Genomic DNA, 144,179 nt, shown 5'->3' with positions numbered 1-144,179 from the left:
TTAGACCCGATTTCAACCAGTTTTAGACCAGATTTAGATGCCTAAATCTGGTCTAGTGCTCACTGGGGAGTCTCATAACTGGGGGGTTGTAAATTAAGGTATGACTCCTGTCATGTAAAATATTACATTCATATGTATAAATGCACACATACAAATCTCAAACACAGTATATTTTGTCTATGCTTTCACATCACACCACACGGTGCACATTGCGGTAAATGATTATAAGTTCTGTTAGAAGGTCAAATACTCCGGACAGGGCATTCTAGTGCCTGGCCGTGCGATGGAATAGAACAGAGACACTTAAAGAAGGAATGTGCCTTTACGACCAACTGACCACAGATAACAAAGGCTCTTTTTTACAACTAATTGACCAAGGCCCTCAGAAAATCTAAAAGTCTAAACCAAGAGCCGCCTCTCTCATTTTTGGACCTATCATATTCAACTCACAAAACCTATATAACATGATGCGCACTCTGTATAAGCGCCTTTTAGTTGCTGAACTTCTCAGTACTGCTAGGCCCGTGCACGTATAACTGCTGGGCGATATACTCCTGTTATCCTAAAATAAATACCAATTTGTTTTAATTTGAATCTGGTGTAGAAGTCTCTCTTGTTTTCCACTCAACAAATTGGTAGCAGAGGATGGTTGCAAAAGATCAGTAAGAGAGTGGACAAGAACAAAACTCGTTTCTATTGAAAATCCAGACGGTGGACGCGGACCAAGGGTCCTCGCAGAGCCAGGAGCCATTCTTCTCACCTTGGGAACCTGATCAAACAGCGCTGTAAACAAAGGTAAAGCAGAAACCTATTTCAGTAAATTCTGCATATTGTCAATAGTAAAACCAAATTTGATCAGAAGTACTGAGTGTGAGTATGAATCGTTCATAAATTGATAAAAAATCGATTGAAAAGAAAATACATTGTAAAGGATAACAGGACTGTCGTGTTAGCAGTGGTGATGGGGAAAATGTAATAAAAAATAAATGCCATAGAGTGTACACATGAGTGAATGGATCTAACAGAAATCGAGAATTGTGAAAGGGAATAAGTGTTCAGAGTGTACACCGAGTAGGTTCAAAGGCTGTTCTGATCGCGTGGCTCGGGTGAATTCCATACACACCGATTGTTCACGGCCTGCGAACCAAATTCCGGGCCACTCTGTCCGCTTGTTTTTCTGGAACAAGTTGAGATTTGGATCACGTAGAAAATGAATGGATCTAACAGAAATCGAGAATTGTGAAAGGGAATAAGTGTTCAGAGTGTACACCGAGTAGGTTCAAAGGCTGTTCCGATCGCGTGGCTCGGGTGAATTCCATACACACCGATTGTTCACGGCCTGCGAACCGAATTCCGGGCCACTCTGTCCGCTTGTTTTTCTGGAACAAGTTGAGATTTGGATCACGTAGAAGTATGACATAAAATGCGCAAGAGATGAAAAAATAAAAAATAAAAAAAAGGCCGCCTTGATATTTCCCCTTGGGACCTAGTTTGTTCAAAGCGCGTGTTGTAAAAACGTTCCAAAGTGTTAACACGTGAGTAATTGTTAAACAGGCAGTGTATATCAAGAGTAATGGTTGGTGCCGCTTTAATATTTCCCCTTGGGACCTAGTTTGTTCAAAGCGCGTGTTGTAAAAACGTTCCAAAGTGTTAACACGTGAGTAATTGTTAAACAGGCAGTGTATATTAAAGTAATGGCAAGTCATGGTTAAAAACCATTGATGTAAAATGCGCAAGAGTTGAAAAAAAAAAAAAAAAAGGCCGCCTTGATATTTCCCCTTGGGACCTAGTTTGTTCAAAGCGCGTGTTGTAAAAACGTTCCAAAGTGTTAACACGTGAGTAATTGTTAAACAGGCAGTGTATATCAAGAGTAATGGTTGGTGCCGCTTTAATATTTCCCCTTGGGACCTAGTTTGTTCAAAGCGCGTGTTGTAAAAACGTTCCAAAGTGTTAACACGTGAGTAATTGTTAAACAGGCAGTGTATATTAAAGTAATGGCAAGTCATGGTTAAAAACCATTGATGTAAAATGCGCAAGAGTTGAAAAAATAAAAAATAAAAAAAAGGCCGCCTTGATATTTCCCCTTGGGACCTAGTTTGTTCAAAGCGCGTGTTGTAAAAACGTTCCAAAGTGTTAACACGTGAGTAATTGTTAAACAGGCAGTGTATATCAAGAGTAATGGTTGGTGCCGCTTTAATATTTCCCCTTGGGACCTAGTTTGTTCAAAGCGCGTGTTGTAAAAACGTTCCAAAGTGTTAACACGTGAGTAATTGTTAAACAGGCAGTGTATATTAAAGTAATGGCAAGTCATGGTTAAAAACCATTGATGTAAAATGCGCAAGAGTTGAAAAATAAAAAATAAAAAAAAAAGGCCGCCTTGATATTTCCCCTTGGGACCTAGTTTGTTCAAAGCGCGTGTTGTAAAAACGTTCCAAAGTGTTAACACGTGAGTAATTGTTAAACAGGCAGTGTATATTAAAGTAATGGCAAGTCATGGTTAAGAACCATTGGACATAAGAGATAAATGAGATAGACTCAGAAAAAGAAGGAGCGGCGATTCACCAGACCCGTGAATTGATAGGATTTGATATAGAGAATTGGCAAAGCGAGCAATCACAAGCATCAGACACAAGTCCTGCACCCAACACGGACCACTGACACACACTCACACATCTCAAAAAAAAAAAAAAAAAAAAAAAAAAAAAAAAAAAAAAAAAAAAAAAAAGCTGAGTAGCGCTTTGAGCTAGCTAGAGATAGGCGGAGCAGTGAGAAAGAAAGTTGAACAGAGAGATATAAGGAAGTGACAGACAAGGATAGAATGGCTGAGGCAGGAGAGCCAACTAGTGGAAGTTATGTGGAACAGTTGACAAAAGATCTAGAGGAAAGAGTTGGAAGATTGTGGGGAAAAGAACAGTGGAAGACAGATAAAAAGATATGGGAGGATGTGAAAGGAAGATGGACGGATAGAGGATGGCTCAACAGGTTACCGGAAGTCCCAACGATGACAAAAATACAGAAAATGAGGGGAGAGTTGGAAACCCGACGGGAAGAAGCGGAGAAAGCAGAAAAAGATGATAAAGGATGCCACCTTTTTACGAGCAAATTGAAAAAGGCCCGTAGAATGAAGCAAGAGGAAGAAAGGGTGGGAGATCTGGCAGCGACAATCTGCATGGCGACACGTGTTGACCTCCAAATGCCTGAGAAAAGGGGTTGGAATGCACTAATGGCTCCCGTGCGAAAGAGCGGAGAAGACAAAGGAGAAGAAAAGAAAAAACAACAACCCTCTACCCGCCCCTCCCCGAGGAACCAGTGAAGTCGCCTCCCCCATATTCCCCATCCACGGCCAGCGCCCCCAGTGGTGACGGAGCAGCACTACAAGCACCACTGTTGGCAGTAAGAAGTGGCTGCTTGACAGGCAAAGGGCAACTACAGCTGGAACTGGAGCCTGGCAGCGCCATATTAGTGGACGAATTGCCTGTCTCACTCCTGCCAAACAGCTCCTTGGGCCTAGGTGTACTCACAGAGCAGGTAGAGGCGTTGACGGAAAAAGTACACTTAATGGAAAGAGAGAGGAACAGAGGGGCAGGACCGGCAGAGGGTACACCCCAGCCTCCAACTCGTGACTCCTCAAGAGAATCGAGTAGCGGAGGGGACGGGCAGCCTTCTCGCCAGCAATCAGGAGCTGAAAGAGGGGGGTGGAAAAAGGGGTTGTCTTGGTCAATACCTTGGTCAGCACCACCCCACCACCACCCACAGCCACTCCCTCCCTTCAGCCCACACCAACAGATGAAACAAGACACTCCAAAAGAAGAATGGGAGCGGAACCACTTCTATAACCCGCACATTGACTCAGAGTCCAACGAAGGACGTACTATACCTACGTACGCTCTCACGCCACAGGAGAGGAAGCAACGAAGAATAGATCAACAGTGCACCACCCTCCTGGATGAAATCTCGATGCATGAACTCGGGCTACAGCTACATTCGGAGGACGATGAGGACGAGGAAGAAGGGGGAGTCATAGGAGAGCTCATCCATCCAGAACATCCTGGTCAATGGTGAGCTCGACTGGAATAATGCAGCTGAAGTCGCATTTTCCAGCCTTAAACAGGCACTCTCTCAATCAGCTGCACTCATGACCCCCGACTACACATCACCATTCCATCTGGATGTTTCTGAAAAACACTCATTTTTGAATGCAGTTTTATTTCAGAAAAAGGGGGTGACAGGAATGTGTTGATGTATCATTCTTCAAAACTCGATGCTGTTGAAACAGGACAATCCACGTGTGCAAGATACGTGGCAGCAGTCGCAAAATCAATCGAAAAAACGGCACACATAGTGATGTGCCACCCACTGGAAATACACACACATCATGGAGTAGCAGCATTCCTCATAAGCAAAGAATTCACCTTCAGCGCAGCCAGAAAATCGAAGCTCCAAAACACGTGCACACAGCCTCATATCACATTCATCCCAGCCACCAGGAAGATTTCAGACAACTTCCAAGATGGCACTCCACATGTCTGTGAAGAACTGGCCGTACAAGACAATAAATTAAGAACGGACCTGCAGAATGAACCATTGACGGATACAGAAGCATGGCTGTATACGGATGGCTGTTGCTACAGGAGAGAGACAGGCAATGTGGCAGCCTTTGCAGTAGTGCGCCAACTGGCAACTGGAGAACATGTCACAGTGGACTCAGGAATCATCCCGCAGCCAGCCTCTGCACAACTAGCAGAAGTGGTTGCATTGACATCTGCCCTAACATGGGCCAAAGGCAAACGAGTGAACATCTTCACAGACTCAGCATACGCTCATGGTGCGGTGCACACAGACGGCCCCTCGTGGCGACGAAGGGACTTCACCACATCGAACGATCAGCCAATCAAGCACCAGCAAGCTATGAAAACACTGATAGACGCAGTACAGCTGCCAGCACAGCTAGCCATCATGAAATGCAAAGGACATGACAAAATAAAGACCAGAATAAGTGCCGGGAATGATGCGGCAGACGAAGCAGCCAAGAAGGCAGGAGGCTATCAGCCTGCCCAAATGGTACTAAGGCTCAAGCAGACTCAAATACAACTCACCGAAAAACATATACAGGAAATACAAGAAAGGGCAGGTGCTTATGAGTGGTCGGAATGGACCAGAAAAGGAGCATCAAAAGATGAGAAAGGACTCTGGAGGGCACATGACGGACGTCTAGTGGCCCCAGCAGAGCTCTGTCAAGTGCTGCTCCCAGAAGCACATGGACCCACCCACGAGGGAAAAAAGAGAACATTGGAAAGACTGAGTCACTTATGGTGGCATCCACACATGGAAAGCATCACACACTTGTATTATGACGAGTGCCTGACGTGTGGACAGCACAACCCCCGAAGACCATTCAAGACCCCCATGGGATCATATCCGGTACCATCAGCCTGTTTTCAAGACATCAGCATAGATTATACAGACATGGGAGCAGATAATGTAGTACAAGGAAAGAGATACATGTTGGTAATGGTAGACAGATTTTCAAAGTGGGTAGAAGCAATCCCCACCAAAAAAGAAGATGCACAGTCAGTTGTGAAATGGTTGCAGACAGAGTTGATCCCGCGCTACGGGTTACCACGATGCATTAGATCCGACAACGGAACACATTTTAATAACAAACTGCTAGAAAAAGTAGAGCTAAGCCTGGGAATCAGCCACAAGTTTGGCTCAGTCTATCATCCACAATCACAGGGTCTGGTCGAAAGAGCTAATCAAACATTGAAGGCTAAAATAGCCAAGACATGTGCAGGTACCAAGTTAACATGGGTAGAGGCCCTCCCACTGGCATTGATGGCAATGAGATCATCGCCAGGGGGAGGAACACACCTCTCCCCACACGAAATTTTGACTGGTAGAGTTATGCCAGGTCCACCCAGGGATGGAGGTCATATGCCACCTCTGGATGTGTGTCAGATTGAGATGTCTGACTATTTGCATGCACTAACATCTCTCACCACAGCTCTCTCCAACCAGGTTGTTCGAGCCCAGGCGATCGTCCCGGTGGAAGGAGAGCCATCAAAGGTAAAAGTAGGAGACTGGGTCAGGGTCAAAGTTCACAAACGAAAGTGGACTGACCCCAGGTGGACTGGACCGTACGAAGTGAAGGAAGTTACGTCACACTCGGTCCAGGTCAAAGGTAAATCAGGCGCTCCTTGGCACCACCTGACACATTGTGCCCCAGCTCCGACACCTGACAGGACACTGACAGAGGTCCGAACGAATTTGAGAAATGCAGCGACAGCTGAGGAGGTGCCTGGGGGACCCTGACGAGCCCCCAGGGACGCGGAGTCCCAAATGAGTTCAAATTAGTAGATCAGGTAGCTGCAGGATTTGAGAATCTGCCATTAATATCTGCCCTCTTCCCCGTCACTCCAAGCAAAAATGTAGACAGAATAAATTATGTCCACTATAATGTCCTGCGTCTTGCCAACATGACTAGAGATGGGATTGCTGGGATAGCAGAGCAATTGGCCCCAACATCTCTGATGACAGTGCAAAATAGGATGGCACTAGACATGCTCCTAGCAGAAAAAGGGGGTGTTTGTGCAATGTTTGGAGACATGTGCTGTACTATCATTCCAAACAACACTGCCCCTGATGGGTCAGTCACCAAAGCATTAGCAAACCTCAGAGCCCTCTCAGATGAAATGCATGAAGCGTCAGGAATTGACAATCCCTTCTCCGATTGGATGGAAAACATCTTTGGGAAATGGAAAACGTTGATCATGTCAATCGCAGTCTCGTTAGCAGTGTTTCTGTCCATAATAGTTACCTGTGGTTGTTGCTGCATCCCTTGCCTTAGAACAATGATGGGAAGACTAATCACAACGGCCCTCTCTAAAGAAAAGCAGCCACCACCCTATGGCCATTTCCCCCTCCTAGATCGAGAAGGTAATGCAGCGAACCCAGACGAGGACGAGGATTCCGACAACGAAGGACAAAAGAATCAGTTCCGTCTTGAAATTGAAGATGAATGAATTATTAATAGAGAATTCACACCTAGCAGGTGTGAAAAGGGGGATTTGTCATGTAAAATATTACATTCATATGTATAAATGCACACATACAAATCTCAAACACAGTATATTTTGTCTATGCTTTCACATCACACCACACGGTGCACATTGCGGTAAATGATTATAAGTTCTGTTAGAAGGTCAAATACTCCGGACAGGGCATTCTAGTGCCTGGCCGTCCGATGGAATAGAACAGAGACACTTAAAGAAGGAATGTGCCTTTACGACCAACTGACCACAGATAACAAAGGCTCTTTTTACAACTAATTGACCAAGGCCCTCAGAAAATCTAAAAGTCTAAACCAAGAGCCGCCTCTCTCATTTTTGGACCTATCATATTCAACTCACAAAACCTATATAACATGATGCGCACTCTGTATAAGCGCCTTTTAGTTGCTGAACTTCTCAGTACTGCTAGGCCCGTGCACGTATAACTGCTGGGCGATATACTCCTGTTATCCTAAAATAAATACCAATTTGTTTTAATTTGAATCTGGTGTAGAAGTCTCTCTTGTTTTCCACTCAACACTCCCATTCAAGTTCTTTTCCAAGAGTAGTTCAAAGCCACATCCACGTTTCTCAGTTGAAAGCCAATATTGAAAATCACGTCTAAATGTGGTCTAAACGTAAACGTCTAATAGACGTCTACAAATACATTACATTACAGTCATTTAGCAGACGCTTTTATCCAAAGCGACTTACAATCAGTAGTATATTACATGTCATTCACCCATTCACACACTGATGACAGGGCTACCATGCAAGGTGCCACCATCAGACTCTAACTAACATTCATGCAACATCCAGTCCACACCGATGGCAAGCCTTCGGGAGCAACTTGGGGTTAAGTGTCTTGCCCAAGGACACATCGACTGCCGAGGCCGGGTATCGAACCACCGATCCTCTGATTGGAGAACTACCTTGCTCTCCACTACGCCCAAATAGACGTTGATTAAACTTTCACTTTTGAACCACTTTTAGACGTCTTTTAGACATAGACGTCTTTTAGATGTCTTTTCAACGTCTAAATGCTCACAGTAATCAACGTTCACATTTAGATCATATATTAATCAAGTAGCTCCGGCTTGTCCTGTCTTCAATAGCCCCCTCCACCGGACCTCGCAGGAACCTGTTTTAAGTGTTCTGCCATGGCACAGAGAATTGTGGACTCTTTGGCACTTGTGTCAGACCGCATGACAGCCTCTATAATATTAGGAGAATAGCATTATTGATTATATTAGATCATGAAATGAGATACTTAGACTGTACAACCATTGATTACATGTATTTTGCATATTAGAACATATATTACCTTTAACGACAGAGCACAGCTCAGTTTCTCTGAAGGCCCTCTTGTTCTTCTGACCACCTCCCTTCATGTTAAAAGTGGCCATAAGTTTGTTTGTGAATAGTCTGTGAATAAGACAATTAAAAATGTGACTTAAGCAGTTTCAACTGTTATTAATGTTTAAAATGTTTAAAATGGCTCCATAACGAGCCCATGCCATAACATTTTTATTTCCACTCCTTTGGTTGACAGACATTACACTGGGCTGGTATGATGTTCATACCTGTCCATGATTTTGTTTGTGGCGTCTTTAATGTTTTTTCCGCCCAATTTTGCCAGCAGATTAACCTGTTTAAAAATAAAGGCATAAATGTGCAGATGTTGTTTACATACCAAAGCTTATAGTAAAAAAAATATATTTTATTTTTAACTTCACCAGTCTGCCTTCCAGCTCCTCAATGCTGTGTAGTGTTTTTTTTTTTAAATCTCTCTTTGAAGTCCCTCGGGCTCCACCCCTCTCCCAATTCTTTTTACTTCATCAATTAGGTCCACCAACTTCCCGAGCACCACTCTCTGGAATTCTTGACAAAAAAAAAGGATGACACATTTTGGTGTTTGCATGGTCATTGATGTAGATATTACAGACCGATCACTCAGTCTTTTAGCTATTGCTCACTTGCTGTGGACATCGGGAAAATGCTTTTTGACCTTTCCTTAGCTGGACCAAATTGATGGACAGATGGAAAAACAATGTTACGATACTGGGTTGAACCTGTCAGACAAGCAGTTGGTAGGGTTATACGAAATTGAACAACAAAGGAATTAGGACATACTGTAAGGTTTTTATTACACTGCAGACTCTAGATTTTTGTTAGTGGTGGAGGCTCACCTATTTGTGTTTGTGGACTGTGTCCATGGTCTGATTGTTCCGGGGAGCTGATGGAACTGGTCTCCTTGTGAGTGCGTACAGATCCTAGGAACATTAAAATCATGATATATTAGCAGGAATGGTGTGGAATGTCAAAGACAAATGTTATTAACTTCAGAAAAGAGACTGGAAAAGGGGGTTTGTCTTCTCATACCTTTTGTAGAGTGGTGACTGCCATGCCAGGCCTCTCTATGAGATAACCGGGAAGCTTCATTTAGATGAAAATAATTTTGCGTAGCATTAAGACATTTTGCAAACATGCTACTTCTTAGCGGTTTTATGAACATAAGATCATTCATAAAAATCTCTCTGGTTAAGGCCTGGATCATGGAAACATTACCTACACAACACAAGTTCCCAACATGGATCATTTTCTTAGTGGTGCATGTGTATCTGTTGATGAACTGGGTGTTGGTGCTAATCTCGAGGTAATTTGAAGCCTGGGTCCAAGGGCTTTGGCGGACACAAACAGTTTGGTATTAGCATATTTTAGTTATAAACTTTTAATACGTTTAGAGCGGTATTTAATGCAAGGTTTGTAAGATCCTACTTTTTCTGGCAGAGATCGAATTGGGAGTCCGAGGGGTGGAGGATTGATCTGGAATCCACGTGGTGTCCAAAGATGCAACGACAGCTTTAACGACAATGACAACAAATCGCATGACCATACAATGTGGAACACTTCTGAACTTCTGACTGCAAACAAGAAAATACTTTAAAAAAGTTTGTCTTTATATTTATTATATGATAAACCACCACAATGTCCTAACACTCACGTGAAGGAGTGGGTGAGAGTTGTGTGGCCTTGGATTTTCTTTTGGGACTCTTGAAGAGGTCCGCAGACCAAGGTTCAAGACTGGGTGCTGAATGTGAAACCACACTTTTAGTTAGTTATATGCAAGAGTGCTAAATACATCAGTACTTAAAAAAAATCAACTTATGACAAAGGGATGTACATTTTCGTCAATGTTCTTTATTACTCATGTGGTGGAGTGGGTGCTGGAGTGATTGTGCGTTTCCTAAATTTTTTGGGGGCACTGGAAAATGTTGTGAAAGAAAGTAGTTTTTGGTAGTCAAGAGTGTTATATACATGAACATGTTGAAATGAAATTGTAACAAATCTCAAAAGAAAGAAAAATGTTTGAGTATGTATATAAATACACATTTCTTTACACATATACAAATATATATATACACACACACACACACATTTAAACATATATATACACACACAAATGTAGCAGAATACCAAAATGACATAATAACTGTTATCCAAGTAATTTATTACTCGCGTGAAGGAATATATTTCGCCAGTGTGTCCCTGCTGTTGAGAGCTCCCTTTGACTTACTGTCCTCATCAGTTGAGGCATCTATCAAATATATGCTAGCATTAAGAAAAGTACAGAGGCCTATTCAAAACATTCAGATAGGGTTAATTAGCAGAGTCTATAAATCCAACAGCACACTGGTCTAAGTAGTTTTAACGATAGTGCACAAGATAAACTCACTTGAAATGAAATCTTTAAAAACCTTGCGCTTTCTCACTCTCTTCTCAATCGCTAGGTTTAGAGCCATCACCTGGGAAAAGAAAGACATGGTTAATAAGCATATCATAAAGAAAAATTTATATTGCTTTCGATTTGCACCCATACAATTCTACTAATATATTTACCCCTAATTATAGTAATTCCATATCGTGGAGAAGGGGAAAGACTGCAAACCCGTCTGCATACGGAAGACACACTGCTTTTCTATGCAAGTCTTTGTGCTGCAACAGACATCTTTTTGCTTTCTCCATGGGGCTTCTGACACAAACTATGTCAAGGAGCTTTGACTTGCAGGGACTCTCAAATAGGTCTTGGGAGTCATCCTGCCTAATGACATCAGCAACAAGAGTACCATTGGGTCTTTTCTCCAACACGAAGGCATAACTGTCATCCTTCAGGAGAAAGCAGCAGTCACGTGTTTTGGCAGATACATAGCGTCCCATCTGTTTTTGGTGCCCTGTGGGCCTTTTGTGATATTCCATCTCAGCCAATCTTTTTGTCACCTGAGAAATTGGATTTTTACTGTTCGTCACCATTTTTTTTAATACCCGGAGGTGATTCTCAAATGGAAAGGAGGACACCCCGTTCAGTGAACACTTGAATTGTGTGACATCTTCATGCAAATGCTGCACACTGTGGACATTGTAAACAGTGAACAATGGTCCATACAAGACTTCACTGTTGTCCACAAAGTGCTTCAGCAGGGTGGCAACATAACCAAGATATGCCTCCCTCTTCTGCGCATCTGACTCCAGGAGGATTGACATGCCCACAGTCAATGACAGAAAGTGTTCAAAGAAGTTGTCCAACAAGATGCCCCGTAGAACTACAGGCCCTGTGTACAAAAGGGACTGGCGGAACTCTGTTGCCTTCCAGCGATCAACTTCCTGCAAAGAACGAGGTTGCCTTGCAAACTCCGAAGGCATGGCACCCTGCAGCATCACCATGCATTGTGAGATTTCCTGCCTCAGTATTGGTGCCAGCCTGCAATTCTCAGGTCCACGCAACAGATATATCAGCAATCTTTTCACCACACCAAGACAAATTAGGTGCATGTAGTCCAGGGCAAATTGCTTAACACACAGGACTCCTGCACTGCTGAGAGGCGATTCTTTTTTCTGATGGCCTGCATAGCAGACCTGATCAAATGCCACATCTGACCTGGACTCAAAAGTATCTTTGGAGGGGTAGGTGACCCTTCTCTGGACACTAACAGCAGTTGCCACACACCGCTCGCACCCTTGTAATCCATTATGCCCAGTAATGCACTTTAAGAATGCTCTTGCAGGGACATCACAGACAAAGGCCTTGATTTTAACCTTATGCAAGTGCCTTGATAAAGCAATCCATTTTGCTGCAGAGCCTTGATTTCCTTGATCAAGTCCTGTAAATAGTCCTCAACTGGCGCTGGCTTCTGTGTAGCACAAAATAGTGCAACCAGAAATGGTTCAGTATTTTGCAATGCTGCCAATATAGGCCAAAACTGCAATTTGGAGGATTTGAAAAGAGGAACACCATCAACATTTAAAACTAACTCAATGTCTCCTCTGAAATTTGGACACTGTGCAATGTGTTGCAAGATGCCTGTCTCTAGGCCATAATATAAATACTGTCCGTTGCACTTGTCTTCACAAGTAACTGCACGTGGGGTGGAAAGTAGTGTTCGAGCATCTTTGGGAAGGTGTGACCCGTGTTTTCTGAGAACACGGAGAAGTTCATTTAAATTTCTGTGTGTTTGTTTTGTGTTTGTAGCCCAATCAGCTAAGTCTTTGGATAGACCTGGGACTTCATCTTCAGAATCAGATTCTGAAAGAACAAGATCTGTTTCCGAGTCACTGGAATCTGGAAACTCAGTATACCCAAAATCAGCCACATCTCCCTCATCGTCACTTGATGCCTCTTCTGTGGAAGCATCCAAACCCTTGTGTGTAGGAAAGACGCAGTGTGTAGAACACCCCTCGAGTGCAGACATGGTCGATTCGTCTTGTACCAACGTGTTGGAACCCTCATTTATAGATGTGTCGGAACCCTTGTGTGCAAAAGATCCCTCCGTTCCAGCATCAGTTGAGTTAGAAGTAGCTAGAGCAATTTTGGCCTTTCGTTCCCTCCATTTTTGCAAATAATTGGAATCCATGATGGTTTAAGCAGACGCTTAATTACTGTAATGTAAAATTGAGTTGTGTTAGATGCAGCTTGTATGAGATTTGACTAATTCAAGTTTATTTGAACAAATCATAGTAGTGTTTTCATGTCAGCTGATGAACCCGAGGCTTCACGCTGCACACACTGTGTAAGTACTTCAACTACTGGATTCAGTTATTCAAAGAGAAGTTAGTATCATTAATATCATTTTAAACTGCTCACGATGCAGGTGAGGCTGCTAGCTTGTAGCGTTAGCATGTTAGCTTGTAGCGTTAGCATGTTAGCTTGTAGCGTTAGCATGTTAGCTTGTAGCTACTGCTACATGGACCAACAGTTAACATTAATATGTGTGTAAGTTAATGTTGATGTGTTTATGGGCTGTCGCTGTAGTTCATTGATATAGCTAAAGGGAGTTTTAGGCCATTTTAAATTTAAATACATTACAGAGAGCTAATGGGGCTGTACGCAGTTTAAATGGGGAGGTAGTGAGTAAAATAAATGAATGTACAAACAAGAAGACGGTCAGAACATTGTTGTTTGGCATAGAGCAACTTACAAACAATATAAAGTATTATAATGTGTAATATGCCAGTGAGCATCTTTACGTTGAAAAGACGTTTAAAAACGACTATGGTCACCGGTGAACAGACTGGTTCAAGAGTGAATATGTTTTTAATTCTTGTTTAATTTACAGACATCCATCTGTAACTGGCTCCTGGAGGCTTTGACAACGACATTTAAAGAAGAAACGGGAGATTCTGTTGTGTGTATTTTAATTTCATTGTAGTTGTATGAATAAAGAAACTAATTAATTGTTGCCTGTGTCAGATGGTCTTATTTGTCCTGTAAACTGTTAATGTGTTACTATGACTATGTGTTTAATTGCTACATATTTTACTGTGAGCATTTTGAGGTTGAAAAGACGTTTAATAGACGTCTAAAAGTGGTTCAAAAGTGAAAGTTTACTCAACGTCTATTTGTAGACATCTATTAGACATTCACCTTTAGACCACATTTAGACGTGATTTTCAATATTGGCTTTCAACTGAGAAATGTGGATGTGGTTTCATAGTAAGCCTCTAAAATGATGATATAATATTATTAGCACCACGTAGAGGATTACAATTGCACTATTGCAAATCACGTCTAAATGTGGTCTAAACTTTCCAGAAGTCCAGTCTCTCCTCAGCCAGTTGTGACATCAGCAGCAGCATCAGAGGATGACCAGCTGTTTGGTTTTGGCTCTCGTGCCAAAAACACCTGGAGAGAGATTTGGGACAGCAGAGATGACGGCTATGCATCTTTTATTCTGAAAAAGAGCTGTGTTCCAGGGACAAAGATGCACAAACTTCAACTGTACCTCCAGAAGAAGGGACATCCCCCCTCTGGCTCCTCTCTGAGGACACAAGCCTCACAGGCTCCTGCTGAATCCATGGGTGGGTTTTGATTCCCGTGTGTTTGTCAGAATGATGTACAGCATGTAATGTCATTAAATAAATAACTTATTGTGACAGCATGTCACAATAAGTTATTTATTTAATGACATTCTAATTATTGTCTGTTTGCATCACAGTGATGGAGGAAGATGAAGAGCTGGAGAGAATGATGCTGGGTATCTCTCCTTCCAAGCAACGTGTGCAGAGCTGTGAGTAAACAGTTGTTGTCTTTATTTGTTTGTTTTTACCACCTGAATATTGAAAGTCATCTGAAGCTCAGACGGTTTGCTATTAAACATTTATTCTATTCAGTATATATGATCTGTCTTTGTTTGTGTTTAACAGCTGTTTCTGCATCATCTACGTCAGCTGCCAGACCACAACAGGCTTTGGGAAAAGAAAGAGGTTTTTTACCCTAAACATGCTGCCGTCGACCGACAACACTGGGACCATGAATTCTTATCCCACATGAAGCATGACCTAAACCATTCTGTCTCATGTTGACCATGCTCTGGTCATGTTTGTGTTCTGCTGTTCTACTTGTTGTCCTAGTGACTATGAATTGAATCCAGTCATGACGAGTATATCTTTGTTTTCTTATATGGATGAAAAGAATATATATACATATATATGTATGTATGTATGAAACTGCTGTGTTACTAACACCTGAATTTTTTAAGTGTGCCGTGTTGCTTCACCTGCCTAGGCCAAATCATAATGACTGGCTACTGAATAGTAACCCTTTGAAACATAAACACATGATATGATTGAAGTATACTTTTTATTTATTAATGTAAGAAACAACCTGTTTCTTTAGATACAGTTGAGAAAGGCAGGTGAAGTGAAGTACTTTCTGCCTTAACGAACAGTAGTTTTTGAATATTGTCAAAATATGAATGATTTACAATGCTTTTTCTGTTGTAGTTCCATCTGCTACACTGGCTGCACCGACCGAACTAAAGGGCTCACAACATGGTGAATGCATCATATTCCTGTCTATTCATTTAAACATGTCATATTCATTGTGCTTATATCTGTCATTAACCATTGATTGATTTCTTTTGTGATCCCTCTCTCCTTGAAGCCCCTGCTCTGCCACCTGTAAAGAGACCTGTGCCCCTTCCCCAGGAGCTCATATGCCTGATGCAAGAAGGAACAGGTCGTCTGTCAGCAGAGGCGACTGTCACGGTTCCTGGTGTGTATTCATTCTTTAAAGTCTGTTTCATTCTTTTAAATAAGATGCTGGTGCACCGTTTAAGTTAAAAAAGTAAGCAGCACTCCAGTGTACAGCTTGCTGAGTTTCACTGACGACAGTGTAGATGCCATGTTAACCTCTTGCTTCATCTTACTGTCGATAATAACAACATGTTTGATATTCTATGTAGTGTCAGAGGCACCGCTGATCCCTCCTGAGACGTCTGCAGAGCCCGGTCCACTGCCAACTCCACAGAGAGATCAAAGTAAGTATTTGAATGTTTATTATTTGGTTGTGTGCATGTCAAAATGATAAAAATCAAGTCACACCCAAAATCTTACTCATTTCTTTATTTTCATTTCTTTATTCTAGACTAGGTGAGCCATTACCCAGGCCATTAGCTGTCCCCGCCCGTCCTCCTCCCCAGCTTCCTAGCTACGACCACATGTCAGCCAGTGGAACTGTTCACAGCAGCAGAGGATCTGGTTGAAGACAGAGCTGGAATCCATGGGTCTCTGGCCAGGCTCCTTTCCTGTGCGCAACCTCATGAAGATGGTGTCATTGTGGCGTTTCCCTCCCCAGCCAGAATTAATTGACAGCATCTCTGATCTTCCCTCCCCAAAGTACTCTCAGCTCCATCCCTTCTTCATATGGAAGCCAGAGAATGACCATTTAATGTCCAGACTGAGGAACAATGACACTCTGCCCTGAATTGAAGGTTGTGCACAGCCTCAAGTTGCTTCTGCTGGTGTTGGCAGACCTTCGAGTGATTGTTGGGATCACTGGACAGTACTACCTGTTGTCCTCCAGGCTGGTCTGCAAAGTGTGCAGGAAGAGGTGGTACGCTGACAACCCACTGTGGCTGGAAAAACTTCCAAAGAGGTTCATAAACCTGTTACCAGCGGTACTGACCTACAAGAAGGCCATTTGTAAGTCAGTCATGGACGAGCTCAGGCGGACAGGTAACTCACCCACCGACATGGCAAAGCAGATCATGGAGATTGTTCTGAACCCTATTCGTCGCTGTTTTTTATGCTGAGGCTTTTAGTTTATCGAGCCGTCTTTATTTGTTAGTACTTCCGGTTGGACCGGAAGTGACCTTTCCGGAAATGATTCCGCCGACTACTACTTGCGTTAACACCAGAGAAATCGCATCTTCCTCCTTCTTAGTCTTGCTAGCTGTATAATCGCAATGTTTGTAAGTACTGCAGCTCGTTAGGTCATTAGCAGCATTATATCGTGTTTTTGCAGTTTGAGTGCATCCCGTTTTGTAACTGATATATATTTATGTTTGTGTTTCAGTTTCACTCTTTGAATTTGAGTAAACCTTCCTAATCGGCACCACGCTTCTTGGAGTTATTCATCATCAATTAGTTTAGCTGAACTGGATAGTGGGATTGCTGCTCAGATCCACCCAGACCAGTACAGTGAAAAAACAGCATAACATTAAGCTGTAAGAAAGGAACGGCTGGAAGAAAGACTAAAGGACCTCCGTCATACTGGCCCCGAGCAAGCCTACATGACAACCTGCCCCGACGTCTTCACCTCAGTGAACACACACATCTCCTCTCACCATGGCAGAAGGGGGTTCTGAATATACCACAGTGCCCGAAGAACGTTTTGAAGAAGAGGACCACAAGTCAATACGGTCTCGTTCCTCAAAAGCATCAAGCAGTTCTTCGTCAACCCAGACCGCCATCAAAGCCAGAGCAAAGGCAGAAGCAGGTCGCTCCAACTTTGCCTACGTTCAGAGAGAAATAGAACTCAAAGTAGAGAAGGCCCGCCTCGAACTAGAAAAGGTCAGACTGGACGCCACCCTAGAAGCTCTACAAACAGAAAAGGAAATGGACGCTGCACTGATAGAAGCAGAAATACTGGAGTCAGGTTTGATAGACTCAGACCATCAGTCACACCGCAGTAGAGCTTCTAAATCTCTCTCACCCCAGACACGACTCCAGCGTACAGAACACTATGTACGGGACCAATCCAGCCTGAAGTCTTACTCACACAATACACATGCCTCATCTTATCAGGAGTTAACACTAGCTACAAGTGACATAAAGAAGCCTGTTGCACCCATTCTTCACACACCCCTGCCTTTGGAAACAGAGGCGCTCTGGCAGAACGATATTGGGATGGACGGGAGAGGCCGACAGCGACCCCTCAACGATCCTCATGGCAACCAGGGCAGAACGGTCAACCAAAGCAACCCCGACACCTCCACCGCCAACGACCTCGCCAGGTATCTTGCACGGAGTCAGTTGGTGACCTCAGGGCTAACCAACTTCGACGACAAGCCAGAGAATTTCTGGGCATGGAAGTCCACCTTTTATGGAGCCACCAAAGGCCTGGGCCTGTCAGCTGGAGAAGAGCTTGATCTCCTCATCAAATGGCTTGGCAAGGAGTCCTCAGAACAGGCAAGAAGGCTCAAAGCAGTCAACATCAGGCACCCCCAGGTCGGATTGATGATGGTTTGGCAGAGGCTGGAAGAGTATTATGGCTCACCAGAGGCAATCGAAAGGGCTCTGTTTGATAAACTGGAGGACTTTCCGAAGGTGACGTACAAAGACCCTCACAAGCTCCGCGACCTCGGTGACCTGCTCCTAGAACTAGAAGCTGCAAAGATGGACGGCTACTTACCTGGCCTGTCTTACCTAGACACTTCCAGAGGAGTGGCTCCCATCGTCGACAAGCTTCCATTCAACCTCCAGGATAAATGGGCTTCATTTGGGTCCAAATACAAGGTAAAAAACAATGTGGCTTTTCCCCCCTTTGCTGTGTTTGCTGACTTCATCCGCAGGGAAGCCAGAGTTAAAACGGATCCCAGCTTCAACCTCCCACCTTCCCGCACAGCAGCCGAAAAGAAAGAGAGGTTTGACAGACAGATGAAGACAGCCATATCAGTGCACAAGACACAAGTGTCCCCCACAGAGAGCCCTAGAAACATTGACCCTGGGAAGCACTGCCCCATCCACGACAAAGACCACCCACTGAGGAAATGTAGAGGCTTCAGGGAGAAGACCCTCGAAGAGCGCAAGCAGTTTCTAAAAGACAATCACATATGTTTCCAGTGCTGCTCCTCAACAACCCACTTAGCTCGGGACTGCGTCACAGAGGTGGACTGCAAGGAATGTGGCAGCAACCGTCACACCTCAGCACTCCACCCAGGACTAGCTCCCTGGAAGTCCAAGTCGTCCCCCCCCGCTTCAGAGAACGGGGAGGGAGGAGAACAAGCGGACAATCAGGAAGTCACCTCCAAGTGCACGGAAGTATGCGGAGATGGAATGAGTCTCAGGGCATGTTCCAAGATCTGCCTCGTCAGCGTCTTTCCCGAAGGACGAAGGGAGGAGTCCAGAAGGATGTACGCTATCTTGGCTGAGCAAAGCAACCGTTCCTTGGCGACGTCAGAGTTCTTCAACATCTTCAACGTGGCGTGTAGTCCATCGCCATACACACTCAGGACATGTTCAGGTCTCAAGGAGACAGCTGGCAGAAAGGCCCGTGGTTACGTTGTGGAGTCAGCTGATGAGAAAGCCAGTTTCCCTCTTCCCACACTCCTCGAATGCAACCAAATCCCAAACAACCGTTCAGAGATCCCAACCCCCGATGCTGCTCGGCACCACGGACACCTGAGACGCATCGCAGACGAGATCCCACCCCTGGTCCCAGACGCACACATACTCCTGTTGCTCGGTAGAGACATTCTGAGAGTACACAAAGTAAGAAGCCAAATAAACGGTCCACATGACGCCCCATTCGCCCAAAAGCTGGACCTTGGATGGGTCGTCGTCGGCGACGTGTGCCTCGGGGAGCGCACAAGCCACCCCACGTCGGAACATTCAAAACCTCCATTCTGGAAAATGGACGGCCCACTTTCCTCAGCCCATGCAGCAGCAAAATCCAGGTGAAAGAGACGTTCGCCCACGGCTACTCAGCGTTGGACAACACAGACAGCACACAGACGCTCAATGGAGAAAACCTGGGTCAGTCAGTCTTCCTTCACACAGCCAACGACAACAAGCTCGCTCCTTCAATGGATGACCTGAGGTTCCTGCAGATCATGGAGGACGAGTATCGACAAGACGAGTCGAAAAGTTGGGTCGCACCCCTTCCCTTCCAGTCCCCACGAAAACAACTGCCCAACAACAGGGAGTACGCCAAAAGCCGCCTCAACTCTCTCCGCCGCACTCTAAGCAAGCAGCCACAGATGAAAGCCCACTACCTAGAGTTTGTCGAGAAGATGCTTACCAACAAACATGCAGAGATCGCTCCACCTTTACAGGAAGGCCAAGAGTGTTGGTATCTTCCATCATTCGGAGTATATCACCCAAAGAAGCCAGGACAGATCCGTGTGGTGTTCGACTCCAGTGCACCTTACAAGGGAGTCTCTCTCAACGACGTGCTCCTCACAGGCCCTGATCTCAACAATACCCTCTTGGGGGTGCTCATGAGATTCCGAAAGGAACCTGTTGCCATCACCGCCGACATTCAGCACATGTTTCACTGCTTCATAGTGCGTGAAGACCACAGAGACTTCCTCCGCTTCCTGTGGTTCCGCAACAACGACCCGGACAGTGACATTGTGGATTACAGAATGTGCGTTCATGTCTTCGGCAACAGCCCATCCCCCCGCCGTCGCCATATACGGCCTGAGAAGAGCAGCCAAGGAAGAAGAAAATAACTTTGGCAGCGACGTGAGAAGGTTCGTCGAACGAGAGTTCTATGTAGATGACGCACTTAAGTCCTTCCCTACCGAAGCGGAGGCCATCAGTGTCCTCAGACGTGCACAAACGATGCTTGCAGCGTCAAACCTCAGGCTGCATAAAATAGCCTCCAATAGACCTGCTGTGCTAGAAGCATTCCCTCCAGAAGATCGTGCCAAGGATATCAAGGATCTCAACCTCCTCACCGATGACCTCCCTCTACAACGCAGCCTTGGAGTGTCCTGGAACATTGCTTCGGACACTTTCACATTCCAGGCCATGGACGACAACAAACCTTTCACCCGTAGAGGAGTGTTGTCCACGGTGAACAGCCTGTATGACCCCCTTGGCTTCTTAGCCCCCGTCACAATACAAGGCAGGCTGCTCCTCAGAGACCTCACCAAGCAAGCCGAGGACTGGGACTCACCCCTCCTCGGAAACAGGGAAGCTGAGTGGACCAGGTGGAGAGACTCATTAAAAGACCTACAAGAGCTTCAGATACCCCGCACCTACACGTCTTTCTCTCCCTCTAGTACTCTCCTCAAGGAGCTTTGTGTCTTCGCGGACGCGTCTACTACGGCCATCGCAGCAGTAGCTTATCTGAAAGCCACCACCGAAGAGGGACAGACTGAGGTCGGTTTCGTCTTTGGAAAAGCCAAGCTGGCGCCTCAACCAGACCTCTCTATCCCTAGACTGGAATTGTGCGCAGCAGTGCTTGCAGTCGAGATTGCAGAGTTGATCGTGGGAGAGTTGGACCTGGAGGTCGACCGTATCACATACTACTCAGACAGCAAGGTAGTCCTTGGGTACATTCATAATCAAGCAAGGCGGTTCTTCGTCTACGTGAACAACAGAGTTCAACGGATACGACAGTCCACATCCCCAGACCAATGGAGGCATGTGCCTACCGACCACAACCCAGCCGACCACGGGTCTAGGTCTATCCCAGCGGCCCTCTTAAGCAGCACAACATGGCTCTCCGGACCAGCTTTTCTTCGGAATCCACCTCCCCACCCTCTCGAAGCCCAAGAGACATTCAACCTTGTTAACCCCGCTTCCGACTCCGACTTACGCCCCGAGATTGCTGTGAACCTCACCGTAGTCTCTCGACACCTTATTGACCCCACACGCTTTGAGCGTTTCTCAAAATGGACCTCTCTCACCACCACAGTCGCACGTCTGATCCATATTGCCCGTTCTTTTGCCCTGCCGGCACAGAAGGGCAGCTGCAGAGGATGGCACATCTGTCCAAGGGGCCCCTCAGAGGAGGAGATGGATGGAGCCAGGATCTTCGCGATGAAGACCGTCCAGCATGAGCTTTATGCAGAAGAGCTGAAGAGCATAGCCTCCAAACAAAGTCTCCCCCCCTCGTAGCAGTCTATTGAAGCTACACCCTTTCCTCGACAGCAATGGGCTTCTCAGAGTCGGAGGCCGCATAGCTCAGTCTAAGCTAGCAACAGAAGAAACAAACCCCATCATCATCCCGGGCCGCCATCACCTCGCAAACCTGCTCGTGCGTCATCACCATGAGGCCGTGAAACATCAAGGGAGGCACTTTACAGAGGGTGCTGTCAGAGCAGCCGGACTCTGGGTGGTTGGAGCTAAAAGATGCATCAGCAGCATTCTCTTCAAGTGCGTCACCTGCAAGAAGCTTCGTGGGAAGACAGAACACCAGCAAATGGCAGATCTGCCGGCCGAGCGTCTACAAGTAGCCCCTCCATTCACCTATGTCGGTGTAGATGTCTTCGGACCATGGGAGGTCACTTCACGTCGTACCAGAGGAGGACACGCCAACAGCAAAAGATGGGCTGTCATGTTCTCATGTATGTGCACAAGAGCCGTGCACATCGAAGTAATAGAAGCCATGAGCTCCAGCAGTTGCATTAATGCCCTGAGAAGGTTCTTCGCCATCAGAGGCCCAGCAAAACAATTACGCTCGGACCAAGGCACCAATTTCATCGGTGCCTGCAGAGAACTCAAGATGGATAAACCAAGCCCCAGCTCAGAGACCGTGGAGAAATATCTCCAGGAGCACAACTGCACCTGGGTATTCAACCCACCCCACTCATCTCACATGGGGGGCGCATGGGAGCGCATGATTGGCATCGCCCGTCGCATCCTCGACTGCATGCTCCTTCAACGTGGATCATCGCGTCTCACACACGAAGTCCTGACTACTCTTATGGCTGAGATTACTGCGGTGATGAATGCAAGACCCCTTGTCCCAGTGTCTTCAGACCCGGAGTCTCCTCTCATCCTTACTCCAGCTATGCTCTTGACCCAGAAGACCTGCACAGCCCCTCCTCCCCCAGGTGACTTTGGGGAAGGAGGCCTCTTCAAGGAAGAATGGAAACAGGTTCAGAGTCTAGCGGACACCTTTTGGAAAAGGTGGCGACGAGAGTATCTCCACACACTTCAAAGCCGTCGCAAGTGGCAGGAAAAGAAGCCCAACCTCCAAGTAGGAGACATCGTCCTAATGAAGGACAATCAAGCCAAGAGAAACCAGTGGCCTATGGCTATTGTCGTGGAGGCCTTTCCAAGCCAGGACGGGGTCGTGAGGAAAGTGGACATCAGAGTCGTCAAGGAAGGCACCCAGAGAGTCTTCTCCCGTCCCGTGGCCGAAGTGGTCCTCCTCCTTTCTCCACAAGACTAGTACTTTTGGTTTTATCTGGGCTCGTTAGAGACCCCAGGGGGGGAGTGTTCTGGACCCTATTCGTCGCTGTTTTTTATGCTGAGGCTTTTAGTTTATCGAGCCGTCTTTATTTGTTAGTACTTCCGGTTGGACCGGAAGTGACCTTTCCGGAAATGATTCCGCCGACTACTACTTGCGTTAACACCAGAGAAATCGCATCTTCCTCCTTCTTAGTCTTGCTAGCTGTATAATCGCAATGTTTGTAAGTACTGCAGCTCGTTAGGTCATTAGCAGCATTATATCGTGTTTTTGCAGTTTGAGTGCATCCCGTTTTGTAACTGATATATATTTATGTTTGTGTTTCAGTTTCACTCTTTGAATTTGAGTAAACCTTCCTAATCGGCACCACGCTTCTTGGAGTTATTCATCATCAATTAGTTTAGCTGAACTGGATAGTGGGATTGCTGCTCAGATCCACCCAGACCAGTACAGAGATGATGCACCTGAAATATGAACGTGCTCATCTGGCCTACCTCCTCAGCTGCCAAAACATCATGGATGGTGAGGCAGGAAAGTATGACCAGAGAACAATCACTCGTTCATCAGACAGGAAACAAAGCCAGCTCCCTTCGGAGAGTACAGCGATGAACATGGCTGGAACGGGATCACTGTGTCTGCTCACCTGACTGACTGCCTGCTGAACGAATACCAACACCAGGAGAGCGCCATCAAATCACTGCTTCAGGGGACCTTCGGACAGGCTTTCCGCTTAGACCACATTCGTAAAGTAGCGAGGAAGGTCACCTTTTCATCCGGCGCCATGTCATCATTTGCCATCATGAACGAGAACTGGATGATCCTTTCATGGGTGATGGTGCAGTCTGAGACGGAGAAGTCCCTGAAGCCCTTGTACGAGGGGCTGGCACAGCGCTACAGCACCGCGGCCATAGAGAAGGCACAGTACCAGTGGGTTGATAGGTAAATTATAATCAATATATTCTAATATCATTGGTGACACAAACAGCTCATTATCACAATTTACATTGGGTTTAATATTTCCAGTTTGATGAAAGAAAATCCACATGCATTCATTTAGCTCTTAAGATTAATTTTATTGTCATGACCATATACAATGGACTACACATGGTGATTGATATCACCTACTAAACATCCATGGCTTTACTTTGTCTTTATGTTTTCTCTCAGGGACTGCTGTGCAGCATTTAGGGTGAAAGAATCATCTGCAGGAGAGCATCTGAACTGGGATTCTTGGAGAACAACTGATGCCGTTGTAGCAGAGTCCACTTCTGGTGACCTGCTGAACACTTGTTCATCAAGATCCCACTTCAATGCTGACATGACAATAAAACTGGACTTATTCCACTGTATGAGGCGGTTCCTCCGTGAGTGCGTGTCAGAGCACCACGCCCTCTACAGTTAATTTGCACAGTTCCTGTCTGCAGCCTTCTCTGTGGTGGACCAGGAAGACCTGCAGAGGCTTAAAGACGCCTACGCCTTCTGTGGTATTCAGCCTGCCAACCCAACCAAGACACACATCCGCGAGCACTGCAGCACCAGGATCCCACAGCCCGAGGAGCTCATCAAGAGAGTCGAGGGAGTTTTCCAGCAGTTTCACCTTGCGAGTGATCCTAATGGCGCTCCTCTCTTCAAGCCCTCAATGCTGAAGACATGGCGGATTCAGCGCATGCACATCCTGCGAGGTTGCCTGAGTGATCCTGTGGTGGAAGGTGGGATTTTGTACAGGCATGGAGGAACATTGCAGCTGAATCATGTGCAGGGTGAAGGGGCCAAAGTTTGGATCCCCATCAGAGGCACATCACAGCAGGAGGGCTATCACTTCCATCAAGCTCAGTGGGTCACTGGAACACACGTTTCCACAGAGCTGTTTCAAGCTCAGGGGATGACCGGGGTGGCAAGGTGGAATTACCAGTGCCTGGTGGACTTGAAGCAGCCAGGCGTCCACCTCCCAGCTGTCTTTGATCAGCATTGATGGCTCAGCTCAACGCAGTCTCTGAACGGGTGATGGGGCACATAAAGTATCCAGCTTTTCACCTCTCTGGTAAAGACACTGGAGAGAAGTTTGGCCTGGAATACGTTGAGCCTGGTTGCTGCCCCGTTCCTCTAGACTGGGACAAGCACAGGAGCAAGACAGACTCTGCCCAGGCCCTGAATCCACCTCCTCAAAGGAACCCGCCCACCGCCCAGTCTGAGCTTCCTCGGTCATCCTCAACGGCACTACCCAAGCTGTTTCAGTTTCCTCCATGCCGTCCTGCTGATTCTGCTGTTAAACCAGATGTGAATCCCAGTACGACTCCCGGGCCTCAGACACAGCCAGGTAAACATCTAACAGACAGAAAACAGAGTAGTGTATAAAACTTATTTTCTTATGAGAAGTGACAATATTTAATGTGTTAATGAATAAACATTTACATTGTTGTACTTTTGTTTTTATAGAAACCACCTGTCCGCCGTCTCTGCCCCTGCTGTCCTCACCAACTGGTGCCCGCACCGTACCTGTGAAGACAGGAGGGAGGGTGTTTGTGTTGGACCATAAGCGGTGGCTGGTCCCTATGAAGTCAGCTATCGACCACCTGTTTAATAAAGACTGTGGGCAGAAGGACATGCTCAAGCTTGTGGACCAGGAGTACGCTACGCTCGTTCACAGCTCCTGCACTGACCCTAACAGCATGCTCCACCCCACAACGAAACTTCATATTTCACATTATGTTAAGCACCTGAGCAAGCTTTTAAACACCAGCTCCTCAATAAACACCAGCCAAGAAAAACTGCAAGAGAGGCAGGAACTCTGGCACTCTCTGACAGATGGCAGTGAGACCACCAGGGTGCCAGTGGTCTCACAACAGCAGCAGCAGCAGCAACAACAACAACAGTCAGAGAAGAAGAAGACAGACAAAAACGTGTCTTGCCTGTGGGCAGCCAAAGTCCAGGTACAAGAATGACGGTTCTTCCATCCACTTCTTCTTCCAGCAGGGCCCTGTCAGATACTTCTACTGCTCCACTAACGTTTTTAAAGCTTACGGTGCTGAAGGTCTGACAAACCCCAAAATGCCCTTTAAAGACTTTGCAGAGACAAAGTTCTTTCAGCAGGAACTGGACGCAACACAGAAAAGGGTGGAGGAGAAAGGACAGCAGAAGAGGAAGAGCACTGAGTCCCAGCCCACAGGTCGCAGGTGTCGATTCTGTAGGATGGAACTGAAGCAGGGTCCAAACAGTCCTCAAATCCACACTGGGTTCCCTAGAGGAGCAGGGAAGTACATTTACTGCCCTGCTAAAGTCTTTTCCCTCTACAAAGACCAGGGCATGGAGAAAGAGATGACCTGGAAAGGGTTCCAGGGGTCTGCTTTCTATGAGAAAGAGAAAAAGAGATGGGAGGATGAAAAAAGAACTTAGGAGACAGAAAGGGAGAGTGTGTTTTCATGTATATATATATTTCATCATTCTAATAATTAGATTCATTTTATTATATACATTGTTATATTTGTTTTAGATATTTGTGTTGTGAATGTGTGAGTGTGTGTTAAATAAATATATTTAATTCACCAATGTCTACGTGTCCCATAAATGTGTGAATCATTATAGTGAACAGTAAAATAAATATTAAATTCAAGTAATTAAGTAATTGCAATTTAAATTCTAAATGTTCATGGGAAGAAAACTGTAAAATAACATGTTAATATCCATAAATGAGTCAAGTACTTGATAATCTGTCTGCCATTACAATCTAGTGATAATCAGTAAACATCAAAGTGGGATCACATTACTCCCAGTGAGCACTAGACGGGATTTCAACGTCTAAATCTGGTCTAAAACTGGTTGAAATCGGGTCTAAACGTCTATAGACGTCTTTTAGCTGTCTTTCCAACCGGCTAAAACACGGTTAAAACTTCAACATGTCACAAAACACCATTTGGTTGATAATGTGTTCTGTTGTAACGTAAGGCTGTAAGAGAGACGATATTTACATATTATATATATATATTGTAGTATTTATGTAAAGTATTCAACGCATTTAATGTTTCATATAAAAAGTCGGAAATATCAGACTTTTTCGACTGTTTGCTACTAAAATAAGCTTCTAGGACGTCGTGATCCGGTCATTTTCATACATTACTCTAAAATAAGAAAGTTCGCTTACAGCTGTAACGCGCATGCGCAAGAACTTGACGCTGGAGTTTGGAACTTCGACTGCACTGCACGAGAGCAACGGCCGAGACCCACGAGACACAACGACAGAAACGGGCTGATGAACGCGAGGCTTCACGCTGCACACTGTGTAAGTACTGAACTACTGGATTCAGTTATTCAAAGCGAAGTTAGCATCATTAATAACATGTTAAGCTGCTCACGATGCAGACGAGGCTGCTAGCTTGTAGCGTTAGCATGTTGGGTTTAAATGGGGAGGTAGTGAGTAAAACAAATTGATGAACAAACAAGAACACGGTCAGAACATTGTTGTTTGGCATAGAGCAACTTATAAAAAATATGAAGTATTATAATGTGTAATATGCTAGTGAGCATCTTTCCGTTGAAAAGACGGAAAGATGTCTATTAGACGTCGGCCATAGACGTCTAATAGACGGAAAAATGCTCACTGGGCTTGATTTATAAATACTCTTTATGGTTGATATATTTGAGTCCAAGGTGCTGAAAACAGCACTTTGAGAGTTCAATTTGAGCACCCTTGACAGCGTTTTTAAAGCTGCCATTTCATTGGCTGTCAGTGATTTCCATTAAAGCTGGCTTTTCATTGGCTGTCAGTGGCTTCCACCTATACGCTACTGGCCCCCGCGAGGTAGCCACTATTAGTTTCACTTTCCAAAATCATAGGTTGCCGTAGTAAAACCCCAGAGGAATCACAGCTAAATACTGCCACCTAGTGACATTAGAAAAACATAACATAAAAAATGTGTTGAACTAAACTGCCTTACAATGCAAATAATTGTAGTATGAAGTGACAATAAAAATGTGTTGTCATGTAAAAATTTACTTCCTGAACCTTGCCACTGAGCTGATATTCAACATAATTTTTTTTTGGTTGGGGGTCATCCTGTGGATAATCAATAATACGTTATGTAAGCTGTATTTACTGTCAATCTGTGTGAGTCTTGCAGCCAAAGGCACTTTTTATAGAGATTTGTCAATATGAAGGGAAATTGCATCTCAACTGTTTTGTAAGGATTCGTGGACACCCCTCTATCTCTCTCTCTCCTTCCTTCCTTCCTTCCTTCCTTCCTATCTATCTATATATTCTCTTTTTGATAAACAGTGTAACCAGCATAATAGTTGTGGTAATACCTATCAAACTTCCTCATTTAATATGATACCCAGGTTTGTGGATACCACAGATTGTCGCGATCATTTCGGAAGCAATTGTACTGATTAGGGTAAAATATATAAATACTGCAGTGAAACTCGTGATATGTTATGCTGCACGATAGATACTCTGGCACTGTTAGGACTGCATAAATGGAAGAATTAGTAGGAAACGCATGTTTTGCATTGACCATTTATGGTTGAATGTGGGCATGTAAAGGGCAGGATGTGAGGCTGAACCACCTGCGCACAGGCAGGCGTACGAAAGGTTTTATAAATCTGAATATTTTTGGCGTACGCACTGTTTTAAAATTGAGACCCCTGAACTTGACCGAAAAATCAGCTACACCACAGGATTCGTGTTTAAATTACTAAAGACGTGTGAAATGACGCCCGTGAACAGGACAGTCAAAAAAGTTCTTCTCCTCATTATTAAAACTGGTAGACGATGGCCAAATGGTTGAAGCCCAATTTAAGGCACTACCCCTATGTAACCCCATAACATAGGCGATCTTAGCGACTCGTTGGTATAAGTGCCAGGCTGCTGCTCTAATACAAGTGTACACTGAAAGTAGATGAGTCTGCTCCTTAAGCACAAAACTGAAATATTAATTGCAGGTAAAGCAAAAAAGGATAACTAGGAACCCTGAGGCTAATATCTACAGTAGGGACAGCATTAACAAGGTCCTCCGTTCCCCCAGAATGACTGGACTTTTAAAAGTGCATGCTTGATGATCAGATGGATGGCAGGTGTGTCAACAGAGGAGAGTGAGTGGGTGATCTGCTACAGCTGCGTGGAATCAGAGCTGAGCTGCAGTTGAAAAGTCCTAAAATTACTTTTCCTTGACTTCGATGGAAAACTTCCGACTCCACTTTCACTTAACTACATAATTATAATGGTGTGTGTGAAGGAGAGAAACCAGAGTTTCTTCCTTCCCGCTGCTGTCACACTTAACGATCAACACTGCTTCAGTATAAACTAGCAATTCAATCATGTAGAATATAAATTAAACTGTTAAATATCAATATTTTCCTATATAATATCCTTTGTACAATTATGTAGATTCAACGGTTCGGTTATATAGAGCTTTTTATCATTTTAATAATTTATCATATGTCGAGTTTGTTTTTGATTCCTTCTGATACCTCTTTTTATTGAGAATGAGGATTTGTTCATTGACAGTTGGCTATATTTAAAATTATTATTGTTCATTAATTCTTGTTTAGTTTTTTTACTTATTGGTTATATTTTTGAAGTAAATAAATACATATAGAATGAATCGTAAATGGTTGTCACGGTCTATTCATATTCATCAACATGAATCCCATTACTTTATGAATGTCTGAAAATGATTGTTAAATCTGTGCAATATCGGCATATTGTTTGTTTTCATATAAAGCTGAATGGTGCGTCACTTTAAATGTTGCTGCCACAAGAATTGTGGGGGGCATTATCTTCCCTTTTTGGTAAAGGAAGGTCCAGTGTATCCTATGCTAAAGGAGCTAAGAAAGGAAGCATTGAAGCAACTTTCCTAAGCATTTACTATTAAGTCGAGGTGGTGTCCAGCAAACAATGTGGGCTCCATAGACAATTAGCATACTTTCTGGGGAAAACTTGGTCTGATTAGGAGTGACGGCATTCATCCCACTTTGGATGGAGCGGATCACTTATCTAGAAATCTGACTCAGTTTATTAGTGGACCTAATCCATGACAACTCAGAGTTCAGACCAGGAAGCAGAGTTGCAGTCTTTCACTCTTCTCTGCGCTTCCATTAGAGCAGTTACTCACCCAGTTACCGACCCAAAACCCTATAGAGATCGTGTCTGCCCCATGGCCACTTCAATTATTTAAATCAAAACTAAACAGAAGAGGAGTTATACAAAATAACCTAATAAAAGTTAAGGCAACCAATGCAAAACAGTGCAACAAAACAGGACAATTAAATGTGGAGTCTTAAATATCAGATCTCTGTCATCTAAGGCTGTACTAGTAAATTATTTAATATCAGATAATCATATTGATTGATTTTGTTTTACTGAAACGTGACTGTGTAATGAAGATTATGTTAGCCTAAATTAATCAACTCCTGCAAGTCATATTAATACTCATATTCCTCGAGGCACAGGGCGAGGAGGTGGAGTAGCAGCCATCTTTGACTCAAGCCTATTAATAAGCCTTGTTCTTAGTCTTTCAAACCCGACCTGGAAAGCATTACAGCCAATTCTATTTGTTATTTGTCCTTCGTCCCGAGTAGAACTTCATCTCTCCTGCATTCTGGACACGAGAACAACTTTCACTACTTGAACACTACCGATTAAAGTCGCCGTAAAGCTTTATTTTTTGTACCGTTTTTTTGCTAAGAAACAAACAAAACGCCAAAAAAAAAGTGATATCAGCCATCTTCTCCTACACAAACCCACTGTAAACATTCACATCTTTAGCATCAAATCCAACTTGAAGAATGAATACATTTACCCGTCTTATTAGACAAAATGCTGCACAAGGTACAATACACCAGGTCCATATTCTGAAATTCCCATTTGAATTTTCAGAGTTCTTACAAAGTTTAGTCCTCAAAACAGATAAAGTAATTATTGTAGGGGATTTTAATATTCATGTGGATGTCGATAATGATAGCATTAGTACTGCGTTTATTTCATTATTAGTTTTGATTGGCTTCTATCTCTACATAAACCGAAAAAACTCACTGTTTTAACCACACCCTCGACCTTGTTCTGGTATATGGTATTGAAATAGAAAATGTATTTGTCTCTCAACAGAACTCTCTTTTATTGGACCATTACCGAATAACTTTTGAATTTTTACTAACGGAGTGTACGCCATTAGGCAAAAGTTTCTACACTAGATGTCTATCTGATAGAGATGTAGCTAAATTTAAAGAAGCAATTTCATTTGCGTTTAATTCATTACCATTGCTCAATATAACAGAGGACTCCTACGCTAACTTTAGTCCGTCTTAGATTGACCATCTTGTCGATGGCGCTACAGGCTCACTGCGAATGACACTAGACTCTATAGCTCCTCTAAAAAAAAGATAATAAAATAAAGGAGGTTTGCTCCATGGTATAACCCTAAAACCCGCAAATTAAAGCAAACAGGTGGAAGTCTGAACCTTCCACCTGTCTCTTAGACCCGATTCCGACTAGGCTGCTTCAGGAAGTTTTACCTTTAGTTAGCAATTCTTTATTAGAAATTATCAATCTGTCTTTACTAACGGGCCATGTACCACAAGCCTTCAAACTAGCTGCAACTAAACCTCTTCTTAAGAAACCCACTCTTGATCCAGAGGTGTTGGCTAACTATATACCTATATCTAACCTTCCCGTCCTCTCTAAGATCCTTGAGAAAGCAGTAGCAAATCAGCTGTGTGACTTTATGCATAACAATAGTTTATTTTAGGATTTTCAGTCAGGATTTAGAGTGAATCATAGACATAGACAGCACTGGTGAAAATTACCAATGACCTTCTAATTGCATCAGACAAAGGACTTGTCTCTGTACTTGTATTGTTAGACCTTAGTGCTGCGTTCGACACCATTGACCATAAAATCTTATTCCAGAGACTGGAGCATCTAATAGGCATTAAAGGAACAGCACTTAGCTGGTTTAAGTCGTATTTATCAGACTGATCTCAGTTTGTATATTTAAACAATGAAACCTCGATGAAAACCAAGGTCAGTCACGGAGTTCCACAAGGGTCTGTTCTTGGACCAATTTTATTCACCTTATATATGCTTCCTTAAGGGAATATTATCAGAAAACACTCAGTAAACTTTCATTGTTATGCAGATGATACCCAGTTATATCTATCGATTAAGCCAGACGAAACTAACCAGTTCTCTAAACTTCAAGCATGTCTTACGGACATAAAAACCTGGATGACCTGTAACTTCTTAATGTTAAACTCCGAAAAAACAGAAGTTATCCTACTAGGCCCAGATCACCTTCGAAATCAATTATCTAACGATATAGTTTCTCTAGATGGCATTGCTCTAGCATCCAGCACTACCGTTAAGAACCTCGGAGTTATCTTTGATTACATTACATTACATTACAGTCATTTAGCAGACACTTATCCAAAGCGACTTACAATCAGTAGTATATTACATATCATTCACCCATTCACACACTGATGACAGGCTACCATGCAAGGTGCCACCATCAGACACATTCATGCAACATCCAGTCCACACCGATGGCAAGCCTTCGGGAGCAACTTGGGGTTAAGTGTCTTGCCCAAGGACACATCGACTGCTGAAGCCGGGTATCGAACCACCGATCCTCTGAATGGAGAACTACCTTGCTCTCCACTACGCCACAGCCGCCCGATCAGGATCAGGATCTGTCTTTTAACTCTTATATAAAACAGATCTCAAGGACAGCCTTTTTTCATTTACGTAACATTGCGAAAATCAGGCAAATCCTGTCTCAAAGCGATGCAGAAAAACTAGTTCATGCATTTGTTACCTCTAGACTAGATTACTGTAACTCCTTATTATCAGGCTGCTCTAATAAGTCTCTTAGATCTTTACAGTTGATCCAGAATGCTGCAGCACGTGTTCTAACAAAAACTAAGAAAAGAGATCATATTACTCCAGTATTAGCTTCTCTGCACTGGCTCCCTGTTAAATCAAGAATAGAATTTAAAATTCTTCCACTAAGCTCTAACTGGCCAGGCACTGTCTTATCTTAAGGAACTTATAGTTCCATATTACCCAACTAGAGAGCTGCGCTCAATCAATGCAGGGTTATTTGTGGTTCCTAGAGTATATAAAAGTAGGATGGGAGCCAGAGCCTTCAGTTATCAGGCTCCTCTTCTGTGGAACCAGGTTCCAGTTTCAGTCCGGGGGGCAGACACACTCACCACTTTTAAGAGCAGGCTTAAGACCTTCCTTTTTGATAGCGCTTATAGTCAGGGCTGGTTCTGGTTTGCCTTGGTCCAGCCCCTAGATATGCTGCTATATGCCTAGACAGCCGGGGGACTACCTAGGATACACTGAGCTCCTCTCTCCTCTTCTCTCACTCCTTCTTTATGTATTAATCTCCTGTTTATGCACATTACTGATTTTGCTTCTTCCCTGGAGTCCTTGTGCTTTCTCGCCTCGCAGGTTCCCAGGAATCAGGGTTATATTTGGACTGTCATCGTCCCACCTGCTGAGGCCCTGCTGACACCCACTACTACTACCACTATCATTATTAGTCACATTACTATTATTATTCCCTGTACTATTACGCTTATTGACTTGCTTCCACCCTGGAGTCTTTGTGCTTTCTCGCTTTGCGGGCTTCTATAAATCGTGGCTGTACCTGGACTGTGGTCATGCATCCTGCTACGGCCCTGCTGACACCGACTGCTACCACCATTATTATTACTAGTCACATTACTATTACTATTACCTGTACCATTAAGCATTTTAGCTTTACTTCCACCCTGAAGCCCTTTTTGCTTTCTCGCTCTGCAGGTTTCCATGAATCGTTGTGGTACCTGGACCGTAGTCGTGCCTCCTGCTGTGAGCCGACTGACTCCCACTGCTACTTCGATTATTATTATTAATCACATTACTATCCCTATTTCATAATTATAATTCTACTATAATAATTGCTGCTGTTATTATAAGTAGTCTTATTATATGAATCATTTATGTCATATACATTGAATGTGTTGTATCTCTGCTATGCTGTTCATTCTGTACACATGACATCTATTGCATTCTGTCCACTCTGGGAGAAGGATCCCTCCTCTGTCGCTCTAGGTTTCTTCCTTTTTTCTCCCTGTTAAAGGGTTTTTTTAGGGGAGTTTTTCCTGTGCCGATGCGAGGGTCCCGGGACAGAGGATGTCGCATGTGTACAGAACTGTAAAGATTATGATTCCCTTATTTTAACTGTTTTATTCATATAGATCTATTTTTACCAATACTTATACACTCTTAACTTGTGTAAAAACTAGTAACATCCTGATGTCTAAATTAATTATTTAGGCAGGGCTACATAAGCAAAAGCTTCAGGGTGGAGGGAGAGACAGAGTCTGGGCCGACTGCTTTGCGGGGGTTCTGCCTTTTAAACAGCCTATTGACGTCTCTCTCAAGAATGGAGAGAGTCGTCGTTGTGGTGGGGGGCGGGTGGTCTCTGGGATCGATGGTTGTGAGTTTTGGGAGGGGAACCTGATGGTCTGGAGCTGGTGGGTGGGGTCATGGGAGATGGGTTCAGGACTGACAAGAAACTGTCCCATGTCACAGCCTCTATGTACTCATCCAGACTGTTGGTAGCAGTCCTGAAAACCTCCCAGTTTGTACAGTCCAAGCATGCCTAAAGATCCTCCCTGGCTTCACTGGTCCACTTGATTTCCTGACAACAGGTTTACAGAGCCAAAAGTCTAGTCATCTGGGGCCGGTATTTCAAGACTTGTAATCCAGATCAGAATGATCCGGATAACCAAATCCCCCTGTCCTCAGCCACGGATCAACCTGATCTATCCCGGTATTTCAAAACTTTGCTGGATTGGATCAGAGTGATCCTGATACCGGCAGATTGGGATGTCCAAATCCGTCCCGCCCCCTGGATCACAGACAGGAAACAGGAAATGGAGCCAACATTTTACAGAAAAAGGAGAAGCTAGCTCAACTATTGTCTCTGAATTAAAGTATAATCTTAGCCAGTGTTGATGCGTCCTCAGACTAGATGAAAGGCAATCATTATATTGAGTTAACCAATTATGTAAATCAGCACAAAGTTGAAAGAAGAGCTCGGCGATCTCTAATTAAGCAGAGTTCGCGCTAATGCGAGCTAACGCTGCTCCATTGACTCCTGTGTTAAGGAGCTAACAAGCTAGTAAATAGGCTAGCGTCTGTATGTCGCGGTCCACAGTCCATTTGAATGCATTCACTCGCAAGGCATTGTGTGTAGATTTTAAAATGTGTTGTACATATCTTTTTAGGAAACAGTTGTTAACAAAGGGGACAGCCCTAAAACCTTAATATTAGATTTTCTTTACAGATGTCTGTGGGAAGAGACTTGCACAGACTTGCTCCAAATGGCATTACTTTTTGAGCTTTGGCTATGAAAATTAAGTGTGTGTGCTGAATGCATGTGAATAAAAACATACAATGAACTACTGAAGGTGGAAACGGAACGGGCTCAGCAACAAATAATTCTAACAAATGAACAAATCAAACTAACACTTCTTAAACAAGAAGAAGTGAAGTTAAGAATTCAGTTGCTGGAAAAGCAGTTAAAAGACTGAAATGTATACTGCATAGTTTAACACTGTTTGTTTAATAAATCACATTGTTTTTCCTTCATAATTCCTTGTTAATTGGAGTTTGTAATGTCACTTACACGCAGTAGTGTAATGTTTATTCTGTGTTGCACTTCTGACGCCGATTTGTTAAAGCATTGCAGTGAACAGCGTGCATGTTTGCAGAAAAAAAAAAGGAACGTGAAAAGGAAATAAACTTTGATCAAACAGCAGTGAAGCTTAGTTGTATTAAACAAAGAACTTTGGGAGCAGTTACACTTCAACTGTTCAAATCTTAACATGTAATCTCCCTCAAATCCACCTCTGAGGTGGGATCAGGGTGATCCTGATTTTTAGGATCAAACTGATCCAGATTTCCCACTTAAGTTTTGAAATACTCAACAGCAGCTTTTAATCCGGATCAAAGGCAGGATTGGATTGCCAAATCTGAATCTGAATCTTCAGGATCAGATTTGCTTTGAAATACCCGTTTTTAGGATCTGATCAGGATTTAATCCAATCCAGGTGGATTAATCCTGTCGGATCATTTTGAAATACCGGCCCCTGCACTGAAAAACAGAATTGCAGTCACCAGACAGATCCACCTCATGTGCTGTGTTTTAAAAGGCAGCTCTCACCCAAGAGAACACAACTAACTTATTCAAGACCAGACAATAAATATTGTTTTTAACACTAAGACCTGCCCCCCCTGCCTCCCCGTCAGAGTTGATGCCCTCCAATGACTGTTGAACAGTTCCTGTTCTTGGTGTACCGGTTTTTGGGTCTGAAGGAGAAGGATCTGGGTGATCTTTTCAACAGTCATCAGTCCACCGTTAGCAGGAAGCTAGCATGAAACAATTAGAGCATGATGTTGATTGTGTTCAGCAATGGTCAGACACCTAAGTCCTTATTGACTCTACAGAGATGAGTTATTAGTTGCCTTCATCTTTAATCTTACATAGTGAGATGTTTTCAAAGTTTAATCCCACACAATCCTGAGAGGAATGTATGTGTGTCACCGCATGGTGCTGTAACCTTTGTGTCCTCACTGCCAGTACAGATGTGGACAGCTCCAAACAGTGTCCAGTTTGAAACAGCAAAGCAACTGTGTAGTTACACACTGCAGTGAGAAGAGTTGTAGGCATTGTTACATGGTCATCTACTTCCAGCACAACAGCATCTGTTCCACCTCGTCGACCGGTATACATAGTTCATACTACATCAATGAGTTTTTTTCTTTCACTCAAAAGAACACACTATCTAATTCAATCAAATTAAAACACATACATACATTTATGACAAACAGACAAGGATTATTGTTTTTACCACTAAGTCATCAGTCCACTGTTAGCAGGAAGCTAGCCTGAAACATTTAGATTACTTGGTAATAGAGTGTGTTCGGCAAGTAGTCTGACACCTAAGTCCTTATTGACTGTACAGAGATGAGTTATTAGTTGCCTTCATCTTTAGTCTTAGAGTGAGATGTTTTCAAAGTTTAATCCAACCCTGAGAAGAATGGTATGTGTGTCACCGCATGGTGCTGTCACTTTTGTGTCCTAACTGCCAGTGCAGATGTGGACAGCGGGCACAACCTGCACATTCAGCTCCAAATAGCGTGCAGTTTGAAACAACAAAGCAACCGTGTGGTTACACACTGCAGTGCCAGCTATACCCGAGCACTGATTTGAAATTAGGATGACAGGGTCCAAACCCCAAAGCACTATCTGTAAAAAAGATATGGAGAGATTTTTTCAAACGTTGACACTGATATGAGAGTGTGTCTGAGCTTTTATGTATCTTACTAGAGCAGTGGTCCAAACAGATGCCACCGAGTCTAGTTTAGTTGCTGGGGCAAGTTTGGTTGTGACATTAATACAATGAATAAAACAAGAGCATATGTTAATACTGTAATAGAGGGTTTTCTATGTTGGGAGGCCTTTTTATATATATATAGTAAACTATAGACCAGGACCCTCACTATCTTCGTCTTCAACAACACTGAACTTGAAAATGCAACAACTGTGCAAGCATTTACCAAACGTTTGGTCTTACTCCTACAGTCAGAGGTCTAATAAATACTGTCCCAGACTGGAACAGATTGAGGACTTGAACAAAACACCCAACCCATCCCAAACGTTACTATCCGGCTGTGTTGCTTCTTGCTTTTCCTCATAGACCTATGACAGGCTGCCCTGATGCTGACAGCAGCAGTGAGCCTTACTGGTAAATAAAGAGTGACAACGTGATTAGGTCTATAGATAGCGATCACAAATTTCCAGAGTGACTGACAAGTTTACTCTCGAACTCCTGGAATTCTATAACTACTAGAATGGCCATCGGGATTAATCTGACCATTAATACATTATCTGTTTATAATTTCAATAATCACTATAAAATAAATGGAACAGTAATGTCAGATTAGGAAACATTAGGTCCCAACATTTGCGGTCGGTTGGAGGAAGGGGGACTGTTTGGTAACGTTTATTGGTACACCAAAAACAGTTCCTGTTCTTGGTGTACCTGTTGTTGGGTCTGAAGGAGAAACGTTTCAACAGTCATCAGTCCACCGTGAGCAGGAAGCTAACCCCCCACCGGCACTGAGGATCTGTGAAGAGGATGTAAGTCTGCTCTTTCACAGACAGAAGATCAGGAATGCACCCGGCCCAGACGGTGTGTCACCCTCCGGCCTGAAAGTCTGTGCTGACCAGCTGGCCCTCTGGTGTGGTCAGAACAACCTGGAGCTGAACATGCTCAAAACTGTGGAGATGACAGTGGACTTTAGGAGAAGCCACCCAATACTGCCCCCCTCACCATACTCAACAGCAATGTGTCGGCTGTGGAGTCCTTCAAGTTTCTGGGATCCACAATATCTCAGGACCTAAACTGGGCCTCCAACGTCGGCACCATCAGGAAAAAGGCACCAAAAACCACCAGACACCAGAACAGCTTTTTTCCTAGGGCCGTCACTCTCATGAACAATTAATCATTCATCCTCTGTATGGTACAAATCCATGTGCAATAACCCGGTAACTTTAAATTATTTTACATATTTATTCAAGCAGACTTGCACTCTGTGTATATGCACTTTTATCTACACTTCATTGTCATTGTTTTTATGTTCATATATATACTTTTGCATTTTATATTTCTGTGTACAAAATAGTTAACGTTTATCCTTTTGTCTTCTTGGACCTCCTTAATTTTTTGTTTATTTGTCTGTTTCTGTGTACCAGTGAACATAAGTAACCGGATGTATGTGTACGCATACATGGCCAATAAAGCTGATTCTGATTCTGATCTGATCTGATTGTGCCCTATTTAATGACGTAAATCTAGGTAATACATACCGCAATGTAAAAAACATGTAATTTCCTGTTGCCAGTAGGTGGCACCATGACAATGGGTCAATGTTTTAATGTAGGTATCTTCAGTCAGGACAATGTACACTTAAGTTACAACAACTTCCTGTTTTTTGGCAAAAGGCACTTTTTCGCGGCCAACCAACATGGTTCCACCAAAACTGAAAAGCTTCACAGTCTAGCATCGCAAAGGTCTTAAGATTGTGCTAGCCAAATTGAAAGTCAACCTGGTGAAATCTCTAGCAGGAGTTTAAGTACAGTGCCGGGAAAAGGCAAAAAATTCCTGCAAACAGTAAAATATTATTTAAATTTGCTGTCTTCCTGTTGGGTTTACAGTATACCTCCAAGAGGCTTTTACAGAAGTTCTCCAAGTTCCATCTGCTTCCCAAAATCCATATATCTAGGTGAGATTCTTCAGAAATGTTATGAAATTGTATCATCTTTACAACTTCGCAAAATCAGACTAACAGACCCTATTAAGTCTGTGGTGGAAATACTTTTGTGCCAAAAGGGATTACTTAGTTGCAGTACCATGTTGTCCCATTTATAATTTTTTTCTCATGGCCTGTACCTTTATCCTTCTCTGTAAGGGTTCCTTTTCTAAAAATATCCTATCAGATATAGTCAGATACCTGTGCAAATATCCTTTTTTGTCACTCCATGCTTCAACAGCCATGCTCATTGTCTATATTTATTCTCTTGACCACACAGCTGCTCTGTAAACCAATCCCCCACAAGTAGAGGGGACAGCTGCCATTCCAACAGATATAGATATAGAAAGAGGGGAAGCTCAGTCAGAGAGAAAGAGTGTGATAAAGATGATTGAGACAAGTTGAAAAGGGTTACGAATGAGTGGACAGACCTAGCCAACAGGACTACTGCATTTAAAAGAAAAGGAGCTTTCGGAATACCAATTCAAATTAAATTTGTAACAATTACTCTAGAAGCTGCAATGGCAGACAGCAGCAGTCCCCCATTGTCATCCTACATCATGGATGAGGAAACTCTGAAGAGAAAACAAAAGGAGAAGCTAAAGAAGCTGATGTCTACAGGAGGCAACCCAAGGCCTGCACGCTCTCTCCTCTTTTTGACACTCAGGAATCCCTTTCGCAAGGCATGCATCAATATTGTGGAGTGGAAGTATCCTGCTGTAAGAAAGGGTCCCTATACATAACATTTTACAATGACATTTGATTTGATTGTTGCTACCTCACACCACATTTACTTTCAGTTGTCATTAAATGGTATATGTTTGCAGTTGTAGCACAGCTACGTGTATGTGTGTGTCAGGGCGCTTGTAATTTCATTTGGGAACATCTATATGTGAGCAATTGTGGTTAGCCTGGAAGCTTCCTATAAATCACTTTCAGACCTTTTGAAATCATAATCCTACTGGCCATCTTTGCCAACTGTGTGGCCCTGGCTGTGTACTTGCCCATGCCTGAGGAAGACAGCAACAACACCAACAGCAACTTGGTACGTCAGCCTGCTTGTGTTTGTTATTATAATATACTGTGGATACTAACATTGGTCAAGGCCAGTCGTTCCAAAAGTTGGGGACCATTGAGGGCTTCATTGAGGTCAGGCCATATAACGGTTTATTTATTGTTGTTGTTGTTTTTAATAAGGTTTCAACACATTACGACATTTACATTATCTACGTGTTCTGTCACATTTGCAAACAAATCAAAATAGAAGAAAAGATCAATACATAAAATTTACCATATTGGTAACTGTTGGATATGCAGTTGAGTCTCAGCTAAAGACATGACAACTCACTGCTTGTCATAGAAACACCACCCACTTTACTGCTCGTGAGTTTCTCAGGGCACAGTAGTTAGAAAAATAGTCACCATAAGCATATTCAACAAGTGAAAGAAGTCAACAATTATAGAAAGATTTGAGAAGCGTCTCAACATTTCAAATGACATGTAATGTTTGCAGTAGTCATACAATACAAACACACACACAATGTAGGGGACTGGGCATGACTGGTGTGTAAATAAACAGGGAAGCTACACTCTTTATGGGTGACAAGCACTTTAACATTAACATTTCTCCACCAATGTCAATGAGTGGCTTTTATATTCAGTGATTTATGATTTACACAGGCCAGGCCTGCATAGACATATAGGAGAACCCAGAACCCACGCTGACACAGGGAGAACATGCACACTCCACACAGAAGGTCCTTCTAGCCCAGGAATTATGAGGACTTCCTTTCCATAATTTGTTAGCTTCAATTTCCAATGGAATCCTGCTCAGGATGACCCCCACTATATCCATTTTCAATTTCAGGTGATTTTACTGGACAGTTTTTGAGGGAAAGTTCGCTCAAATAACAATGACTTTCATAATTTCCTCATATTTGAACTGTTAAAAAACAAATACTTAAGAGGTTATGAGAAACTTTAAATAGATACCAGTTTAGGATCACCCAGTTACTTTACAGTTTTGAGTACATTTTAGGGCCCCATTTTTAATAAATTGAACACTTCAAATAAATTTGTTCAAACATTTTAATTTGTATCTCCTGTTCCAAGTTGAAATGTTTTTCATATCATTCAATATTTTAGCACACCATAATTATACACTTTTATTCATGCCTTAAGCTGTGTAAATTAATTTTGCACCAAATAAAAGATGAATTTGGCATAGCTTTGCTGACTTTGTAGCTGCTCCATCAACACCTAAAATAACGTCATATAGGCATAAATATGGCAGTGTCGTTATTGTTTGTACCATGTGGTTCATACACATACATTTATACACATAGTTTGGTCCGGACTCGGTCAAAGTATGAGGTATCATAGAGATCTGGGTGCCCCCCTATGGCTCAAATTGTTTTTTCTCCATTTCTGATTGAACAATGTCAAGATGTCAGTGATAACAGGAGTAAAATCAAAATGCTGTTAGGCTTTTGCGACACAGTATGTGGGGATATTTGCATTATAAAATAGAAGTAATTTAGCTTTTGTAGATTCTAAGCATCAAGATTTTCACATTGTTAAGGAGAAACTATTGTAAATCCAACAAGTCTCTTGATTTTGCCATTAAAAGCTGATCTTGGTACTGCTTTTCTGTGGCTATAGACAAATATTTAACTTAAGTACTGTGTAACGCCAATGTAGGATGTGCACAGATGAAGACATCAAATATGGCATTACATTATTTCTGTATTTTGTAACCACTGCAATATGTAATGATTGACTTTTATTACAAAATGTGGGCTAATTTATTACATATTGCTTCGGGCCTTTTATATGTAATAAATATAATAAATTTCATTGCATGATAATTTATTACATATTGCTTTGGGTACTTTTATAACAAATGCGGAATCATTTATTACATATTGCGTTCAGGCCGTTTATTCCAGAATGCAGGGATGGTTTTGTGTTTGTCTGGTATAAAGTTCAAGTGTGTTAATGAACACATTCAGATTCACGCTGAAATGGAATATGTAAATTGAAAAAATTTGTAGGCATGGATATTATTTAAAGGAGGATTTGTTTTCTGTAAATGTGCAATAATATTGAAAGTTAGCAAAAATGATGTGTACGACACAAAATCCTTCTTTAAATAATATCCATACAGACAAGTACCCTTCTCGGTAACCTCTTAAGGGTTTGTTTTAATTAAGGTTCAAATATGAGTAAATTATTAATGTCACTTTATCGTATGAGCTAACTTTCCTTTAATTTTCTCAAAAACTGTTCAGAATAAACACATGAAATGGGACAGAGGCAGGGTCATCTTGAACAGAAATCCCTAAAATGTTTTTTAACCTCTTAAGGATTTTTCTTAAATTACAGTTCAAATATGATAAAATAATGAATACTACTGTGTAATTTGAGCTTTGTTGTAAAGTAATCTATCTTTTCGGTTTCAAATCTCTTTTCGTTTTAGATTGAAACAAAGTTATATTCAACCCCAATAACCTTTTCCTTCATTTATTTTTTATTTTGAATACATTGTTGTATTTTACTAAGTTCAAGACCAAGACTTTCAGTTTCAATACTTTTTTTTCAAATGATCAAGACTTTGATCATTCATCAACTGGCCTGGATTTGGCTCCATATATCTCGTCCTTTTTGACATGCCAAGCACTTATACCATAACTCCATGAATAGACAAGCATTGAAATTCAAACGTGGACTAGCTTGACCAGGTTTTTGTGGGTGAAAATATCTGTATTTTTATCAGTTTTGCAAATATTGTGCCGCCCCTCTTGGTAGTACTAAAGTGGCTTACAAAGCCTGGCAACCACTAGACTTTGTTTCCCAAGACTGGATTGGGCTGCACTAAGAGATTGTAGTGTAACATGTTTTAATTTATTGATGAACTAAAACTCCACTTAGTAACACTTCTTTTGAATTTCCAACAATCTTAACAAAAACTGAACATCATAAACGTAGTAAAGATAAATCTATTGTAGCTGTTGTATTGGACTAAATAATTGTACAAATGTACCTTGTACAGTGGCCACTGAGTGTATAATTTGACAACTGAATTTTTACAAAAGAACCTAACATCCACCAAGAACAGATTTATTTATTATAAATGATTATTAGGAATGATTATTTTGCATTGTAATGATTAATCAACTCATTTAAGTTAATTTTATTGGATTATACCCATGGCCAATGATACAAGGACAATACTAGGCCTATGTATGAGTTTAACACTCCTGAAGGGCACTGTGTTTGTGCTGTGCCTTTAAAATAGACATTCACTGAATGCCTTTGCTGAAATGGGAGAGGCCACAAAGCCTTCCAGTGGTGTGTGAGTTTGTAAGAGACATGAATAGACAGAAGTTGATTAACTCTCATGAAGAAACATGAGCAGGGGAGATGACTTCACTACTCAACCAGCAGTGTAAGCCCTGAGTGAAAACACCACCTTGACCTTGACAGCCTTATCAACACAGGTTCAACAAGGGAAATAACTCGAGAACTTTATTGCTCTACTACTGACCAAGTCTTATATGTTAATTTGTTTTACAAATATGTCAGAATACTGTCAGTAAATATGACCAACGAATGTAACCAAAAAGTAATTTGAGACTATGAGTAACACAAATGAAAACAAAAGCCATTGTTGTCGTTTTACAGGAAAGCCTGGAGTACATCTTCCTCATCATCTTCTCTATAGAATGTTTCCTGAAGATCGTTGCCTATGGATTTCTATTTCATACAGATGCTTACTTAAGAAACTGCTGGAACATTCTGGACTTTGTTTGTGTATCCGTTGGGTAAGTTGATAAATTCCTGTTGAGTCAATTGAGTTTGTAATTTAATGTTCTGAACGGCCATATTACTATATGCTGTTTAAGTTGTGTCATTGCTTGGCAAAATAGGAGTGGAAGGGTATTGATAGTGTTTGTGTCAGCTCATGCCAAGAGGGACATTGGTTTGATGCCTTACCCTGGTCCATGCTCTCTGGGTGTGGCAAGTTCTCCATAATGCCTATACTCTCCTAGCAAGTGGTCCTGGTTTACCTTTACTGATGATGATGGAACCTTTTTGGCTGCATTTCTCAGGATAAACCCAAGTTAAGGGTGCGGTATTGTGTGTGTAGCATTTGGTCTAACGCTGCTTTCCAATGAGCCTGGTCGGTCCACATTAATTTTGCTGCACTAAGTCCTCACAACAGTTCAGAGTTGCACCGAGCTGCACCACTGAGATCTTGATAGCCTCTGCTAATTTATTCAGTTGGAGTTTAGTTTCATTGCACTACATTCCGTACGTTACTGCAGGAAACCAAACATTTCCTTTTACTGCTTCTTAACACTGTCCAGCGGAAAACCAAGGAGGCTGTAGTATACTTATCACCAAGTTGGCGATGCTATTCAACAGTAAAAGCAGGTCTACACCAAAATATATGGACATATTTGCCACAATTTGGTCAGCAGATTAGTTTGAAATAAATTGTTAAAAATAAAAGGAGCAGGTAAAGTTATGAATAGCAACAGACTCTACTTATTTTTCTGCAAACCAGTAAGCCTTCATCACATAATCAAGATAAGGTTTTGTTTGCTGGGCTGTGCAATAGAAAAGCCTTTGCATTCTGCGAACATAGCTTGAGTGGTGGTGGTTTTTGTTTACCGCTCAGATTAATACAAGTATTTCACCACTATCAAGAAATGAAAGCTCCCTTGTTCCTTATTCAACAGCTTTTAGACAATGTGTATCTAAATAAATTAAAGACAAACTCGCTCACACTCATAAAACATTTTCCAGTATCAACACGGCGATTGTAAAGTAAAAATGTCAGTGCTTGATCACTGACACATATAAATAAATAAATAATTATCTTCATGTGACCGGGAAATCAATCTGGTCTGCTATCATGAAGGATGTTACAATGACATGTTCGAGGATACATGTCATTGTATTGTTTAAAATACAATGACAACACTGCAGTTTGATGCAGGATCAATTTGGTGTATATAACTACGATTTACTATTGTTTTTGGATTAACAAAGGGTTGTTCCTTTTATTATTTACTATTAACACCTCTCGTTTAGTTTTTTAACCTGTATTATAGATAATACAGTAAGATAGTGATGACTTTCATTAATAAACACATTGAAAAATGACTGGCTCAGAGGTGGAGACACATTATTATTATTTTTAATCATAATGTAGATAGTTAGATAATATATTTACAAATAGAGTATGAATGAATGCAGGTGCAAATAATTAATAAATGAAATTGATAAACCTGTTACTGCCAGTAGTAACAAATGGATAGATGCTTGTTAAACAGCTCGTCTTAAGGGGAAGCATGCTTTAGATATTTTATGTTCTGTTTGCCATGTGAGAAGACTGACAGCTGATCAAGCTGTGCCACAATCATCACAAACTGATGTCCCTACAGATTACACCTGAGAGGAGAACATGTCATTTTTACTAAAAACACGTTTCCCCCATTCCTTGCCTCTTTTGCCTGCATCACTCAGTCAAATCTTCTTCAGGTAGGACATAGCTTAGAATAAAAGATGTGGTTGAGGGAACAGGAGAATCACAAGTCAAGAAGGATGCTCTCTGCTTCCTACAATCCATTCTGGAAACTTTGACTGTTCTTCACAATCATCTGATATTGCTGTTTTTATCTGTCCAGCTTGTTCACTGTCGTTGTGGATGCCTTTAACCACATCAGTGGAGTGGAGGCTCCAGTGGGAGAAAAAGGTGGTGGCTTTGACATGAAAGCTCTACGGGCATTCAGAGTCTTGCGACCACTCAGACTGGTCTCTGGAGTCCCCAGTGAGTAACTGGTCTGCTGTTGAATCTGATACTTTGAACAACTGAAATTTTATAATTCTATCAAGCTTAACGTAATTGTAATACATAATTTTTTATCTTAGCGGTGTATTTATATAATTATTTGTAATACAGGTTTCTGTCAATGTTCTACAGTCTTGTGGCAGCCAGAGGCACTAACTAATTTCAATCCCAGTTGTTAAAAGAAGATGAATAATTGCTTGCTTGGAAAGAAAACACATTGTAGCACATAACTATTCATTTTTTTTTTTTAGGAATACTGATTTTTATTCCTGTTGTCCCCCTTAGGCCTTCAAGTGGTGATGAACTCCATCCTGAAGTCTATGCTTCCTCTTTTTCACATCACCCTACTGGTCCTTTTCATGGTCACCATTTACTCAATTATGGGATTGGAGCTCTTCAAGTGCAAAATGCATAAGACCTGCTACTACACAGGCACAGGTACAGTATACACAACAGCACAACAAGGTTGTATATGTCAGTAATACCATAAATATTACCATATTTAATCCACCGATCTGATTGCTGAATTTAGACCGATACTCACCTTATTTATCATGTAGTGGCAAGATAAAGTCTGAATAAATGTCATTCTGACATGTGGTGTCTTTATTGTCAGTAACATACCATGGCAATCCCTTGTTAGTTTTAACATTACATCACTTATCACAATATAAAGTCAGCCAATTTGTTAAACAAATAGTGTTGTTTCACCAGAAGCCCTTTGTCTTCTCTTTTTTGTTCTTGTCTGCTCTTTGCTGCTGAAGGGTCATATAAATGTTTAAAGACTGATACTGATTCATCACTTCCAACATGTGCCTTGCAAGTGCTTCATTTTAAATGTCTTTGTTAAAACAATAATGAGCTGCACGGTGGTGTAGTGGTTAGCACTGTCGCCTCACAGCAAGAGGGGCCCGGGTTCAATTCCCGGGCTGGACAACCTTCTGTGTGGAGTTTGCATGTTCTCCCCGTGTCAGCGTGGGTTCTCTCTGGGTTCTCCGGCTTCCTCCCACAGTCCAAAGACATGCAGGTTAGGTTAATTGATGACTCTGAAATTGCCCGTAGGTGTGAGTGGTTGTTCGTCTATATATGTCTGCCCTGTGATAGGCTGGCGACCTGTCCAGGGTGTACCCTGCCTTCGCCCATTGACAGCGACCCTTAACTGGATAAGCGGTTATGGAAGATGGATGGATGTAACTTTTCTTCTTGTCCATCCTGGACACAATAATAGGTTCCCTTCTAAAATTTATTTTAATGTGAATGATGAGGAACAAAATCCACAGACCTTTTTTAATGTCGGTTTCTACCCCCATCAATACAATAAAATTGCTTTTAAAAGGGATCTTTTCACAGTCAGTAAGGACAGGAGAAACAATCACATGCAAGTGAGTATTCCCAGTGAGCATTTTTCCGTCTAATAGGCGTCTAAAAGACGTCTATGGCCGACGTTGAAAAGACGTCTAAAATTGGTTCAAAAGGGAAAGTTTATTCAACGTCTATTTGTAGACGTCTATTAGACGTTCACTTTTAGACCACATTTAGACGTGATTTGCAAAAGTGCATTTGTAATCCTCTACGTTGTGATAATAATGTTATATCATCATTTTAGAGGCTTACTATGAAACCACATCCACATTTCTCAGTTGAAAGCCAATATTTAAAATCACGGCTAAATGTGGTATAAACGTGAACGTCTAATAGACGTCTACAAATAGACGTTGATTAAACTTTCACTTTTGAACCACTTTTAGACATCTTTTAGACCTAGACGTCTTTTAAACATCTTTTAAACGTCTTTTGAACCTCAGGAGCCAGTTTCAGATGATCTGCCATAATTCAGATGGATGTCTGTAAATTAAACAAGAATTATTAAACATATTCACTCTTGAACCAATCTGTTCACCGGTGACCATAGTCTTTTCAACGGAAAGATGCTCACTGGCCTATTACACATTATAATACTTTATATTGTTTATAAGTTGCTCTATGCCAAACAACAATGTTCTGACCGTCTTCTTGTTTGTACATTAATTTGTTTTACTCACTACCTCCCATTTAAACTGTGTACAGCCCCACTAGCTCTCTGTAATGTATTTAGATGTAAAATGGCCTAAAACTCCCTTTAGCTATATCAATGAACTATAGCGACAGCCCATAAAGACAGTCCCCAACATTAACTTACACACATGTTAAAGTTTACTGTTGTCCATGTAGCAGTAGCTACAAGCTAACATGCTAACTACAAGCTAGCAGCCTCGCCGGCATCGTGAGCAGTTTAAAATTATATTAATTATGCTAATTTCGCTTTGAATAACTGGATTCCAGTAGTTCAAGTACTTACACAGTATGTGCAGCGTGAAGCCTCGGGTTCAGCCCGTTCCTGTCGTTGTGTCTCGTGAGTCTCGACTCGTGAGTCTCGGCCGTTCCTCTCGTGCAGTGCAAGAAGTTCCAAACTCTAGAGTCTAAGTTCTTGCGCATGCACGTTACAGCTGTAAGCGAACTTTCTTATTTCAGAGTAATGTATAAAAATGACCGGATCACAACGTCCTAGAAGCTTATTTTAGCAGCAAACAGTCGATAAAGTCCGATATTTCCTACTTTTTATATGAAACATTAAATGCGTTGAATACTTTACATAAATACTACAATATATATATATAATATGTAAATATCGTCTCTCTTACAGCCTTACGTTACAACAGAACACATTATCAACCAAATGGTGTTTTGTGACATGTTGAAGTTTTAACTGTTGAGCATTGGGAAATATTTTAGGTCAATTAGGTTCCTAATAAAGACTTTGGCGGCCCGTTATAGTCTAGGTTAATGGGAAACATTAGATGTATTTCTATTTCCTTGTATGTATGAGAGGTCTAAACGTCTATAGACGTGTTTTAGCCGTCTTTTCAACCGGCTAAAAGACGTCTATAGATGTTTAGACCCGATTTCAACCAGTTTTAGACCAGATTTTGACGTCTAAATCTGGTCTTGTGCTCACTGGGTTATATTGTAGTTAAATAGTTTTCAAAAAATGCCTTCTCAAAGATATGAGGTCAGTGGTAGGCAACGCTATCCCGGACACGTTTATCATGCATGACTTCCATTCATATTTATACAACCTTTGTGTTTTATCGATTTTATTGTTTTCTAAATCACAATATTAAAATACTCTGTTACAAGTAAAAGTTCTGCATTCAAAATATTACTTACATAAACGTACAAAAGTATTGATATCAAAATGCACTCAAAGTACCAAAAATAAAAGTATATTCATAATGAAATATTTACGAAGAGCCTATATTGACACAAATATTTAAATATTTTGTATTAAGAATCTAAAAGTAGCATATCCACTATTCTTTTCAAATAAATGTAGTGAAGTTAAAAGTACAATATTTCCCTCAAGTAAAGTAGGTTACAGGTACCTCAAAATTGTACTGTACAGAACTTGTGTAGCCTAATTGTACTGAATTACATTCAACCACTTCTAGAACCAGAGCACAAAATTGTTTAACGGAGCATAGATCTAGCATATTCATTTTGCTCTCAAAGTACCAAATCACAAGAATGATACATTTAACTTAAAATGTGCAAAATTTAGTTCCGGTGCACAACCTTCATAAAGTCCACCCACCATAGTCTCACAAAACACTTATGGTGAGAGGTATGACAAAGCACGGTATCTAATTAATCTTTACTAAATCTATAATTTGTAATCTTATTGCTGATTGATTTGTAGCAACAGCAGTTAAAAAAAGTCAGTTAAGGTTTGTTTGGTTAACTCACCATGTCCCACTGAGGGGATATGAGTGGGGTTACCATCACCCTAGTTAGCAGAATTAACGAAATGTAGCATTGATTTACTTTAAAGTGAAATGTCAAAACACCCACAAGGTTGTTCAACTGCGTCGCACAGCATCTGCTGAGTTACCTTTCTGCTGGTAGCACGCTTCAGCAGATGTGTCGTGCCACATCCGTGCCCCGTGTTTTTCGGCTGTCACTGTGCTATGCATTGATTGATGCATTGGTCCGTCCAACCCATTAAAAATGAACAAATTGCCTACTGCATACAGGGTATAGGGTGTTGGCTCTAGTCATTTTTGCTCACCGCAGCCAGGTGCTGTTTGTGAGGTTTGTATTTGTCAAAAACACAATTAATACCATATGAGGAGCTATGTGTATCTAAATGTATTAGACAAGCTAAACTATGTGTGCTTTCCCTAAGAACAGAGAACCATATAGTAGAAAATGTGCAAGATTAATGTGTTACACATCAGCTCTTATGCTTAAGAAGTAAGCTTCATATTTCATTACACAGAAAAGTGTGCTTCATATATTTTCATTTGAAAAATAAAGAGCACCTGTATGAGATTTTTACTCTATATTGACAAATATGGAATTTGACAATGGGAGAGTAAAAGGGAGACAGGTGCTACCATGTGTACAATACATGCACATGCACACAAAGTTCCACCTTACCCTTTACATTACCCTCCTCTGGCCTTCAGGTATAATTGCTACAGTGGAGAATGAAAAGCCAGCTCCATGTGCCCAAGCAGGGAATGGTCGGCGTTGTACCATCAATGGCACAGAGTGTCGAACTGGCTGGCCAGGCCCAAACCATGGAATCACCCACTTTGACAACCTAGGCTTCTCCATGCTGACTGTCTACCAGTGCATTACCACACAGGGGTGGACTGATGTCCTATACTGGGTAAGTTAATAGTCCAGACTAAAGAAAACTAGTTTGCACTCAAAGAAAGTTTTTTATGTAGTCTTTTGAACTTCTTATTCAATGACAAGTTTGAATTAAACAAAAAATATATTGAAAGATATATGCAAAATATGTATATATATATATACAAAATGCATCTCTATCTGATTTCTTAATAAGTCTCCCTGGTGACAATCTGCATACTCAGTCTCCCTGGTGACAATCTGCATACTCAGATACTTTTGGAGCAGTATCTTAATTTTGATGTTCTGCAAATACGGCAGTGTTCTTTTAATTTCTGGTTATTACAAATTTTACACTTACTCGTTCTTTGATAAATGATAAAAAGTGTGCTTTGTCATACAGGTAAATGATGCTATAGGAATGGAATGGCCATGGATCTTTTTTACCACACTCATCCTGGTTGGCTCCTTCTTCGTTCTAAACCTGGTTCTGGGCGTGCTCAGTGGGTAAGAATACACTTAACCTAACTACTATCTTTCAATTCCTTTCTTTTACATGATCATGATTTACTCTTTAAGCTGTCCATTTCAGACCGTCATTTATTTACATTTCTCAGTGTGTTCTGTCCCTTTAATTTAATTTAATTGTTTCCAACTAGTGAGTTCACAAAAGAGCGAGAGAAGGCCAAGTCCCGGGGAGAGTTTCAGAAGTTGCGGGAAACCCAGCAGCTGGATGAAGACCTCAAGGGTTATATGGAGTGGATAACTCAGGCCGAGGTCATTGACAATGACCAGGAGGGACAGGGTAAGACACATGGCACAGAATAATACACATTGAATAGAATAATAAAAAATATTGATATAAAACACCTAGGAAATACCTGGAATGTTATTTTGCAGCTGTCAGAAACGTATTACTAGGAGTCAAGATATACATAGACCAAGTAGATTAACATTGCTTTAAATATAATTTTTATTGTAGTGTCGCTTTGGTTGACCTTCACTAGATGGCAAGTTCCCCTTTTTTCTTTCAACTGCAGCAATATTCTTCAGTGCAGTCCTGATCCAAATGTATTTTAGTGGTAACACTAAGGGAATTCTCTCTCTGCCTTTTATCCACCGTGTCTATATAAGCTCATGAAGGAATGGGTAGTACTCACCAAGCAACTTAAGCAACTCAGTTGGAGACAGCGTCAGTGGGGGTCCCGAGCCAAATTGATTAGGCTAGCTGCTGTCGGTGAAAAAACTTCTTGATGGCCTGCGTTTCAAAAGGTTTGTGTTGGGTGTGAGGGGTAGATCATAATCTATCCAGCCCACCTCAGGATCCTGCAGGGATACAGGGCCTGTAGGACTGGAGGGATTTCAGATAGCCGCCAGTTTAACTTCTTCAGCTGCTTCAACTTCGGCACTTCAGAAAGTATAATCTCCGCTGTGAGTTCATGGTAATGGAGCTGACATTCAGCTCCAAGTTGAGGTCCTGTGTGACGGTGCCCAGGAATCAGAAAAAATTGGTGATGGGGCGGGTGGGGCTGGGCTCTTTCTGAAATCCACAACCATCTCCACTTTCTTTAAAGCATTGAGCTCCATTTAGTTTTGTTTGAACGCAGTTACCAAATGGTCAATCTCCCACCTGTAGGATGAGTCCAATGTGTTGAGATGGGAGAGGACACAGGCTTGTGGGGAACCTGTGCTAATGGTAAGAGACTAAGGGTACATCCTCCAAGTCACTAAATTGCATCCCTGTTTCCCTCAGTTGCATTACATCTTAGTCCCTTTCGACCAGGGATGTAAGGAGAGACGCAAGGAAACCATGCGAGGAGAGAGGAAATGAGGAAATATGTTTTAACATAAATGAGACGTCCTTTTCTTTGAAGTCACATGAAGCGACGTCTGTTTCTGATGATGGCAGCACAGCTGGATCTGCTGTCAGCACACGCGGATGAAGTTTTCGCAATTTTTCTAAACCTAACCATGTAGGTTTGTTGCCTTAACTCAAGGAGATTTTTAGCTGAAAGATCTGATTAGCCTACCGCCAAATTCAAAGATTTTCATCTACACAAGAAAAAGAAGATCTCTCTCAACCACTTTGAAGTGTGCAAATGGCATTAATAACATGCTTGAGCAAGAGCAGGAGCATTCAAGTCGCGGGAGAGCAAAACTGCAGCGTGCTTTCCTGTCTTTAATAGAGGTAAGCACAATACACACATGACGTCTAATGCTTTATGAGTGGTCGCACCAATAACATAAATCAAATGTGATATTACTTGTAGTTACAGTTTAGAAAAGCTAGGTGTGGGAAGTTACAATTTCCTTAAATTTGTGGATGGAGTTGGACACAGAGCCAGTAAATGCGCAGCTCAATTCTGATGTGCCAGTCCTTGCTGTGTTCTTTGATGGTCAGCAAGACCTCATGGCAACACTACAGGCTGGGGCGACAGTCCAAGGAGGCCTTTTAGAGGATTCTACGTTCAATTAACACACAAGGCTGGTCACATGAGGTGCATTAATGAATTGCCATTTACTGGTTGGCACAATGCTAATCATACAGTGTGGTCTTTAATGTTACCTCAACAGTAAGCTCTTCCATTCCATACAATTGCAGGCAGTATGTGATGGGAAAGGGCCTCTTTATTAACACTTTTGTGGGGTATCCTGGCTCCCTACAGCAGGATTTACAAAGAGGTATACAGTAGCTCGATCAATTTAATATTTTTTTCCCCCAATCCTAATCTTTCCAATGCTCCCCACATATAATTCCATTCAACCCTATCAAAAGCCCGTCTGGTCATTCTGAACCAATTTGGTCATATGGTCCAAGGCGGGATGCAAAAATGCGTGCAAACAGTTTTATCTCAGTAGTAAGAATGGACAGGGGTCTGTAGTTGCTACATAGAGTAGGGTTTTTGCCGGGTTTAGGTAATACAGATATCAAGGCTAAGTTTATGTCTTCTAAAAAACAACCCTTTTCTATACAACAGTTAATCATGTCCAATAGAAACTGACCTAACAGATCCAAAAAAGTGAAATAAAATTCAGGGGGAATACCATCCCATCCAGTTGATTTTCCCTTTTTCATCCCTGCAATTGCATCTTTAAGTTCAATCAGAGTGATGTGGGAACCTAAATCATTGGATTCATCCAAAGAGATAGTTGGGAGTGTCACCTTTTGTAAAAAGTTATCACATTTTCAGAAGCATACAGATTAGAGTAAAATTAATGAAATTCTGAATTTATCTCTTTAGGGTCTGACAACATTTTCTGGCAAGAGTCAATAGATATAATATTATCAGATTTCTCACACTAGTGTAAGTTTAAAACCAACAGGTGGCTTGGTCTGGATCCACTACAGTAATAGTGTCTTCTAGATCTGTGAATCATAAATTCTGCTCTGACTCTTAAGAGAGAGTTTAATTTAGATTTAATGGATTCAATTTGTTTTTCCCTATCATCTGAGAAGCCAGTGTTTTGCTAATCATACGCCAAAGATTTTAGAGTAGTCTCATAATCATTAATTTGGCATAGCCTTGTTTTATTGAGATGAGGGGAATATGATACTGCTGTGTTCCTTATACAGCCTTTAATGGAGTTCCAAAGAATCCGCGGATCATTAGTGGTCCCAGCATTTTCATAAATATAAACAGTAAAAGCATCTATGTAATAAGTGCAGAACTCATCGTTTCTCAGTAAAGTTACGCTAAAGCGCCATCTTGTTGCTCTTGTGGACATATGCGCCAAGGTTAATTTAGAGGTGACTATGCTGTGATCTGATAACGGACAGGAGAGAATCTTAACGTAATGAATTTGAGAAAATGCATTTGAGCTAGCCAGCAGGTAGTCTATTCTAGAATAAGATTTGTGTCTGTTAGAGTAAAAACTATATTGTCTGGATGTAGGGTTGATAACACAATATAGATCGATGAGACTAATATCAGAGATATGAGACCCTGAAATGCAGGCATATTATGTTTATGTGAGTGTTGGGTTCAATAACCAGAACGGTCAAGTGTTGGGTCCAGTACAGCATTCATATCAGCGCTAATTACAACAGAAAAACCTTCCAACTTGGCTAAGAGATCATTAATATTATTATAGAAACTAGAGTCAAATTAGGTGCATAAAGCGCAACAAATGCAATTTTCGTTTTAATATAAGTGATGCGGCCATCAGTGCTTCCATAAGTTCCTAAATTGTTTATGGAAATGTTACATTTGAGGACCACTAACACACCGCAGCTCTTAGAATGAAATGAAGCCGCAGCGGCTGTGTATAGTGTTTATCAGAAAACCTTACTGGTAAGATGTGATTCCTGAATAAGTGCTACCTGAATCTCATGCCTCTTGAGAAAGTCTAAACATGCAGATCGTTAACTGGACTATTAAGGCCATTAATGTTCCAGCTCGCTATATTAACCGTAGTCATGTTGATAAGTTATGAAAATACTATTACGGATCCCAAAGAAAGATATTAAACTAGAAAATTTCGCACATAATTTTGACTGTAGCTGCTACTGCCCGAAGACGTTGCATATATTAACAGTTCGGAGACAGCTGTATCAGTGAGGTTAATTTAGGGTTAGTTTGGGGTTAATTTGAGGTACATTTGAAAAAGAAGCAAGTCCAATCGCATAAATAATATTATCAACAGAGAGAAAAGACTCTGCCGAACGCGTTGATGTAATTTTTATGTTTGTTGTGTTTTAATGTGACCATTAGGGCACTTGAGAATGAGGAGCCATCGCTCCTCTCATCGCTGTATTTTAGATTCATTGGTCACACGCACACACACACACTGTGTGCATGCCCTCGTGCTTCTGTGCATGTGTGTCACTGGTTGCCATGGTGATTGGAGCACCTGGGTGGAGAGGCAGATTAATTAAGAGAGGTTAGGTGATTTAGCACAAAACTAGCTGTCAAACTCCCACCCCCAAAACCAACATATTGATATCATCAGAGAGATAAGACTGACGAACGCAGAGATGTACTTTTTGTGTTTGTTGTTTAAAAAGATGTGAGCTTCAGAGCAGGATAGAAAACTATCTGCTTTCTTTGAGAAATTGATGTCAGATTTAACATGGAGTCTAATGGAGCAGTTGGTTGGAGTTAATTTTGCTTTCAGGCCCATGGAGTCAAATGTGTAAGCCTGATTGATTTCATTGAAATCACAACAATTTTTTACCACAAAATGGTTTATGAAGAGTGAAACTTGTGGAGATAGGAGCAAGTTGTTTGGATAATTACAGAATATTTTTCAAGCTGCTCTCCATTCTGGCGATGACATCACCCACTCTAGGTCTGAACATTCCATTCAATACACACCAATTATAAAATCTGAAAAAGGCCAAAACTTTCCTGAAATTTAAACTCTGATGTCATGAAATCTGTGCTAGCTATCAAAATGCCCATTTGGCCCAATATAGTCCAGAGTTTTGTTAACGTTTTAAACCTCAAATAATTTTTTTACGTTAAAGTATGACGAGTCAGTCTGAGCCCAAAGTTGAGTATTTTTAAGCTCTCTCCACGCCCAAAACCCATTCATCTCTTTGGGGAAATTTCTTGCCGTTTTTCCCGGTTCCCGTGGAAACCACTGGGCGAATCTCTGAGAAAAGTCATAGCACACGATTCCCGATTAGGCCGCACGTTTTGATATATTTTGATGCATGTGCTGGCAACGCTGTGGGAGTAGTAGTTGGACAAAATATGAGGCGGAAGATGGAGAATAAGTCGAACTAGAAAATGCATTTCCTGCTGAAAATGCATTGGAATGCTGAAATTAGTCACAGAGCATTGCTGAAAATGTGGAAGTTTCAAATTACTTTCCTGAAAAAGCCCAAAAGCCAAGAACTGCACTGTTGAAAAACCTGGTCGTTGAATTGTAAAACTGGCAGAGATAGAAGCTGAACTGCATCATCAGAAGAAGCAAAGAGCTGAAATACAATGCATACAAATCTGGAAGCTGAACTGTTAAACTGTATAGGTGGTAGTAATAGTAGAAGAAGTAGTCATAACAAGAGTAGTAGTTTTAGAAGCTGAAGTTATAGTAGTGAAACAGTAGTAGTATCAGCAGCAGCAGTAGTATCAGTGGTTTAGTAGAAACAACTGTTTAATCAGCAATAGTAGTAGAAGAAGAAGTAGTAGTAGTAGTATTAGTAGTAATAGTAGTAGTAGTAGTTGTAGTAGTAGTAGTAGTAGTAGTAGTAGTAGTAAAAAGTAGTAGTAGTAGTAGTAATAGTAATAGTAGTAATAGTAGTAGTAGTAGTAGTAGTAGTTGTAGTAGTATTATTATTATTAGTAGTAGTAGCAGTAGTAATAATAGTAGTAGTAGTAATAGTAGTAGTAGTGGTAGTAGTGCTGAGTCACTGTTGGCCATAACTGGTGATGACACAGGGAAGGTTCTACCTGAACTTAAAATCAGTAAGTCGTATTGATTTAATAACTTCATTTTGAGAATCCCAAGAATCTTCTGAAGATGTAGACATGTAATTTGTGTGAATAGTGTTAAAAATGAAATTGGGGCTGTATGAATTCAATTGAAATGAAATTGGAAAGTATGTGTGTGAGAGAGGAAGAGATTGAGAGATAGAGAAACAGAGATTAGAGAAAGAGTAAGAGAGAAGGAGAAAGGAAGAGAGAGAGAAAGAGAGAGTGAAAGAGAGAGAGACGGAGAGAAACAGAAAGACAGAGAGAGAGAGACAGACAGACAGACAGAGAGTGAGAGAAAGAGAGACAGAGAAAGAGAAACAGAGAGAGAGAGAGAGAAACAGAGAGACAGACAGAGAGAGACAGACAAACAGACAGACAGCTAGACAGAGAGACAGGCAGACGGACAGACAGACAGAAGTTATAACAATACCTCTGCCTGAATATCTCCAAGTAATTTGTGTATGTGTGTGTGCGTGTGTCATTGTCTCTGTGTGTGTCAAACTGCACTAATTAGCTCACATCAATCACCTGCCAGCATCAAAGGTTACCATATCAATATGACTTCAAAGAGACTCACAGGTACATAGGCTTTAAATTGAGTTAAAGCTGAGGCGCACCTCTCAAACTACTCCTGAAATCTCCTAAAACCTTAGCTCAGTTTTCACTAAATACCAGACCATGAGAAGCAGAATGACTTGATGAACAAGAATATGTACAAATTGTGTCTGTAGTGTTAAAAATGTGGCTATGGTGGCAATTTAGAAACAGGGTACGATTCACTGTGCAAGATCTTTTTGGAGTCTGAATTAACATGGGTCTCCATGGAGTAGATAGCTGGACTTTCTCTCACTTTCAGGCTGCTGTGACCAAATGTGTAAGTCTGTTGGATTCCACAGTGTTATGGGTGTAACTAGGACAAGTTTATCTACATTCTGACCAAAAATGATGCCTGAAGAATGAAAATTGTGGGGATTCTGGCAACTTCTTCCACTCCGGAGCTCCTTCCACTCTGGCGATGACATCACTCACTCTAAACTACGCAATACACACCCATTATAAACTCAGAAAATGTCTGAAAAAAGCATAAAACATAAGTGTGATTATTCAAAAAACTGTACAAGATATTAATAAGCTGAATCATACCTTCATAGTTCAAGGTTTTGTGAACATTTGAGAGTTTAAAATGTGTCTCTAGCTGAAGGTATGGGGGAAACAGAAAGCTTTCAAAGTTGAAGAAGTTTGAGAAGACTTGAGGATTTTCCCCATAGGGAACCATTATATGACAAATATGAATATTGCTTAATATTTAAAAAGCATAAGAGATAGAAATGAGAAAAGTCATAGCACCCATGTCCTGAAAGAGTTGAATAATTTGATAGTTGAACGGTTTCTGTAGCTGAAAGTATGCAGAACTAGTTAGATGCCAAAAAACGTACGGAAGAAATATAAGAATAAAGCTTTGAAGAACAATACTTGGAATGCTTAATCAGCATTCCAAGAATAAGCCCGCAGGATTATGTACAGTGTGCTGTTGCACAAGGCTTTACAGCCTTGTTGCTACACAGCCACACAGAATGAGTAGGATATGTGTCACATTCCATTACCCAGTCGCCATTCCCCAGCTACCCCAAAGCAACAAAACTAAATAATTTGCATCTTGCAAATGAAAGTACGAGGAGGTCCTGAGTTGCATTCTGGACTGATACGATGTGCCCTCATCACCTCGAGTTTCACAGCAGCAAGAGTTGTAAACCACTTTGGTAGTGATGATGAGATAAATGCAATGGGATTATTTTCTCTGGGAGGTTTATTAGACCCTATATTGTCACGGCGTGAACGGTCCTCGTGCTAAGCCAGGGTAGCTTCCATGATACTGCACTTTACCTGTATAGTTTCCTCTGCTTGGCTCACCCATTTAAAGAGGTCATTGTGGTCTTTTTTAAGTGCCAAGATAGCTTTGGAGTTGACTGAGACTTCTTTGTGGCTCTTATCCAACCGCTTTTCAAATTTTGTGAACTGTTCATCATTAAACATACGTTGTTGTTGTTGTTGTCGTAGTGCAGAGTCAATCATGGTGGCTAACTCGTTGTCGTTGTTAGCGTCTTTAGACAGGTCTTGGGACATCTTACTCCTCAGACCATCCGCCATTCCAGCCTTTATCAGAGACTTGTATGGTGAAGGCAAACTTCGTGCAGAAATAGTGTTAGTTATGGTAAAGAAATAGAGGGAGCGAGCGAGAGCAAAAGTCTTAAGCAGCCATTTTCTTTGTCGTGTCACATGACTCCTATAAATTGCTCTTGAAATGAGAGAAGAACATTTATCTATTAATAGAGTGTATATTATTTATAATTCATCCAGTTAAATTTGAAAGCTGACTATTAATATTGTTGAGATAAAAGTCAATTGAAATTTCTTTATTTGATTTGGCAGTCAGTTGTTTACTACATACAGACGATGACACAACTTCTAGGCTACTTTAATATTTATGGCACTAAATCATAGAGCAAAACAGACATTATTTTGATGTTCTGGACTTTGGCATAAGGAATTTATTTCTAACTGGACCTTGTTGAATTTTATTTGAATACCCCTGCTTTACAGGATATTTCATTTTGGGTGATGGTGGCTACCCCTGCATTGCAATAACTGTGGCCATCATCCCCTACATAGAGAACCACTGCAAGGGAGGGTTCAGAGCTGCCTCAAACAGCATCATGCAAAGGCCCGTTCCATCATAGAGTCTTTGGAATGTTGAAGACTGTTCTTCAGGGCTCTAGAGGTCGACCACATTTTGTCCACTTTGTCCCCTCAGTCATCACAGCCTGTGCAGTGCTCCACAACACCCCGCTGTGAGGCAGATCTGTTTACAAGTTGTCATTATTCCAGTTTGTTCCCAACATCTCCTTACTCGTTATGTAAAGACTGCTTTATTATTTTTACAATTTAGCTTCCCACAACTTTAACAGTTGGTGCTTATAAAAGGTACTTATTATACAGTGTATAAACATATATGGAAAATGCTGTAAATAAAAACTAGGACATACTGTTATGCCACTCTGTCCTTGGAGCATTACTCTTGTAAAGGAATGTTCAAAGACTCCTTTGAATTATGTAACTACAATCATTGACCTGGCATTTGACACCGAAGCAAGAAGTTTTTCCACAACTTAAAATGTGTTTTGAACATGGTCTGACTAAACAAATTAGTTTTGTGAGCAAAAAACTGTAAACACATGATAACACAAATTATACTCCTAAGCACAACATACAGCGGGTAAAATAAGTATTGAACACGTCAGCATTTTTCTCACTAAATATATTTCTAAAGGTGCTATTGACATGAAATGTTCACCAGATGTCGGTAACAACCCAAGTAATCTATACATACAAAGAGAACCAAACAAATAAGTTCAGAAATGAAGTTATGTGTAATAAAATGGAATTTTACCCGCTGTATATAATCTCGTGAAAAAGACGAGCACAGACTATGTACACTGATCTTCAACATGAACTAAAGAACTGTTCTGTGTGTTTGTTTGTCTCTTTTCATTAGGCCTGCTCAACACGGAAAATGGATCAGAGACTGGAAGTGTCAACAAGATGGACACAATGCAGATGATCATCTATTACTAGTCAGTAGTGCCTTTGTTTGGCAAATGTATTTATTTACACATTGTCAACATTTTAAAATTATTCTTTGATGTCATAATTAAAGTTGGAGTTTTTTTTAGTTAACATCAAATATTTTAATTAATACCAGCCTTTCTGCTTTTGTATCCAGGAGAGAACAGAAACACATAATGGCAGCAGCTAAAGCCAGAAACAGTGTTTCGTCTTAAGTGGTTGTTTTTCTCTCGACACTAGAAATGATGACGACCTTATCCCACTAGTCATGGCTGCGTATGTTCATTCATTCATTCACTGGTAGTGACAGTTTCAGGATGACACTGGTCAAAATACAGTGCTATAAGAATAGCTTAGTCTGTGTAACAGTGGATAAGCTCAGAGCCAACGGAGCAGAGAAGGAATTATCAAGTGTAAATGTCCGTGAATAAACCTTGCAGGAGGAGACAAGGTCTCTCCAGGTCTTATCATCCACGGTTCCTGAAGCAGGAAAGGTTAACATGTTCTATATTTTCTCTCATCACCCATGCCCAATGGCATGCAGTAATCAGTAACCGGGATACTAGCGTCACGTATACAGGGATGTATACATCTATCGGTGTCCCATAAAAATAAAAAGGGGGTCATCAAAATCATTGAAAAGTCATGATATCTTTCTTAAGGGCCAATTTGAAGACTCACCATTCCTCTGAATTCAACTTGTCTTTCTATTTTTTTTGTGCAGTAAGCTGGCTCGTAAGTGGAATCGTTGGTTACGCCGTAAATGCAGAGTGTATGTGAAGTCCAAACTGTTCTACTGGTGGGTGATCATGCTCGTCTTCCTTAATACGCTGGCCATCGCAACGGAACACCACAGACAATCCCAGAGACTCACAAACTGGCAAGGTCAGAGCATTATAAACCTCTCATGCCTACATGCATTTTCATATTCTGTTTAGTACCTAATCATTTTCATCAATCAGCTCCCTTTTAGTGAGAGCTAAATGAACACTGTCTTTTTCAAAAAGAATGATCATTAATACAGTGCAATATGGCTGTTTTCTCAAGCTCGGAAAGCAGACTTGTAGGATTGTAGAGATTTCTAAGACCAATCTATTGACGTTTTGACATAAAATAAATGGAATTACCAGTGTGTTACAGGAATAATTTAATACTTTCCACTGGTAACTAATGAACAGTTAATTGATTAAATAAATTATTCTAAAGATGCTATTGGCAAAACAAGTTATCAAAGTGGGCTTCCTTACACTTCTCATCGCACCTCTTATAACTCTGGGTGCAAGATCCAAGATGGCTCCTGGTCTGCCACCTTAGCGCAAAGAGAAACAAATAATTGTGTTTTCAAAGACCAGCCAAGTTTCATAGCAGGTGGTGAAATCAGGAAATATCACGAAAATGCAATTTATTGTTGTCATGGTACACAAGAATCACGTCAGTCAGCACCAAAACAATGCCAATGAGGATGCTTAACACAGCCACATGACTCTGCAATGGTCAGAGCTTGTGACGAAGTATTCGATATTTAGAAGACCCTATTATAAGAGATGGGTCTAACAAACATGAGAACGGTGTTTGACACAGCATGTCCCAAAGTGTTGCTGTGAAGTTGCGTTCGTGATAGTTTGTTGCTGAAACCTACGTTTAATTTTGTAGTGTAATGTCGGCCCAACAGACAGAAAAAGAAGTCACACTAAGCAACACATACAAAACAGACAGACAATTTGTGTTGCTCATTACAAAACCAACAGATTGCATTTAGTGTCATTTTCACAAACTGCAGTTTGACACTGACACTATACCAACCTATATACAACAGAAAAATTTAAATCTTAACTGAAAATCACGCCAGTGTGTTCGGTGTTTGTTTTCTCTCTACCCTTAATAATAAGCACCAGGATCTGATTGGGTTTTGATAATAGGTTATATTTTAAACTATAATCCGGGTCAGCAAAACAATCAACCCTCTCATTTAACCTAGCATTTTTACTTGCTTTTCTTTTTTTAATAAAGCCCAAACACAATTTGTGGCCACAAACAAAGTGTAACATCCGTTCATTCATCTGTTATGTTTGCCTTTGGGGTCAGCAGGGCTAGCAGGGTATTCCACAGCAGCGGGGGAAACGTTTGTTTGGCTCAGGAAGGTTCTTAGATGTGTGAAATGACCCCAAGGTATCTAAGAGCTAGTCGAATCCTCTAAATGCTACGGAAAGATGCTTAAACGCTTCTAATCTCCTTTAGCATATGGTACACTCAACCATCCTTTACGAAACAAAAAGGAAATAATACCGCCCTACAACACCTTTAAAGTAACCCACCATTCGGCCGTCCATGAAAAACAATATGCCTATCTTGCAATTTTTGTTAGTTTAGTTATTTAGATAATGTAACAAATTAGTAAAAAAACAAACAAGAATAACAAATAAAATAAAACAGTAAATATAGCAAACTATCAATAAACAAATATTTTTTGATAAACAAAATTAATTATCAACATTAATAAATATTGCATGTCTAAAAAGAAGTACACAGAAAACTCAAGAAATATGTTCCGAAACGTCAAACCACAGGTGAAATAGGACTCAAATGCACGACCTGCAAAGGTTCCGTACACGGGAAGGCAGTCAAAACAGGCAAACAAATCAAGCAGGGAGGGCAGAGATCAGAGAAGCCAGGAACACGAACACTAGGAACATAGCTGGACCGCTTGACACAGAGGACTGAGATGAACTGGGACAGAGACAGAGGAACACAGGGTTTTAAATACCGTCGGAAGATTAAGGTGATTAAAGTCAAGTTCATTGTGAACAACTCCACTTTTGTCCTCCATCTCCTATCTGTGGACTCAGCACCGGCCCACGGCCACTCCCTTATTATGTCATCATAACAAACAACACGTGAATTCAGCCAAGATCAAAACCCTACCCAAATCCTCCCGATCAATCACAAAACACTAAATGAAACTTGTTCTGCTCAACACCCGGTCACTACGCAACAAAAACCTAATCATCAATGAATTCATTACTGACAACAACCTTGATATTGTCTGTCTCACTGAAACTTGGCAAAAACACATGGACTACAACGTACTCAACCATCCACCCCTACTGGATATCATTACCTGGACAAACCACGCCCTGATGGCCACGCCGGAGGAAATACCGCTCTTTACCGACAACAAATAAAAACAGCCTGACTACCATCCAAACTCCATCCTCAGTTGAACACCTGTCATTCAAACTCTCTGATCCTAAACCCCTGGCCATTTCAATCATCTATTGCCCACCCAAACCCAGCACTGCCTTCCTCTCTGACCTGTATGAATTCCTTACCCAGCTCTGCTCCATCTTACCTTCTATCCTGCTGCTGGGTGATTTCAACATCCACATCGACTCCACAGACTGTAAGATAGCCACTGAGTTTCTGGACATGCTAAGATGCTTCAACTTCACTCAGCACATCAACTTCCCAACCCATGTTCACATTCTGGACCTGGTCTGTTCCACTGGAATTTCCATCAACCACCTCTCCAGGTCTGACCTCACCATCTCCGACCACCTAGCCATCACCATGGACATCCCTATCCCAGAACTCAAACACACGCGCACCATCATTCTCCGTAATATGAAGTCTGTCTGCCCCTCATCACTCTCAGCCTGCCTCACTGAAAAATTCTCCACCCTCACCCCCTCTCTCAGCCCCTTCCCCACAGACCTGGTTAACCTCTACAATAACTCACTATCCTCCTGCCTTGATTAGCTTTCCCCTATCAAAACTCTTTCACCCGCACTGCTCCCTGGTTCACCACGGAACTCCGTCTCATGAAGTCCCGGAAAAGCCAACTAGAGAGGCTCTCCAACAAAACCGCCCTCAGTGCACACCCTGGCTTACAAGGAATACAAACTTGCATCTGTCACACCTATCCTCAAAAAGCCTGGCCTTGGCCCTGACATCACCAACAACTACTTACCCATTTCCAATCTCCCTTTTCTGTCTAAAATAGTGGAACGCACTTCCTACCAACTCTTAACCCACCTGGACTCCAATCAACTGTACGAAGCATTTCAATCCGGATTTAGATCTCATCACAGCACAAGAACCGCCCTAATCAAAGTCACCAGTGACCTACTTCTCTCCTCAGATGACCACTCCCTCAACATCCTAATACTACTCGACCTCAGTGCAGCGTTTGACACCATCAACCACTCCATCCCCCTCTCCCGTCTTGAGACCTCCCTCTATATCACTGGCACAGCCCTCTCCTGGTTCAAATCATATATCTCCGACAACAGTTCATTTGCATCAACAACTTAAACTTTGACACAGTCCCAATCCCTCAAGGTGTCCCCCAAGGTTCAGTACTCGGCCCTCTCCTCTTCAACCACTACACGTTCCCCCTCGGTAACATCAAACACCACCATGGTCTCCACTTCCACTGCTATGCTGACGACACCCAGCTCTACATTTCACCCAAATCCATCACCCCCACCAACCACTTCACCATCACCAACTGCCTCACAGATATAAAGACCTGGATGCAAGCCAACTTTCTCAAACTCAACAGTGACAAATCTGAAATCCTCATCATCAGCCCAAAATCACGAAACAAATCCCACCACAACTTCTCCTTATGCATCAATGGCACCACTGTTCCTGCTTCCACACATATCTGTAACGTTGGTGTCATTTTTGATCAAACCCTCTAACCCTAACCCTAACCCTCTCCTTAAAATGTCACATCAACCACATCACAAAAAAATGCCATCTTTCATTTAAAGAACATTAGATTACTACGACCCTTTTCCCCCCAGCCTCTGAAACAATAATCCATGCCTTCATCACCTCTCGACTGGACTACTGCAACAGCATCCTGTATGGCACGTCCACCAAAATCCTCAACAAACTACAATACATCCAAAACTCTGCTGCCTGTCTGCTCTCCTAATAGTTATGTGATACACAACAGACACACCAATAGTAGTAATAGCAGTATGATGTGTCACATACATTTAATCAACATTCCATATTTTTCTGCTATTAATTTATTTTCAGGTTGTTGCAACAGGTTGTTTACACAAATTCAATGTAAACAAGTTTTAATTTACTACTACTATTTAAATGAGATAAAATACCATAGCTTCTTTGCTTCTTATTGCATCATTGCTTCAGTTTTCAATTATTGATTGTATTAAAACAGTGCATTGTTATGTTCTGTAATATGTAATTAATTCAATGTAAAGAAAATAAATGACTTCATTAACTGTTTTCAAAGGTATCAAATTATGATCAACCACTAAGAATATAAATGATTTATTTAGCACTTCAAACTCTTTCTAGGCTGTTGAAAACTGATACAATATTTTTCTATCTCTCATTTTGTCTCCTGTCTTTCTCTTCATACTGTTGGCCACAACCATTAACAGATAACGCCAATAAGCTGCTGCTGTCTATGTTTGCCATTGAGATGTTCATGAAGATGTATGCTCTTGGCCTGCCCTCTTACTTCATGTCCCTCTTCAATCGCTTTGACTGCTTTGTGGTGTCTACTGGCATTATGGAGCTGATCCTTGTTCACATGGGAATCATGTCAGTCATGGGCATTTCTGTGCTGCGCTGCATACGCCTGCTCCGCCTGCTCAAAGTCACCAGGTTAGATAGCTTTCAGCTGGTTTGTGCAATGTGTTTGTAGTTGTGTATAAAGTCTTCATCAGGAATAACTGTTGGCAAAATGTGTTTACCAACCCAGCTAGTATCTCATTGCTCCTTACAATTTTGTGTTTCACCCTTGAATGATCAAGATCTTATATTTTGAGGTTTTATTGTTTTATTGTTGATCAGTTTTATTTGAGCACAGAGCACACTATGCATTACATTAAACCTTTAACAAAGCCGATATGAAATTAACACACAGTATGTCTTTATTTTGTCTTATGAAACAATTGTGACCAAAATGTGTTCCATAACATTTCAAAATTGAAAAATGTTCCACTGAAATGTAATTTCATAACAAAAGAAATTTAAGTTACAAATCCTCTGAATTGATTGAACACAACTGACAGAATAACCGATCCCATTATTCCACTGATGGTGTGTGCCCTAGATACTGGACATCTCTTAGTAATCTGGTGGCTTCCCTCTTGAACTCGGTGCGTTCCATCGCCTGCTTGTTGCTGCTCCTCTTCCTCTTCATTGTCATCTTCTCCTTGCTGGGTATGCAGGTGTTTGGAGGGAAGTTCAACTTTCCCAGCCAGCCCAAACCCCGCAGCACCTTTGACAGCTTCCCCCAGGCCCTCATCACTGTGTTTCAGGTACAATCACAAACACTAAACAAAAAACTATAAAAAAGGGATTTTTCAAAAACAATTTGAAATATTTAGAATTATTTCACAATTATTTATTAAATTAACTATTTACTATTATAATTATGTGTTTTTCAGATCCTGACTGGTGAGGACTGGAATGCTGTCATGTATGATGGCATCATGGCTCATGGAGGACCCAGCATGCCTGGTATCCTAGTCAGCATCTACTTCATCATCCTCTTTGTCTGTGGAAATTGTATCCTTAAAGAGTTTTGTGTCTGTTGTGTGTGTGTGTGTGTGTGTGTGTGTGTGTGTGTGTGTGTGTGTGTGTGTGTGTGTGTGTGTGTGTGTGTGTGTGTGTGTGTGTGTGTGTACCTTTAACCAACATGGAAATCCAGCCATGACAACCTCAATTTCAGTTCAAATTACTGTAATAATCTTTGACTCCCCTGTCAATCAGTCATCCTTCTAAATGTCTTCCTGGCCATTGCTGTTGATAACTTGGCAGAGGCTGAGTCTCTGACTTTGGCACAGAAAGAGAAAGCAGAAGAGAAAAAACGCAAGAAAGCTCTTAGGTAAGTCTTCCTAAATGTTCAAAATAAGACATTTTAGCTCATCAAAGCCCTGCTTTTCATGTTTTATTCCAACTCGCAATCTCACATACAACTATGCATAGGTCTTTTGTCAGAAGGGGGAATTATGAGAGGCTGCAGCTCGCCCCATTTACTTTTTTTTGTTTTTACAGTTTAATGAATGTAATGTGAAAATGTTTATCGTCTTCACATCGTCTGATGGTGTGAGTTCACAAAAGCTTTTGTGTTGGTTTTTGCAGCCAACAAAAGTTGGTTGATAGAGAGGAAATAACAATTGCAGACAACAAGGTAGATTGACTGGCTATTCTGGGCGCAAATGGTCATCTAGCTGGAGGAGGTTCTTTGTTAAACAACGCCTTATAGGATTTCATATGGAGCTGCAAATTTGACAGTTTTCTAGGAACCCATGTTTTCAGATAGATGGAGCAGTGTGGTCTTTTCTCACACTTTGGGGGACACAACATATTTATGTTGAATAGCCATGATAATTTGTAAGTGGGAGTGTTAAAGCAATGTGGGTAGATATAATTCAAGTCTTTTCCATTCCAAACATGAGGAGTCACTGCAGTCATGACTGAAGAATCATACTTAGACCTTTCTTAAAATCTTTTGGTCCTACCGTATACTAAAAGCATTTGACTCATTAGTCACTGTTTAGGATCCTTCATAAACACAAATCTGAGAAGAGTAACACATACAAGCCCAGATCAGATTCAGCTGCTGCAAGACAACCCTATTTGACAAACTCATGATTTTTAATTTCTTTCTAATCCCAATTTGTAAAACACTGGATCACTAAATTTACTGAATTTGAGAGAGAATGAATCGCTTATTATATATTACTTATATTGTGGGTGAAATAATGTAATGATGGGAGCCAGGTGAGTCCCTAGGGGACATTAGGTTGACATTGGCCCCTCCACTCTGTCCGTGTATAGGTAAACACAGCTGGAGGCCTTGAGTCAAAACACCCATGTGCCTCAGACCAGTCAGCCTGCCTCTAAATCAGTGTGTTTGCTCACACAGAAAAGCTGATGTCAGACTTAAGTTACTTAATTTCCATTGTAGGGCTACTTGCGTGTTCAACCTGCAGTTTGACCTGGATGCACTGTTCAATCAGTCTGGCATGGGAAGTTGGGTGATTTATATTGGAAACAAAAAACAACTTCAACCCTGCAGAAAAGCCATTTCCATGAAGCACACTCTTGTCCATACTTCCTAAAAGGATGATGTACAATATGGTTTACAATTACAATATGTAACATATAGTTGTTAACATTATGATTCAAGTTGTAAAATACTGAATTTATCTTTTTTAATTCCATAATCCCACACCCAGTTTAATCAAACACTGTGTTCGTTTAAAGGGCCAACATGCCTGACAAGGCGTCAGAGGAGAAAGCAAATCTGGCAAAGAAGCTGGCTGAGCAAAGGGCCAAGGGTGTAGAGGGCATCCCTACAACTGCCAAGGTGAGGCATCCAAGAGTATTCATCCACAATGTAAATTAAACAATATCATATCCTTTCAATTATATTTTTTCAAATCTGCAGCTCAAAATCGATGAGTTTGAGTCCAATGTCAATGAGATCAAGGACCCTTTCCCTCCAGCAGACTTTCCTGGTAATTCCCAGTGCCTCCATACTGCACTAATTATACGATTCCAAACTCAGAGGTAAGTAAGGCTTCTGCTAAACCCTCACCCTTTTTGTTGGGTAGGTGATGATGAGGAAGAGGACCCTGAGATCCCAGAAAGCCCTAGACCTCGTCCAATGGCAGATCTGCAGTTGAAGGAGGAAGCGGTGCCGATGCCAGAAGCCAGTTCGTTTTTCATCTTCGGACCTCAGAACAAGTATGATACTGGTGATTGTTGGGTCGGAATTATAAAAATTACAATTCAATGAAAGTGGGGTGGGGCTTATAATTACAAGTGGTATAACTATAGTTTTTCTGTCCTAAAGTGAAGAAAATGATAATAATGTCAAATGATATTTAATCCTGACACCACCCATTGACAATAAATTACAGACGCACAAACAGCATGTTTGTTATACTTTTCATTATATTAATATTAACACTATACACGCTAGTTTCAAGCTCACAAGCTGTCTTTTAACTAATTTGATTGGCCGCCGAGCTTCAACAGGGTAACTCTTATCTGCTCTGATGTCAGGAATTGATAGAGTGACAAAAGTCTGGCTCCTAGCCTAAAGGTTTGTGACTTACCCTGAGCTTCACATAGCGAGCCCATCTAGAATGCATTAGAGATCAGCCCTCCCCATTACTCCTTCTCTAACTCCATTGCTGGCTCTGACCCCGCACCTTACCCCCTCTTTTATTTGGTTTGGTTCGGATGCACTTCTCTTTATTTTACAGTGTTGGGGTGAAACTAGTTACATGTAACCACATTGCATCATTAAATTGCAAAATAAATGTGATTGTAATCCATTACAGTCACTGATTTTTATTTATTTATTATATTATAGTTAATGAACCAATTGTTGAAGATTACAAAGAGGTTATGTCATAATATATTTTTTTTCAGTAAAAAGCTTATATGTAGAATATAACATCAATAATTTTGCATTGGTGATTGTTTTTAATGTTCCAAGTCAACAGCTGCCTAGAAAACCTTATTACATTGATACACTGTGGCTATCCTAGCCCTGCTCTCTCCAAGTGGAAAGAGTGGTGAATCTGCGGAGCGTTTGTCTGAGAGCGATTGATAGTGATCTTTTTCTTTACTTGTTAATGTTGTAAATAGTGCATGCTGGTCGACGTGCTAAATGCCACAATGGACTTCTCCAAGCTGACAAGGAATAAAAGCATTAGGATCGCCCTGGGTTTCTCTTGTTTTGTGGAAGACTGCAGCCTGGCCGTGGGGAAGGTTGTTACTCACAGCAGCGTGAAGTCTGCTGCTCGTCCGAACAATGCTGTGGTTATTTTTGTGGATAATGTAGAGAAAGCAAACACGGTGGTGGCGAACAGGTTCTGCCTTTCACCACACCGGCGATTTAAGTCACTCTGTCTAATGTTCCCTCGTTTATCAGAGACGGGACACTGACCTGGGAGCTTCTAGACAGGGGAAAGTAGTGTCCCAGATTAAGAAAGTCTCATCAGGCTGGAGAGGAGCAGCAGCGTCTTGGTCCAATATGGAGGAGTACTCTGCTGATGACAGTGAATCCTACTCCAGGGTTGAAGGCATAAGATCAGTAGAGGGTACATTGTGGGTAAAATAAGTGTTCTTACAAAAAACTAAGAACATGAAGGGAGTAAAAGTGATGGGCACAACCAGTGCAGGGGTGGGCATCTTCTTCTCAAAGACCTTTGCACCAGAGTCTTTCAAGGTTGAGCAGGTGGTGGAGGGCAGACTGTTGGTGGTGAGTTTGCACATTTTTACTTTGTTTTAATGAACGTGTATGCTACTGTTTAAGCACCGTTTTAAGTGGAGTGATTGTTGAGGATTTTTTTTTAGGAGGAGCTTTTAACTGCACTGAAAATTATTTTATAGACGGAAATCCCTTGGAATCTCGCCCAAGTATATTGTCTTTAGTGCATCAAAAGACCATATACTTGGGCTCACTTTAGAGGGAATTTAATTTCCCTGGCCAAGACAGGTTTTATTTTTCAGTGTTGTTTTTACTGATCACTCTCTGGTTATTTGCAACTTTTTTTTCACTAACTTAAAGTCTAGTAGCGCATACTGGCATTTTAACACGGCTCTTTTATGTGATGTAAAATTGAATGATGTTTTTAGTTGGGTTTTTTTGGAGTGGCTTTAAGGGCATAAAACATGATTTGAAATCTTAAAAACTGTGGTGGGATTTTTGGAAGGTTGAGATAAAGCAGCTCTGTCAGCAGTACACTCTTAATGTCACACAGGACATTACCAGATCTATAAAAAAAGACCTGGAAATTAAATTGTTGAGCTGCTGAGTTTAGCAGAATCCACTTGAAATCAAGATCACATTAAAGATCTCAAATATAAAGAAATCTGCTCTTATCCCCGTCCAAGTTCTTTTTCGGGCTGGAAAAAAGGGATAGGCAGAGCAGGTTTATTCATGCTCTGAGCTGCACCGAGCTGCACTGAGAACAATGTGGTATTTGAATCCTTCTGCGGAGGGCTGCCGTAAGTCCCAGAGGACGGGAACACCGGGTTGGAGGGTCCCCTGGTCAAAGGAAATGTATATGGCACTGCAGGGCATGGAGGGGGGGAGACCCATGGTATCGATGGGATTCCTGTAGACTTCTACAAAGAGTTCTGAAGCAAGAGGGGTGAGGATCTTTGAACTGTTTATAATGAGAGTTTTAAAGACATGTTGCTGCCGCTAAGTTGTAGGAGAGCGGTTGTAACTCTTTTACCCAAAAAAGGAGATCTATAAGGGATCAAAAATTGTCGTCCTGTGTCTCTTCTCTGCTTGGACTATAAAATACTGTCCAAAGTGCTGGCAAACCGTCTGAGGGAGGTGATGGACCAAGTGATCCACCAAGACCAGACCTACTGTGTGCCTCGTAGGTCCATCCTGGACAATGTGGACAAGATATTTTGGACATTTCTAGTTCTTTGGGCATTAAAACTGGTCTCATTTGCTCTAGACCAGGAAAAGGCTTTTGACTGGGTTGAACACCTTTACTTCTGGAAGCCTCTGGAGAGTTTCGGCCTCAGCCCAGATCGCATAGCTATGATCAAGGTTTTGTAGCAAGACATTGAGAGTGTATTGAAAATAAATGGAGGTCTTAGTGCAAATGTTAACTGGGAAAAAAGTGAAGCACTGTCAGTGGGGAGCAGGAGGGGGGGTCTACCCAGTCTGACAGGGGGCTGACCTGGAAAAATGACGGGTTTAAGTATTTTGGAGTGTGACTCCGAAATTGGGTCAGCTGTAGCTCACGAGGTAGAGCGCTCGTCCTGCAACCACAAGGTTGGTGGTTTGAACCCTGGCCTCTACAGCCAACATGCCGAGGTGTCCTTGAACGAGACACCAAACCTCAAGTTGCTCCTTCTTAGCAGGGATGGGTTAAATGCAGAAGGGAAATTTTGTGTATATATGTATCTATATGCACATGACCATTAAAGCTGATATACATTCATATTCACATTCAAAATAAAGTCCATACAAACCTTCCATTAAAAAGAGAACTGCAGATTTAGAGTGGAGGATTTTACATGGTGCTTTTTCAGTCAATGCTTTTATCTCTGTTATTAACCCTTCTGTTTCAAGTCAGTGTCCATTTTGTGGGGCAGTGGAGACTATTTTTCACTGTTTTTATGAATGCAAAACACTATAGCCTTTTTAATGCGCTGCAGTTTGTTTTTAGACAGTTTGGTGAAACCTGGATTGACTACCTTCCTTTAAAGGGTCTGGAAATCAATCTTTCTCTATCTTTCTGTTTCTTCTCTCTCCCTCTCTTTCTATATATATATATATCTTTCTCTATCTTTCTATTTCTTTCTCTCTCTCTTTCTCTCTCTCTCTATATATATATATACAGCGGGTAAAATAAGTATTGAACACGTCACCATTTTTCTCAGTAAATATATTTCTAAAGGTGCTATTTACATGAAATTTTCACCAGATGATCAACCCGAGTAATCCATACATACAAAGAAAACCAAACAAATAAGTTCAGAAATTAAGTTATGTGTAATAAAATGGAATGACCCAGGGAAAAAGTATTGAACACATGAAGAAAGGGAGGTGCAAAAAGGCATGGAAAGCCAAGACACCAGCTGAAATCTATCAGTAATTAGAAAGCAATCCTGCCCCTTGTCATTGCAAATTAATATCAGCTGGTTCAGTTCCAACTGATGGCCTATAAAAAGGTGTCTCATTACCAAGGTGTCACACAAAAAACATCTCATGATGGGTAAAAGCAAAGAGCTCTCTCAAGACCTTCGCAACCTTATTGTTGCAAAACATACTGATGGCATTGGTTACAGAAGGATTTCTAAACTTCTGAATGTTCCAGTGAGCACTGTTGGGGTCATAATCCAGAAGTGGAAAGATAATAATTTCACCATAAACCGGCCACGACCAGGTGCTCCTCGCAAGATAGTGAAAAGGATTATTAGAAGAGTTGTCCAAGAGCCAAGGACCACTTTATTAGCAGGTGCAATTGTTTCAAAGAAAACAATAAGTAATGCACTCAACCGCCGTGGCCTGTATGCACGCTCACCACGCAAGACTCTGCTAAATGACTGTAATGTAATGTAATGTAAAGACTCCATTGCTGAAGAAAAAGCATGTTTAAAGTTTGCTGCACAACATTTAGACAAGCCTGTGAAATACTGGGAGAATATAGTCTGGTCAGATGAGACCAAAATTGAACTCTTTGGATGCCATAATACACACCATGTTTGGAGGTCAAATGGCACTGCACATTACCCCAAAAACACCATACCAACAGTGAAGTTTGGAGGTGGGAACATCATGGTGTGGGGCTGTTTTTCAGCATACGGCACTGGCAAACTTCATATAATTGAAGGAAGGATGAATGGAAAAATGTACCTAGACATTCTTGATAAAAATCTGCAGCCATCTACCAGGATGATTAAGATGAAACGAGGGTGGACATTTCAGCAAGACAATGATCCCAAACACACAGCCAAGGAAACTCTCAATTGGTTTCAGAGAAAGAAAATAAAGCTGCTAGAATGGCCCAGCCAATCACCTGACTTGAATCCAATAGAAAATCTATGGAAAGAACTAAAGATCAGAGTTCATAGAAGAGGCCCACGGAACCTTCAAGATTTGAAGACTGTTTGTGTGGAAGAATGGGCCAAAATCACACCTGAGCAATGCATGCGACTAGTTTCTCCCTACAGGAGGCGTCTTGAAGCTGTCATGACCAACAAAGGCTTTTGTACAAAGTATTAAATAAATCCCAGTAAGCGTGTTCAATACTTTTTCCCTGTGTCATTCCATTTTATTACTATAACTTAATTTCTGATCTTATTTGTTTTATTTTCTTTGTATGTACGGATTACTTGGGTCGTTACCGACATCTGGTGAAAATTTGTCCTCTCTCTCTCTCGCTTACTCTCTCTGTTTGTTTTTCAATTTATCTCTCTATCTCTGTTTGTTTTTCAATGTATCTCTCTCTCTCTCTTACTCTGTTTGTTTTTCAATGTATCTCTCTTTCTCTCTATCTCTCTCTTTCTCCCTCTGTTTATTTTTCAATTCCTCTCTCTTTCTCTCTCTCTATCTCTGTTTGTTTTTCAATTCATCTCTCTTTCTCTGTCTCTCTCTTTCTCTCTTTGTTTGTTTTTCAATTTCTCTCTCTCTCTCTCTCTCTGCAGAGAATTATGGCAGTGGTGGAGGAATTGCATCTCTGTCAGTGTCTTCCTGTCTCTACTGCCAATTGTTGGTCACTGAGCCTGTATTTGGTCAGGATCAGTCTCTGTTTTCTGTCTCTGACACAGTGCAGATATTTAGCCAATTTTATATTCTCTGTTTAGGGTCAAGTAACAATTAAGTCTTTGGCTTTTTGTTTCATTTCTCTAATATACAAAATATAGATCTTTTGACTAATTCATAATTAATTTTATTCTGTGTTGCTGTTTTGAATCAGTGCTGTTGGGAGCCTGGTTAGTTAGCTTCACCATCAGCTGACTGTTTTCAGGGTTCAGTTCCTGGGCGAGTATAGATTTTTTGGGCTTCTATTTAGATGTGTCCAAAATGTCATTGTCCGTTTCTGTATATTCACTAGCAATGGGAACTGTCCCATCTCTGCTTGGCAGGCATTGTTTGGTGTTTTTCTTTGAATGTTTAGGGTTCTTCAACATAATTCAGTGTGCAGGTTCTCTTTTGGATGTTTGTCCCATGAGTAATGCTCCAATCTATTGAGTGGCCTCAGATCTCACTTCCATTGACATTATCAAATATTTTTGTCCAGACTCTAATTGGAATGTTTATGTTGATTTTTAATGCATACATTGTCCTGCATGCTTTTTCTTTGAGTGTATTTATTGCCATTTTAAAATTCCCTCATACAGATATAGTCAGACCAGGGTAACTATATTTTTCAAGTGTTTCATTTGGCTGTCAAAGTTAAATGGTATTTGTTTTCAAGACATTTGGGTTTGTTTTGAAAGATCATGATTTAAAATTCTTTAAATTTACATCCAAGGCCCAGTTGACAGTGTTGGTCCAGGATGGTCAGGTGATGTTGAAGCCCAACTCTGGTTGGGGACAACATAATGATAACGTCATCTGCATATAGCGGGTATCTAATCTCTCTGTCTGAGAGTGTGAGGCCTGGAGCTGCTGAACGCTCCAACTGCTCTGCTAGTTCATGTATATACAGGTTGAATAATGTTGGACCAAGACAGCATCCTTGCTTTACACCGCGTTCTTGAGTAATTCTCTGTTCTTTGACTGTTCATTTTCACAGCATACTGGTTGTCACTGTACATACATTTGATTCGGTCATATATCTTACCATCTATTATCCTTCATGCAAAATGGAATCCAAATATTTTCCTATTGTTTGTAAATTAAAGTGTCTAAAGTGAATATATGATCGGAGGTTCTGTAATTTCAGAGCAAGCCAATTTGACATTTCCGAAGTATGTTTTTTGCTTGAATAAACACAAATAATATCCTGGAATTCAAGATACTACAGAATATTTCTCAAGGTTGCTGTCAAAACAGATCCCTCTGTAGTTATTTGGGTCTGATTTATTTACATTTTTTAAGATTGGGCTGATCAGCCCCTGGTTCCAGGAATCAGGAAAGCAGCCAGCAGTCAGCACCATGTTGAACAGTTTAACAGTTGCTGTTTGTAACTCAGGGGTACTGTTCTTCAGCATTTCATTACCCCCACACTTTTTTTGAATGTAGAGTTAGGAGTTTATCTGTTAACTCTTTTTGCAAAATTGGGTGGTCCAATGGATTTTGTTTTTCTTCCTCATACAAGGTTGTCTAACTTTGTTTTTATTAACATTTTATTTATATTCAGATCTACAAGTAGGATACTTTTGTAGAGGTCATTAAAGTAGATTTCCCAGATATCTACATCTTGTATTTTTAATTGTTTCGGTTTTGTTGGTTCTAAACTGTTCAACATGTCCCAGAACTGACCTCTACTGCGTTTTCAATTTCCTGAAGCGTTTGGTTAATGTGGTGGAATTTATTTTGTCTTATGGTTTGTTTGTACTGTTTTAAGGTTTCAAAGTATTCATGTTGAAGTGATGGGCCATGTTGGTTTCTTTGTTTTTGGTTTGATAGCTGTCTTAAGTGTTTCTCTTTTTTTACATTCACTGTCAAACCAGTTTTTTTGTTTACAGTTTTGAAAGAGACATACAGCGGGTAAAATAAGTATTGAACACGTCACCATTTTTCTAAGTAAATATATTTCTAAAGGTGCTATTGACATGAAATTTTCACCAGATGTCGGTAACAACCCAAGTAATCCATACATACAAAGAAAACAAAACAAATACGATCAGAAATTAAGTTATAGTAATAAAATGGGAACACAGGGAAAAAGAATTTGAACACGCCTACTGGAATTTATTTAATACTTCGTACAAAAGCCTCTGTTGGTATTGACAGCTTCAAGACGCCTCTTGTATGGAGAAACTAGTCGCATGCATTGCTCAGGTGTGATTTTGGCCCATTCTTCCACACAAACAGTCTTCAAATCTTGAAGGTTCCGTGGGCCTCTTCTATGAACTCTGAGCTTTAGTTCTTTCCATAGATTTTCTATTGGATTCAAGTCAGGTGATTGGCTGGGCCATTCCAGCAAACTTTAAAAGAGCTTCAACATGCTTTTTCTTCAGCAATGGAGTCTTGCGTGGTGAGCGTGCATACAGGCCACGGTGGTTGAGTGCATTTCTTCACTGCTAATGAAGTGGTCCTTGGCTCTTGGACAACTCTTCTGATAATCCTTTTCACTCCTCTGTCAGAAATCTTGCGAGGAGCACCTGGTCGTGGCCAGTTTATGGTGAAATTATTATCTTTCCACTTCTGGATTATGGCCCCAACAGTGCTCACTGGAACATTCAGAAGTTTAGAAATCCTTCTGTAACCAATGCCATCAGTATGTTTTGCAACAATAAGGTTGCAAAGGTCATGAGAGACCTTGGTAATGAGACACCTTTTTATAGGCCATCAGTTGGAACTGAACCAGGTGATATTAATTTGCACTGACAAGGGGCAGGATTGCTTTCTAATTACTGACAGATTTCAGATGGTGTCTTGGCTTTCCATGCCTTTTTGCACCTCCCTTTCTTCATGTGTTTAATACTTTTTCCCTGGGTCATTCCATTTTATTACACATAACTTAATTTCTGAACTTTTTTGTTTGGTTGTTTGGTTCTTTGTATGTATGGATTACTGGGGTTGTTACCGACATCTGGTTAAAATGTCATGTAAGTAGCACCTTTAGAAATATATTTACTGAGAAAAATGGTGACGTGTTCAATATTCAGTATATTTTGTATAGCCCAGAATCACAAATTACAAATTTGCCTCAGAGGGCTTTACAATCTGCACACATGCGACATCCTCTGTCCCGGAACCCTCATATCGGCACAGGAAAAACTCCCCTAAAAGACCCCTTTAAGAGGGAGAAAAAAGGAAGAAACCTATGGGAGAGCAACAGAGGAGGGATCCTTCTCCCAGGATGGACAGAATGCAATATATGTCATGTGTACAGAATGAACAGCATAACAGAGATACAACACATTCAATGTATATGACATAAATGATTCATATAATAAGAGTAGTAAGCAGAGTAACGAAGGAAAAAAACAATTAAGACTACTTATAATAACAGCAGCAATTATTATAGTAGAATTGTAATTATGAAATAGGGATAGTAATGTGATTAATAATAATAATCGAAGTAGCAGTGGGTGTCAGTCGGCTCACAGCAGGAGGCACGACTACGGTCCAGGTACCACAACGATTCATGCCCGAGTTCTTCACCAGTCGAAGCTGTATGGGAGAGTGGCAAAGAGAAAGCCACTGATGAAAAAAGCTCATATGAAATCTTGCCTGGAATTCGCCCAAAGGCATGTGGGAGACTCCAGGGTCAATTGGAAGAAGGTTCTTTGGTCTGATGAGACAAAAATTGAGCTTTTTGGCCATCAGACTAGACGCTATGTTTGGCGAACACCAAACACTGCACATCACCACAAACACACCACTTTCCACCGTGAAGCATTGGTGGTGTCAGCATCATGCTCTGGGGATGCTTCTCAGCAGCAGGCCCTGGAAGGCTTGTAAAGGTAGAGGGGAACACGAATGCAAAAAAATATCGCCAAATCCTGGAGGATAATCTGACTCATTCTGCAAGAGAACTAAGATCTATTTTCCAGCAAGACAACGACCCCAAGCATACAGCAAAAGCTACACAGAAATGGTTCAAAGACAACAAGGTGAAGGTTCTGGAGTGGCCAAGTCAAAGTCCAGATCTCAATACAATCGAGAATTTGTGGCTGGACTTGAAAAGAGCTGTTCACGCCCGATCCCCGAGCAACCTGACAGAGCTTGAGCTGTTTTGCAAGGAAGAATGGAGAAAAATCGCAGTGTCCAGATGTGCCAGCCTGATTGAGACATATCCACACAGACTCAGTGCTGTGATTGCAGCCAAAGGTGCATCTACTAAATACTCACCTGAAGGGGGTGAATATTTATGCAAACATTTACTTTACCTTATATATTTTTAATTAATTGACATTATTTTGTAAAAATCTGTTTTCCCTTTGATATTAAAGAGGTTTTTTTTGCAAATTCTTAGCCAAATTATACTGACCATGATTTCATGTATAAAAGCAACAAAAGGGTGGAACATCCACGGGGGTGAATGCTTTTTATAGGCATTGTATCTCTGTACCTCATGTTTGCAGCAGTCTGTTACAAAGGATGTGGATCATGTCTTTGATGGCTCCTTGTTCAGTCATTGTTATAGTGGATAGGAGAAGGGGAGGACTGGTCATCACAGATGCGTAGGTCATCTGTTGGTGATGGGGGGGTCTTCTGTAGCTGGGTGGAGCAGGAGGCTGGGATATAGGAAGGCGACAGAGTGCTGCTGGGGACGTTGTACCGCAGGGGGTTGGGAGGTAGAGTTCCTTTGACTTTCTTGTTGGTATCTGGGTGGTCTGTAGTTCCTGGGAGTAGCAGGGCAAGATAATATTACCTAAAGGAAACATATTTGAGGTTACAGAATTGGTGCAAGCACAGAACCTTGAGGAACTCTGTGACAAACTGGTGTGCATGGAGGATACATCATTTACACATACAAACTGGGATTTAACTGATAAACAGGACTTAAACCAGTTTAGTGCGGTTCCTTTAATGCCAATCAAATGTTCAGGTCTCTGTAAAATGATGTGATGGTCATTGGTGTCGAATATGACACTAAGGTCTAAAAGACAAGTCTTTTGTCTAATGTGAATTCAGAAGCTCATTGGTCATTTTCACCAGCATGTCTTTGGAACTTCCTGATCTTTTCTTGTTTAAGACAGTGTGTATTTCAGGAGGTCTACATTTAGTTCTTCTTTAAGTTGTCTTTATGCTCTGATAGTTAATCATGGCCTGGTTACAAGGGCAATGGATAGTACTACTCCTACAGCACAGTCACAATTTCCTAGAAGTTTTTGAAATGTATCCTTGCCTCCTGGAGGAATTTCACAAGTTCTTTTTATGTCCTTTAACTATTTCAGGTTCCGGAAGCTCTGCCATCGTATTATCAATGCAACTACTTTCACCAACATCATCCTCCTCTTCATCCTACTGTCATCTATTTCTTTAGCCGCTGAGGATCCCATTGACCCCATGTCCTTCAGGAACCAGGTGACAAGTACATTGTCTCTCCCACTGTTATTTAAATGTTTAAGTTGCATTGCGATTGAACAATTACAATTTTCATTAACATTGTCAGCATTAAGTATAGATATGATATTGTTATTGATATTACAAATAATGTGACATTTTTAGGTGTTGGCCTATGCTGATATAGTCTTCACTTCGGTGTTCACAGCGGAAATTGTGCTCAAGGTAATTACATGTACCAAAGTTAATGTTGTTGATACAGATGGGTGACAAATTAAAGAAAAAACCCAAAGAGGTGTGGAGAAACATAGTGACTCATGATGCTTTGTTACAGGTTATGGAGGCTCACTAAATTATGATGAAAATGATGTTAATCATTGGCTATGGACTTCTCAGTCACTTGATCTCAACAAAAATTACTCAACCTACTCTTTTGGAAGAATGATGTTCACCATTCAAATAAATTTCCACAGACTCTAAGGGTAGAGATACGCTTGCTTTTTGACCATCTGTTTGTGTACGCATCCCCTTACTTTCTGACTACTTACACAACCAAACAAGGCAGTGTTGTGCGCACACAAACACGTAGTTAAAAGCAACAATCTCTTGAGATTTGAGTTGCAACAGAATTTTTTTATACACTACATGTTGTGATGTCCTTTCATTTGCCACTTACATGGTTACAAATATAAGGAAGTACCTACATATGTCAAAACTTTCAGAATAACTTGCTGTAAAAGTTAAAGGACAGTTATGGCATTCACTGACATAAGCCACAATTACTTTGAATAACATAATTTAACATTAGATTCAATTTAGGATGCCACCCAATTTGGTAAATACAGGGAAAACATTAAAAAAATGAATCAGTTGATTCTCATCTCAGGGTTTTTATGGATTCTTGAGATGTTATGAGATATTAATTGAACTTTTAACTACACAACTACTAAACAGACAAGTAATAGAATAAAGGATACAAAATAATGAATAAGGGATGAATAAATTAATACAATGATGAAAGGTGTATAATTTATGGAGGAAATCAAACCACAAAGGATCGGTGACGATCTGTTTAATGTTAACCAATTCTGTTTAATGTTACCCAATTCAATTTGATGTTTGACGTTTATCAATTTAGTTAAGTTTCAATAGATTAATGCACCATTCAGCAGTTAAGAGTTTAAGATGCACCATGTAATATTTTGGCATTTCATATTATTTCTAATTAAATTGCAGCAGTCGGACTACGTTGTAGTTGGATTTAGATCATATCCCTCGGTCTGGTAACATTTTGCTTCGGCTTTCTCCCGTATTTGAAATTTATAAGCTATATGAAGTACCTACAGCAGGACATTTTTCTTACAGTTGTGGTGTTCATAATGGATAACAAGTATTATTTTTCAGATGACAACCTATGGTGCAATTCTTCACAAAGGGTCTTTCTGTCGGAACTCTTTCAACATCTTGGATCTTCTGGTGGTCAGTGTATCTCTCCTCTCAATGGGCATGGAGTAAGTGGAGACTAGAAATTTACCGACTGACCTCATACAAAGAGCTCTATTCTTTATCTTCATGTTGTTGCCATGTGCCATTATCACACTAGTAGAATAAGCAACAATATATTGCCATAAAATGAACATCAGTAAATACAGTGTGCCTCTGTTTATGTTCTCTAGATCCAGTGCCATATCTGTGGTGAAGATTCTCAGGGTGTTAAGGGTACTTCGGCCCCTGAGGGCCATCAACAGAGCAAAGGGACTCAAGGTATGAGTTTTCTATTGATAACGTTGCAGTTTTGAATGGCCCAATACTAGCCTGATGTCTCATCTATTATATCTCTGTCTTTGTAGCATGTCGTCCAGTGTGTGTTTGTTGCTGTTAAGACCATTGGAAATATTGTACTGGTCACCATGCTACTGGACTTCATGTTTGCCTGCATTGGAGTACAACTTTTCAAAGTGAGAAGACAAAGAAATAAAATGGAAAATTGTTGCTTAGCACTGTATTGGGTAATGTAAACATTTGTCTGTCTGCCTTCTCATGAAGACACTTCCTGTCTTCCCAGGGCAAGTTCTATGCCTGCACAGATCCTGACAAAATGACGGAGGAAACATGCAAGTAAGCACTTAATTGTGTTATTAGATCAGTGATGCTGTGTAATGTTTCTTTGGGCCTCAGTTTTTGATATTTTTAATCCTCTGTACAAAACTATTTGAAGGCAATGTAATTCACAGTGCTTTTAACTTCAATTAACTAAATTAGACAAAACATTCAGTCAACATAGCATATTAGACAAAATAATTTTTCATTTAAATTAGGAAAAGTTTACAATAGCTTTTACCAGGGCTTTTAACCGCACCTAAGGTTTTCATTAGTAGATAGAATTTGCTGTCAGACCAAAATGCCCTGCCACTGCATTTCAATGGTACAGCTGTACCATGATACTATACCCTACAATTATAAAATACCATGTGTAAACATTTCACTACCATTTCATTTAGTGAAACAACTACTTTACTATATTAAAGCTGCAAGCAGCGATGATCGGGCCCTCGCACTCTGCGCACGTCGGGGGTACTGGCGTGATGCTGTCTGATGTCTGTGACCATGGGACACCGCTCCCACGCTGGGCGTGGATGACCCACATCAATGAAAGTGGTCATAATGTGTTCTGACAGGGGACGGGGCTTATCCTCACCAATGCAACGAGAGTCTCTGCTGAGTGGAATGATATTTCAGACATGATAATACGACAAAATGGTTCATTTGTTAATACATTTTATTTATAGAGCACTTTTCAGAGTACTCAAAGACGCTTTACAGACATTTAAAATCATCATTAAGAGCTACACACTAAAAACTTAAAACTTAAAACACAGCATTAGTCAGACATTAAAAGCAGTTTTGAAGAGGTGAGTTTTGATTTCTGATTTGAACATTGAAAGATCATTGCAGTCTCGGATGTGTTTGGGGAGAGAGTTCCAGAGGGAGGGGGCAGCTATGGAGAAGGCTCTGTCGCCCCATGTCCGGTGCTTGGTCCTGACTGGCAGAGATAGGAGGGTGACATCAGAGGAGCGTAGCCGACGGGAGTGTGGTGATGGAGCAGATCGGTGAGGTAGGAGGGGGCCTGATTATGGAGGGCTTTGTGGGTGAGGAGCAGGACTTTATATTGGATCCGTTGTGGGACAGGAAGCCAGTGGAGATTCTGAAGAACAGGGGTGATGTGATCACGGGAGCGGGAGTGGGTGAGCAGACGAGCAGCAGAGTCCTGGATGTATTGGAGTTTATTTAGGACTTTGGTTGATGTGCCATGAAAAATGTTTTTTAGATGGAAAAAGGCAGTTATGAAAGGAGGCGGGGCAAACTTGTAGGGGGTGGGGATATTCCTCACCAATGAAACAGGGAGCATCTGCTCCTGACTATGCCTAAAGTCAGTGGTATAAAGTGAGAATAAAAAGGGGGATAAAACCGTTCCCTGTGGTGTTCCAGTTTTAGTAAAGACAGTGTCAGACAGTTTTTTATCAAGCCTGACAAACTGTGGTCGAGACAAAAGGCAAGACCCAAGCAATAGTTGAATTGTGCAGCTTAAAAGTCATATTTTTTTTTGCTTAAAGGTGGGGTTGGATTGTATTAAAAGCACTAGAGAAGTGGAAAAACATAATCCTAGCGAGATGGCAGATGTTACAAGATGGCTATAAAGACTGTGGAGCATAAAAAGTACACCCATCCTGTATGCAAACTGCAAGGTATCTTGGAAGACTGAGACCTGTCTATTTAGGTGACCCAGGACCACCCTTTAAAATGATGTGTGACGTCAGAGCTAAAGATCTAAGGTTAGTAAGACAACTACTCCTCACGTTGTTTTTCTTGGGAATTGGAACTAACCAAGAAGTTGTACACATTACTGGGATTTTTGATGAAGACAGAGACAAAGAAAAGATTGAACACAGCAGGTGTGCACAGAGATTCAGGGTGCGTGGATGGACACCATCAGGCCCTGCTGCCTTGTTAGCCTTAAGGCGCTTTAACTGCTGTTGAACCTCCTCAGCATTTGTTAGAAAGGCTGGGCTACAGTCCTTAGAACAGCACAGTGCAAGAGTAGAAAGGAGGCTCTCGTTAGATGCCAAATTTGAGTGCGATCTGGTCAACTGGCTAGGAGGAGTACATCAATGTATAAAACTTGTTATTTCCTTTTGCCAGTAGGTGCCGCTGTGACTCTGTGAAAATGTAGGCATGGAAAAGTGTTCAGACCTGGACCAGCATCATACCTAAGAAATTTTAGGCAGATTGGACAATGTACCTTGGAGTTACAACAACTTGTTGTTTCATGGAGATCAGCACGAAATGGGCGCCAAGCCACGTCAAGCTCGTTCCATGAGAAAGCAAATTTTGGGAACTTTTAATCATAAAGGTCTTTAGATTGTGCTGACCAAATTTGAAGTCAATCACATAAATTTTGTTCGTTAAAAGACGGCAAATTCACTAAATTCAAAATGGTAAAACATCTAGAAGGCGGAGCGCGTTGTTTATAGAGCAGATCGAACTGGATAAGTGTGTCAAATTTCAAATCAATCTTACATGTGAGGTGAGGGGTGTGGCCTGTGTAACTGCCGGGGGCCCTAGAGAGCATAGCAGAGCATTGGGACCCATAAAATATAAAATTTTTCACCGATCCTGATAAGCATGGCAAATTTGGTGAGTTTTCGAGTATGATAAAGCCCTATTCCGCCATTCTGCCATTCCGTGGCAGAAATACGTTGCTGGTGCTCTGGCCCTAATAATTATCTGAGCAATTTCAATAGGGCCTTCACGACATGACGGCAGTCCAAATCTAAGGATTTGCAGCTTCATATTGCTTAAGGCAAAGACTGTTGGGGGAGACTGTTGCTCAATGATAGAGCAGGGTCGTCCTTCACTCATAGGATTGGCTGTTCGATCTCTGACTCCGTTAGTCCTGTCGATGTGTCCTTGGGCAAGACACTATACCCCTTATTGCTTCCACTATGTATGAATGGTGTATGAATTTTGATTTGAATGAGTGTGAATGGGTGAATGATGACATGTAGTGGTCGGAAGACTAGAAAAGAGCTATACAAATACAAGTTAATTTACCATTTACAAGCAGCAAAGCCTAAAGCTTAAACTACAACATGTATTGGAAAAGTCATCAAATTAATATTTTAAATTTTAAATCTATATTTAAGCTCGATCCATTTTCTGTCACCAAGTACATATTACAGTAATTCAATTGATTATATTATTAGGAATGACCGTTATATAGCTGAAAAGTACTGATAAATGATTTGGTCTGTATGCCTGTAAAAGAGGTACTAAAAGTAATTGTATGTGGTATTCAAAATTAAACTTGGGAAACCCTGCAGAAATGCTGGTTATGGTGATCTTAACTGTAGCTCTGCCTTTCTGTCTTTCCCCTCCACTTTAATTCAGAGGCTGGTATATAAAGTACCAAGAAGGAGCACTTCATGAAATGGAGGTCCATAAGAGGGAATGGACCAACTCAGAACTAAACTTTGACAACATCCTCAATGGCATGCTGGCTCTCTTCACCATTTCTACCTTTGAAGGATGGCCAAAGTGAGTCATGATCTGTTTTGTTCCAATTGAAAGGTCTATTCATTTCAGGATTTATGGTTTAGAATTCAGCAGTATCTACCAACTGTATATATTGTTTAGTTAACGGTACATCTGCAATCCACTCTTAATTGATTCAGGGTATTTTCTATTGTCTGTCTGTATATTGCATGTGTGTGAATTTGTGTTTTACTTTTCCTAGGATACTATATAAAGCCATTGATTCAAACTTAGAGGATAAAGGCCCAATGTACAACAATCGAGTGGCCATCTCAATCTTCTTTATCATCTACCTCATCCTTATCGCCTTCTTCATGATGAATATATTTGTGGGCTTCGTCATTGTCACCTTCCAGGAGCAAGGGGAGCAGGAGTATAAGAACTGTGAGCTGGACAAAAACCAGGTAGGCCTATGTTGAAAATGACTTGAAATGAAAATGAAACTGATGTTGTGTCCGCTGTTCACATGCAACAAAACCAGCCCCTTCTTTTGCTGCCCCGTAGCGTATCGTCTCAGAGCAGCACACCAACAAATGCTAACAATGCTGTGGCCTGCAGTGGTACTCCTACAGACACTGCTAAATGCAGAACTACTTATTGGGCCACATTTGGAAGTTATATTTCTGGGGATTTTAACTTATTTTCCTTGAGTTTTTTAGCCTTCCATTTATATTTTATTTGCAAAGGTCCAATTTGTAGGGAGCCTTGTGGGTGTCAGTAAGAGAGTGCAAGAAAGATAAAAGAAAAAGTCTGCAACCCCATTCATAAATTGTTGGAATGAATTAAGAGAGCATGGGATAAAACAATTGTAATCTTAACATCATGTTTAAACTAACTATAAAGTAACAAATGTTTTTTTCCAGTAGTAAAATTCTATTTCTGTTTTTATCTACTACTACTAGTTGCACGCACATTGCATTCCATACACTGAACGGCAGGGACATGCACAGACATTTTCAGGGGCTGTTGCTTGAACTTGAAAAAGAACTGTGAAACGCTGAAGACAAAAACATACCTTTTGGGGTTCAATTTGGTGCGTTCTGGCCATGATTTTCATACCGAGTAAAGGCAACAATTTATGCATGAAAAAGTAGACAATAAAATAAAAACTTGCTTACTTTTTTAACTATACTGAATACTATATTGTTGTATCAAAATAAATAATAAATTATCTTTATCAACTTTGAAAGCAATTTTGCATCGAAAGGTTGCTTGAAAGAAGCAGGGTTAATGATTTGGGCTCCGGTTATTTTTTTCCCTGTCCTATTGATCAGTTCAGATTCACAGACCCAACAACAGTGGATCCTTGTAGGGTCTTCCAGCTCTGGCATGTCCTCGCTGAGCGTGGTCATACTGTGTCCCCTGACCAGATATGTAGTCCTAGCAAAAGCTTCACACAGACGTAAACCCTCACTAGGGAGGGTTGTAGCAGAATTTAAGATTGGACTTTCTCTTTCAGGGATGTCAAGAATCAAGGTTTTGATTTTAATAAAAAGTTTATGAGTCCTTTGCCAAAATAAATGTTTATATAAAATAAATCTAATATCATCTGAAAGGTTATTGTACAGTTGTATAGTTTCAAGCGCCTGACTTTGCTATTGGCCTCAAAAATCCATTGATTCATCACATACTAACTTTGTCTAAGCTCTGCATCTCCCTCCAACTTCTTTTTAACCCCTCTAGCGCCAGTGTGTGCAGTATGCTCTTAAGGCCCGACCACTTCGATGTTATATTCCCAAGAACCCCTACCAGTATAAGGTGTGGTACATCGTCACCTCCTGCTACTTTGAATACCTTATGTTCCTCCTTATTATGCTCAACACCATGTGCCTGGGAATGCAGGTATGAATACAACACACGTCACATACATATAACACACCTTTTGACTATTTATCTGTCTGTTTGTCTTATGGTGGGGATCAAAACTTGTTGTGTGGCAAAAAATGTATCATGTTGCTGATAGAGACAAGTGAGAGAGTAGAGAGGGGTTAAGGTTTTATGTGCTCCTGTCTGTTTGGACCACTGACTTAAATTGTAATAATATATAATTTCTCTGGATATTCGCCTCTCTGAGACCAGGGCCTGTTTTAAGCCCAGATGTGCAGACCTATTGTGTCATAAGCGTAATTAAAATGATTCTTCTATGATGATTTCAATGTGTAATAAACGGAACTTCAGAATAAATGTGCAGAATGATCAGGAATGGTGTGCGATGACTTTACTGCAAGATTCGCCTCACAGTTTGGTGAAAATGGCAACAAAAAAAATGTAAAGAATGGAGCTGAAAATCTCTTTTAAACTTGCTCTGACTTGTCTAAGAGTGGTGCATGTGTATCTGCCCTCCCTTATCCACTCCATCATGGGGCCATAATCACCATAGCAACCTGTTACTCAGCAGTCCCCTAGGCAGAAATGGACAAAGCTGACCATTTTTAATATGGGCCTTTTTGATGATTGGGATACGCACCAATCATTAGCAACAATTAAAATGTATCTGAAATGTTCTAGTTTCTCTCATACATGCTACAGCACCTCTATTCACCCTTTGTCTGTAACAGTTTGTTTTAACTTCTGTCTCTTTGAGACCATCCTACATGCATGATATCAGAAAAGTTTTTAAATTATCGGTTTGAGCAGTGTTTAAAGAAGACCCTTACTGCTTAACTCATTAGTAGTATGGGTGTTGTAGCATTATTGCTTGTAGCAGTTTGAATAAATAATATTGAATTAATATAAACATATGTAATAGTTAATAATAATTAAATTATGAATCATAAACCCATAAATTAGTATAAAAAGAATGATGGTACTCAACTTCTGCGATAAGAAATCATTACCATAAGTAAGATAATTTAACTTTAGATCAAATTTAGGACTCCACCCTATTTTGCGTTTTTGGCGTGAAGAGAGCTATAAAGACACTCAACTTTGGGCCCAGACTGACTCGCCATACTTTGACGTAGAAAAATGATTTGAAGTTTAAAACGTTAACAAAACTCTGGACTTTATTGGGCCAAATGGGCATATTTATAAATAGCACAGATTTCATGACATCAGAGTTTAAGTTTCAGGAAACCTTTTCAGATTTTATAATGTGGGTGTATTGGATGGAATCTTCAGACCTAGAGTGGTGATGTCATCGCCAGAGTGGAGAGGAGCCTCCAACTAAGCTATGTAAAAGCACTTTGCGCAAATGTTGGAAAATCTATAAAAGACACGGTAAACAGCATCCCAAATCAATACAAGTTTGACTGGTATTAGGGGATGCTATCAGGACTTGAGATGAGTATGTAAAGGATTTGCTCAAGCTCCAGTCTGATGAGACGCAACAAACCCCAAGCTACTTTTAGTCCAAACGTGAACAGGGCATAATAAACTTTAGGAAAAAGCTGTTAGTCAGCTGTGTTGTCCTGACCCAAATGCTGCTTTACCTCTTTCTAAATGACTTGTATGTTAGCTGGTGCTAATATACAAGTCATCTTAGCAGGTGCTAACATACAAGTACAATTACTCTACTCACTTTATATTCATCCAGTTTTCAATCTGTTCCTTTTTAACCCACAGCACTGTAACCAGTCAGACCACGTAACTTACCTGTCTGACATGCTGAACGTGATTTTCACTGTGCTCTTCACTGTGGAGATGGTCCTTAAACTTATGGCCTTCAAAGCAAAGGTGAGTCAAAACTCAACTTATTACATTTTCCGTAGAGCTATCTGAGGAAGAATCTTGCTGTGATCGATTCTTTCACTTCAATTCAATTTATTTTGTACAAGCCAAAATCACAAATTTGCCTCAGAGGGCTCTACAGTCTGTACACTCATTTTTCATCTTCATATCTTCATCTTACAGGAGTCATTCAGGCCACATGCAAATGTTTGTGAGTGTACCTCTTTTCACAGTTCTTATAGCAAAATGTATGTATTTTTGTTAGCCTTTTATCTTTTTTCCATTTCTTAATTACCTTTTATCATAAATCACTTTGAATAAATACATAGTACCTATTGTCATAGTCATTTTTCACTTTTGCTTGGTTGCAAAACTTCAGAAAGTGGGTTTTTGAGTAAGTCATCATTGACCTGTCTCTTTTTTTTCTTTTGAGTTGATATTTGGTGGGACTATGAACACACCATGATGGGTAGGGTATTGTGGCTTTGCTAACAATTTGGTTAAGGGATCTTTGCATAGCTACTGTAACCTTAGCATAATGGCTTCTAATTTGTAAGAGTGTTTGTTGGGAATTGAGGATGTGACCGATTAAATAGAAGCAATATGGGGAAAGCAATTACCTTTTTATCTAGAATGGAAAAAAACATTGCCTCCCGGCAACTCTAGAGGCGAGTCCAGCCACTCTCCAGGAGTTTGGTTTTAGAACCATTGCTATGCATGGAGGTGAGCCCAATTCAATTTAGTTGATACCATTCAACCTACCGCATCAGCTCAAGTTCTGTCCCCTCAAGAGAGGTGATGTTCCAGTCACCACTCACGTTCTAGTACACTTATTGTTTACTGTGTTGTGCCACAAATTGAAAACAATAAAGGTTTTAAGTCTAAGTCAACTCCTTGCTGGCCGATTCATTAAGGGTCAGTAAATCGCTCTTAGTCTGGCAGTACCCTGGGACAACTTTGTCTTCGTAGACCCTACCTGGAGCTTTTCCCCCTTTTCTCTCCACCGCACTAACAAGCCAGACACTCATACATGCAACAGCACAACAGTAAAAACATACAATGACAGACAACAGTACTCACTATTCAGCAAGGTCTGTTGTTTAAGGGGACTATGGGATCAGGCTTAAGTTAGGAGTGTTACAGTACACAGAAGTCATATCTTTTAAATTCAATTCAATTTATTTATATAGCATCAAATCATAACAGAAGTTATATCAAGACCTTTTTTTTAAAATAAAGAGCAAGTATAAATTGACAGAGAACCAACATTCCCCATGAGCAAGCACTGGGGCAACAGTGGCAAGGAAAAAACATCCCCTCTAACGCGTTGTGAACCTTGGGCAAAACCTGGCTCTGGGTGGGCGACCATGGTTGGGTTGAGATTGAGAGAGAGAGGCAGACAGAGACAGATAGGTATGGGTCACATCAGCCTCAATTTTAATAGTTGCCCACAGAAGCATTCACAAATATTTTGTGATATATTTACATCCGACTGCACCCGAGCCAAGAGTTGAAACATCCAAACATTGGTAGACAAGTCTGTAAAGATCTCCAAACGAATCCAAACACAGAAATACAGCAAGTGGATTGAAGGTTATATCCAAGATGTCAAGGAAAGACCATCAACAGGCAAACAAACATATAGTTATGCTAACGTTAGCCAACCTTCGCTAAATCTAGAGAGACAGCTAGTGTGATTCTTCGCCCATCTATCATATTACTAATATATCAAACTAATACAGGCTAATCATGGCTCCTTGGACAAAATAGTGAACTGAGCGAAGTGCGTTAACCTTTTACTGTCACTGTTTTTATCAAGTTAACCAAAGTTCGCTAACACTAACTTAGCTATATTTCTGTTTGCCAGGTAATAATTGTGTTTATCAGCCAAGGAGTTTAGTGTACTTGGATTCAGTCAAAGTTGAGGGTAGCACTATAGCAGTCATGGCAAAGTTAGAAATATCACCTCGCAAACATACACATAGGTAACATTAGCATTAGCAAACAATTGGTAGTTTTAGCAAGCTGTTATATCACTAATAAATCAAACTAATACAGGCTGGACATATCTCTTCTGAAAAATAGTAAATTGTAACATCGACACTGCAAGCCAAGGCATTGATTCTATGAAAACTTTAAACAGGCCCTATTATGCTATTTTCCGGGTGCATATTTTTTTATCTCAAGTTACAGTAACAACATGTTTACATGCGTTAATGCTCATAATCCTCCTTGCTTTTCTCATCCTGGCTGTCCTGCAGCACCTCTTTTCACCCTCTCTCTGAAATGCTCCGTTATAGCGTTTGCTCCTCCCTCCAGAAAGCAAAGTCTGCCCTGATTGGTCAGCTAGCCCGCTCTGTTGTGATTGGGCAACGTTTCACATTTCAAAAAACTCTCCCTCCAGAGAATAACAAATAAACAACAGGTCACAACAGGCTTCAAACCCAAGCTGCCTAGGTGTGAGAATGCACCATGGTGGATATGAGCTTCAGCTTTATTTTTCTTTCCTGTTTGAGTGCGGGCCAAACTAGCCGGAGAGTTTTACGTGACTTCCGTTACATTATCACCTCATAAAGTTACGGAATTGAAGGAGAGAATTCAATCGAGCAGTTTCAGGCAGCTCAGGAGCAGTGTTTCTGAGGGGAGGGTAAATCCTTTTAGGCGTGGACTTCAGGTTTTACACTCTACGGACCTTTTACATGTAAAGTGTTTTGTTGGAATTACATATCAATATCTTTGTGTGCACCGATATTTTATTTGTGTGTAGAGAATCATTTATATATATATATTACAAAATACATTTGTAAATCCTTCTGTGTGCATTCATTAATAGCGAGACTGATCTGTGAGAGAGAGAGAGAGAGAGAGAGAGAGAGAGAGCGAGAGATACATAGAGATGCACAGCAACAACATTAATAGCACAACAGCTAAACCTTTAATAGAAATAAGACTAATAACAGTAATAAAAGTGGCGGATATAATAGATTGTTAATATTAATAGCAGTAATAATTGCAATATTATGACTACAACTACTTATGTAGGCAACAGTGGATATAATAGAATGACATCATAATTATAGAGTTATAACATAGAAATATGACAAAGGTGATCATACTGATACTAGCAGTGGGTGTCAGGCAGGGCCACAGCAGCAAGTGGGATTTCAAACTTCATCACCCTGTTGATTTACAATGTGAACTGCATGGATATACCAATGTCCTACAAAAATGACCCTGGAAACATAGGCATTACCCTGTGTGCATAAATGCATCATGATGACTGACATCATGGTGAGTGACATTCAAAGAAACACATCAACTTATGTTATTTTCTCAAAGGGTTATTTTGGAGATCCCTGGAACGTCTTTGACTTTGTCATCGTCATTGGAAGTGTTGTGGACGTGATGCTGAGCGAAATTGATGTGAGTACCATTGCCTTTTTCTCTTTTTTTTCTTTTTGTCTCTGTCGCATGACTGTGGGTCAGTGGTAGAGTGGGTTGTTCTTCTTCAGAAGACTGGTGGTTCGATCCCTAGCTGCACTAGTCTATGTCGATGTGTCCTTGGGCATGACACTTAACCCAAAATTGCCCCTGAGGACTGTGCCATCAATATGTGAATGGGTGAATGACGTGCAGTGTTAGACAAGTACAAGTCTATTTACCATTTACACATACACACACAAACACATACCTAACATGTACTTTGATAATATGTTCACATATTGAAACATACAGCACATAAAACAAATTTAATTATTACGCATTTGGGGCATTGATTTTTACAATAATTTACAATAATTTATTTAACTGTACATACTTAGCCCCTTCTAACTACTTGGCTCATGCTGAGTGCAAGTGCAAGAAAGCCAGATTTAGCTAGAGAAAACGTACCCATTGTTACTCAGTCCTACAATGTTCCCTAAAAGTGGCCAGTGACAGAAACACTTTAAAAATAAAATGTAAGCACATTTTCATTAGAGGACGGTACTCTTGTTAATTAGCCATTATAAACAGTGAGTATTTAATAAGTGGAGCTAACTGTAGCTAACTGAACCAACAGCAACAAAATGACTTATATGGCACAAAACTCACTAATATATGGCAGAACATATCTGAACTGAAAATAGAAAAATGATGTGATGTCAATTTTAACATGCCTCAAATTATAAAACGTTATACCACAAAAATTGGACTAAGTGAGAAAATAAGGTCAGTTTAAACTGTATGTATGGATACTATACTAATTTATGTTATAACAAATAGTATAAAATTAAGAATTGTAAAATCAATATTTATATAATAATATAATAATACATGGTTTATTACATGAATCACATTATAGATTTTTTAGGCTCTAGTGTTTTGGGAGATTGTATCAAAGCTAAGTTTCTCACTTTTTAAAAAATATGAACACGTGAGCATAATGGGGCTTCTTTGCACTTTTCATCGAATGCCACCATGGGTTGATATATTTTGGGTTTGAGTGTAATATCTTGACAACTATTGGATTGCTGTTTCATTTGCTACAGATATTAAAGAAACCCCAAGGAACAAATTATAATTATTGTCGTACAGTTGCCGTAGCTCAACACACTGCAAATTAAGAAAACTGCAAATAGAGAAAACAAAAGCAAATACAGAAACGTGGTGCAAGTGGCATACTACACAACAAAAATTGTTTCCAGGAGACACTAGAAAGTGTTGCACATGGCTTGGACACAGTTGTTGTTGTTTTATGTCTTAGAAAGTTACTGAAGTCGGCTATCGGTCAGTGCTGTCCGAAAATGAGCTAAAATTAAAGAGCAGAACTATGGTTTGTCAGCAGTTGTTATATGTAGCAAGTGCAGACGCAAGGCGGCTGTGCAGGGCACACGAGCACTGTGGGGATTAACCCAATGGCAACAGCTCTTAGAGGGCTAAGCCTATAAAACACAGGAAACAGTTGTTAACCATATATTTACCAAGTCCACCACCTGGTTATAATGTCATTATTTTTTTCAGGTATCCAGTCCATAACAACACCACTAAATACATTTTCAAAAGTCAATGGCAGAGAGAGTTCAACACCCTGAAAACACAAGAAAATGTTTAGCATTTAGAAAAAATGTTGCAAATAGAGAAGACACAAGCAAATATAGAAAAACACTGCAAGAAGCACACCACACAACAGGACCTTTTCAAGAGGACACAAAAAAGTTTTACATTCTGCTGAAATTAACCTAGCGTTAGCCTTTTGCTTATATTAGCCTGACATCAAATAATCTATTAGCCTGACATCAAATAATCTGTTGAAATACACTTATTATACACATATTAGCATATCACACATTTTAATAAAAAATTAAAAATCCATTTGGAATATGATGTTTACATGAGCCATATCACATTCCGAATATTATCATATTCGGAATTGTAGTGGAATATGATTGCGCATGTAGACCTAGTTCAGTCTAGCTTTTGCGGAGCTATTTTTGTCGCCCGTAAACTCATAAAAGAGGCTTTAATTTACACAGCTGGAATAATCTCAAACCATGGCAGGACTCCACAAATGAAACTCTTCCTTTTGTGTTTTTAAGTAATATTTATATTTGGTCATCAGATATACTATAAGATAAGATAAGATAAAATAAATTTTATTCGTCCCGCAGTGGGGACATTTGCGGGATTACAGCAGCAGAGTGCATGGTGCAAACAAGAGACATAAGAAAAAAAAACAAGATCAAAACAGGTACAATAAGTAATCACACAGTAAAGAATAATAAATAAGTAAAAAACCTTAAAACAACAAAAACTAAATATTATTTAAACTGACAGAATGATTGCTAATATTGCACAGGTGGATATATGGATTTATATTGTCAGTTTTTGGGGATATGTAGTCTACTAGGAGCAGAGTTGGTTGTGCAGCCTGATAGCGGCAGGAATGAAGGAGCTGCGGTACCTCTCCTTTACACGGGGTGAAGCAGCCGGTGGCTGAAGGAGCTGTACAGAGCTGCCAGAGTGTCCTGCATGGGGTGGGAGATGTTGTCCATCAGGGATGATAGCTTAGCCATCATCCTCCTGTCTCTCACCACTTCCACTGTAACTAGTGAACATCCCAGGACACAGCTGGCCTTCCTGACAAGTCTGTTAAGTCTCTTCCTGTCGGCTGTCGAGATGATGCCACCAGAGAGTTGAAAAAGGTCCTCAGGAGTGCTCCCTGGACTCCAAGATAGCAGATGGAGTCTGCTCTGTCCCTTTTTTACAGTGCGTTTGTGTCGTCTGTCCAGTCCAGTTTATTGTTTAAGTGAACACCCAGGTACTTTTCACAAACTTAATGTCCATTCCCTGGATGTTCACTGGTACTGGAGGAGAGTGTTTACCTTGGCAGAAGTCAACCACCAGCTCTTTGGTTTTCCCTGAGTTGATCTGGAGGCGGTTCTGCTGGCACCATCCTATAAATTCCTGGTTCAGTTCTCTGTATTCCCCGTCAACACTGGCCGTGATAAGGTCGACGATTGCAGAGTCGTCGGAGAACCTTTGCAGGTGGCAGTTAGCAGAGATGTGTGTGAAGTCCAAGGTGTGTATGGTGAAGAGGAAGGGAGCTAGAACGGTTCTTTGTGGGGCCCCTGTGCTGCAGGACACCAGGTTGGACTCACAATCCTGTATCCTCACATATTGTGGATGGTTGGTGAGGTAGTCCAGGATCCATGCAGTGAGGTGGTAGTCAGCTGCAGCTTGTCCCTCAGAAGCAAAGGCTGGATTGGGTTGAAGGAAATCGAAAACATCATTAGATGAGCGATCAAACCTTTCACTCTTCACAGTTTGTATAGCTCTTATTACCACTTTCTTCAATGACATTTCAATTATGTTTTAGAGAAGCAAGAAAAAACATTCATAACTAGCATCCCAGGTTGAATACAGATTTAAATAGATGAGTTTTAAGTGCAGTTTTGACGAGGAAAGTCTGAGTTGCTTGGTGAGAGAGTTCCAGAGGGAGGGGGCAGCAATGGGGAAGGCCCTGTCACCCCCAGGTTCGGTGCTTGGACCAAGTAGGGGGTGTGATGAGGTTGGCATTGGTGGATCTGAGGTTGCGGGTATGAAGGGGCCAGGTTGTGTAGGGCTTTGTATGTAATGAGGAGAATCTTGAACTGCGTTCTTTGTTGTATGGGGAGCGAGTGAAGGTTGTGAAGTACTGGGGTAAAGTTATCGCTGGTGCGGGAGTGGGAGAGCAGACGGGCAGTGGAGTTTTGGATGTATTGTAGTTTTTTTTATGATGTCGGTGGATGTACCGTTCAGGATGCTGTTGCAGTAGTCCAGTCGAAAGGTGATGAAGGCGTGGATGAGTGTTTCAGCAACTGAGGAGGAGAGGGATGTGCGTAGACCGGCAATGTTTTTTAGATGAAAGAATGCATTTTTTGTGATGTGGTTGACATGACGTACGAAGGAGAGGGTTTCATAAAAAATGTACACCAAGGTTACAGATATGTCTGGAGGCTGGAACAGTGGTGCCATTGATTCATAGGGAGAAGAAGCATAAAAAAGAAAGTTTGCTTGCATCCAGGTCTGTATATCTGTGAGGCAGTTGGTGATGGTGGAGTGGGTGGAGATGTAGAGCTGTGTGTTGTCGGCATAGCAGTGGAAATGGAGAGCATGGTGGCGTATGATGTTACCAAGGGGGAGCATGTAGAGGATGAAGAGGAGGGGACCGAGTATAGAACCTTGGGGAACACCTTGAGAGACTGGGGCTGTCAGAGTTGAATTTATTGATGCGAACTGTTGAGGGAGTGGTCAACTGAGGAGAAGAGTAGGTCGTTGGTGACTTTGATTAGGACGGTTTCTGTGCTGTAATGATATCAGAATCCTGATTGAAATGGTTCGTAGAGTTGGTTGGAGTCCAGGTGGGTTTTGAGTTTGAAAGCAACAGTGTGTTCCAGTATTTTAGACAGAAAAGGGAGATTTGAGATGGGTCTGTAGTTGTTGGGGATGTCTGGGTCAAGGCCAGGCTATTTGAGGATAGGTGTGAGAGACAAGTTTGATGGCGAGAGGGACAGAGCCAGTAGACAGGGGGGAGTTGATGACAGAGAGGAGGAGCGGCCGGAGGGCCAGGAGACAAACCATGACTAAAGTTGAAGGGATGGGGTCCAGGTCGCAAGTCGGAGTCTTCATGCCAGACAGTGATTTGTTGAGATCCGAAGGGGGGATGAGGGAGATTGGGAGAGTGACCAGTCGGTTAGTTGGGGATTGATGGGGTTGGGGGGGGGCAGGTTGGAAGTGGCCAGTTGGTTGTAGATGGTTGCAATTTATGCTCTGTAGAATGACAGCAGTAGTAACACATATCTACTGTGAAGAGGTGGGTGAGATTGTACATGGGTTTGAGAAGTTTATTTATTGTGTAGAAGAGAATATGATATGCATTCCGACTTTGGCGAGTTTTTGAGTATATTTATAAAAAGAGAGAGAGAGAGAGAGAGAATGAGAGCGAGAGAGAATGAGAGCGAGAGGGAAATGGTCTGCAGTAGTGTCTGACTCCTTCATACCCCTAACTGTCCCTGCCCTTTCTGTTCTGAGTTGCAATATTCCTAAGGACTCATGGTGTTTGACCTAGGCATTAATGAAATATTTAATGTGGTCAATAAACAGCATTACTTTAGTGTGATTAGCCTGAAAATTATAAAAATAGACGCATAACATCCGTCCATATATTAATATAAAACTGGTTAAATCTGTTAAACTGGTGGTTTAACAGAGCAAAGTGCTGCGGTTGTGATTGCTGTCAATCCAGAAGTGAACCCTAAGCCTCTTACTATCTGACAGGTCAATAGTGGAAACTATTGTCTTGTATTTTTGCCTTATACAAAATTAAATAAACAATGAATGGAAAATTATAATTTTAAAATATTGTGATACACAAAGGTAATCCTTGTAGCGTTGTTAACTATGTAAACATTTTAAACAAATAACCCACATACTTTTCTTCACTATGAGCTCAATAGACCTTACACACTTGTATGGATGCAGAGATGGAATTTCAGTTACATACATTTGGTATACAGAATTTAACAGAGGTTATGCGTGTCAGATATGTGTTATCACCAATTGACCACTGGAGGACAATATGGTCACATGATGAGTCCGATTTGAAATATCTGAAAATGAATTTAACTCGTGTGTTTTCCACTCCAGAACTACGCGAGAAAAGCGTATTATCCTGAAATCAAGTGGGAAATAATTTGGTTGGGGTTATTGAATATTTCACAGACTTATGCAGTATTATACAGGGATACAAGGAATAATTGCAGAGATAGGTAGTGTGGTTCCTGTTCTCTTGAGCCAAGGAATTTATTGCTTTGATCTCAGTTAGCCTTTTGTTTTAGTTCCTGGCTGGACAAGACGAAGGGGGGTAAATGTTTATGCATATGGACAAAAGACAGACTGGAGTTAATCACTTCTTGTTTTCCTTTCCCGACGTCGGTCATTTAGAACCCCCACTCTGGGGCCTTTATAGAGTAGGAGTTTTGGGAGTGTCTCTGCGAAAGTGTATTGAAACCTCCTCTGTGGAGATGAAATACCAGAGGGGGGGATTCAAGGCAAAAACGTTTGCCTTGAATCAATTAATTTTAGGAGGGCAGACTGGACCAGGGAACACTTGGATCAGGGCCTCATCTGACAATCACACTTGTTGCACCCATATATCAAAAAGCTGTCTAGTTGAATGTGTGTAGTTTATGGTATGCTGAATGGATGAAGGTCTAAACTTTTCATTTGTATTTACGTCATTGTGTATTTATTTTAGCCAGAGGTAGTGTTTTGTGTGAAAAGAGTTGAATTGCTCCTGTTATTAATGTTATTTGTCTTCAGAATACATACAGTAAATATTGATTTGTCCATCTTTGTTTTATGAATGGTGACATTAATGTTTTTCTTCTCTGCTTTCATTGTTCATACTATCATCTTCCATTGTCACTTAGTTTTTCCAAAGGCACACCTTTAAAGCTGAAAGCTCTCTTACTTTTATCAATGACATCCCTTCTCAAATTTGTGTTTCCCTTCCACAGGCAGCACTGGCCTCCTCTGGAGGACTTTACTGTCTTCATGGCTGCACTGTAACTATTCACTTGCTTTAGTTTTGCATGAAATGCACATGTTGCATGAATTTGTCTGAACAAGTACTATACTGAAGTACTTGTAGTTGTTTGAAAGCCAGGGTCCCTTTCCTAATAGCATGGTATGGCTAAGATTATCTTAAAATCCATTTTACTAGCCTTCTTAATGGTGCATAATTCGAGACTGGGAAAATATCAACGGCCTCCCAACGGCTCTCAACATGGTGACCCCTGAGACAGCGGCTTGTAGCTTACTTTTACGAATGTTGAACCACAGGGAAAGAAGGACTCAATTGCACAACCAGGTCACAGGATGAGGTGTAGGTGAAACCGTCTTTACATGTCAGCAGAGGTTCGGTACACAAGTTAGCAGTCAGAACAGGCAAACAAATCAGGCAGTGATCAGGCAAAAACGAGGTTGATAAAAAACTAGCAGATATACCAAAAACCAGGAACATAATACTAAGTAAATTGCCGGAGCGCTTGACTGAGAGGATCAAGACGAACTGGCACAGAGACAGGGGAACACAGGGTTTAAGTACACTCGGGAGATGTAGGTGATAAGACACAGGTGGAATCAATCAGGTGCGGGGCAGACAATCACAAGCTGTGTCCCAATCCAGCAGCTGCAGCCTTCGGAGGAACCAGCCCTTCGGGTCGACCGAGCGGTCCCCGAAATGAGACGGTCTGATCGACAGAGGATTTCCTGTTTTCGTCACCAGCTTTACGCGCCCCCACCCTTCTGCCGCTCCCTTCTCCTAGCAACCAGCTGTGGTTGTCATAAAAGAGGTAAAGCTAAGTTAAAAAATGTAAATGGACGAGTTGCTATAAATAGCGCAGCGGCTCTCGGTAGCGTTAGCTGGTTAGTTAATAGTGTCACGTAAATTAACTGATCATTTTAACACAAGTGTGGTCTGATCAGGTCTCTTGTTTTTAGTTGTGTGGCAAGGTGGTAAGCGCAAGGAAAATAAACTAAAAGATCTAACTAAGAAATAAGAAAAAGGAATCAACAACGCCACCCTGGGAATTTCACCTCAGGGAATTGATGTAAAGTGCAAAGCACACAGGTAAGTCCACTCGTTTAGAAGGCATGAGACGTAGTTCGAATGTCATAGAAAAATACAATTTATTCAATAACTTCTTTTCTCTTCAATGCAAAATCTTCACCATGCAACAAAAAGAAAACAAACAATCCACACAAAATAGTTGAGATAAACGCAAAACTAAATAAGTAATCAAATCAAAAAAAAACAAACAATGCACACAAAATAGTTGAGATAAGCACAGAATTAAATAAGTAATCAAACCAAAAGAAAACAAACATGCAAATAATTAAAACACACATTAACACTCATGCACACACGGATGGGGGGAAACCCCGGTTAAAAGACACACTGGATGAGCACCCTTGGTAGGGGGGGTGCGCCGCAGCGACAGGCGGCAGTAGGCACGAGGTGCCAGCCGGAGCAAAGCACGTGACGTAAACAAAGCGGCGTGCAGCAGCAGTGAAGCGGAGTAGCGTGGGAAGACAATATCAGCCTGGCAAAGCAGCAGCGAAGCGGAGTAGCGTGGGAAGACAATATCAGCCTGGCAAAGCAGCAGCGAAGCGGAGTAGCGTGGGAAGACAATATCAGCCTGGCAAAGCAGCAGCGACCCCAATGAGCTGATTGCAGTTGGTCCTGTTTACGACCAAACCCGGGCACACACACACACACACTCGCGTTCACACAGGAGGAGGGGGAGGGAGAGAGGGCTCCGGCCGTCATCAGCGTTTACACCATGGCTCGCACGAAAACCCTGAAGCAGCAACAAATAGTCGCCCTATCGGACCAGACTACCTTTTGGCCCGGAAGTGACGCGCAAGTGACAGGAGCGCCAAAAAGAGGAGGCAGGTGGAGGATGGCTGCTTTTATACCGCCCACATCATGACGGCCACTAGTGGTACTTAACCGTAACTAACATGGATAGCACCTCTATCCTGCTACATTCTACCCCACCTTCTTGGATCGTCGTCCCGACGATCAACACCACAAGCTAACTCCAGGGTCTAAACAAGGCAGACACTGAGTTGGACACAGAAGCAGAAGGGTTGGCCACTTGAGCCCCTCCAGCAGGCCGCGGAAGACGATGCACATTCGGGTGCTGACCAGCCGTTTGACGTGGGGTCCGGCGTGGACCCATGTTGCTGGAATCAGGGCAAGTGACCAAAGGAGAACATGAGGATGCCCCCAGGTTTGGAATGGATGAAGGCCCTTGGGACATAATTGGTCCGGCGGATGGTATGGCAGAATTGGCCACAGAAGGTCGTTGGTCAAGGACTAACAAATCATACTCAAATGAAGGCTCCTCTTCTGGATATGGTTCGTCCCTGGGTGACGAGTTGTGGGAAGAGGCAGGACGAGGTGAGTCCACCCCTACGACCGCCTTCAGCATAGTGCGGTGGACCTGTCTGCTCTTTGTCTCATCGTCTACTGGCGCAATAGTATACACTGAGCCACCCTCTCTAGGCATCCTCAACACTCGATACTTCATCGAGCTCCACCGATCTCGGGTCTTCTGGGGCCCCCTGGCCCTGAAGTCGCGCAAGTACACCAACTGCCCTTCCTGCAAAGGCAAATCCATTACATGCTGATCATGGACTCGCCTTCGCCGAGCGGCAGCATGTTTCAAGCGCTCCCTTGCGCCTTCAAAGGCCACCTCCAAGCGGGCTTGATGCTCTTGCACCCACTCATGGATGGACCCCCGACCGGGCTCTCGACCCTACCCAACAAGAAATCGAGTGGTAGCCTTGGTTCCTGCCCGAACATCAAGGCAAAGGGAGATTCTCCCGTTGATTGGTGGGGAGTCGTGTTGTAACAATAAAGGACGTGAGGAAGACACATATGCCAATCCCTTTTACGAGACACTGGCAGAGTACGCAGCAGGTTGTGGAGTGTCCGGTTGAACCGCTCGCATTGACCATTTCCTTCGGGGTGGTACGGGGTGGTACGTGATTTTACGATACCATACAAGTTACACAATTGTTGAATGAGCGAGCTTTCGAAGTTACGGCCCTGGTCAGAATGCAAACGAGCGGGGACACCAAACTTATAAAACCACTCTGACACCAAAACCCTTGCTACGGTGGTTGCGCGCTGGTCCCGAGTAGGGATAGCCATGGTGTACTTACTAAAAACATCAGTAAGGACCAAAACGCTCTCTAGACCATTCTGGGCCGGCTCTAGAGTGGTGTAGTCGATGGCAAGGATTTCGTTGGGGCGGGAAGCCAAGAGATGTCCCATGACTCCGTGCACCCTTGGGTGAACATCCTTGGCCACTTGACACCTCTCACATTGCTGACACCAACGGGCTACATCGGAGGACATAGCAGGCCAGTAGCATCGAGACCGGAGGAGCGCCAGTGTTCGCTCCACCCCCTGGTGACCATGCTCTTGGTGCACTTGGGTCAGGACCTCGTCTCTCAGTACATTGGGTAACAACAGCTGGTACATGGCTTCAGCACCATCAGGTCGGAACACTTTTCGGTACAGGACATCATCCCTCTCAAGCAGGCGATCCCACTGCCGCAGCAACACTAGCGTAGCTTGGGAGAGCTGTGCCCGCTCCTCACTACTAGGACGCTGCTTCCTCCTCCAAAACACCAACAGTTCCTGTATCACAGGGTCAGTCTGTTGAGCGAGACGAAGTTCAGGCGGAGTAAGCTGTGGCATGGCTGTGATGGTAGCTTGGGTTGCCTCTGCCTTTCCCAAACCCAACGCTTGCTGCAAAGCCTTCGGTATGGTTGTCCCTGGAAGCATCGCCTCTACATCCTGGGGACCAGATGGGTGCTGACGAGAGAGAGCATCGGCATTGGTGTTGCTCTTCCCTGATCGATACTTGATCTCGAAATCGAAAGAGGCTAGCTGGGCTGCCCACCTCTGCTCAGTAGCAGCCAGCTTAGCAGAAGACAAATGACTGAGGGGGTTGTTATCAGTATACACAACACATCTATTTCCCAACAAGTACTCTCTGAACTTCTCTGTCATGGCCCACTTAAGGGCCAAGAACTCGAGTTTCATAGAGCTATAGTTCGCCATGTTCCTCTCTGTAGGTCGCAGGCCCCTGCTAGCATAGGCTATCGGCCTCACCTTGCCCGCCTGAGTCTGAGAGAGGACTGCGCCCAAGCCACCATAGCTTGCATCGACCTCCAGAATGAATGGAAGGGTGAAGTCTGCATAAGCCAACACGGGCGCAGTGGTGAGCTTCGCTTTCAGTGTTTCAAAGTTCTTGTTACACTCTTCAGTCCAACACCTGGAAAACCGCTGGTCAGGCTTCTTGGTGCCACCACACTCAGCCACAGCCCTATGCAGAGGAGCTGCCAGTTTAGCGAATCCCTCCACAAACCGCCGGTAATAACTGGCGAAACCAAGGAAAGAACGAAGCTCCGAGGCAGTAGCGGGAAACGGCCAATTAGCAACCACTTCAATCTTGGCCGGATCTGTGGAGACACCATCAGCTGATATCACATGGCCCAAGTAGTGCACCTCTTTGCGAAAGAACGAGCACTTGCTGAGCTTGGCTTTAAGCCCCTCGCATTGAAGCCGCTCCAGCACCACTTTGAGTCGCTTCAGATGCTGTTCAATAGTGGAGGAGAACACAACAATATCATCAAGATATAACAATAAAGACTGACACTGCTGGTCACCAAAGATGCGTTGCATCAACCTTTGGAAAGTGCTGGGCGCATTACAGAGCCCAAAAGGCATTCTGTTCCACTCAAATAAACCGAAAGGTGTACAAAACGCGGTCTTTGGCCGGTCGGTCTCAGTGACTGGCACCTGGTGATAGCCACTGGTCAAGTCCAGGGTTGAAAACCAGCAAGCACCGGACAATGCGTCCAAAGACTCTTCTATGCGTGGTAGAGGGAAGGCGTCTCTGCGGGTCTTACGATTAAGCTGTCGGTAATCAACGCACATGCGTAGTTTGCCACTCTTTTTCCGTACCAACACAATCGGGGACGCGTAGGGGCTGCTACTCTCCCGAATTACTTGAGATGAGAGCAGTTGATTGATGTGTTCCTTCACCACCTCATACTCTGAGGGTGGAATGCGCCTATAACGCTGCGCCACTGGAGTATCATCAATCAAAGGAATGTCGTGGGAGATGAGGTTAGTACAACCCAGATCGGTGTCACTGGTGGAGAATACTGACGCGTAATGTCCAAGTAGTGACCTCACCTGACCCTGTTCACCAACCGACAATGGCGACACATCCACATCGTCCACCTGTTGCTGCACACTGGGTGAAGCTGTCTGGGAAGACACAGTGGCCACATTTGATGGCACCTCGGTGACTCCTGCAGGAAGGCTGACCACGTTCACGAAGTCCAGTGTGCCAACAACAGTGCGGGGGTACAACATAACATCGTTGCAGCCAACATTAATAACAGGTATATAGGCTGTACCCCTTATAACGCAAACTAAAGAAGGGGAAGCCAGCAACCCCGCAGGCAAACCAGCATCCAAAGGCTCAAAAAGTACCGTAGAACCTGAGTACTGCTCAGAACATGTGGCGGCCACCATTCTCATAACACCACCCGGAATCTGCCAGCTCCTCTTACCCCTGACCTTCACCGCCCCTGGAGTGTCTGAGGGAGATAGGCCACTTGCATGATGACACTGTTGCAGTGCCTGCACAACTGGCTTGGGGGCTTCAGAGATACAGACCTGGGAGAACAACGCTACACCATGTTGGCCAAAAAGGTCCTGGTAGCACTTACGAATCACGTTCATCCCCAGGATACCAGGCACTCGAGAAGGCATGCCACCAGGCGGGTCCCTAACCACCAAAACACCGCATTGCGGCATCAATTTGCCACAAAGTTTCACGTCAAGTTCCAAATATCCGAGGTAAGGAATAGTCAGACCGTTGGCAGCTCTGAGCTCCAACCAATGACAAGAACGGAGGCGCTCCTGGCCCCAAGGTTCAAGATGTTGGCGAAAGAAGCTCTCAGAAATGGTAGACACCATGGAGCCGGTGTCCACCAGACAAGGGACCTTCATGCCGCCCATATCGACATCCAACTGGGGGCAAGACGAAATCAATCCAGACGCATCCAGGTTATGTGAAACAGCTTGAGAGCCAGTGGCGGCCCCACCCGAACTGTGGCTCTGCAGTTCGATGGGCACTAGTTTTCCGACATAGAATGAGGGCGAGATTGTCGATCAGCATTCAAGGGGGTCGTGAGGGAAACTGTGAACGAGAGGGAACGCGCTCGCCATTACACTCATTTGCATAGTGTCCCGGCTGGTTACAACGCCTGCATATTAAAGGCCCAGGCCGTGGTGGACGACGGTACTGGTTGGAGTTTTGTAGCTGAGCAATGCTTCCCACAAGCTGATCAAGCTGCTCTTGTTGACGCTTCAACATCTCCCTCATCTCGCTCATCTCAGACACCGCGGTAGGTGGGGCAATAGCCTGGGGGGCGCCATGAACACCATACTGGACACCATACACTAAGGGGACCGAGTGGCTGCGACCTCTCGCACCACCAGGCAAACCCTCACGCTCCCATCGAATCGCCTCGGCCCTCACCTCAAGCAAGGTGCTATCAGGTTGGCGACGCACCAACTGCTTCAACTCGCGTCGCAAGGAACTATTCAAGAGGTGCTCGACAAACTGATCTCTCAGAAGGGCCCCGGCGTGTGGCATGTCAGCGGGGGCGCACCGCTTCACTTTCCCCATGAGGCTCATCAACGCGAGGGAGAACTCCTGAAGCGTTTCTCCTTCTTGTTGACCTCTGGAAAAGAAAGCTTGCTGCACTGCAACATACGACTCTGAGCACCCATACAGCTCGTCTAAAATGGCAAGTATTCTAGCGGGGTCCTCTCTCTCAGAGGCAGAGCGATACTTTATCTCCTCCTTGGCCTCTCCCTCTAGGTGGTCGAACAAAAAAACGCCTGGTCAGACCGGGACAGATGTCGAGCCCTCACACTCGCCTGCACCTCCTCCACCCACTCACTCAATCCTACGCCTGTCCTTCCCCTAAAGATGGTACACTTCCTATCTCTAGGCACAAAAATTAGTCTCTCTGCTACAGAGGGAACAGAAGTAGGAGAGGCAGCAGGTACTGCTGAAGAGGTAGACGGTAGAGCACTTGAGCCAGCCTGTCCCTGTCGCAACCGCTCATTATCTGCTTTTAACTGTGCAATCAGCTCTCTAAGTTCCAGAGTTTCCTCCTCCATGATTACTACAAACTCACTACACTACTAGTAGCTACGATGATGCAAAAGCACCACGAAAGTCAAACCTATAGTGAGGGAGAACTCCCTCACGAAGATCCACGAGGGGCCACTGCTGCTTTGTCTCTGATCGCCCCAATCTGCACGCACAAAAACAAAATTTAGATCGCACCAAATACAGCGAGCAACACACACAAAAAAAAGAAAATCAAACAAATATGTATACAAAGGAACACACGTCTCAGCCGTTCGAAAAAGAGTGATCCTGTCAGCAACGCCAAATGTGGCAAGGTGGTAAGCGCAAGGAAAATAAACTAAAAGATCTAACTAAGAAATAAGAAAAAGGAATCAACAACGCCACCCTGGGAATTTCACCTCAGGGAATTGATGTAAAGTGCAAAGCACACAGGTAAGTCCACTCGTTTAGAAGGCATGAGACGTAGTTCGAATGTCATAGAAAAATACAATTTATTCAATAACTTCTTTTCTCTTCAATGCAAAATCTTCACCATGCAACAAAAAGAAAACAAACAATCCACACAAAATAGTTGAGATAAACGCAAAACTAAATAAGTAATCAAATCAAAAAAAACAAACAATGCACACAAAATAGTTGAGATAAGCACAGAATTAAATAAGTAATCAAACCAAAAGAAAACAAACATGCAAATAATTAAAACACACATTAACACTCATGCACACACGGATGGGGGGAAACCCCGGTTAAAAGACACACTGGATGAGCACCCTTGGTAGGGGGGGTGCGCCGCAGCGACAGGCGGCAGTAGGCACGAGGTGCCAGCCGGAGCAAAGCACGTGACGTAAACAAAGCGGCGTGCAGCAGCAGTGAAGCGGAGTAGCGTGGGAAGACAATATCAGCCTGGCAAAGCAGCAGCGAAGCGGAGTAGCGTGGGAAGACAATATCAGCCTGGCAAAGCAGCAGCGAAGCGGAGTAGCGTGGGAAGACAATATCAGCCTGGCAAAGCAGCAGCGACCCCAATGAGCTGATTGCAGTTGGTCCTGTTTACGACCAAACCCGGGCACACACACACACACACTCGCGTTCACACAGGAGGAGGGAGGGAGAGAGGGCTCCGGCCGTCATCAGCGTTTACACCATGGCTCGCACGAAAACCCTGAAGCAGCAACAAATAGTCGCCCTATCGGACCAGACTACCTTTTGGCCCGGAAGTGACGCGCAAGTGACAGGAGCGCCAAAAAGAGGAGGCAGGTGGAGGATGGCTGCTTTTATACCGCCCACATCATGACGGCCACTAGTGGTACTTAACCGTAACTAACATGGATAGCACCTCTATCCTGCTACAGTTGTAACACTTGTATCTGCTTCACCGGCACGCAATGAATCTTGGGATATGTTGGGCCGTGAAGGATCCATCAGTTGTATCCTCCAAATCTGGGAAACGTAGGATGCATTTATCGGCCGCATTAGGAGTCGTTGAAATGGGACAGCCTCGTTGCGGCCGCTGTGAAGCAATCGGTCTACAAATACACCCTCCGAAGGATGCGGCCGCTGGATTGGGACACAGCGACAGTTGCAGGAAAACACACAAAGGCAGGAAATAAAGTGACCTGAAACGAGAGGAGAGGTAATTAAAACAAAATAAAACAGGAAACACTGATAGCTATTAAAATAAGGAAAACATAACATACCAGACAGGATGAGACAGGACAGCTAACGGTGCTGACAGAGCATGGCAGTGTTAACCCAGGGGGGACAGGAGGGGGGATGATACACTTCCATGACAACGCTGTCTGTCTGGACGGCGTTATCAGCTGTAATTACTGTACAAGAACAGTGCATAGCAGTGGTTGCGAGCTAACCAGTTGGGCATGCTCAGGTTCACTAAAAGGCACCCTGCATGCCAGCTATGTGAACAAATCAAGGAGAACCTCTGATAAAAACACACACAAAGGGAGAGAGATTTAATTATCTGCAAAGGTAGACATTAAGGTAGACATTGATCAGATATTAATGATCTGAATCCTATTTACACATTTAAGCCTATGAGATGTTTAATTTAATTTCTTTAAATAAAAAGTGCTTCAAATTTGTCGAAGTCAATCACCTGAGAACATTAATTATAGTTGGCAGCAAGCTGAAAGGAGCAAACTCTTAACGGCGTATTAAGTTTTGATTTCATATATGCTCACTTACTTTAAAGTGTGTTCAGCATAATATTGAGCATCACAGACAGCTAATGTTAAGAAGCTTAAAACGGTGTGCAAGTGCCTTTGCTTTTAAGTACTGCTTTGGGATAGAGTGTAAAGATGTAAGACTGTTGATAGAAAAATAAGTCCTGGACTTTGTCGGGTTATCCCTCAACAATGTATACGCTTGTATTATAAATGAATTACACTTGTTATCCTTTAATTGACTGGACATTGGAGATAATTAGTTCTAGCTCAGCGCCAATCATACATGCATGTTGAATATCTTCCTTTGTTTAAACAAGCTAACATAAAAGCATTGCTCTGCCTCTCATGGAAGAGTTTATTTACGTAATGATTGTGTTGACACGAAAGTTTGCAATGTGAGCATTAGAACATTTCAAGACTTGGATGTTGGTACCAAAAAGTGTGTTTGTTAAAGGGTAGTAGTAGCAAAAAAACATATTTGTTTTTGCAGGCTGTGGATCCCATGCAAGCAATTGCGGTGAGTTGATTTAATTTTTCTTGAATTCAAGTTTTGTGGAATTTAGGAGTTGGCACTATGTGATGTACAATATGTCCTCTATGTGTCTCTGAGAAGTCTTCTGAGAACATGAGCGTATCAGTCACATTCTTCAGACTGTTTCGTGTCATGCGTCTAGTGAAACTTTTGAATCGCTCTGAGGGGATACGGAATCTTCTGTGGACCTTCATCAAATCACTTCAGGTCAGCATCATATCAGCATAAATTCAGCCTGTGGTTTAGCATTAACATGTCTCTCTGACTGTGCCTTTGGTTATTGTGTTGCAGGCTCTTCCTTATGTGGCCCTGCTTATTCTCATGCTGTTCTTTATATATGCTGTGGTTGGAATGCAGGTACACACAAACACACACACACACACACACACACACACACACACACACACACACACACACACACACACAAAACATATACACACACACCAGCCATTATTGATAATTATGTTATAGGCACTGAGTATTTTCAATTCTGATTGGCCGGATGGTGCGGATTAGTAACCAGTCGCCTATGACATATGTTTTTGATTGCTGTAAGCTATTGGATATTGCAACCCTAATCTTATAAGCACAGGTGGAGCCCTCGACTGAACTCTATAGGTAATATTCTCCTCCAATCACAAGCACAAATTTGCCCACAAAGAATTTGCTTAAGCATAGATGGCCAATCATCGTGCCTACCCAAATATGTGCAGACCCCACAGTACAGAAGGCAGCACACACCACTGTCTGCTGTCTGTTGACTGCTGCAACAGCCGACGCACATCCCACCCGTTTTATGTCCTTGTCACTCGGTTTACTGAACAAGTCCACTGACACAGCCACTGCGACAGGTTTGGGAGATGTACTCACAAAGCTATCCCCCAGACGATTCTTGGCTCCCATCAGCCACACCATCCATGAAGCACTGAATAACTTTTCAGTGTGTCTGATTGAAGCCGTGCATTCAACATAACATGCCAACGCTCATGGGTTGTATAACTCCACCCCTAAAAGAACTCCTTCAATCTTTGGGAAAAAAGAGGGATTTGGCCTGAGGGTAGCCTGTTACAGTCACTAGAAAGCAGCATGCAAATGAGTTTCACCCACAGGGTTCAAGGTAACGTGTGTGTGAAAGCGAGAATCGTGCAGAAATCAATACAGAGGGAGAAATCGTGGCAGAATTTGTTGAGTAATTCTGGGCTGATAATGAGGATTTCAGGTTTGTCACTGTTGAGTTTGATGAGGTTAGTTTGCTTCCAGGTCTTAATAGAGTGCTGAGTGAGTGGTAGCAGTAAGACAGTGATTTATAGATTTCAGAAGGAGAGGTTAAAGCTATACTGTACGATTTGAGAGAGCTAGCATGATTTGAAATTAGCTTCTCTTCGGAGTTCCGTTTAACTCCTCCCCCACCCTTCAGGACTCCCTGCCCCCACCCCTCGACACAGAGCCGTGCACGAGCGCTGCTGCTACTTAGCAACCAGGTAGCTACGCTGCCGCTGCCTCATTGAGCGAGAGCTGAGCTAACGGTCGGCTGCGTTTCTCAACTACTATGACAACAACGCTTTCTTTGCCCTCCGTGAACGCGCTCAGGCCGGCTCAGGCTCGTACACAGAGGGGAGAGAACGCGCAGGCTTGTGATTGGTTCTTTAGATTCGGGTACAATGTCTCCGATTGGTAAGCATTTTAACAGGTTTATAGCCGATACAGAATTCGTTTTTGTTTCGCTTCTTTTTCATTGCCCATAAGTTATTTATTGCTGTCAGGATGTAAAAACCAATTTCAACAACATATTAAAAAGTGCATATCACTGGAAACCGTACAGTATGCCTTTAAGTAGAGTAGGCAGAGTGGACAGTTGGTTAGGGAGAGTGATGTATTCAGGGTTTGGGGGGCCCATTGGTTTTAGATGTCCTCAATTTGCCAGCTGTGAAGGAGTCGGAAAGATTGTTAATGTGTTTGTGAAGCTTTTGTAGTGTAGAGCAGAGGACCTGAAGTGGATCTGTGCGCTCTTTCACCTCGGTTGCTGGAAGGGCGGTTCTGGTGTGCCTCTGCTGAAGCAGCCGGAGAAGTGGATGTGTCCAGAGGTATAGGTTTTTCCATCCTTTACAGACATAATTAAATTCAGGGACTATTAGTTTGGCTGTGGCATTAGGCTGGAACATGCTAGCAAAACGCCCAACACATCCAAATTGTAAGCGGCTGCAGCTAATTCAAATAAAATATTTTTGTGTCAACTTGTTACACAAAGTGGCAGTAGAGGCTTCCTGCTCTCACAGGTCAGTCAACGCTTTGCTCAATTAGACACTGAAGACAATCTTCTAAAACTAGGTGGAAACAATTATATGAAAAAAGCATAGCAGAACTGAAGTATATAGTCTTTAGGGTGGCCCTCCATATTGGGGCAGTGACATGCCAAAGTCATAATCTCCGGCTCCTCTGCCACGTCTTCAGCTGCGTCCTGGTGGACATCGACCAACAACAACACGTTATCCCCCTGCGGCACACCTGTACTCCCCACGTATGTAGAATGGTTGTGCTTCTCATGTCCATATCCAGGACATGTAAGAGGCGAACAGCCGTTCTCTTTGCCGTTCTATCAAATAAATTGCATTTAGAAATCCCCAGACAATCGGTAGGATGAGATGTCGGATTATCTGGTATCACGCAAAGCCAGCGTAAACCGGGTTACCTGATTCTGTGTTGTTAATAACATGACATTCTTTTTTCTGCAGATATTTGGTAAAATTGCATTGGTTGACGGCACATACATCAACAGGAACAATAACTTCCAGACATTCCCACAGGCTGTTTTGCTGTTATTCAGGTTGGTGGTCTGTCTTCCTATGTTAAGACTAAAACTCTGCAACACCACAGCTGGTACTATTCAATTCAAAGAATACTGTGAAAATGACTTTTTATAGAATTTTACCTTTTAATGCTTTCACCCAGGACAGAGCAACAGTATGCATGTAAATACTTTTCCTACTACAGTTAGGTAAAAAGAAGAGTTGGTAAAAAGAAAAGGAAAAGACAAATCACACTCCCACACAGACACAAACACATTCAACTGATCAAATAATCATGCCGTTTTTAACTATATCCTTTTATGGGAGGTGGGAATGTCACAGTCACAGATTGTCATTTGTGATTGGATGCCAAGCTCAAAATGGCGGGTCTTATCTAAAATAAACCTTTCAGTAAGGCAAACCCCTTAAAGATTTAGGGGGAGGATATGGCTCAGGGGATAAAGGGGGATGCTCTTAAACGCAAAGTTGGCGGTTCAATTCATAGCTCCTACTGTACGCATGTCCAAGTGGCATTGAGCACACCCCACACAGCAGCAATTTATTGTATGTGTATTGGCATGCTAATGAGAAACCGTGATGGAAAATTAATGAAGTATTTTGATTCAGCGCTGCACCTGGTTGGTAGCTATTATGAGCTATTACACGGATGGTGACACAAGTGAAGGACTGGAGGGGGCTATCCCTAACTGCGAGGACATTACTTTAAACAGGCATCAAGTAAGGCCTGTTGTTGATGAAGGCATTCAATGTACTGTGTTGCCTGTTTGTAGCTGGTACAGCAAAACAGGTTAACAATACCACGTTTTCCGTAAAATATAAATGGGAAGCTTGTATGTCTAATGCAGTTAATTTGTCTTTAGTTTACCTACTGAGAAAAGTAATTTGGTGGAGTACTTTTTCATTACCGAAAAATTACCCTTCTGTGATACTTTGTACATGTTGGTTATATTGGTCCCACCTAGCTAACGTCAGTGAGCAATGGCCTGGCCACCCACCAGTGTTGTGGAGCTCTGCATGTGCAGGTGTTTCTTCAAATTTGAAGTAGAGTTCTTCGCAGCTGATAGACGCTTATCCTCCTAACACAATTTGCAATTCACTGTGATATTCTTGTAATCCATCTTCCGTAACCGCTTATCCAGTTAAGGGTCGCGGGGGTGCTGGAGCCAATCCCAGCTGTCAATGGGCGAAGGCAGGTACACCCTGGACAGGTCGCCAGCCTATCACAGGGCAGACATATAGAGACAGACAACCACTCACGCTCACATTCACACCTACGGGCAATTTCAGAGTCATCAATTAACCTAACCATGTCTTTGGACTGTGGGAGGAAGCCGGAGAACCCGGAGAGAACCCACGCTGACGCGGGGAGAACATGCAAACTCCACACAGAAGGTTGTCCAGCCCGGGAATTGAACCCGGGCCCCTCTTGCTGTGAGGCGACAGTGCTACTACACCACCGTGCAGCCCATATTCTTGTAATGAATTTCTTATTTGTAAACATAACTACATAACTGATTACCTGAAATGCAAACTAACGCTTTTCTTGTGTTTCACCCAAAAAGTAATCTGAAATACGTGTTACCCGTAGCAGTCTTTCGTGCAGTGTGCCTTTTCTTCTTAGCGCTGAAACTTATGGCTGCTTTAGTGTCAGTAAATGTAAGGTTAAGGAATTGCAGGGATGCAAAATCATCATGTTTTTTTTCTCTTTGGCTGTAGCCCTCTTACTTACCTAAGCATTGCTTGAACAATGGCAGCCATACAAAAGGTGCCTTTTTTTCGTCTTGCAGAAGATTCCTTTGCCACTGAGCCTTGTTGGTTGTTCCTTTAGACTTGATGTTTCAGCAGGGCCTGCGTTTGACCTCCCCAAACTGCACATCTGTTAGTCCAAGAATGCCTCGACTGTAGTTTATACAACAGCACTTAATCTTGACGTGTTTATATTGTTTTTTCTGGTGGTGATCATACTGCTCAATAAGCTAAGTGATGACTCCACTATAGCACCCAGGAAGACTGAGAGTGCAACACTTGGTCGATGGCTGAGCCTCCCTGTTTTCATCACATGGGTTCACCACTCCAACTCTTTCTTGTAATTGGCCAGACAGGAATCCAAATATTACTTGATTATTCCAATGTGCACATCGCTCTCTGCTGATATAAGATGACCAGGCGGCCTGCTATTTTGACGTGACTTGATTATTATTGCCCAAAGGAAGTATATTTGAACAGACAATAAAGCTTCTAGCTGGTGTGTACATTAATCAAAATGAGTCCTTATAGTTTGTTCATACATAATTAATACTGGAATACAAAATATACAACCACTTTCTTCTAAATTAAAAAAATGTGCCTTACTTGCTGGTCATCACCATAACTCACAATGATAGAAACAACAATTCACCTTAAATACATTTGCATAATCATTACAATCAAACCTACTGTTATGGAAGCATGGTCTCAGACAAAGATTAGAGCAAATCACACCAGCCCTTATAAAACTTACCCTTCTCAGTGCATTGACAGATAAATAACTTCACCATCTTCTGTTCTCAAGCTTGAGAAAATTACAACCATCTGCCACCTTCCATGAAAAGCAATAGTCTTGAATTCAAAGGTTTGAAAAGTGTGTGTGTGTGCAAATTCATCCAGTTGGCTGGGTAACATCATAATAGCTTTGTGCCAGAGGCCCCTTATATATCCATTTTTGGGCAAAAAATACACATTTTCTAAAATTTCAAATAGCAAATGACTTAAAATCAAAAATAACATCTCATTAAATATTGAAAGGAATGTTGCACATTTAATCAACATCAATGACTTAAGGTGGTTGATGCTATTTCTCTGTTTTTTGTTAATGACATTTCACAAGCTCAGACAATTATTAGGTGCTTGTATCAGCTAATGTAATGGTGGCACTGCAGTAACAGTTATTAGAAAATAACTTTAAAAAAAAAGCTTACAGTTCCTTCCTGCTTTTGGTAACTCCATCATCATCATAATTTCTTTCAATAGATCACTTCATCCATTTTTGTTTCCCTGCTCACTTTACTTTTACCTCTGTTTTACCTTTCCTTTTTTTCTCTCCATCTCTTTTAGTCTAACTGGCCCTCTGACTTATCTCTTTTCTGTCATGTCCCCTAACATTAATGCAAGCACTGTCGGATGTGTCAAGATTGTGTACCCAATATAGAACAAAAAACTCCCACACACTGTCTTCTTCACTTGCATATAAATATATTTTAGTAACAACGTTTCGGTACGTAGACCTTCATCAGGTTATTTAGATTGTGTACCCTGCCATTTGCAAAAACTCTTGCAAGATGATTAAGGTTAGGCATTAACCTCAAATGATTACGGTTCGGCATTGACCTTGAATGGTTAAGGTTAGGGATTGACCTTGAATGTTTATGGTAACTGTTGAACTCAAATGGTTAAACAGGCCCTATTATGGTATTTCTATCTCAAGTTACAGTTCCAACATGTTTACATGTGTTAATGCTCATAATCCGCCTTGTTTTTCTCATCCTGGCTGTCCTGCAGCACCTCTTCTCACCCTCTCTCTGGAATGCTCCGTTGTAGTGCTTGCTCCTCCCTCCAGAAAGCAAAGTCTGCCCTGATTGGTCAGCTAGCCCGCTCTGTTGTGATTGGTCAACGTTTCACATTTCAAAAAACTCTTCCTCCGGAGCTTCAGCTCCGTCTCTCTCTTTTGTTGTTTGAGGGCAATTTCAGAGCAACCCCTAATATTGTGCATAATCTTCTCTCAGTAAAGGAGGGAGATTAAGTCTTTCAGCCAAGACATGGAGACTTTTGATCCTTACAATGAAGTAAATACACCTATGGGCCATAAGAGTGGCAACATCTATATTTTGACTCTCCTTTTGAGTGCAGCAATAATAATAATAATAATGGATTTTATTTATATAGCACACTTTAAAATACAAAGAAATCTCAAGGTGCTGCACAGGGTAGAACAATCACAATAATCAAATATAATAATAAAACACTAAAAACAAACAAAAAATAAAATAAAAATTTAAATTAATTAATTAATTTAATCATAATGAAATCTAAGAATATCTATTAAAACTGAACAACCACCCAAACACAAGCAATCTAAATTATCAAGACCTTAGGGGAAGGCAGAGAGGAACAGGTGAGTTTTAAGATTTGATTTAAAAGCGGTGAGGGAGTCTAAGGCCCTGATCTTCTCTGGGAGCTTATTCCACAGGCGTGGCCCCAGTGAAGAGAAGGCACGATCTCCCATGGTAGCCAGCTTTGTCCGGGGAACCGCAAGGATGTTGGAGTTTCCTGACCTTAGTGTCTTGGATGTGGATTGAGGGGTGAGGAGGTCCAGGAGGTAGGTTGGACCGGTACAGCTTATGGCCTTGAATACTAGCAGAAGTACTTTGAAAGTGATGCGTTGTTTTATGGGAAGCCAGTGGAGGGAGTGGAGGACTGGGGTGATGTGTTCTGATTTCCGTGTCCTGGTGAGAACCCGGGCGGCACTGTTTTGGACATATTGTAACCTCTGGATGGTTTTGGCTGGTAGACCTGCGAGCAGAGAGTTACAGTAGTCAATCCGAGAGCTGATAAATGCGTGCACCAATTTTTCTGCATCACGTTTGGGTAGTGAGGGTCTTAGCCTTGAGATGTTTCTCAGGTGGTAGAATGATGTTTGGCAGACAGATTTGATGTGCGCATCAAAGGACAATGATGAGTCCAGCTTGACGCCCAGGTTTGTGACCAGTGAGGAAAGAGGAATGGGGTGGCCATTGATGGTGATGTGGGTGAGACCGGCCTTTTTTGTCTGAAGGGGGGTGCCAATGAGAATGGCTTCTGACTTGCTGCCATTTAGCTGTAGTGAGTTGCTGCTCATCCAGTGCTGGATGTCATCCAGGCATTTGGTAGCCCGGGATAGTGCCAGGTGTTTGTCAGGGTTAGTTTGCAGGTAAATTTGTGTGTCGTCAGCATACGAGTGGAATTTGATGTTATGGCTCCGTAGTATTTTTCCCAGGGGCAGCATGTATATTAAGAAGAGCAGGGGCCCCAGGACTGACCCCTGGGGGACACCGGAGGTAACGCATCTGATGCTGGAGGTGACTTTGCCAAGGGCAACATATTCCTGCCGTCCTGTGAGGTAAGAATGAAAGAAGTCCAGGGCAGTGCCTTTGATTCCCACCTCCTGGAGGCGCCGATACAGGATGCTATGGTCCGTGTCGAAAGCAGCGCTTAAGTCCAGCAAGATTAGCAAACTGGGGGATCCTGAGTCTGCTGCCCTTAGGAGGTCATTTACCACCCTCACCAGAGCAGTTTCAGTGCTGTGGAAAGGTTTGAAACCGGACTGGAAGGTTTCATAGAGCTGGTGGGAGTGGAGATGGTCATGTAGCTGGATTGTGACAACCTTTTCCAAGACTTTCGCTAAGAAAGGCAGGTTAGAGATGGGACGGTAGTTGGAGAGGACCTCAGGATCCAGATTGTGCTTTTTAAGCACAGGTTTGATGGCTGCCAGTTTGAGGGAGGGGGCTACTTTACCAGTAGACAGGGACCTGTTTATTATGTATGTTGCACTGGGGACAATGGCTGTGAGACATGCTTTCAATAGTGATGTGGGGATGGGGTCCAAAGAGCTGGTGGAGGAGTTCATTTTTAAAACAATGCTGGAGAGCTCAGCTTGAGTGACCTCAGCAAAGTGGTCGAGGGCTACGTCATCATGGGGGGCATGATCAAGGGGAGGGTCAGGTTGGTTGGGGGTGAAGTTGTGCCTGATGTTTTCAACCTTTGTTTTAAAGAAGTCCATGAAGCGGTTGCAGTCATCAGAAGAGGGAGTAGTGGTGGAGGAGCTACAGGGCTTGAGCATCTGATTTATGGTAGAGAACAGGTGTCTGGGATTTCTATGGCCAGAGTCAATGAGATTGGAGTAGTATGATGACCTGGTGGCTCTCAGAGCAGAGGAATATGCTCTCATGTGTTCTCTGAGGGACAGTTGGTGGACAGTTCAGCCAGTTCGCCTAAATCTGCGCTCAATTTTGCCCTCCGATTTTAGGGCTCTGAGCTGGTCAGTGAACCAGGGGGCTGAGCTCTCAGCAGGTAATTTCTTCAGGAAAACCGTAAATAGAAACATAGGCCACAGGTTTATTAAGGGATTTTTAAAGTGTATCACAGAATGTGGATGAGAATGAGCCCAATCGTGGACAAGAGAAAAACGTATGCGTGTTATATTGACAGGAAATAGATAGAATCTGTCAAGCTTAACTTTGGATAGGTGTGTCCTTTGTAGGACCTTAAACTGAATTAGTGTCAGACTCTCAAGGTAGTTTGCTCCAGTGGGCACCACAAACACTATGGCTGCATTGTGAATGTGATGACAGGAATGTTCATCCGCACAGGGTAGGGCTGGGCAGCAGGATCGATAGATCCTCTTTTCAAGATCGGCTTTGGTTACCCTTGCAACTTCATGTTTTACCAGGGTATGTTATTTTCTTGGAAGATTGGCACAACACACGTTCCAAGCTTGTTCCAAGTCACTGACCTTCATCACCACAGTGACCTATGTTTTGGGTCTCCTCTGCTTGGTTACTGGAATGGTGTAACCTTTTTCTACAACAATCTGGTATACTCCTGCGAGTCACTAAACTTAGCCACGCTATCCGTGGGTTTTGGGGGGTTCTATCAAGGTCAAGGGTTTGCTATTTACTTGCCTTCCTCTTTCTTCTAGTTCCATTTGTCTTCAGCACTGTATGATATTTATTCTGTTGCTGTGGCATGCAACACCTGGGGCCAGCACGGGAAACAAAGTTCATCGTCAACAGGACACTCCTCTTCAAAAGACATCATAGACATCAGGTTTAAGAGGCATGTTGGCATGCCTCTTAAACCTGTTTTCATAAACACTGTTTGCGCCTTCATCTGATACTGCATTTTTATATGCTGATTTTAAACCTCTATATAATCGTAGTTTGAGTTTGGGCATTCAGATTAATATAAAATGTTACGATCCTTCTTTTCCAAGTTTGTTTTCTATTTGCCAATAATTACTGCCAAATGGTATTTCTAAAGCTTCTCCTTCAGTTACCGACCGCACACAGCCTATTACTCTTTAGCATAGGATGCTGATAGTATTCAGAGCTGGCTTTTTTTTGTCCTTGCATTGCTGCTCTGCTTGATTCTGTTTTTCTATTAGCCTTTTTCAAGAATTCAAGGATCTAGAGATCAATAATTGTTTTTATGCAACACAGGGATGCACAACCAAATGCAGTTGTAGCCCATTTGCAAAACAAGAAAGACATGACAAAAACAGCATTGCATTCCTGTGGTGTATTTTGTATCTTAAGTGATGTAAACAGCAGCAACAAATTCAATTCTCCGGGCAGATAATAGGGCCTGCCTCTTAACATTTAAATTCGACATAAGGGAAACATTGTCCATCAACTCTGACTATGTTTCAGCACCTAGCATCATGATTCAAACACCACCGGAGTCCTGCGCTCTGTCATGCTGGCCTCCAATCAAATGCAGATTGATCTGGGATGCAACTACTTCCTGTAAGTCGCTTTGGATAAAAGCGTCTGCTAAATGACTGTAATGTAATGTAATGTAACTATGGAGCCATCCCCTTGCTTTGTCTTTGACTTTGTCTTAAAAACGTTTTTCTTAAACATGCTATGGCGCTGCCATTGTATGCAATTTATGCATTTCTCAGATGTGGCAGATTAACACCATCTGTTAAATGTTTAAATCCAAATAGAGATATCTCATTTCCTATCTTGTTTTTGTCCTAGTCATTAAAGCTTACGTCTTAAGCACTCCAAATTTGGAGGTTCCTTTACCTCATACATTCATCCTGACCTTAACACAAGACTTTAACAACAATAACTTAACGGTAAGCCATACATATAACTAGTGTTTTCACAAAGTTTTTATGCATCATTGGCATGTCATTTAATTTTGTCTCACGGCATGTTATAGCATTGCCTCATTCATGCATCATCCAAATGTTTAAGATAAGTCACAATAGCCCATTCACCTGGCTATTGTGACTCATTTCTGGTCCATCTGAACTCACTAATTTCTCTTGTCTATTGTGATCGTTTTCTCATCTTTGGTTTAATGTTACAATTTTCTCTTTCCTCTGGTTTGACGTGTTTGATTTGTCTTCTCTCTTGAGAACGTGACCACAACTATTCTTTTTCACCGGTCTAACATTACCGTTTTCTTATTTTTCTGGTCTAATGAAACCCCACAATTATTTTCTCTGGTATAACATTACCCCAACTATCCTTTTCTCTGGTCTAACGTTACCACAGATATCCTTCTTCTTTGGTAAACGTTACCCCAGCTATCCTTTTTCTCTGGACAAACATGTCCCAAGCCCACCTTTTTGCTGGTCTAACGTGACCCCAACTATCCTTTTCTCTGGTCTAACGTTACCACAGATATCCTTCTTCTTTGGTAAACGTTACCCCAGCTATCCTTTTTCTCTGGACAAACATGTCCCAAGCCCACCTTTTCGCTGGTCTAACGTGACCCCAACTATCCTATTCTTTGGTAGAACGTGACCCCAGCTATCCTTTTCTCTGGTCTGACATTACCCCAACTGTCCTTTTCTTGAGGCTAACATGACCTCTTTTAACTCAACGTCACCTCGTGCAGACTCACTTTAATATGTTTTTCTTGTAAACCTTTTCTCCCATGACTAATTTTGTATTTATGCTAAGGAATCCATTGCATCATTGAATGAGGTATTTATTTTGTTATTTTATTCTTTTTTGGGGGGGAATATTCTTGATCTTACCTCAGCATCACTACCCTATTCTACGTCACGATGGAGTCAGTTCGCCACAGACTCTTTACTATTCTTTTCATCATGCATGTGTAATAAATTATGTTTCACTCTCCTGATTGAAATGAAGCTTAGTTCAGTCAGGAAAAGTCTCATTACACTCTCATTCATTCACAAATATCTCCTTCTATTTATCTCAGCTGATTGTGGACGTTCACTTTAAACTTAGCCAACCAGGTTCTGCCAAGGTTTCCCTCAGCCAATCCCAACGTTGCTGTCAAAATTTAAAACTGTTCTGATCTCTGCTGTTGTCATGTGTATTAAATTATTGTTTCACTCTAAATTAAGTCTGTACTGCCTGAAATATATTAGTTTTTTCAACAATTTGGCGTTCTGGATCGCTCATCAAAATTGTCCTTATTCAGTCACTGTGGGTGTATGTGTGTTCATGTCCCAGTCAAACTGTAGTTTGTAGTACTGTACAAATGCCACCTGGGAACTGTGCAGCTCCCCAAATATTACACAACACGTTCATCGATCTGTTTCACAATAAAGGGCTTGTTAGAAAATAAGGAAGGATTCTGTCCACTAAATTGCAAGAGGGGTGATGAATTGAAATGTATAAAGGAAGTCTTGAGTTAAAGTGAACAGGATTATGGCACAAAAAATATGTAACAGGTCAAAACGGGAGTGGACTGGAGAAGACGGAGGCTTCATTCTAAATACAAAATATACTTATTAAACAGAGTGAATTAGACATAAACCCTGTCTCTATTAAGTCTGAATCAAATAAAGGCCTGACTATGCCGTTGAAGTAAATAAAGTCCCTGGCCACTATTTGAGAATTCACATAAATACTATATAGTTATTTTTCAACAAGTAGTATAGTGATATAGTATATCATAAAGAATATAGTTTATATTATAGCTATTTTTTAACTATTTTTTTTTAACTATTTTTTAGCACACACGTGGCCTAACTGCACATGTTACTTTAGGCAGAAGAAAATTAGGGCAATGTGGCAAGATAAACCATCTTTTGATAATAAGCTGTCACACAGTCTTATTCCACCTTTTGATGAGACTGCTGCAACCTGGAGAATCATACCTGGATTTATTGGGGACATTTTTTTTACTGGAGCAGGTTAAGGAAGTTGTGCTACATGGTCTATTTTAATGAGTGTTAAGTCAGAGGCAGCTGAGCTACCTGATCGATATGAGATGGCTCATAGTGGTAGGACTAGCCAATGACAAAGCAGTCCATTGTCACCGTTGACTAATCTGTTGTGAAATTATGTGAAGTGGGTATTCAATTCGGGAAGCCTTGGTTCAGATCACGGATATTTTATTCACACTTTAGGACTGTAAGTGTTGTGGCGGAAAACCAATGAAAAGACGCAGTTCTTGGAGTTTGCAACCAGCGGGGATATTTTATTGCAGACGAGCTTACAACAAAATCCAACATGTTAGTCCTTTCAAGATCTCTTATATACTCTTGTGATCATCACTTTCAGCCAATCACGTCTTGTCGATTGGACCATAACAAAGCACATCTGGCCTTTCACTTGCATCCTGTTATCCTTCTTAAATGTCAGGTCATGATAACCTTCTTGGCAGGACAAATGATACTTGTACTGGAAATGTTATTATTTCCCAACTTTTCCTGGCATGACGTTACCCCTGTTTATGGGAATCGCTTGTCTCCCTCATTCCCACAGATCATCTTATCAAACAAGTTATTGGGGTTCAACATAACACGTTATATAAAGTTGTATAAAGTTGTATATTAGATAGATTTTCCTCAACATAGGCTAGTCCTATACCTTGATGTGTGTGATGTAGGGATCAGACCAGTCATCCTGGTGAGGATTTTATGACTAGCAGCGTACCATTCCGTGGTACATAAACAAGCATATTGAACCATTGAGAAAAAGACCTAAAGAAGTAAACAAAAGACATTGTAAATAAACATTTCTCTCTTAGGGCAAACACTGTGGAGAAAAATCTAGAAATAGAAAAACCTATAATTAAAAAAAAAAATGGTTTTATAACATTATACCACCACATGTGATCTGTGTGATGTGGTCAATGTCAAGTTCATACTGAAAATAATTATTGCATGAAATGTATGTCGTATGCAGGTTAGCTAATATATGATGAATTACAACAGTGACTTCATTATTGAGTCATACTTGCAGGAGAAATCTCCCTTTTACATTGTGGTAATATTGACTGACTGTCTTTTTAGAAATAAATTAATACTCTAGGTAAATGTAAAAATGCTTGTACAGTTTTACTCAAAATTAAATAAGAGCTGTCACTTCCTAATCATTAATTTACTAATTAAGTAGTATCAAATGAAATCCCTTTCCTAAAGCAAACATTTAACAAGAAAGCAATGTCATACTGAGATTGGCTTTTCAGTGTAGTGAGTATATGGTTCAGAGATGTAATGGGAGATGTTTTGATATCTCTGTTATGCAGATGTGCTACAGGGGAGGCATGGCATGAAGTTATGTTGGCGTGTATGTACGGGAAGAAGTGTGACCCCAAGTCAGACTACTTGCCTGGGGAAGAGAGCACCTGTGGATCCAACTTTGCCATCATCTACTTCATGAGTTTCTACATGCTCTGTGCCTTTTTGGTAAAATAACACACATTCTCAATTGTTGTGTTTCAACACTGTACATCACTGCTCCTGGGTTATTCTTTGTTTTGTTTCTCTGCTTCACAGATCATCAACCTATTTGTGGCTGTCATAATGGATAACTTTGACTACTTGACACGTGATTGGTCCATCCTTGGCCCCCAGCACCTGGATGAGTTCAAGAAAATATGGGCAGAATATGATCCTGAGGCAACGTGAGTTTTTGTGTGTATGTGTCTGCTTCTAAGAGGAGAATGGGAGAGGTCTGGTAATTATTCTCTAAAAACCCAATGTCTCTCTACATCTGAGCAACATGAAATTGATTGAAATAGCAGCTCCCATTAAGCCACCGCTTGTAACCACAATCTCATTCTTTCGGTCACTACAAGCGTTTGAAATTACCTTACTTCCTCACATGATAAACGGCATGGGAACGACTGGTCATGTCAACAAAGCAAGGAGAAGCTATGATAGAGGGAGTGAGACTTCATTCTCTGCTAAGGTAGACAATACTTAACTTTATCTTTACATTGTTTGCTGCTATACTAATGCTCTGAATGTTATTTATTGCTCCTTTTGGTTTAGTTGAAAGAGACTCATTATATTTTCGCCTAATATTTGGGAAATTGGCAAGCCTTTTACTTAATCCTGCCACCTAACACATCCTGGCATTTGTTGCAAGAGTTCTTATTTAAACCCAATTCATTGTCGCTTTTCCAACCCAAACCAAGTAGTTTTGTTGCCTAAAACCTAACCACCACTGTTTCACAACCTCAACCATGTGTTACAATGTTAATCCCAACCATTTTCACAATGTTAACCACCCGCAAACCTACTGCATCAAGATACTATGCAACAGACTGCCCAGGGCGTCATATTAGCACCACAATTATGAAAAGTAAGGATGAAATCATGTTCACCAAGCCAGAGCAGACTGTGACACATGGGGCAGATCTTAAGGTGGGAGACAAAGGCTGGTAGGTTTATACAGAATCAAACCAAACAGGTAGGTTAGCGACAGCCTGGGTCGGGAGCATGAAATTAGTAAGGATCAAAGTACTGGATGGTCTTGCATAATTGATGAAGAACAATATGGCAATGAGTGAGTAAGCAGGAGAGACTTAAATACTTGCTTGATTGGAGATAGGAAGCAGGTGAAAGAGTTGACTGATGATGAATGGAAAAGTACTGAATAGAAGCCTGACTGGGTATGCAGAATTGTGGCAGTAGTATGGTACTTTGAGCTCTTTAAGATATGATGGTGCCTTACCATATATGGATTTGTAGTTGAGGAGAAGGATTTCAAATTATGTTCTGTTTTTTACAAGGATCCAACACAGAAAAGCTTATAAACTCAATTGAAACAAGGCACTTGAAAAGGTAGGTCTAACCCAATTTAGGGTTTGAAGAACACATGAAGCACTTAGAAAAGTAAAAACACAAACACGTAGAAAAAATCTACTTAAAATCCATCATATCATAATAATACCAATACTACATACTAATATTAAATACTAAAACACATACAAACTTATGGTGAAAGGATTATAAAGGGATTAACCAAAAAGGTGAGCAGATTTAAAGTCAGTGCAACCCCCCAAAATGAGTTCATACACCAGGAATAGATCCTCAAGCAGACCTGACAACTCAAGGTCAAGAATGTAAAAAAGAAAGTTTCCAAATGGGGACAGGTATGATAATGCTTCTACCCTCAAGCCAACAGATGACTGTGGAGCAAAGAGAAGACCAAGAAAGAGAAATGCCACTGGAAAAAGTGGAAACATCTGGTGGCACCTTGCTTGGTAGCCTGAACCATCACTGTATGATTGAATGACATGTAGTGTTGAAGTGCTTTGAGTGGGAGGAAGAATGGAAAGGCCGTATACAAATACAAGTCCATTTCTATAGACAGACATGCTGACAGAATTGGGCAGCCATTGCTTGGAGGTAGGGCGGGTCGTCCTTCAATCAGAAGATCGGCGCTGTGACCCCTGGCTCACCCAGACCATGTCAATGTGTCCTTGTTCAGGATATTTAACCCCAAATAGCTCCCTGTGCCTGCTGTGTATAAATGGGTGCGATTGGTTTGTTAGTCTTGATATTAGATTTACACTGGACTTCCATGTACATATTGATAGTTTGTTTATTTGAATAAAATCAAAAGTGGAAGAAACAAGATAACAACTTTTATTTTTATTTTGTCCTCCCTGCCACGAGGAGAGAACTTTGCTGGAAGCAGAATGTACCTCTGGGAGACATTACATTACATTACAGTCATTTAGCAGGAGACGGTCTGTCTGTATGTTTATCATTATGAAATCCTTTATTTTCTATTCTTTCTTACAGAGGGCGTATCAAGCACCTTGATGTGGTGACACTGCTACGAAGAATACCTCCTCCTCTGGGTTTTGGAAAGTTTTGTCCACATCGTATCGCCTGCAAGGTGAGAAAAAAAGTTTAGCCTAATGTTCACTGTCACATGGCAATTCTAATGTATTCAATCATTTTGCTTTTCAGTGAAATCGTGGTGAGTTAGGAATAAACCTTAATGTGGTTCTTCCAGTTCCAGTGTAGTAAGGGCAGAAATAAATCAGAGTAGTAATCAGTATTGTATGTATTTTAAATACTTATATTTATTTAAATAATTTCTAACTAGCTACTGGTAAGCATATGTTCATTTGGTCAATGACTTAAGGCATCTAAGGGGAGTAAACAGTAAGGTTAAGCTATTTTCATATGCATGGTGAGAACCTTGCTATGTTTTTTTATTATTATTTTTCATTGCTATGTATATTTTGTGATTTGACAGTTGATCTTTATGCACCTTCTAGAAACTAATGGCAGTGCTTTGATTGTAGTATTGGCTGGTCTATACTGGACAACACAGACATTTTAATTTAATGTGGCATGGAATTTTAATGTCACAATGAAAAACAGTTGTTCAGTTATTGAAGACAAAAGACTAAAATTGCCATTTAACATATCTTTTTTCATTTAATGTTGACAAAGTCAATGCATCCATGTAAAGGAAGTCAGACTGAGTCAGACTTAACACTATAAAAATCCTGGAGGGTCCCAACTGGCCATTTCCTCCACCTGCAGTGTTAGGGGTGGCTGTGACTCATTGGGTATAGCGCCAGGAGACAACGCTTGGTGATGCTTGCCTCTTCCTCTTAATGGGAACTGAACCAATGACACTTGAGACCTTGGCGATGGACCCCTTTGAGCCTTTGGAGTGCTTCTCTCTGAAGAGGTTTACATTCCAGATAGCTTTGCTGCCTGCACTGTCCTCAGCTAATGGAGTGTGTGAACTAACCGCCCTACTGGTGCACCCCAGCTGTCTGCTGCTTTGTGGTAGTGCAGTTGGGCTACCCTCAAATCAAATCTTCCTTTATATCCAAGAGTTCAAGGAGATCTTTCAAGTCTAGGGTTATGTGGATGGATGCTTTTGTCTTCTACCCCACCATATAATAGTAAGTCATACACTGTAACCAAAGTTAAAGGCTCCATGGTGACAGCGTCGGGAAATTGACACTCCATTGTCATGGAGGCAGACCTCTAAGATCAAAACAACGCCAAGTTACACTTCAAAGCACAACAGACATGCATCCTACCTACAGGATCACAAAAAATATATATTTATTCTTAACTCAACACTTCCTGTCTGCTATCCAAAATAAAAGCTCATCTAGCAACTTTCTGAGGACATTTCCACAAGGGTCTGTTCTTGGACCAATTTTATTCACCTTATATAGTCCTATATATATTACTTTAGGGAATATTATCAGAAAACACTCCATAAACTTTCATTGTTACACAGATGATACCCAATTATATCTATCGATCATACCAGACGAAACCAACCAGTTCGCTAAACTTCAAGTATGTCTGAAGGACATAAAAACCTTGATGATCTGCAAGTTCCTGATGTTTTATCTCAGACAAAGCTGAAGTTATTCTATTAGGCATAGATCACCTCAAAAATCTATTATCTAACGATATAGTTTCTCTAGATGGCATTGCCCTGGCATCCAGCACTACTGTAAAGAGCCTCGGAGTTATCTTTGATCAGGATCTGTCCTTTAACTCCCAGTTAATAGGTTCTTTTTAGGCAGCAGCAATGCATTCTGTGTGGACACTACTTGTATGCGAGAAGATACCTAATTGATTTGTCTGGACTGAAACCTTTAGCTTTGGGTATGTTTTGGAATGTAATTTTGCACAGAATGACTACTGTGGATTTTGTATATTTGAATGACCAGAATGAATAGGGGGAATTATAACTGCAAGCAAATCCATTCCATGCACATTTAGGCCCCTATTTATATAAGACAATGGCTGATTGACTGAAAACAAACTGAACATGCTTTTATCAAAATAAATTTGTATTTTTTAGCACCTTTCCTCATTTGCAAGTAATTAAAAAAAACTGCTTTGAGTAAGACTTCTTTATTATCTGCTTGTGTGTGTGTGTTTCTACAGAGGTTGGTCTCCATGAACATGCCTCTCAACAGTGATGGAACAGTCACCTTCAACGCAACACTGTTTGCCCTGGTTAGAACTGCACTGAAAATAAAGACAGAAGGTTTGTGTTCCCAATACTGTATGTGTACTCATTTTTAGTGAATATGTATGTGAATATATATCAGATGTACCTGCTAATTTGTGTATCCAACCTGTGGTTGTAATCCACCCCAAATATATATATATATGTATAGTTTACTACTGGCATCATTATATTATTTTAAAATAGTTGCTCTATGTATCACTACCGGAATAGGTTGTTGAACTAGTAGCTTTGTTACATTACCTCTTGTTATTGGGGGATTTTACCAATCCAAATGTTGCTAGTCTTGAATTTCAGTAACGTCCTTTGCTCATTTTTATGTTTCTTCCATTGGTTAGGTAATTTTGAACAAGCCAATGAGGAGCTGAGGGGAATTATCAAGAAGATCTGGAAGCGCACCAGTATGAAACTTCTGGATCAAGTCATCCCACCTATAGGAGGTCAGCTTTCATGAAGGATAAGAAAGAATATTAAGAATAATAAGAATATTTTGGCAGGTGGTCAGTAACAATAAGCTGCACGAACAAAGCAAAACAATTACCCACATACTGCTATCTTGTTTCAGTTTTTCTTTAATTCATTATAGACATTTTAACCACATATGGTTTTCCTTACAGAATTAAAGAATAACTGGTAACAGGACACATTAGGAGTGTTGGGACTTTTTTTTCTTCCTTAAAATAAAAACATTAGTTATTGTCTGAATAAGGCAATGGTTCGGTAAACTGTCAGGTAAATTTACTGAATGCAAAAAGAGTGTGTATTAAACATTGCTAGTTCATAGTGTTTACTGTGGTTTCCTCACAGCTTCCTTTCAAACATGTCTGGCAAAAGTGCTGAATAACATGATCTGACAAACCCTGGTTCAGATGCTAAACTGTTTCAAACAGATGATGTACATGTAAAAGGTCTGTAGAGTTGTCAAGGCTGAGGTCCATGCCTAAAGGGAGTTACCCTCCCCAGGAAATGTTCTTTGTATTTACCAACAAAGGAAGATGGCATGAAGAACACGTGGATAAACTTAATTTTACCAAGGACAACTTTTAAAACTGGACACAGTTCACGGCTGGTTTAACCAAATGCTTACTTCTGAAAGACGAGGCTGAAAGACCTAGCGGTTCAGGAAGACAACCTGTAAGTATAATTTATTATTTGTGGATATGTATTGTTTAAAACAAGCAAGGTAGCTAACGTTACTAGCCGGGGTTCAAGTGCAGAGCTAGACGTTGCACACAGTTGGCTTCAGCTAAATTGGTAGCTAAAGTTATTGTGTTCTAAGGTCTCTGCCACTAAGCTTTAGCCCCACTGTCACCTAACACTGTTTAGAATATGACGATTGAATATTAAGATTGTGAATAGTGTTCAAGTGAAGAGGTAGGTTTTGTGATTACAAGTTGTTTTACAGCCGCTATCCACTTTGGTTTGGCTAACTTTCTAGCTAGTTTCATGACGGTTTACTCGCTGTCATGAGGTCCCGAGGTAACCGTCATGGAGGCTGTCACAGAGTTATATAGTTGTCAAAGATGTGGAGAAGCTGAGTCACCTCTACCAGATATCATCACTGGAGGCCTTCCACAGCTTGATCCTTCGTTTCGCATCCAAGAATTCCACTTTCCTGGAATGTTGTGCAGGTTATAAATACACCTTATAATAGTTTCTGTAACCTCTTATAACAATGCGACTGATTAGTGAAGTGTAAGGACTGTTGTAATGACTGGGTCAGTGATTACATTTTTGCCATTCTATTATTGTAGCTTGTGCCTTGTGGTCATTTATTATAATAAAATTGAGGACCGTGAGCAAGCAACAACATCTGCAGGAACAGCTATCTACAAGATTGTGTTCCCCAAGTCAAAGAAGGGTTAATGCATTGCAAAGCCATTTAAAACAAACCCTACATACAGTAAGTTGTAATATATTTTTTATGTGTTAGAACAAACAATACAATGAACACATTTTTACATATACATAAATACATATTTACAAATCTGTCTTTTTTATTTTTGTTCATTTTATATTTGAAAAACAAATAAAGTTATTGGAGGATAAATAAATAATTGTCATTTCCTTATTAGTTCTTATGATCTACTGTTATAATGAAGCATTTGTGTTCAGTTGTAGTTCATACAGATTTCATTATATGTAATAACAACTTACTCTTCTTCTATTCTACGCATCGAAGGTCCATAGTCATTACTGTATATGTTGTGGATGTTCTGCAGGATGTATGGATTTAAACAGTTTAGATCGAGATCAGGATGGTGAACCATGCATGTAGGAGGGACTGGAACCTGGTTCATTTGTCTGAAAACCTAATGAGGGAAATAAGACACAGATTTACAATAAATATTGTGTTATAATGAAGCAAATAACGACTCAGGAGGCAACATTACTGCATACAATAATGTTGATCCAGGAAGCAACTATTTTATTTCAAATAAAATGGTGTGATCATATTGTTAATTACAAACATAACAGCCAGGAGGTGATTGTAAAAGGCAGATACATTTTTGCAAAAAGATAACAGTTAAGACGACCTTTTATAGTACGAGAGTTTTTACTGTATACAACACAATTATGTAATCTCTAAATCTGCTGTACTCTTCATAACATAACCAAAGTCACTGTCAAAACACATTTGGTCTTAACAGGGAATATGTGTTAGTAGCTAGAAAATACAAGTGTGATTCATAGCTTCTTAGACAAAGAGAAGGACTCAGCATAGAGTTCATTTCAAGTGTGGGATTTGCATTTGGAATCTGTTGCTGTCAATTCTCAATATGAAGTCCAAAGAGCTGTCGCTATCAGTGAAGCAAGCCATCATTAGGCTGAAGAATCAAAACAAACCCATCAGAGAGATAGCAAAAACATTAGGTGTGGCCAAATCCACTGTTTGGTACATTCTTAAAAAGAAAGAAAGCACTGGTGAGCTCAGCAACACCAAAAGACCCAGAAGACCAAGGAAAACAACTGTGGTTGATGACCGAAGAATTCTTTACCAGGTGAAGAAAAACCCCTTCACAACAGTTGGCCAGATCAAGAACACTCTCCAGGAGGTAGGCGTATCTGTGTCAAAGTCAACAATCAAGAGAAGACTTCACCAGAGTAAATACAGAGGGTTCACCACAAGATGTAAACCAATGGTGAGCCTCAAAAACGGGAAGACCAGATTAGAGTTTGCCAAAAAACATCTAAAAAAGCCTGTACAGTTCTGGAACAACATCCTATGGACAGATGAGACAAAGATCAACTTGTACCAGAATGATGGAAAGACAAGAGTATGGAGAAGGGAAGGAACTGCTCATGATCAAAGCATACCACCTCATCAGTGAAGCATGGTGGTGGTAGTGTTATGGCATGGGCATGTATGGCTGCCAATGGAACTGGTTCCCTCGTATTTATTGATGATGTGACTGCTGACAAAAGCAGCAGGACAATTTCGGGCAATATTATCTGCTCTTATTCAGCCAAATGATTCAAAACTCATTGGACGGCGCATCACAGTGCAGATGGACAATGACCCGAAGCATACTGCAAACGCAACCAAATAGTTTATCAAGACAAAGAAGTGGAATGTTCTGCAATGGCCAAGTCAATCACCTGACCTAAATCCAATTGAGCATGCATTTCACTTGCTGAAGACAAAGCTGAAGGGAAACTGCCCAAGGAACAAGCAGGAACTGAAGACAGTTGCAGTAGAGGCCTGGCAGAGCATCACCACGGATGAAACCCAGCGTCTGGTGATGTCTATGGGTTCCAGACTTCAGGCTGTCATTGACTGCAAAGGATTTGCAACCAAATATTAAAAGTGACAATTTGATTTATGATTATGTTACTTTGTCCAATTACTTTTGGTCCCTTCAAAAGGGGGGGCCATGTATATAATTTGTTGTAATTGCTACAGTGTTCACCTGATTTGGATGTAAATACCCTCAAATTAAAGCTGAAAGTCTGCACTCAAAGCACATCTTGATGTGTCATTTCAAATCCAGTGTGGTTGTGTACAGAGCCAAAATGATGAAACTTGTGTCAATGTCCAAATATTTATGGACCTGACTGTATATAAGGTAGTTAACTACATAGTGCAGTAATTGATTATACTTTAAGATACGTATTTTATTTCTTGGTAGCAGACGTTTTCAACTTCTCTTTCCATTCCATGCCACATTTTCTGCAATTATAGATCTAAAAAAATAAATAATAATAATTATATCATCGGACATTTGTCACTGCAATGTAAATAAATTAAAGTTATAACGTTACATATAAAATATAAGACAGCTACAACATACCAACTTACCACTGTGAAATGTCCTGCTCCAGTCCTGGTTGTGGTGGTTCTTCAGGTCTATCGGCTTGTTCCTCCGCAAGTGTTTTTTCATTGATTTGAAAATATTGCCGTATGTCAGCTTTTCCATTGAATCAATGGATGAACTTGTTCGGTCTCTCGAGGCTCAGCTTTCATGTTCTAGCTTTACATCACAGCAGTTGTTTGAAACAGCCTATCCAATAACATCTGTAATAGTTGCATTTACAGCATTCCAGAAAAGCTTTAGTTTAGTGAAGCTCCAGGTTGCCACAGAGCTTCAAACATGGATGCTGGGTCTTTAGCTGTCTGCTTTTGATCTGGGGTGTTGAAGAACCTAATTAGAGTCTTCCAATCAAACTAACTCCATACTTGTGATTTAGTAGTAGTGTAACATTGTGTCTTACACAGAAGCTTAAATCAAGAAAGCACACCACTGTCAATACTTCCTCAAGAAACTGAATTTATTCAGTGTACAAAAATCCCTCCGACAATCCTTCTACCATTCTTTAATCAATAGCATTCGGTGATGACTCGTATGTACTCTGGTTAATTTAATTTGCTGTTTTATTTTGTATTCACACGGCCCGTACTTCCTAGGTTGCTTAGCTCCCTGCCATTGTTTAGTTTCCCGCCAGTTTTGTTCCTCACCTTTGTTCCATTAGCTCATCAGACCTCCCACTACTTATACCACTAGCTGTTCAGTACCCATATTCACAAGACTAGCTCTCCAGCCTTTATGGTCCTAGTCTTTTATTTCAGACTGTTTCTGGATTTTGATTGTAGTCTGCTTCTTTGTATTTCCTTAATTCTTAGTTAGCTCTTTTGTTTTTTGGTTGTGTCTTTTTTTAGACAGCGTTGACTATTCTGCTGACTGCCGGTTTTGTCTTTTGTGACTTTAGTTCTCAGTAAACTTTGGGATTTTTGTACTTCACTTTGTTCCCATGTGATCCTTACAATTGTGTCTTTTGTCTGATCATCACAAATTCTGTTTGTCCTTCATTTGTTGGTTCACATCACTCACTGTCAAAATCAGACACTGTCTCCAAACTACCCCAGTGAGCATTTTTCCGTCTAATAGACGTCTAAAAATGGTTCAAAAGTGAAAGTTTATTCAACGTCTATTTGTAGACGTCTATTAGACGTTCACCTTTAGACCACATTGAGACGTGATTTGATATAGTGCATTTGTAATCCTCTACGTTGTGCTAATAATGTTATATTATCATTTTAGAGATTTACTATGAAACCACATCCACGTTTCTCAGTTGAAAGCCAATATTGAAAATCACGTCTAAATGTGGTCTAAACGTAAACGTCTAATAGACTTCTACAAATAGACGTTGAATAAACTTTCACTTTTGAACCATTTTTAGACGTCTATTAGACATAGACGTCTTTTAAACGTCTTTTCAACATCTTTTGAACCTCAAAATGCTCACAGTAAACTATGTACCAATTAAACACGTAGTCATAGTAACACATTAACAGTTTACAGGACAAATAAGACCATCTGACACAGGCAACAATTCATTTGTTTTTATTCATACAACTACAATGAAATTGAAAAAAAACACACAACAGAATCTCCCGTTTCTTCTTTAAATGTCGTTGTCAAAGCCTCCAGGAGCCGGTCTCAGATGGATGTCTGTAAATTAAACAAGAATTATAAAAACATATTCACTTTTGAACCAGTCCTGAACGTCTGTTCACCGGTGACCATAGCCGTTTTTTAAACGGAAACATGCTCACTGGCAAATAATACTTTATATTGTTTATAAGTTGCTCTATGCCAAACAACAATGTTCTGACCGTCTTCATGTTTGTACATTAATTTGTTTTACTCAATAACTTCCCATTTAAACTGTGTACAGCCCCACTAGCTCTCTGTAATGTATTTAAATGTAAAATGGCCTAAAACTCACTTTATATCAATGAGCTACAGCGACAGCCCATAAACACAGTAAACATTAACTTACACACATGTTAATGTTTACTGTTGGTCCATGTAGCAGTAGCTACAAGCTAACATGCTACACAGTGTGTGCAGCGTGAAGCCTCGTGTTCATCAGCTCGTTCCTGTCGTTGTGTCTCGTGAGTCTCGGCTCGTGAGTCTCGGCCGTTCCTCTTGTGCAGTGCAGTCGAAGTTCAAAACTCTAGAGTCTAAGTTCTTGCACATGCGCGTTACAGCTGTAAGCAAACTTTCTTATTTAAGAGTAATGTATAAAAATGTCCGGATCACAACGTCCTAGAAGATTATTTAAGCAGCAAACAGTCGATAAAGTCCAATATTTCCGACTTTTTATGTGAAACATTAAATGCGGTGAAATCACGTCTACATGTAAATGTGATTTCAACGACCAGTTGAATACTTTACATAAATAATATAATGTATATACTATGTACAGCCTTACGTTACAACAGAACACATTATTAACCAAATGGTGTTTTGTGACATGTTGAATGGGGCGGCTGTAGCGTAGTGGAGAGCAAGGTAGTTCTCCAATCAGAGGGTCGGTGGTTCGATACCCGGCTTCGGCAGTCGATGTGTCCTTGGGCAAGACACTTAACCCCAAGTTGCTCCCATCGGTGTGGACTGGATGTTGCATGAATGTTAGTTAGAGTCTGATGGTGGCACCTTGCATGGTAGCCTGTCATCAGTGTGTGAATGGGTGAATGATATGTAATATACTACTGATTGTAAGTCGCTTTGGATAAAAGCGTCTGCTAAATGACTGTAATGTAATGTTGAAGTTGTAACCGTGTTTTAGCCGGTTGAAAAGACGGCTAAAAGACGTCTATAGACGTTTAGACCCGATTTCAACCAGTTTTAGACCAGATTTAGACGTCTAGATCCCGTCTAGTGCTCACTGGGAGTGAACACTTGTCCCAAATCACTGAATTTTCCCTCCAAAACTAAGTCTCACTCTATGATGCCATTTAAAATCATGGGGGTTAGAACTCATGTCCTCAAGATGCTCTCTCTCGGGCATCCACAGTGCCTTCCGAGGTGCTCTACCAACGGCACATCGGATCATTCATTCCAGATGCAGTCCGCCTGACAAACAAGGAACTGAAGGACAACTTTCTGGAGCTTATCACATGAAAAACATAAAATACTTAAATGTCTGCCATGTGAACTGTTTCAGCCCAACATTGTCTTAAACAGCTCCTTTGCTTTTTCATGTCTGTTTGTGTATATGTTTGTTTCCTATATGTTTTTACTGCCCAGAAATCAAATTGCCTTCATGGACTAATACATTTGTAATGAACTGAATTGACTTGAATTGAACATTATGCCTCCATATATCACGGTTTTGCAAAGAGGCAACAGGGGATGGACCCAAATGCAGACGTACACGAGGAGTTAGGAAGCTGGAGGCTAGTTGTCTGATGGCTAGCAGGCCGATGGCTATGGGACTGGAGGCAAGCTGGCTGAGGCCTAATGGGCCGAAGAATAGATGACTGGGAGCTAGGAAGCTTGAGGCTAGCTGGCTGATGGCTAGTGGGCTGGAGGATTGAGAATTGATGACTGGGAGCTAGGGGACTGGAGAACAGTGGGCTGGAGGCTAGTCGAAAAATTCTAGGTCATAGTCTTAACATTCGCTGGTGGAACAATAGACTGTTTTTGGATCCCAAAGGAGGAATGTATAACTAGCACCGTGCTCCGCCACTTTAACCTGCAGAAGAAGGATCAAGGAGTTCCCAGATTCTTCAAGTCGACATTCACTGTTTTCTCTTCTGCCAGTTGAAATCAGTTTGCCATTTAACTCACAGATCCAGAGCAAATATGATCCACGGTTCTAGGCTTAAAGAAATTCAGCTTACAATACCGAAGAATAAATTCCTGCTGTCACATGGAGGATTTGTTTGCCGCCTGGCTCGCCGAAAGAGTGTAGCCAAGGTCCCCAAATCCAGAAAGAGAGGAATTCCGCTGGAAAATCAGAAAAATGCACTCTGTACCTTTAAGCAATCTCAAGTAAAAGGCTTTGTCTGGGCAGAGATAGGTCATAGTCTGATTGTAACCTTTTATTTGCTTTGTTTAAGTTAACTGTAGTGTCACTGTGTAATTCTGTTGTTTCAATGCTGTTGTAAAATTACTGTTGTGCTTGTCGCTGCAATGATAGTGTTGTTCCAGGCTACTGAGCTGAGTAAAGTCGGTAAATTTTATTTTATTAGTTAAAGGTTAAGGCAATTAATAATTGTATTAATATCAATAACCAAACCCGCTCCCTGATCCCAACTGTTACTCAAGTTTAAATTATTACCCTTTTTTTTTTAAAATCTAAAAGGATTTCAACACTTAACAAGCATTTCTGTGTTTTAACAGATGATGAGGTGACAGTGGGAAAGTTCTATGCCACTTTTCTAATCCAGGATTATTTCAGAAAATTTAAGAAAAGACAGGAAGAGTACTATGGCTACCGGCCCACCAAGAAAAGTGCTACAAATGAGATACAGGTAAGTAGTTAATGGTATATGAAGTGAAGTTAATGGTTTGATTAGTATTTGGTGTTGATCATCTAAGTTCATTTAATGAATTTGATTGCAATTCAAAAAAGTAAGTAAGGGTAATGCCACAATTGGCTATATAGTCAACAGGGGGAGGACCGCAGACCAGGCAGGCAGAAGAATGATTTAATGCGGACCTACGACTCAGATACCAAAAACAGACAGAAAAAATAGCAAGCCACAAAAAAACAAATATCCATGCAGAAGGAGGGTAACAGGGAACCAGTAGCAAAAAAAAACATAAAGCAACGAAAGGATGAAAGACTAACAGTTAATGTGAAAAGTGAAAACACCGGACTATAAATACACAAGAACAGATCAGACATCAAGACACAGGTGGGAAGACATGAGGACAGACTGAAAGCTGATTGGCGGTAGAAACAGAGCAAGGCTGACAAGACTAATACGACACAGATGATACACAAAGAAAAAGAGGAGGAAACGCAAAGACAGAAAGTCAAACAGCATAGGACACAAGAGGCAGGGAACATAAAAAATAAAACAGGAAACAGACTTAACCAAACCCAAGACCATGACATATAATGGTACCATTAGTTGTATTTTTTTCGTAGTTCGTCAGACATGATGATTTTGTCACGACCAGTACACACATGTTTTGACAGCCAGGCAAGTGTGAGTGAAGCTGTTGACCTCCATTCTCCTTGATGGCCTCCCAACTCAGGCGAACAGCATAGCAGTGCAGCTAAGCTCTCAGCCGTAGTGTCAGTGCGGAATGTCATGCCATCGTGAATTAAAAAAATATAATAAATATCATTTTAAAAAAAAGATTGTGATAAAACAGTATAAAAAATTTTTGTTGGTCAGTTCGATATTTTGATTCTGTAACTGTCAAAATTATCGTACACATCTACTGGGGTTGAAGCTTTAGACTGGGTTCAGGTCAAGGTAAAGAAAGCAAATTGATGGAGAAACAGATTTTGACATAGCTAAACAACTGCCATCTCACCTCTGTCTGATCGGCTACGTCTGTAATTCCAAATTCAGTTACAGAAATCAAATATAAAAAGGTGAACAGTGCCTTGAAATTAACAATAATTTGCCAGTATTAAGCCTGTCTGTTGACATGTTTCATAATAATAATAATAACGATACTGATACATTTATTTTGTATTGCCCTTTTAAAGAGGTACTCAATGGCAACTAACAGTATAAACATTAACAATAAAAACAAAGCCAATAAATAACATTATAACAGTTGAAAGAAGATAATTATTACATTACATAACTGTACATCACGGGTTAAAAGCAGATTTAACAAATAGGTGAGTTTTGAAAGAGGTTTCTTTCATTCATTCATTATTCATGTAATGTTAAATTAAGAGGCATCGGCATTGTTGGGGATCCTTGAGTTGCAATAAGTGTAGCCGAGATTATTATGACATGGATTCAAATGTAGCAGATTTGGCAGCGAAGCCTTAATTTAGTGAAATTTAACAAGCATAGTTTATCAGAAAACGAGTTTCGAGATTAGTTCTGCTGTTTACCAAATTACTACTTTACCTATGATAAGTAACTTAAAATAATAAATCTGACAAGTGGCGGGAGTGAAAATGAGTCATCCTAAACATTTGTTGTGTTATGGTTTCATCATGATGAAGAAAGCTTAGAACAATTGAATGATAGCGTATAGCTGCAGTAAATAGGGAATAAAATCCCACTCCCCGTTCCAATAATCAATTATTGACCTCCAGATGATACTCTCAAATACGTATACATGCGTCATAGACCTTAAGGGGTTTCATTCTTTCTTTCCTCACTAACTATATCGTTATGTATGTTCATCAGGCAGGGTTGAGGAACATTGAGGAGGAGGCAGCCCCAGAGTTCCATAGAGCCATCTCTGGAGATCTCATGACTGAAGAAGAGATGGACAGAGCTCCTGACGAAGCTGCTGAGGAGGTCATCTTTAGGGTAACAGGGATGGAAAGATGAATGGATAGGAGGAAGGGATTTGGGGAGGAAGTATGGAAGGAATAACATAGTGTTTAACAAACTGCCTTATCTCTCTTTAGTCAAACAGGAGTCTAGGAGAGCCTATCTGAAAACAATGATAAACTGCCACTGGGCGTTGAAAGTATGCTTCCTCACAGAATTGAATATCACCACACCCATCTCCAATTTCCTCCCTACTGCATTATGACATTTTGAAACTGCAAATCTTGTTTCAAACATCAATTAAAAAAAATTGTAGGCTTGTAGTGGCACTAGTGTGATCTATAACAAAATAAGGGAGTGCTGGTATTGTCCTAATTTAGAAAGCTGGATTTACAAGCCATGGTAGGAGATTACTTAACCACGCTTTAATAAAGCCTAGAATGCTTCATCTTCAGGCCAGCCACCTAAGGTACAACAACTACTTTACCATAATTGTCTTTATTTTTTTCTCAATAAACAGAATTAACTGTTGCCAACTATTAGTCAGTCACATTTTTATAGTTTAAGTCGAAATGAGCTATGATAAATCATGACAAATTAAAACACAAGGGTGATGCAAATATATATTACAGTCAGACGGTCTGAATGCTTATGTGTATTTTATTTGTATTAACTAGTATTAACATGGGTGACAAATGTGTAAACTATGAATATATCTATCTATGAATATGTGTTCTCCAAAACAGAGACAAGGTAGTCTTTTTGGAATCCACTCGGACCCTTTCTCTTTGGAGAGTGAGCTAGCAAATGCCAACCAGGCCACCAGCCAGCGCCCTCTGCAGATGGCGGAAGGAGTCATCAACGACAATATAAATATCACCAACAGCAACACAGGTCACAGGTATGTGACCTTAATAAGCAAACAAATACATTTTACATCAAGTTAAACAATTAACCCCATCATTTCAACTATTATCATTGCATCTACCATCGTCAGACATGATGTCTATTTTTACCAATAATGACTCCAATTATTCAATTTAAACGAAGTAGCACAGGACACAGACATTTTCTCACCAATTTCAGGGATAAAGAATAAACAGTTACCATACAATGATCTGAAGTACAGGATGGTAATTGTAATGTTAGTTTGAATTACATTTTAATAAACATGAGGACCAGAAAGATCATTGCCACTGGTTTGCATGTTTGCCTAAACTGAGATTACGTGTCAATTTATTTATTGTCCCTTTGTTTTCTCAGCTTGTATTAACAGAAGTGTGGAAGAGCTGGCCTCTGACCATTATTGTCTGTCACAATACTTCAAAGCCATTACCTTTGACTTCCGCGAAATGAAGATGGCAGGAGTTCCTCAACGGATGCAAAGAAGGACTGTGATGAAAGTGGCTGCCAACCCCACTTGCAACCATTGTAGAGCAATAGGCTCATCCTTAACAATGATTGCTAAGACATGTAATACCACACTGTTTGTTACAAACCTTTTCTGTCATATAATCCTAAACACTGGGCTGTTTTTTTTAATTTAAAAATTATTTTTTCTTATCCTATTTTAATAGGACAAGGGTTAATGGAAAGATATTTACTTTAAACAAACTATCACAATAATGAAAGAATGCAAATTTGCCTTTAGACTTTTAAGTCTGTTATTTTTCAGTGGTGTTTGGATCCGTTGATACGCTGAAACCTTCTTTAACAGATTGTTTGATATCACTCGGAAAAAGTGTGTATATATATAAATATATATATGCGATTCTCATTCTCATTTAAGCTCTGTTTTCGTTCTTAACAAAGAAGCTTGGGTTGTCAGTCATATCTGAGAGGACTGCACTATAGGTCTCATTAAAAGTCTCTTTACTAATAGATATTTAGTTCAGTAGATGGTGAGCAAAACACCGTTCAATAGTTCAACCAGACTGAGAACTGAAAGAGACAAAGATCTTCTGAGCAACAGCTGAATAAGAAGAGAAGAAATCAGCAGTCATTGGCAAAAGAAACTCGATGCTTTGATTTAAACAGGAAGAGCTTCCTGTTATGTGGCCCAGTGGCTGAAACATTTCTCCACTATGTTTACCACCTTATTGCTAACTTTCAATGACACTGAACCAAAACCGAGGTTGTGGGCAGCTCATAGTTTCTGTAAAACAAAGAAAATGAGCTGGAAGATACTAAAATATTCAGCGGTATTGAAGCAAAGTTAATTTTCTGTGGGTTTGCCCCAGTGTGATATTAAATTACACAACAGTCATTTGAGCCCTCTTAAAAAATAAATAAAAAATCTTTATCAATGCAGATTTATTTATACAAGTGTCACTGCATGCTTTTAACAGAAAAAACTGTTCATTAACTTGGTTCAGACATGAAGCGTGTAGTAAGTCTACATAATATAGTCTTTGACCTTTACTTTGTGTGGTGTTTAGTGTGTTTGAAACAAAGTGTGATTAAAGGCTAAATGCAACAGTGTCTGCACCTGTGGTGTTATGAATTAAAGAGAGTTGTTCCACCGCTGAGCTGGAAGCAGAGGTAATCACAGAGCCGACAGATGTGACGTTTTAATGATTTAAGAAACGCTAGCAGCTGTTAGAAAAAGTTCAACAACAGCGAATTGGACAGACAAGGAGGTCTGGCAGCTGGGGTAAATAACGCATACAACAATGTGGTAGGTATAGGTAGAAATAGCCATCATTCTGCTATAACACATAGTGTTAGTCATCACAACCACATGTGTAATTGTACGATAACAAACATGGGCCGATTTAGCCACAACCTTGATAAAAGATGATGGAGCATTGTTTGGTTTTCCACCGAAACCTTTACTGAAAATCGTGTTCTTTTTGAATTTTTTGATCCCCCTACCCAGTGTTATGTTGAAGTATTACACCATACCTGCAAACTCATAAGAGGTGACAAGCACCCGAGCCCAAAACCTATCGGGGGGGCATGCTCCCCGGGAGAATTTTATTTCAAATATGAGCTTTAAAATGTAGCATTCTGGTGTACTCTGAGAAGAAAACATTTACTTTAAGCAAAAAACAAATGTATTATTCAGTTATTAATCAGTATTTCAGCTCTAGTTGAACAGCTGGCTAGTTAGCTTCTTTTTTTTTTTTTTTTTTTTTTTTTTTTTTTTTTTTCAATCAATATTATTATTATTATTATTATTATTATTATTATTATTATTATTATTATTATTATTATTATATTATTAACCTTTATTTAGACAAAATCCATTGAGACCGAGGTCTCATTTTCAAAAGTTTTAGTCATATAACAACAGAGATAAAATAAAATAAAATAAATAAAAACAAGAAAGGCAGTAAAACAACAACCATGAATAAAACATCAAATATACATTTTCACATATCAATCTTCATATACAATATGGTTAAAGTCATTTATGGAGTTGAACAAGTTGTGGCTGGTGAACCAAAATCCTTTTTTTTGGCCTGAACAAGTCCTTCAAGGACTCGTTTGCGCTGCTTAGCCATGTGCCTTTTTCTTGCAAGCCTTTCTGCCTCTACCTCCTGCTTCCTTTTCTCTGCAGCAGTAGATGTTACGGGCTGACACTCAAGCTCCATCCTCTCTCTGGCTATGGGCAACTAACTCTGTCTGTGGGCCTTGTCCCTTGTTCCTGCTGTACTGATGTTGCTACATAATGTAACTTAAACTTTAACGCCAATCCACAATCCACTAACGTTAGGTAACGTGATATCAAGCTAACTAGCTTTCCATTATAAACAGGTTGGGAAAGATTTGATGGGGTAACGTGACAAAAATATAAAAACATTTTTTACACGATTCACGTGGATGACATATTTTGATTCAAAACGGCGAATTTTGCCAAAAAGGGACAAGTTTGCAGGTATGTTACACACACTCAGCATATAGAAAATTTCAGGGATGAAAGCCAAGACTATAGCCCACACAAAGGCTGAAAACTGTAACAATAAGGCCACTCACACTACAATGAAACAACTGCCCTGCAACAGAATCCACACTTCACACTCACCCCCCTCTATCTAATGGGGAAAACACATGCAGAGGCACACACTCAAACTTGACACACAAACCGTGGCTGTGTCTTTTCTCCAGTGTCATGGTATCCCATAGGAGACACGATGTCCTGCTTTAATCTGGGTAAACTATGTACTTCTGTCAATCCTGGGTGAGGGACTCCTTTTCAGTTGCTCTCACTAAGGTTTCTTTAAGTTTTTTTGAGATGTTTGTCTGGTTCCGATGCGAAGATGTCGTATGCTGTACAGATTGTAAAGCCATCTAAGGCAATTGTGTGATTATGGGAAATTCTCACCAATGGCATTGGATAAGATTTTTCAGAAAAGGGTCCAATTAGGCCTGCATGTAGAAGTGAAGACAGGCTCTTTTTGCTACCCCTTCGCGCTGGCTGACTGTCATTTACGCCAGAAAATCCTTTCAGTCAATAATATTAATATTTATGAATAATTATTCCCCCTTCAATTTGATTAATGTGTGCTGCTGGACATGGTAGCCTGAGCTTCCAAAAGACATTTTAGTGACAAATAAAAATCACGTCACAGACATTTGAACTAACTTTACTGAGATAATGTCTTATTAAGATGTAACCCTTTACCTCTGTCTTCCTACTCGTTTACATATTCTAATGGTGCATAAATACTTCTTTAAGACTCACCAGCTTGTCTGGTCACAGCCTAAAGCTGTCTGCAATTACTGATGTTCGATCAATCATGTTTCTGAGCAGCCTAAAAGCTGAAGAGATCTCTTAGGCTCTTCACTCAGAGAACCAAGGTTACAATGTAACCAAATGTTTCGCTATCATA

The 144,179-nt window shown here is 41.2% G+C and overlaps 1 protein-coding gene across 1 annotated transcript; it reads left to right on the top strand.

Moving 5' to 3' along the window:
• The first annotated feature begins 39,855 nt into the window (after positions 1-39,855).
• LOC129105522 (dihydropyridine-sensitive L-type skeletal muscle calcium channel subunit alpha-1-like) lies at positions 39,856-139,401 on the top strand. Its single transcript, XM_054616595.1, has 40 exons — positions 39,856-40,043; positions 40,274-40,379; positions 44,018-44,157; positions 46,030-46,172; positions 46,479-46,631; positions 50,699-50,904; positions 51,271-51,374; positions 51,527-51,672; positions 60,840-60,918; positions 61,635-61,795; positions 66,331-66,556; positions 67,008-67,215; positions 67,345-67,465; positions 67,670-67,784; positions 69,170-69,272; positions 69,354-69,423; positions 69,520-69,652; positions 80,471-80,600; positions 80,745-80,804; positions 81,984-82,090; positions 82,256-82,343; positions 82,430-82,537; positions 82,645-82,697; positions 86,028-86,174; positions 86,374-86,575; positions 87,855-88,013; positions 89,736-89,846; positions 93,180-93,263; positions 99,878-99,925; positions 109,793-109,819; positions 109,913-110,041; positions 110,126-110,191; positions 112,567-112,658; positions 123,901-124,060; positions 124,151-124,278; positions 126,410-126,506; positions 128,546-128,648; positions 128,969-129,070; positions 137,267-137,397; positions 139,255-139,401. Exons 1-40 carry the CDS (start codon positions 39,856-39,858, stop codon positions 139,399-139,401), a joined length of 4,881 nt encoding a protein of 1,626 aa, XP_054472570.1.
• Positions 139,402-144,179: the final 4,778 nt, after the last annotated feature.

This window comes from Anoplopoma fimbria, chromosome 17, assembly GCF_027596085.1.
Source record: "Anoplopoma fimbria isolate UVic2021 breed Golden Eagle Sablefish chromosome 17, Afim_UVic_2022, whole genome shotgun sequence".
In the NCBI taxonomy this organism is placed as follows: Eukaryota; Metazoa; Chordata; class Actinopteri; order Perciformes; family Anoplopomatidae; genus Anoplopoma; species Anoplopoma fimbria.
Note: the sequence above shows the minus strand (reverse complement) of the source record. Positions and strands in the feature narration are given on the sequence as shown.

Excerpts from the sequence above, each read along its gene's own strand:
- LOC129105522 (XM_054616595.1), top strand. The coding sequence starts at position 39,856 with ATGGCAGACAGCAGCAGTCCCCCATTGTCATCCTACATCATGGATGAG. Across the intron at positions 67,466-67,669 it reads CCTCTTTGTCTGTGGAAATT|TCATCCTTCTAAATGTCTTC; the intron begins GTATCCTTAAAG and ends CCTGTCAATCAG. Across the intron at positions 137,398-139,254 it reads GTGCTACAAATGAGATACAG|GCAGGGTTGAGGAACATTGA; the intron begins GTAAGTAGTTAA and ends TATGTTCATCAG.